Raw genomic sequence first — 128548 nt, 5'->3', positions numbered from 1 at the left:
CCCAACTACACACGCACACACACTAAGACACACACACACACGTTGGGGCCCTCAGGTGAATCTGCTGTGGAGAACCACTCACAAATTTGCGGGCGAAGAGGCAAGATAAAAACTGACAATTGGTCTTTTTCCCTTCTCTTGTTGAATACACTGTGCAAAATAGTCCCTCCACCCGACAACACACACACACACACACACACACACACTCGCATACTGTACTCTCTTTCCTACGAACACTCTACAGACTGTAAACAGTCCTCCGTCCCTCCCTCTTGCCTTACTCTTATCTCCCCCGTAGGAATTGTCTTAAATTTGTGATAATGAAACGCTGTAGTCACCACCAACCAACCCTCTTTTTAATTGAGCCAATCCCAAGTCCCTCTCCTTTTATGCCAATCAACAGCTTCATTTATCCCACAAAGAACCCCCCCCCCTTTTTTTTTAAAACTTCAATGGCGTCACGTGTTGATGTTGTTACCGTGCAATTGTAAAAAATAAAAAAGACATAACTATACTGTAGTATGGAGAGCTGGAGATAAAGAACGTTAAAGAAGGCGGTTTTGGAAGGTGGATTGTAACATGGAGGATCAAGATGTTGGAAAGCAAAATAGCTGTGTGATAAGCAGAGAGTACAAAGTCTGGAGGTCAACGAACGAGACAAAATTGGGACCAATCAGAATGAAGGATGTGACCTTGACAACGACAAAGAAGATGATGGCGACCGCAGTGTTGATGACAAATGAAAACTATGACCTTGTCCAGTGTTTCTAATTGTTCATGATAATATGAGAAACTTTTATTGATGTGTGTGAGAAAACACTGATATTTAAGTATTAATTTAATAATTATGTGAAGTCCCCCTCTTTGTAAGGAAAACCCCAGAGGATGAAAAGGAAAATCCATGTTCCCTTTTCCCTCAGGAAAACAGTTCAAGAAGACGTTTAAAGAAAATCCATCACAAGGGAAAAAGGCTGTAAGATGGTGAACATGAAACCAGAGATTCACAGACGGAGAGAAGAATCGAACGCTCTGAGGGAAATGTACGGCAACTCTGAAATATCGCATGACTGTTCTGCAGCAGCTGTAATGTTGGGACGTTTCTTTGTACGCAAAACAAAAAAATCAGAAGTCCTCTGTTATCCAAAGATCTATCAGCAGAACACTGTCACAGATCACCCATTCATTTTCAGTGTGCCGTTTTACCTCGCAGGCATTGTACGAGTCCCACAAGCTGCTAGTTGTACGTAAAAAAATATTCATCAAGGTGTTCACACTACGGATGAATGTGCTTAAGCATTGGTATATTTGAGCCTGTGTCCAAAAGCTGTGCTCACTTTTTTGTTTTTGTGAAAAAGTGTGTTGATTCAGGCATTGGATGTGTGAATGTGAAAGTAAGATATCAGAGTATTATGCCACATATCTTGTGAAATCAACCATTTTGTTATTGTTTGTGTTGAATCCACATTATGTCTATGTGGACACCCCTACCTTGCCCAGGGGCTGGACTGAAGCTGGACAGAAGGGCTGGCATATGGTTTGTCAGTGCAGATGATTATTAAATGTAATCCCTTTGCGTAGAACAGCACAGAAGAAAACAATTCTCTGCAACCGTTTCCTCCTCAACTGCCCACAAAGCTCGTTGTAAACTTCAAGGAAAATCCTGAGAGAAAACAATAATTTAGCAATTTGTTATACCCTATTCACTAAGAGAAAAATGGGACTGAAAACAACAATTTACCTGCCCACCATCCGCCTTGTTAAATATGGACAAATTACCCACTACTTTCAGCTCAATGTAAATGCAGGCTTTACAAAACCAGCTCAGTCGTGACCGGGCTAAACACAACACGAGCTTGTCCACAGCCCTGTTAAAGTCTGCGCTTGCACAAATGGAAGATAAATGGGGAATTGGAGCAGAGGGGCAATGATGTGCTGGGGTGAAAATGCCTGTAAGCATCAACCCTCCGGTCAAATTGGACATTTTAAATGCAACGCCAGTTCCTTGCACTCTCGGTCAGCTATAAAGTAAAGCAGAAAGTGAAATATTCTAATCTTTCACTGTAGAATCTGCCAAAGCAGTCGTGAAAATGACTATGGTTCTCCGGCTTGGAGCTACTGCATCAGCTGGCCACCTGCTGTGATGCTCTTTCTCTACTTCAAAGGAATATTACTTCGCTTTTTAACATCGTTGTCTAGAAATTAGACACAAGTTTCCAGATCACTGGATCTTGTAGAGACACTTCAGCATGCTAAGTGTTTGCAGGGCCGTAGCCAGGATTTTAGAAGTGCCGAGGTCATGAGCCACCCAATGCAACTCCACCCATTGTCTGCCACACCCCAAAAGGAAAATTACAAATGTGTTATTTGAATTGTTCATGTTTAATTTATTCAGTTAGCTGTTCATTTCTATGTCCAGGCAATTGTATTTCCCTACACATGCACATCTAAATGTTGCTCCAAAGACACATTGTGACAAATTGCTGAATCATTTGTTTCTTTTTTTATTGGCCTGAAGGTAGAATCTTCAGCCGGTATGAACCATGGTGAATTATCTTAGTTTAGTAGCATGCTAGCATTTGCTAATTAGCACTACACTTACATCTGAGGCTGATGGGAATGTCATTAGTTGTGCAGGTATTTGGTTGTACACCAAAGTATTGGAGAAATTTAAATGTTCACTTAATGATGGCGCTAGATGAAAAGTGAAGGGATAATCAGAGTGATAACTCTTCATCATAAGTGCAGCAGGAATGTCTTTGCCAAATGTAATTAAAATCCATTCAAGATTTGTCTAAACATTTCACTCAAAGCCTCTAACGTGAACCTCATGGTGGCGCTAGATGGACAACTCAGAGAATCAACGAAGTCGTCCTCCTGGCAACGTGAGCGTTATAACATTTCACAACAGTCGATCTAATAGCTGTAGAGTGATTTCAGTCTGGGCCATAGTGGGGGACTGGCTGGACAACATTGACGTCCCTACAGTGAGTGTCAATCGTTGAATGTTATCTTTCCTCACAAATCTAAAGTTCCCTGAAAAAAATACAAAATGTATGACCACAGTGTCCTCAATCGCAGCCCTGGATGCTTGTTGACACGGTGTTTGAATACGTCAACCAGCTCAAACTGTCCCGACAAACCATCCAGATCCTTTCACTGTCTCAGCTACTGTCATCGGTCATCTCCGTAGTGCGCAGTAGCGAGTAAACCCTCCGCGACAAAGGTCATCCACCGGTTGCCAGTTTTGACATGACTGGCTTGTTGGCATGGCTCCTGGCCTCTGGTGAGCCAGGACGTCTGCTGTGCCAAACTGTGTTTCTCAATGACTAAAGCTTCTGTAACCAGTTCAGGAATGAGTGGGCAGGTTAATAGAGCTGCTGACGCCACAGGAACACACGAATACTGGGACTGATTTAGAAATGTAGGCTTTTTAAAGGCTGATAAGCCTTGCTGGAGGACAAATGAGTGTGTGTGTGTGCGCGTGTGTGTGCGTGTGTGCGCACATGCTTTTTAAGTGAGTGAAGAAATGCAACCATATTTTTAGTCTCTTGCCTGTTGCTTAGCGACCATCTATCTGCAAGCCGTTGTCTTCTTGACTGTGTGTGTGTGTGTGTGTGTGTGTGTGTGTGTGTGTGTGTGTGTGTGTGTGTGTGTGTGTGTGTGTGTGTGTGTGTGTGTGTGTGTGTGTGTTGTGTGTGTGTGTGTGTGTGTGTGTGTGTGTGTCATTCTCTTTTGATGTTTCTCATTTTATCTGCTTGCCCTTCTTCTAGTGAATGTGACAATTCTCATTCATTTTTTTCTCTCCCTGCGGGCAAATTTCAACATATATTATGCATAATGTTCATCCTTTTCTCCAATGTGTTCCTTGTGCCTCCCCTTGTTTGCATGTTCATCCATTGTGCTTAAATCTACATGCGTTATTTGTGCCTTTTGTGTGAGTGTGTTTGTTTGTTTCGTTGGTGTTGTAATCTCCTTATAAGGGCTCGCCCTGTGTGTCCCTGGCTGAGTCCCATATGCTAGATTAATCAGTTAGAATGCCAGCCTGGCCCACAGTAACAAATGCCTGGAAATTGGATTCCCTCCGATGTATGTATGTATGAATGTGTGTGTGTGTGTGTGTGTGTGTGTGTGTGTGTGTGTGTGTGCATGTGTGCATGTGTGTGTTTGACGGTAAGAGAGAGGCAGGGAGATTGTACCTGGTACTGTCCCTTGCCAGGTGTGTGTGTGTCTGTGTGGTGTGTGTGTGCGTGTGTCTACCTGTCAAATCAGATTAGATGTATAATCGATCTGGCTGGCAATCAAGACTGGGAATAGATGGTGGCACATTGCTTGAAAAAGTGTGAAAAGTGTGGTGTATGTGTGTGTGTGTATGTTTGTGCAATACACAGACACACTACTTGCTTTGTCATTTTTTAACTTCTACAGACTATTAAAATACTATATTTCTCAGTAATGTCACACGACACGAACTTGGTTTGAAAATGATTGAAGTGGTGGCCTGAGAGGAAAACTGAAGTGTGTTTATTTCACTCTAAGTGCAAGTGCAGGGTTGATTTGTGGTGCATTATGTGTATTAACAGACATCACTATATGTATCTGAGTTTGAAATATGAAGATTATCTGTAAAAAAAATATCTGTATTCTGATAAAACTGGAGGCCGGCGACATTATTAATGTCATGTCAGGCTCACTTTATAATTACCCCAAAGGTATTTAACTGACCACAAGTCATTTATTTATGTAGATTTAGTAGCCACATAAGTCATCACATTTAAATATATCGAGTCAAATAGTAGGTACCATGTGTATGCTTTTAATTGTTGAATGTCCACCTTTCCCAATTCGCTTAAACCCCAAATTTAGACAAAAGATTTCAAGGGCGCGACCTCAGCGTCCTCAGCGTAGTTCCAACGCTGAGGACGCTGAACGTTCAGCTGCAGTGCCGCATCGTGATGAGGTTACTTCTTCAATGCTGTTGTATGCTTTGTTAAACGTTACGTTGAGATTAAGATATAATGTAAAGGATTTCGTTATTGAATGCAAAAAGAAATACTGAACAAGCTTGTAAAGAACCAGTATTTCCATAAACGTATTATTTGTGCTTTGCTGCATTTCACATTTTGAAATAACTCCTAGTGAGTGAGTGTGTGAGAGAGAGTTTATTAATCAGGCACTATTTATATCTGTGTTTTTTTATTTTATACCTGTCTTTTATCCCTCTCTCTTTATTATTAGCCACTCTATTAATTGTAATAATATGACCATGCAGCCCTATTCATGAGGTCACAAAGTGCTTTTGATATAGTTAAGTGGTATTTAAATGTCTCCTTTTACTTTACAAATGCTTTATTATTGTTCAATTTGTCTCCATTGTTTTGTGTTGTTTTAGTGATTTGCTTTGTAAAAAAAAAAAAAAAAAGCCCTCTGAGAGTAGAATAGCAAATTAGCATAGTAACAATTTACAATGGGTGTGCTCTTATCCCCTTTTTTTAAATGTGAGTGCGAGTGTGTGTGTGGATGTGTGCATTTCTTCAGATCATCCTGCCCATGAGTGTGTCGATGCATGAATAAAACTCATTCTGAATACAGTGTTGATGTTGGAAATGTCGTAGTAAAGAGTAAAGTATTTTTAAACGCTGACAATGACATGACATGAAAAACGATATAGATGTTTACAAAGACCAAACTTTTCTTTTCTCTCTCTTTTTTTTTTTCAAAGATGAAATAAAACTTTGACTGACAAAATGCTCAGGAGAGCGTCTGTATCTTTTCTACGGATCGAGAAGAAGTCTTAACTTAATTACAGCTGAGCATATTCTTAAAATGAAGACGCTAATTTCACCTAATGCTTAGCAATCAACACATAGACTGCATTATGTCATCTTATTTAGATCTAACTGATTAACTGGTTGGTAAATTAGCCATGGCCCTGCTTTATATTTGCATTTGCAGGCTTCCCTTAAAATGTTAGATACTCACATTTGACACACATTCAACATATGACCTGTGTCTGGGTGGTCAGAGGACAGATTTCTGTAACCTGAAAGGAGAGGCTCACCTATCGTTGTATAAGCCTGCGGCCTCTTGACCTCTCCTGACATTTCTTATTGTTTTCCATACCTTGATTTAATGCAGTCATATGTGAGTGTAATTAAAGAATGGATTTGGAAAAGTACTGAAAAGAGGCACTGAATCGGCCCTCGTCGTTTACAAATTTCAGCTGAATATTCAGTTGGCTAAATTAGCCAAATAAAGTGGTATGTCTTTGTATGTCGTTTTACTGTCTCTTTAGCATGAAATTCCCTATTTGTCGTACCCTCCAGCTCAGCAAGGAAACACTGTCTGGACTAAAAAGGATTTACATTCAGAACATGTATTTTCCCACCTCCGGTAGCTGAAGCCTCATATTGACTTTGGCTGAACTTTAGAATGCACTCTTGCCGAGAACGAGGATAGTAGATTTGGTCCATCAACTCCGAAACTTCATCAAAATTGAATCTATCTTTGACCGAGCTAAAATCTATGCAGAAGACCTGGTGACCTTACAGCCATACTAGCGGCGCTGTAAGGCTGTACTTAAACACAGTGGCGCTTTCATGCACGCAAACCCTTTCAGCTTAATCCACTAGCAGATAATTGATATTGCATGACATGTGCTAAATATGGTGGCCTTCTGCCATCTTTGGTATTACATTGGGCTATCATGAAAATGACCAATCACTTGACATAATAAAAGAGGTCACAGCACATAAAGGACAGTGTCAACACAGAAATGATGACTTACTGTTTGATGCCAAGTGCAATTTGATCTGCGATAATGTGCTGAAGCATTTCCATTTGACATATTCTATAAGAACGCATGCATTTTCTGTGTCTTGAGTTTACGTTCTTTTATCTGCCACAGTTCAATCATTAATAATAATTAGAAATCCTAAATTATTTGAGGAAATTCTCAGATGAATTTTTCAGCTGAGAACTGTTGAGCTTAATCTCTACCAAATGTGTCCAGACACATCATTCCTCATTTTTAGAGTCTGGAGTCAGGCCTCTCATAAAAACAGAACATATTGATTTCCCAGTCAAAATGCGAATGAAAAGGCCTTTTGGGAGGAACAAGTTACTGAAACGTATGCTTATAGGAGCACCGTTATAAGTGTGCATTTACAAAAGAAGAGATAGTCCTCCTCCAAACATTTGATCCATTTCAGCTGAGGCCTGTCTGACATGAATGGCCTCACCAAAGCGATATATCATGCTGTATCAACAAATTTGACTAAACAGGGGATAAATCCAGATTTCTCATCATCTTTCTGGTGAAATAGCAACGGAAAGGTACATCAGCATCTCAAAGGGTTTACAAACGTTGGGCCTGCCTGAATCAAGCAAACAAGAGGAGAATAAGCTGGTTGCTGGTTGTGGCGGGAGTGGTTCTGATGACAGGTTTATGCCTACTTGGTGGCTGACAGTCTTTGAGCAAGACACCACAGTGAACTGTTTACAGTAACTCTTCATTTCCATGGCTTGCAAATGCTCCCACATCTCATAGAAGTATGTGAAGCGGCAAAGTATTTTATAGTCTTATACAGCAATTCATCAATCTGCTTAACAATGGGTGTAATGAAAATGTGTGATGTGAAATGGGCAGCTAGTGACAAACCCACAGCGGATTGTCTCCCAACTCTACAGTTACTCTCCAGAGAGCCTTTTTAGCTCATTGCCTACTATTGCATACTAAAGTTTCGGGCTTTTCGAAAGCAAGATACTTCTTTGCTCATTTCAAGGAACTATGTTGAAACGATAACTCAATTAAGTAGATGTATTTATGCTCATTTCTGCCTGTACCTGCTGTGAGTCAGAACTGCTATTTGCAAAGTTCTTGACGACAAACTGGTTTACATAAAATGTCATGTCACATCGCATCACTCTTAAATACAGAATAATGTTCACTTAGGTTGACATTCAACCGGTAAATCTGAGGGGTTAGCCTCTATGACCTGCTTGTTGGAGGTCAACCTGCAAACTCTCCTGGTTTGTGTTTTGCTTTCTATCATTTATTTCGCTAAACAGCCTCATCAGCATTCACCTATGCTTTTTAGCTGTTATCTAACCTGGCAACATGAAAAAGTACACAATCATATTTATAGCACTGGCCAGAGGGGAGTGGTTGTTGGAGATTAAACACTCACGCATACACACACCTGGGACCTGACCAGCACAACTGCTGTGTTGACCCCTTGGCCAATAAACAGCTCCACTGTTCCCTGATTTGTTCTGAGGCACTTTGGGAATGGAGCACGAAGAAGGGAGGGTGAATGTTTTTTTCTCCGCATTATGTTCCAGGTGTGTGTCTGTCCATTTACCAACTTTCTGAGACTGAGCTAATTAATTAAAAAGAAATCCAAACTTTGACTTAGAGGTTTGAAACTGTTTATGTTCTGCATGTTTTCCCTCTGTTGCCATTTTTTCCTCCCCCTCCTCTCGTTCTTCTCCGTCAGTTTCCGAACAACAAAGTGGCAGCTGTTATTCCCAAAGCGACCCCGCGGTAACCACGGCAGCAAGACAAGTCTCCATCCTCCGCTGGAGGAGAACAAGACGAAGAGACAAAGAGTAAACACAACAGTCCTGAGGGAGAGATAGAGAAGCGCAGGAGGAACGTCAAGACGGGAGACGCAGACAGAGACCGACAGGGAAAAAAAGATGGAGCGCTACAAAGTGTGTGAGGAGGAAGAGAGAAAGAAAAGCAGACAGACCGGTAGGATTGTAAATGTGACCAGAATATGAGGCAAACAGACACAGGGAGAGAAAGCAATAAGCAAATGGAAGCATGAGAGAGGAGTGACACAGATTTATCCTGTGGGATGAGGAAGCAGACAGGAAGCCACATGCTACGTTGATCGTCTCCCCTCTCCTGCGTCCAAATGTTTGCCTTCACACATGAACTGATTTTGACACAGTTGGTTAATTGGTATATATATATATATATATATATAATCCAATAAATCCAATGAGAGGAGGGACTAATGTCTAGAGAGTGAAAGGGGATTTACAGAACAGTTCAGAGAATCGTGAAAGGAAAAAACAAAGCGCAATGTCAGCGAGGATAGAGCAAGAGGAAATAGAAACAGACAGGCTGGAGTAAGAGGATGAGCGGGATAAAAAGGAAACAGTACTTTGCAATCAAGAGAGAGAGAGCAGAGAGCGGTGGCTGCGAGGGTGAGCACCGAACTTTTTCAGAGTCCAGGGAGAAAATGAGAGTGAGAGGGAGAAAGAGAGGTTAAAAAAAAGGGGACTGGTGAATAAGTGGGAGAAGGATCAGAGTGAAATGAAGCTTTTCTTGGTGGGATTAAAGTAAAGTTGTTATTTGGAGAGATGAGGATGATTAAAGCTAGAAAAAATATTTTGTGAAATAGAAAGTTGGAACAGAGTTCAGAGGTGACGTGCCAATTTGTTTATGATGTTTTCGACATTTTGAAATGACGCAGGTGGATATCTGAATGCAATACTGAGCCCGAATTAAATGTCCATAATATCCCAAACCAATTGCCTCCCGTGACATTCTGTTATGTTGCTGATTACTGCAGCAGGTAATGAGTGATCTGTGATGGATTGTATTCTGCAACTAAACTTGGCGACCCAGCCAAGCAGCGGCAGAGGACGAGAGAGGGATGAGAGGAAGTAAGGGAGGAAAAAAGAGGAAGAAGAATACGAGGGGAGAGTGTGAGGATAAAGCTGCCAGTTGGATACTTTGGCAGCTCATGTGTCACTTCCTTTCTTTGCTGAATAAGGGTGTATGTTTACGTGAGGCATGTACACCATCACAAAAAGAGTAACTACTCCAGCATGTGCGTGTGTGTGTGTGTGTGCCATGAAATGCATGCTTTTTTTAATCCACAGTCCATTTCAATGCTTTCACTTTAAATAGCTTAGATGTAACACACTACTTGACTACTGCATCAAACTGCGCCCCTTAACAAGTGTCTCTCAGGTTAGGAATGACAACTTGTGGAAAGCTGCTGGTTGCATGGCAACAACTGGCACCTTATGCTAGTGCTGTTAGCTAAAGTTAGCCATTTTGGTGGACAACTCAGCAGTTTAATGTGTAAGCGAGATGACAAAGATATATTGTTTTATATGTACATGTTCCTGTCATAAAAAAGTCATAGTATACTATGACTTTTTTCGACATACTACTATAGCATGTCGAAAAAGTCATAAAAAAGTAATAGCATAGTATCACGGGGTTAAGGGTCTTGCTCAAGGACACATTGACGAGCAGAGCCGGGAATCGAACTGCCGATCCTCAGATTGAAGAACGACCCTGCTCTCCACTTAGCCACAGTCGCCCCATATGTTGAAAGAAGTCATAGTAGGCCTATAGCATGTCGAAAACAGTTATACAACAAAAGGCCCACAAACAACTTTAATAAGAAGGATTTGTCTTTTCATGATCTGTTGTTTCCCTCATTTTTTATTATGGATACAATTAAAGTCAGAAAGAGCCGGAGAGACCAAACACTTTGTACACGTGTCATTTACATTCAGTCACGTGAAGCTGATACATTAATTCCAGTGTTCAATAGAAACCATAATCATATTCTGGGTTATTAAATAATGACTTCACTATCAGAATTTCAAAATACATACAGATCCTGCGCTTATAACCAGTACACAGGACACAGTATAAACATTTAAATACAGAGAGAAGACATCTCTACTCTGACTGTGTCTTTATTTGTATAAGTTTAGTGATGATAACCGTTTTTATTCAAATTAGTACAGCGATGATAACTTTCTAGTATTTGTACAGTGATCATGCGTACGGACACAAACTCCCGTCAAAAAACGTTCCAGCTGATAGAGCCAACTGACAGCTGATCCAGCTGTGATCAGCTGATCCCTCTTCATCTGAAACAGACGTAACTTCACGCGACGCTCCTCGCTTGGTTTCCTTGCGTCTCTCCATGAGACTAAGTGAGGGAAAACGGGGTTGCCATTTCAGAGACTTGGGATGTACCTTTAGTATAGCATGTCGAAAAAAGTCGAAGTAAAGTCAATGTATAGCATGTCGAAAAAGATAATAGTAGAGTGTGTCGAAAAAGATAATAGTAAAGTGTGTCGAAAAAAGCATAGCATAGCATGATGAAAAAAGTCATAAAAAGTCATAGTATAGCATGTCAAAGAAGTCATAGTATATCATACCATATTAATATATTAAAGTCCTAGTAAAGTATGCCATATAACATCATAAAAAAAGTCAGTACAGTATCAAATTGGTTATGTTTTGTATTTGTATACTATGATATTTTCAGTCAACTGAGCTTCTTCTTTCCACAATAACCGATCTGATAACCGCTGCACTTATTTTAGAAAGTAACAGAATGAGGCTTTTCCTCTTCACATTACTTGAGCTCTGCCCTGTGGCTGCAGACACACCAGAAGCTTCTTATCTGCTGAAGCTGTTTATTCCTCTCCTTTCTTTCTAATCCATTCTCACACAGTTTATCAGGACTTTTTCACGTGACTTTCGTTTTACTCTAAACCGGTGCAACTTGGACTCGTCGTTACAAAGGATCGTACTTCGCCACATTTTCATCACGATTCCTGACGCGGACCACATCCATCAAGATCTTCAACTGGTAGAACTTCAGTCTTTGGAGACTTGACTTCCACTAATGACCTCACTTTCTGTAAGAACAACCGTTCTGAAAATCTGTATTTGATGCACCATTGTGTAGTTTGAACAATGCAGACACAGCTAGTTTCTTACTCCATTGTGCTCGAGCACGGTATGGTCTCTCTACTTTCTGCAAACACTGCCTCTAAATGAGTTTGAAGGCAAAGCTGTGGCTCAAAACTGAGTGTGTCATATTAAATAAACTCAAAGCACATTACATGGCAAAAAGGGTTAAATAATTGACACTTTTCATTACAAATGGATAGGAACTAAGTGCCAGAAAGCCTGAAATACTCAGAGAAAAGAAATTCACTCTGAACTCAAACAACCACATTCATGACAAGATGTTGTACCAATATTATCAGTCCCGTCTCTGATTGTGCACAAACACACAAAAACAGCAAAGGTTCAGCTCTATAACAGGAAGCTTGAAGTTTATTACTCATATACTTTACATGATTTAATGAAATATTACATGTGGATCATGGTATAGTATTCCCTTATATCCTACATATACAGTGTAAACTAAACTTACTACACATCTTGCCTTATGTAAATCACATGCTCTCTTCACTATCTGAAGAACATGGCTTCTTTTAAATCAATTTCACTCATCTAAAAGTAAAAGATGGTCTCATTATTGAGTGAAACTGGAGAGAAGGAAATGGACCAGTGGTGTAGAGAGAGGAACGAAAACGACATGACAGCCAGAGGCCTCAGGTTGGGCCTGAGGGAGACTAGTCACACCATATGTCCAATCAGACTAAGGTCAAGGAGTGTTTGCGTTTGTAATGCTGAAGCGAGCATACGGTCTATATCTAGGTTTTCAACACACGGCACAATAGCGTGCTGATGTCTCTCTCTGTGTGTGCCAAAGCAGCACAGATCAAATCTAAGCATGCACTTAACAAAACAGAACTTAAGTTAGCCTTTTTAGTGCCAGGGTTTACACTGGAAGTCAATGAAGATCCTGATTGATAAGCTGATATCCAAATGTCTTGCATCCTGTAACTTGTGTTGTAAGAGACAATACTGGCTTCTTCTCGGGAGTTTGACCCATTTTGCACAAAGCCGAACAAGAGTACCGACTCCAAGGTGAGAGCACTATGTGTACTGTGCACATGCTAATGATTTAGCATGTAGTATATTAAGTAATGCTAGGTCATCTCTGTGGGTTGCTTATTATATACGACCCCTTTCACATAATCACTTGGTCCAATGTCAAAAAATAAAAATATGAATTAGTGCAGCGTTTAGTCTGATATCAATCAACAGCTGTAAAATAAAATGTGGCATTTAAAGTCATTTTAAGGTGTTTTGGGTATTTTACCACTCAGTCAAGTCATTACAGTAGTCTAACTATACACAATACAGTATTAAATCGTATCACTACTTTCCAGTCTCAGAGCGAACAGGTACTTAATATCTGTTCTGGTATACTCTGTGAAGCTGCATTGGACTGATTAAAAGAAGAAAAATGTCGTCATTACCTCCCAGCCCAAAGTAAATAGTTTCCATACAGTTCATGTAAATGAATTCAGCAGTTTCTGCTGTTAGCTGTATTAGCTTTTGTTTCCCGATCTACAAGGACACTGTACGTCTAAATGAATACCTGCTGGCTGCTATCTAGAACCAACATGTATTTTTATAGTACAGTAAACAAGTTACAGGTTAAACAAATGAAAGATAACTGTGGTACTTCTGTGGTATTTTTCTAATATTCGTGTCTTTTTTCACTCTTTTCCTCACATTTGCATCTGATTAGTACCAAACAGCTCAAAAACAGACAAAGAAACCTGTGTCGCTTTCAAAATGTTCCTGACGGCTCTTTTGCCAACGGCCACTAAACCTCGTAAAAAAAATTGACGACTATAGCACAAAAAGTAAAAAATCATTTGGAAAATGGTTGTATTGATGTCCAAGTCACAAGCAGCAAAAACACAGAATAGTAAAAGTGCATTTAAACATGAAAAGCATCTCAGCTGAAATGGGGTTGTAGCAAAATGGGATCAAACATAAGAATGAGAAATAATCTGTGTATTTAGTAATAATGTACAAATATAGCTGAATAATTGCCACTGGACGTGGAATGGCTTGGACCACCTCGACCCTAAAAGCAGACAAGCTGCGAGGAATGTATCGTTTTTTTTTAGCAAATAAACCATTTGATTTGAGAAGATGGGTAAACTGTTTTACCACCGTCTCCGTCTACCATAAAGCAAAAGAAAAAAAAAAGAAAAAAAATCACAATTTCTTGTGTCAAAACGAGATAGCTGAGCAAAATCATTTACATACTGCATGCAGTGCAGGAACAGGCTGGCAATCTTTGACTCTTAATTTGTCAGCGATCTAAAGGTCAGCGTACTTATTTCAAGTCAGTGCTGACCCCACAAGGTGTATGCTGTTGTTGCAGTCCTATAACCTACAAGATAAACCAACTATTCCATCACCGCTTTCTTTGTGGTGTCCAACCTGAAAAAGCAGAGCCCCATGATGATCTTAAAATGCTGTGAAAAGATGCACATACTGTGTCTGTAGTTGGGGCTCGATACATTCAAGAAACTGACAGAATGGGTTATTTCTTCCATCTATAAAAACTTAAAATAACCACAAAAGAAAAAGTTGTTAAAATTCCATTTAAATAGATGATAGTTTACAAAGTCGTTTGTGTGAAGGGGGGATAATCAGACAGACAGGCAGCCAGCGCTCACTGAAGGACGGAGGTGGAAGAGGACAAGAAAGAAATGTCAATTTAAAAAAAAGCTTTTCTTTAAAAAAAGAAGAACGTACACTAACTCTTTTCTTTCCTCAGCCTTCATTGTCCTCTGCGGACCTCCGTCCCTCTTCAGCACTTGTAGTCAGTAGTAAAATTCACATAAAACGAACCATGTACACAGAATTCATATACACAGAGTGCCATCATTTTACCACTCAAAGTGGAAAACACAAGAAAGAAAAAAAAAAAACATTGTGTTGCTTAAAAAAAAGAAAGAAACAATCTCCAGTAATGGAAGAAATCAAAAAGTAAGGAAGCTTTGATGGGGACAAAAAGCCAGAATTTGAACATAAAGTACCGTTTGTGCACTACAATCCTATATTCAATATTTGGCTTAAATGGAGTATCTAACAAACTGAGGGAACGGTGTGGAATATTCACCCTAAAATAAAGCTGTGTCCACTGACAACTGTAGAGACAAGAGAACTGAACTAGCAACACACGCTCGCCCCCAACGGCAATAAGAAGGGACACTTTAAAATGTGAGGCTTCAGCGAAATTAAGCATCGAGCTGTCAACTGAGTTGTGACAGGAATTCTTTCCACATAATCAACACACTAAAACAATAAGAATTCATTCAATTGAGCAGATCTACAGTGTAGCAACTAGAACGCAAAGGAATACCCTCATGTGTTTGCCTCATATGGGGATTCAGACTCCAAATACGATTGCATATTCATATTAAAATGTCATAGTGCAGCCTTAAAGCCTCATCTGAAGACTGTCTCCTACAGTGGCGTCACGATTTAAGCAGTGTCCTTCTCTAGGCTGCAAAAGTGGCAAAGTAATTGCACCAACAAACATGGAGAGACAAACACACACACTCACTCATTCACTCACACACACACACACACACACACACACACACAAACAGCAGACTCTTTCCATTTAGTAGGAATAAGCAGATGTCTCATGAAGAGATTAACTTCTCCACACACGCACACACACACAAATACAAGTCGAGTTTAGTAATCAGATATTTGTAAAATTGTATGTGTGTGTGTGTGCGTTTGTGTCTTTTTTTTTTTTCAAACGGGGCAGATTACATGGGATGAGGATCTTAAAGTCTTTTAGCCACTGAACCATTAAACTGTGTGTACGTGTGTGTGTGTGTGTGCGGGTGTGTGTACACATATCACTACGTGTGGATAAAACTTTCATAGATGCCTCAGTAAGTACAGTGCCAGGCAGGTGTGTGTGTGAAAGAGGGTGTTACATCACTAAAACCCTCCCTTCTCTACCCTCACACACACACACACACACACACGCACGCACGCACACACACATACACACACACACTTGTTTCTAGCCAGATGGACGTCTCTGCAACCTTGACTGGACTTTGATTTTGGGTTAAAGGCCAGAGGATGTATCCAGTCCAATGATGCTGCGAATCCAGCTGAGACAGGTGAGTGTGTGTCGGGGTACAGTGGAACAGGATAATCAGGCTCGATGAATAGAGGAATAGATGAATAGATGCTCAAACAACCGGTTTAAAATAAACAGCTACGGCTTTAGCACCGCTTGCTGGTCGTTTCTGAAATTACAGCTAAAACTTTATGAAAAAATGTTTTATCACGTTCTCTCTTGATACTCAATTCTGGAAAATATTGCTCTAACCATGAACATTTCTACTTGAAAAAGTGGAAAAGATTGGTTTTTTTTAACATGTAATCGTAGCACTGAGACATCTCCATAGGCTGCATTTCAGATAGTTCTTCATGTATTTGTTGGACATGAGGCATTATGAAGCAATCTCATTGATCTAATGTTGCTACAAACTAACTCTCAAAAATGAATAATAATCGCTTGGGCCAACTACTGAACAGTGTCAGCCGTTTTTCTAACCCGGCTCCCCTCTCGACAGTTTAAAGCTTTCAAAAAGTGTCAACGAAGAGCTCAAAGCTGTTCCAAACTGAAAGCTGTTGCTGAAACCGTGTGAACATAAAGCTCGTTTGTGTGGCGAAACCAAAGCAAAGCTTACTGACCGGACAAAAATGGAAATGATGCTCAGAAAAAAAAAAAGTATCAACGGATAGGACATTAAAAGCAAGACAGACAGACAAGAAAATGTAAAAAAATCCAAAGTTTGGTTATGATTCTTATGAAATGTTCCCAAAAAAAGTCATGATGTGCATCTGACAAAAACAGCTAAATAAAAAATAATATAGCTCTGTAGTCAAGAACAAAACAGTCTGTAATAAAAAAAAAGGAATAAAATTAGTAAATAATTAATATCATTACTATCCCACATTATAATCATTATGGACCCCACTTGAATCTATCGCATTTTCCTTTTTACAAGTAATCATTTTAACTGAACGACATCTCGGCCTCTGACAGGACGGGAGTAGTGGACGAGGAAGTGGAGTCGGCCAACGACGCGGTGCTATTGTCCATGCTCCTGTTCCAGGTGCTCCGGTTGGGCGTCGACGGGTAAGAGGGCGTGGAGCAGTTGGAGGGCGGGCCCGAGCCGGTGCTGGGGCTCGGGCTGCTGTGGTTGGACAGAGGCGAGAACAGGGCGTCTTTCCTGAGACCTTTGCTCTTGAGCTCCAGCTGAAGGTGCTGGCAGATTTCCTCCGGCAGTCGCTGATACTCCTCCTCTAGTTCCCTTTCCAACTTAGACTGGAGCTGCGTAAGAAACACCCCGGGCGAATATGAAACAAACTGTATTCAAGCACCTCGATGTTTGTGTGAGTCAATGTGGGTTTTTTTTTTTGGGCTCACCGATGGAAGATCATCATCTATTTGTTGCAGCACCTCCCGCTGCCTCAGCATCAGCTTGTCTTGTCTCCTGGTCTGAGCCTCCTCCAGCTGAAGAGGAAGGGAGGAAGATTTGAGTGGGTGACAGGCGGAGGAAAAAGGAGAAATGCATCGGAAGTAGGAAAATATATAGAAAGGAGACATGGGATGGAAAAGTAGAGTGTTAGAGGGGATTTAAACATAAATAAATAATATATATATATATTTAAGGTTGAGAGAAGGAAGGACGGCAAAAAGATATGCGAATTAGGGAGGAACGGAAAGGAAGATAATGTGTGAAAAGAGTCTGAGTAAAGTTGATGACAAAGTCTTTTTTCTGCCACTGTCATCAACTTTACTCCACTCTCGTACTCTATGTACTATAAAGTAGCGAAACGACCATCCTAAGGACCGTTGGTGATAAGAATGTGTGTGCTTGTGCGGGTACTTACCCCGCGGATTAAGGAGACAGAATCTTGAATATGTTTTCTGTTGATCTCATTCAGTTCCCTACAGAGAGAGAGAGAGAGAGAGAGAGAGAGAGAGAGAGAGAGAGATAGGAAGAAGAGCGGGGGAAACACAAGTTAAGAAAAGGATTAAAAGACATGAGAAGTGTGAATCCGAATAAGGTCCAACTGCCAAAATATCCAAGAAACATCTTTGAATTTCAGACAAGTCCATTACGTTTCAGCCTTGTCTTTGTCGCGAATCTTGGCTTCGCAGATGCTGTTTTGTCGCTTCCTGTCCAGGATCTTCTGGAGCTCCTTCTTCTCCCTGCAAAACACAATTACATCACAATATTACACATTATTGTACTGAACTTTTACATTATTGTGAATGTTATTAAGTCCAACATCCTGGAATCAAAATCAAATGGTGAAAAAAAAAAAGAAGAAAGTCCCTCTAGCAGAGATTTCTGGGTTCTGTCCCATCTTCTCTTACGTGCGAGGTGAAACGGCTGCACTTACTTTTCGCACGTCTCCTTGAGCTTCTTCAGCTGAGCTGCTTGGCATTCAACGGTCGTCTCCTTTAACTTCTGCAAGGCCTAAAAAAGACACAGCAGCAGACGACGACCTGTCAGCGAATAGCTGCGCAGATGTACAGAAGTGCCACGTTTCTACGAGGTCAGCTGATGATGAACTCTAGTTCTAGTGCAAGTGTATTTAGGAATTCATGGGAGGGATACAGTGTTATTCCAAGTGTGTCACCTTGAGTAGTTTGGAGAAGTGAATTTACACTTTTCATACATACACGTGTGCACGAGTTGCTTAGTTTGTTTAAGTTAAGTTTTAGTTTATCAAATGTATTTACATAAGGGACCATATACAAAAAATACATTCATCTTAAGAAAGAGAAGAGATGCTTTGTACAAGATTTAGCTACAAGCTAATGTCCATCTGCCAGTCCCTGGCCAGGTGAAATGAAACATTACCACACAGCGCACATTTCTCAGCATCTCCACGACAAATGGACAAAAGCAGATGGTGCACAATCGTACCTCCTGCAGGTGCGTTTGTTGCGTCTCTCTCTCCAGTGAGTGAAGCTGTTGTCGGAGCTTCAGCAGTTGTTGCATCTGCCATTCCCTCAGCTGGACCGTCTGCTTCTCAAACTCCTGATCCAACGCCGTCAGCTCGCGCTGCACCGGGTCATGGGGCTCGCTGAGCATACACAATGAGGCCAGTTTAGTTCCATCCGTCTTTACATCATCAGTCAATCATAAACTTTATCGTATGCTTTCCTCCTTCCCTCCCTCATGTACTGGTACTCCTTGAGATTTTCTCCACTGTTCTCTCTTAATACACCCCATAATTCAATCCATCCATCCCTACTTTTTCTTGATGCTACGTTTGAGGTGCTTCTCCATCTGACTGCGTCTCCTCTGGGTGTCAGATTTAAGCTGGCCACTCCCACTCTTCTGCTCCTTACTCAGATTCCACACCTACAAAACACACACACACACACACACACACACACACACACACACAAGCAAAATGCAGATTAGCGGTTTTGCACCGCATCAGCAAAAACAAGTGCTTTTTGCCAACATAGTGGACTTTTCCACTCAATTTTGTTCGGCATCCGTCTGTGAGTGTACCTTCTTCAGGTGTTTCTTACGCATCTCTTTGACTTCTTTGCTCTGTTTCTTTAGCAGCTTCAGATAGCTCTTCTGCTCCTTCAACTCCTCTATGGACTGGGCCTGGATGTCTGAGAAACAAACTGAATTATAAAATGATGGCCAATCGTCTGATCATTCAGTGTAAATCTTGCCAGCCACTAGCCAGCTTCCTATAGCTTGTCCAACTTAAGCTCTATGTGACAGACACATTATTTCACTAGTTTCTGTGTGAGAATGAATGTGCTGGAGTGACCTTACCTGCCAGAACAGTGGCAATGAGGTCTTCCTTTGGACTTTGAGCTACACACACACACACACAAACACACACATGCGCGATCACAAACACGAAAGAAACACAGAAGGAGAAGCACACAGACAGCATGTGTGAAATGGATGATGGGAAAATCATTTAGACAAACAAAACAAGTGCGCATGGCTTTAGTTTAAGTTTATAATTAAATGAATCTTACGTTGAAACGAACAACAGTTCTCATAAATGGAAGAAATTGCGAGTAAAATTTCACTTGGGATTTTCAAAAAATGCTACATTTTCAAAAGAAATGCTAAGTTAACATTGTGAGAGACGCATGGTTTTCACAACACAGTGGAAAACAAGGTTTCATTTGTTGAAGTTTCCCCAGAGTCGAGTAAAAACATCTTGCAAATAGACTACAATGCATATTTGTGCAGTGAAGACACAAGGACATATTGGCTAACATTAGAATACACACTAATACACCTACTTGCAGCAGGCTAATGCAAATACACATAGGAGGTAGGCAGTGTATCAACCTTTAGACTGCTAAACGTTCTCCACAACAAAAACGGTCAACCTCTCGTCCTAATGCAGGTGCAGGGGACCTTCTTTCTGTGCTGTCAGAGTAAACGGACTGGTACAATGGATTACATCTAGAATCTTGTGCAACAATAACAAATCATGGTGGTACATTAAAGTCATCAATCATTGAAAGTGATATCAATGCACGTGGCATTAGCGTAACTCCCTTTCATACGTGCAGATAAATGACAGGTGTGTGTGTGTGTTTGCATGTGTTACACGTAGACATTGAGACGACACGTTTGTATGATTTAGAGAGGTCTCTACCCGGTGCAGGTAATTTGATGATGTCAGGGGCTTCTTCCAATGAGCAAGGGGGTAGAGCGTGGAAGGGGGAGGGGAGTCGGCCTGGAATGATTTCACAGTCCCTCTTGGTCTCTCCCTCTTTGGGCTGGTTGGGGACATGCTGGAGAAAAGCAACAGGAAGACGAGTTGAGAGGCCTATCACACAGTTAGTGACTCACTACTGACTGATATTTAAAAATTGGGGGTGTGCAGGGTCCTCATGTTCTGACCTCCCTGCAAAGCAACAAGTTTCCTTTTTTTGTGACTGTTCAACACACAGATGTGTCTTACCTCACTGTTGTCCTCTATGAGAGCAGCCAGCTGTGTCTCTCTCTTATGCAACTCACTGATGTGCTTAATGGGGTTTGTCAGAGCCTCTGCGTACTCTGAGAATACACACAAAAACAAGACAAAGAGTGCCTTAAGGTCATAGATAACCATAAGATCACACATTCTGGACCAGTGGTCTTTTATGTAAGTCCAAGTCAAGTCACAAGTCTTGGAGCAAATTCCAAGTCAAGGTGCTTGACTAACCTTAAGATCGCTAATTTAAATTTGACTTCTAGTGTGTTCTCACCCTGGTGTTCATTAGGGATGTAGTCCTGAGCTTCAGTGTAAACCAGCAGAGACGGCAGCAGGAGGGGCTGGTTCAGCTCATTCTTTAGGTTGATGTAGTTGTAGCCTAGAAGGAAGGAAAGAAGGGACGAGAGCAACAAAAACACAAATGACTACAGTCCATTGGTGTCAGTGAAGGGTACAGCAGCCTTAATGAATGACGCATACACTGAATGGAGATACACAGAACATCTGTTTGATTACAACCACACTTAACTCTAAATGCAGTGCCAGAGTGTGTTCGTGCATGTGTACTGACCAGGTCTGATGGCCGACACCGGGAGGATCCGGTGTCCGATAAACTTGCCGTTTTCTTCAAACACCGCTATCCTCAGAGAGGCCAGCGTGGGGAGGACCACCTGGAGAGGGACAGGGGCGTTGATCCCACGGGAGAAGGTTAGAGAGCATTTAAGAGCTAACAAAACGACAGACGACGAAGGGTGAGAGAACAACTTTGAAAGACGTGTAAAATCCTGGAATGTGCACCTTATTAAACACAAACGTGTCGTCGTCCCAGACGGGGTCCAGCGAGTTCCCATTGGATGTCTTGGTTCTGTACTTCCTCTTTGTATCAGCAGGAAGTCCAAATATGTCCACTTCCACGTACACGCCCACCTTTTTATCGATCAGAAACTGGCCTGAGATCACCTGGTGGGTGTTAAATAATACAGGTTTATAATAACAACTCTTACAAATAACTTTAATATCAAAAGGATGACACTTTTTCCCCCCTTTACCTTAATTCTGACAGTATTGGCGACTATACCATCCACAATGTTTTCTGTGAAAGGGTCAAAGTGCTTGTCCGTCCTCCTCATGAACTCCGGTTTCAGCAGGTAGCCGCTGTGGCCGTTGTACTCAAACACACCCATGTTCAGCTGCATAGGGAGGTCTGGTAGAGAGGAATGGAGAGATGACGAAGGGAGGGGGGGGAAAGAGGGATGAGAGAGAGCAAGAAAAGTTGGGAAGATAGGTATTTACAGGGATAAAAGGTTGAGATGCTTTCACTTGACGTCCCGGACATTTGAATTATTTATAAAAGGCTGAAGAGACGCACTATCTTCCAGTTACAGAAAGCAAAACTTTAAATTCTTAAAGACTTTATTTATGTTTCTTGGTCCTGTGGATGCGTTGTACTTTATAGGCCTAGCTTACATGCCCCATTTAGGCCATCTGAAATAACCGCACTCACCCAGGGTCTGGAAGTTTAGCGCCACCATCTGGCAGCCGACATTCCAGAAGAGCTGAGGCATGTAATTGGAGCTGTCCACCCTCGTTCCTTTGGGGTAGATCCGGCTCAGCTGATTCTTATTGTACCTGGAGGAGTGCTGTTAAGAGCCTAACACTGTATATTTGTTAAACGTTGCAAACCGTAGCGGATAAAAGACTAGCATTACTTTTTACATGTTTTAAAGTCAAGACTAGGCTTTGAAGACTTTTCCTCGCTCACTACTTTACACAAAAGAGGCCTTTGAACACACACAAGATGATGCACATACACGTTCACGAATTCCTCAAAAGACGTTTTCAAGGAATGACAAGCTTTCTGGGATACTCGACAAACTCCATGGGGGAGCCCTTCATGGTGTCCATGCCTTTTGTTTCCACCAACGACGACATTTCAAAGAACTTCCTCCTCTCTGGTCGGACAGACAAAGAGGGAAATGAGAGAAAGAACTCACCGGTACAAAAATTGATTTAGATAATCTGTGTGTGACATGTCCATATGATAAGACTGATCATTAACCACAAATGAGTACACACAGCTGGCCCGGTCTGCCTAATGAGCTACATTGGAGAGGTGCTTAGAACTAACGAGGCTTGTCAACCCCCCCTCTCACACACACACACACACTCTTTTTCTTTCACTTCACATCTTCCCCCTACACAAAGTCAGGACGTCTTCCTGTCTCCTTATCAGTCACACGCACACTTACTGTTTGCCACCTCGAAGCTCTTGAATTTGACAGGCTCGATGTAGTTGACGAGAGTCGACATCTCCTCCGTGGCGTTCACCTCACTGCTGGCGGTACCCTGCGGGAGGCAGATAGCACTAATCCATCAATCAGCCCCATCAGCCAGTCAAACACGCCGTCAGCCCCGTTTCCCGACGGCTCTTACCTCGTCAGAGTTCGGCTTTTTCAGCTCAGTTGCCGGTTCGTCCTCCTCATCCTCCTCGCTCTCCCCCTCTCCTCCTGAGCAATGTGTTTCAAATGTACATTATGTAAAACCCGGCGTGCACCACAATGGCCGACTTCATCATCCACGTGTCCCGTGTTTGCTTTCTTCGACAACTCACCAATGGATTTGCGAGGCTCAGAGTCTTTGACCATCCTCTCGGCCAGCTTCTCATCCCCGTTAGACAGGAGATGGCTTCCCTCGCTGTCCATCAGAGGGCAGTCTACACAAAATCATCTTTGTTAATTCCATATATTAATCTTGTTTTAAGCATGTATGTGGTACACCCATTGTTTTCAGCCAAGTGCCATCATGGCTCAAGACAGTCCAGGTTTCATTCCTCCAAACACTCGTCAGAGTGCGTAAATGCAATCTGAGCCTACAGATTCGCAGCCCTACACTGAAAGAGATGCAGGTAGTCGCCTGAACTCACCGTTGTTGGGCGACGAATGCTCCTCCGGCTCTCTGCGTCTTATGCTGCCACTACTCGAGGGTCGGTGGTATTGGTGCTTTTTCTTGTTTTTGATGAGAATCTTACCCAGCAGCTCCTGCGGAGAAGGCAGGGCCTGACCGGGGACCAGCTAAAGACATACGACAGACAGACAAAACTACAATCATTTTATGTTTTAACCTGCATTGCGCATAAACACATGAAGACATGGTTTCAAGTTTTTGCCATTGCTTACGTACATTTCTTAAAGAATATACAGCTCTGAACCAGTAAAACATGCATTTCATTCACGTGCACTTTAGCTGCAAATGCGCTTTAACTTTGCAAGGTCAGCGTTCTTAAGAGAAAACGAGTACGAGCACACAAAAATGCACAACTCATGTTATTGCGAATACCATTGTGTGCCTTGTTCATAAGCAGAACAATTGTAAAAAATCACAATATATCTGAATGATCAAATCTGGTACTGTATTTTAAGAATTGTGTGAATGCACTGCAAGTTGTGAACACAGAGAGGTTCATGAAATCAAAAGCAATGGATCATGAGTTGTCAAGATCACGGGCTGATCTGTGTATCACAAGCCGTTTGATCCCATTTGATGGTTTACAAGTTGATTAAGACCGTGACTGGAGTCATTCTCCCTGCGAGACATCACACTAAATAGTTTTAGACTAAAAACAGACTTTAAACCTTAAAATAACAACATAAATGAAGATCAGTCTCACCGGATATTTCTCCAGTGGTTCAATGAGCAGGGCATCTCCAAAGATGGTCCTGCAGTACTCTGCCATTTTGGCCTGCTGCTTGGCCCTGACAGATCAAGAGACACAGGTTAGCTTCTGGTTTACTTCAACCCGCCCTTACGGTCCATTGCGTAGGATCTAAGGGGATTTATAAAATGAACCCTTGATATCTACATGTTGTCTCGGGCCGCGTCGCACCGCCATGTTTCTACAGCATATAAATACATCAGAGCCGAGACCAACTGGATGATCTAAATCCATGTGCTGACAAACACACTCGTACACGCTGATAACACTTACGAGTCTACGTGGTTTTCAAAGGACAGGATGAGGGGGTACGACGAGGTCTTGAAAGCACTTTCTGCTATCGCCTCTAACACCTCCTACAGTCGGGGAAAGAATGAGAACTTTTAAAAAAAAAAAGGACCTCTATTGAATAAAATCTCTAAGTACATGGTCCAATAAACATTTCCTCTGATTGTAAGGTGTTTCACGACGGTACAATATACGGAGTTGTTCCTTTTAAAAGCACGGGCGGAACTTTGCCTTCATCATACGGTTATAAAGACGAGCTTGTTATGATATTTTTTCGGCAGTTCATTTTGGCAACAGTTTATGGCACTGCTTCCACTTTCTGCAATAACAATAATAAAAGACACTGAACGTCAGCGTGCAATGGACTGTGGAGACTTTCTTCCGTTTGTTCAAACGGCCCGTGGTTGCTGCCTCCATATTCAGCGTTTCTGAATCCACTGCACAAAGAATGCGGTTAACATGCGGTTAAGGTTATGAGGTTAAGAGGTCCATACACCAACATCCCTGAATAATTTCTATATTTTTAACAGCCGGGAGGAGGAGAAACAGCGTCTCAGCTCGTCAGGGCTTTATAAAATGTACATAAAAGTCAATAAACCATCAAGTAAATTGTAATAGTGGACCTCTTAAGCTAACATAAACATGAAAAATACTGCATTTCTTGTGTGTAGATGTAAAAACTTTGGCAGTTTATTGGATTACTTTTACATGGTGGCAGTCATGTACAGAGTGGAAAAACAGACATTTATGTAAGAGAGAAAAACTGATGTGAAAACGCTCCACAGTAAATATTCTATGTGAGCAATAAAAACGTCAGGAGAATAACGCAGGGTAACTGAGCAGTGAACACCACCTTAAAGGGGATCTCAGTGGTCATGGTGAACCCGTGGGTGATGTAGGGCTCCTCGTCTTGAGGCCGGCCCTTCCAGCAGTCCAGCTCTATACAGCGACAGCCAGTCAGCAGCACCTGCCTGTACATCTCCACTGACGACAGACCGGTCAGCTGACCCACTGAGGGCAGACAGACAAAACGGGAGGGAAGGAGGGTTTTTAGATCCAACAGATTATTCTATGAAGCTAGATGTCAAAATGAGCGCGTTTCTCGTTAAACCTGAGGAGTGCACTGTCACCTGTGAGGTATGTGTTGTGCGAGGAATTGATGAAGTAGTGAGACAGTGGTTGGTTCATGTCGTCGATGATGTCAAGCCTCTCTGGAGGCACGATGCTGTTTTCCTCTCCTTCCAGATATCGACTGAAAGCCTGCAAACTGATCTGGTCTGCATGACAGAGAGAGAGAGACACAGAGAGAGAGAGAGAGAGAGAGAGAGAGAGAGAGAGAGAGAGAGAGAGAGAGAGACACAGAGAGAGAGACAGACAGACAGAGACAGAAAGAGAAAGAGAAAGGCAGAAGGATGGGACGTGTTTACAGACTATAAAAAAGGTCAAACTTGTTTTTGACAGTGAGACCAGCATCCATCTGCTCATGGCAAGGACTGGAAGATACTAGGCTAAATTTATCGTCATGTGCTCTCGCAGTAAACTGGCCAAAAGAGCAAAAGGCTGTTTTTGGACGTCAGCCATCTGAACACTGTGGGCTGGACAGTGGATCGTCTTACCTATTTTGGCTTACCGGTGTCCTAGCAGACCTGCTTACGGTAGCCAGGCTCTGTTTGTTCCCTGGTTTTGTACGGTTTTTTTCCACAACAAAACATGCGGAGGACATTTGATCAAATTCACAAATGATTCCTACATTCTGGGTGTTTTACTGAAGGGAGAGATAATTGGGTTTGGTATGACCAAGGATTTTTAGAAATGGACAACCTGCGGCAATAAAAACACCAGGAAATCAATCATAGCTATGAATCTATAATTATCAGAGTACTGCTGCAGCTGATAAACCTTGCTTTGGGACAAACGGATACAATCTACAAGAGGATACAGCTGCACGTACACTGACCTCTTGTTATCTAGCGAAATAACATTGTTTTATCTGACTCACTTTTTGTGTAGTTTTTAAGATTCATTTTTTCTATCTCAGAAATGAAGATAGTAAGTTTTAAGCTGCTCTGGAGTGTGAAAAAAACCACTCAAAGTTACTAACCTCTCTCCAGCTGGCTGGCGTTGGTCTCATATTTCTCCATGATCTGTCGGACCTGTTCTCTTTTCAGCGGGGGGTACAGCACCTCGTTCAGCCTGGAGTCTCGCTGCCTGCGGTTAATGAAGTCCATCAACTGGTCCAAAGAGATGAACGGCTTCCTCTTGGAGCCACTGGAGCAAAGAGACACATTTAGTGAAAAGAGAACAGGTTGTTCCCTAAACATATAACTAGAGCGTAACTAATAAAAGGGTTTAGGGTGGGGGGGGGTTGTAACTTTGTTCTCGTGTGTTACAAACCTTTCTTCAAAGATGCTTTGTATCTCGGGCCGGAGACAGAGGCTGTCGAGAAATTTCTGGAAGGCGTCCCACGTGAAATCATCTGGCTTTATTCCCTCACCCTGAAGGAGAGCAGAGAGGATCGAAAGATATGAAGAGAAATAACGGAATGTTTTGCAAAATCTGCAGTAAAATGCAAAGTTTGACGATGCCGGATCACACATGCTACGGTTTCAGTCAAATGCGTTCTGGTCTCCACTACTGATCCCCAAAAATATTGAAATATTGCTTTATTGTTGAATACACACTTATTCCAAACTATGAAGTATTGGGAATTCTGTAGGCTGAAGATAAATACACTTTTTTTTTAAAGCACGCTGTCAAGCTGTGGATCAGATTCAGTCTTCACCCACTTTGTGTGATCTCTTATTCAACCAGCAGGAGGCGCCAGAGTACAACAATACCGAGAGACACGCTGACCGTGCAGTTTGCACAATCTGGTCTCTTATTCCAAAACAGAAACGTCTTGTGACTCCAAACTGATTTTTGGGAAAGATTGCACGGACTAATGACATACAAGCAACCTAGTTTCAACCTACCAAACCACAAGCCTGTGGTACCTTACACTGCATTTACAAGCAAAGAATTTGACAATATTGGGAGTCTCAGGCTTGAAAGAATGAATGAAGCCAGGATTTGTAATATTTAAACAGTTGCTCTCTCTCTAGGAAGCCACATTTATGACTTCTATAAAACTATATCATATCTAGTTTTTATAAAACCTCAATGGCAAGCGGCAGATTTAAAATTGTAACGTCGGGGATTGTTTTATTTGCTTTCTTGTTGAAAGTTAGATGTACGGTAAATATGAGGGTACCTGCCAGCAGCTGGTTAGCTTAGCTTTGCATACAGACTGGAAACAAAGGGCAAAGCTAGCTTACCTCTGTGACAAATTAACACGCTATATCTTGTTTAATCCGTACAAAAACCAAAAACGTAAAAACTTGTGACTCTGTTGACAGTTCGTTCAGCTGTCACAGTTCATAGTTACTCTCCTATAGGCCCCCGCAGCCCTATTTTTGCCTTTCTTACGTTGCAAAGGCATGCAAAGAATGCTACGCAACACCACAGGGTGAGAGACTGAGCTGCACCGATTCCAATCTCACGTATGAACCAAAACACAAAAAAACCTACATATTGTGAACAGCCCTGTGGCTTTTGATGATTACCCGGTAATTGTCGAGGCCACACTGCTCCAGAGCCGTCTCCACTCTCTTTTTATCTGAAAACATCTTGTGAATACTGAAAGAAAACACAGAGAGTTTGGAGAGATAACAGTCAGTTAAAAGTTGTTGTTTTTTTGATCATGAGTCAAACCATTCACATGAAACAGAAAAATCAGGTCAGTCAGCAGAGTCTGAAAGGGTTACATTTATACGAGTGACAGGGCTGACCAAAAACCAGAGAGAACAGATAACCAAGAGCTGAACTGAAGAGGAGAGAAAGTGGAAGAGAGACAGTGAAGAGGAAAGGAAAGAAGAAGCGGAGTGCACTGGTGTTTAGAATTCTGTATCGAGTTTAAAAAGTGGTTTCTCACTTCTTCACAGGGATTTTTCCATCCTGATTCACCTGCAGCTTTAACTTAGTGTACCTGAAACAGACAGAGAGAGAGGCTTTACAAAATGACCCGACATCTACAGTTCGCTAATGTCAAGATAAGACACACACGCGGCTTCTTACGCTTTGAAGAGGAAGGTGTGCCGCGATGCATTCTGGGAAAGTATGTTTGTGGCCAAAGTGAACAGCTCATCCGTCCAAATCTGGGGAACACACAGGCACGAGGTGATAAAACCGGGTTGTTTGACTGTTCGTCTGATGTCAAAACTAAGGGAAATCGTTTCTATATACAACACACACACACACACACAAACACAGAGAGGGAAAAAAGAAATCCCTCTTTACAACTCCTAAACACGCACATGCCTGTATGTCAACATCGTAAAGTGAGTAACCAGCATATGGCCTGAGGAAAGAAAGAAAGACACAAGTAGAGGGGGATAAGGAGGAAGGACGGAGACGAGACCGGAAGGAAGACATTTTGAAGGCAAGTCAAAGTTAAGTGAGTAGGTTATGGGATGCCAATGGGGCCGGCTTCCGCGGTTACCTTGGCTGCATCTTTCTGCATAGCCTGAAAGTTGAGGAAGGAGATGTTGACCAGGTCGGTGCCGTGGACAACGGTTACCAGCTTCCCTTCAACGTTGGGAGCCTTACCGAAGCCCAGCATGTCCCGCAGCTTCGGGTCCTGACACACACACACACACACACACACACACACACACACAAGTTTATAGCTTCATTCTCTTCATTGAACGTGACACACACACACAATATATTGACCACAACACTGCTTTGTGCATAAGATCTGTACATCCTGCCCGCTCCTTGCCCAGCTCGCTGCCTCCCGAGAACAGTAACTGTGATGCATGTGGTGTAGCACTCTGATCAAATTACGCTAACGACTCTTTCCTCCTTTTTAGACCACTCTGTCTCTACTAGCACCAACTCTCTCTAACGCTCAGTGTCTCTCTCCATCAATTATGCATTCTCTCCGTCACTCACTCCCTCTCGTGTCTCTCTTTCATTTCAATTAAGCTAATTAACTTGGAAGACTGTTTATCAAGAAAAACACGGCCAAGGCAGGGCACAAAGTGTGCATTGCCATTAAGCAGCGAGCGAGACTTTAAAAAAAGGATCAGTACACTCAAATTAGGGAAACTTCACAACAGCCTCCATGTGACTAAAGATAATACCCAGACCTCGCCGTTAATGGTTTTCTTTGGAACCTCTATCTACCAAAGAAATGGTCCTCGTAAAACTGTTGACAGTGTGTGTGTGGATCTTCCAGAGCAACAGTAGGAACATTGCTTCAGGATATAAATATTGTTAAAATGTTTAAACCTGCATTAACAGATGTTTTTTGGCCAACAATAGAACATCTAAATAGAATCATCTTATGAAGTTGATATGGAAAACTTATCAACAAACAGTTGCTTATTTACATATTCAGCACATACAGAAGCATCAATTGAATTCATTCATTCATTCTTGCCACCTAATGAACGTCATTCGCTGACTCCAGAGGGAAGTATATCTCAGTCTCTAGCTGCTAAATGCTCCAGCTAGTCGCTAACATTGTGTGTCTGTGTTTGGCGCTGGGCAGGAAGTGTAGCGTTAGTTTACCAGAACCTTTATCGGTGCACAACCTGGGAAAACCAAACATATCTGCTTTGCTAGATGCTGTTCATGAAAAGTGAGAAGACGGGTGTCTGTGATTTTGGGTGAACTGGCCCTTTAAGGATTTAAACCACTGGTATGATTTGTTTATTTCCTCATTCCTTTTCTGAACACATTTTGACATTGATCAGCACATAGGCATAAAATACAGAAAATTCACATTTTTTACACAACACAAAACCTAAATGCCACCCTTTAAATATTGCTGATCATGCAGGTTTTCTTACATAATGGCTAAGGCTTTATTTCAGGTATCTAATCTTACACACAGATTAAAAAAAGGACCAGATTTCCCGTATCATTGCTTTGATTACAGATTGTCGGTATGGTAATAATGTTCTTTTTTTTTAATCAATTTGACCCACATGCCTGAAGCATGTCAACAAGTCCATATGTTTCAGCCACTAATACGCAGCTCTATCCCTCGGCCCGATCTACGATCTTACACAACGACCGCTTCACCAACAGTCACTGGTTATATCACTTCCTGTCTGACGGCCCATCCGTCAGCAGGCTCATTAGCGCTCTCTCACGTTTGCGCCATCAGCTGAGCGAGGAAGCACACACACACACACACACACACGCATCTTTTGGTGACAGTCACACTTGAGCATCACATTTCTGGTCCCAGAACAAAGTTATCAACAGCAGGAGGTGACAGCTTCTTTCTGTCACACACACACGCACGCACATTACTAACCTTTGGTTGTTTGGCGTATTTCCCATTTCTGGTGTCCCTGATGCTGTTGATGTCCAGAACCTCCACCTCCTACATGACAGACAGGTGTCAGACAGTCACTTGATGAGTAGAAGAGTGTGTGCAGCACAGAGAGTCAACATTAGCAAATCAGGGAAAGTGGACACAGTGAAGAAAAGAGGGGTTCATCTCCTTTTATACATTTACATCATCATCTTTTTGCCACACTAGTGGTGTTGTTCTAGGAATGGCCGTGTTGACTGGTTGGTCTGTCGACCACTTTGGTCCGGTCAAAATCTTGTCCAGACCGTAATAGTTCCTTGACAATGTACTCTCCTGACACTGGTGATCCTTTCAGGAGGTTTTAAGTGAAATCTCTCAATAACAATAGACTGGATGGCGATGACATTTGGTACAGACTTTCATTCCCTCTTCAGGAAGATCTTGCAATCACTTTGGTCAAATCTTCAACAAGTAACGGCGGTGTGTAGACATTCCCGCTTTACTTTCCTAACCTACTAAGTAGAGAATATTAGCATGCTGTCACATTAAACTAAGATGGGCAACATGGAAAACACGATGTTAGCATTTAGCTCAAAGCACCGCTATGTCTTCATGCAGAGCCACTAGCTTTGCTGTAGACTCTCAGTCTGCATTTCAGATCTCCGTTATATTCGTGTGAGCTATGGATTGAGCTGGGAGCAGCTTCCTACAGTTCAAAGTTCAAACAATGAATTTAACTTTCACAAAACAAAGTCAACGATAAATATACTTGAACTGATAAACGGGGCAAGTATGTTTACACGCCATGAGGGCGTGACAGTCCACTCTTATATCAATATTTTGAAATTAATGATGGAACAAAATGATGTTTTTAGTGTGTTTATGCTCAGTCCAGCATTTCTCCTCCTTCCATTAAAACCCACTTTTATCAGATTCCCCTGCTTCTCTAGACATAAAACCCGACCGGTGACATAAACTCTGTATGTGTGCGTTTGTGTGAGACCATGGAAAACAGAGTGACATAACTTTTGGAGAACTCTGCACACACACACACACACACACACACACACACACACACACACACACACACACACACACACACACTCACTCACAGATATCTGAGACATATCTTTGAAAGAGACCTGCTGCATCCCAAATACCGACTGTACGGATGCACACGCAGAGAAGACAGGACAGTAGTCGTACTGCATTAAAAGCAAGCAAAGGACCTAACGGCGCCCTTGGCCTGAAGGATAGCGTGGTCTGGAAGTGAAGACGAGGCAAGAGACGAAAACAGGAGGGATGGACAAGAGGAGGAGTGTGGTCATAAACCCAGCCATAAACACAGAGGACGCACTGTAAATATTTGTTTAGCCCGGCACTCATTCCCCAAGCGTTCTTACTACATCTATGACACTCATCGGATGTTGTTTTCTCCTCATCTCTCTCCCCATTGAGGCTTTCAGTGCATTTGTACGACACTATTTACATTTTTCTTAAATTTGTCTTAAGAGGTTTCATTAATGAAAAAAACAAAACAAATGTTTAGGTCTCTCTTCTCCTTGGCCTTGTTTTGTCCGTGTTCTCCCCATATTTCCTTTCCAAAAACACCAGCGAAGACAAACTCATGAAGTCCCTATCCTTAAAGCTAGTATTGAACCTCATGTCTTCTTCATTCCTTCTTTTGTTACTCCAGCCGGGCTGTGAGGTCATCCCCCTGTTGGCTGTCCACACCCCTGGGATTGGCCGCGAGTAAGAAAAGGTCAGAAGTGTCGGACCAATCGGATTAAACTCTGCCTCAAACTTTGTCCTCTGATTGGCCTGTGGAGAATAACTCGCTTCCTGGGGGAATAAACCACTTCTGGATCTGTGCGACACACGTGCACAGACATTCGCGCACACACACACACACACACACCCCTCCTCTCCCACAGGCCGTGGTTTCATTCTGCCATTGCGACTCCTTGGAGACTGCGGTAATGAGACTACAACTTTGTCTGCCGCCTGTGTGTGTGTGTGTGAGTCTTTAACAGTTCACATTTCCTCACAGGCTAGTAATGTAAAACACACACACACACACAAACGCAGCAATATACAGGCAGGCATATCTTCGACATGCAGGTCCCGACTTGTGAAACATCCTGACCCGTTGAGCAAGACAGGGTGTGTGTGAGTGTGTGTGTGTGTGTGTGTGTAGGTGTGTGAATGCGAGTGTGGAGGAGGCGCACAAGTAAGCGCACATTAAACGCATGTGACAAGGAAGCATGAGCAATTCCTCACATGGAAATCTTCACTTCGGTCGAGTGCAAATGTGTCAGCATGTGATCAGAGAAGCGTTTTGAATGCGAAGTGAAATGTGTGCGCTTTTGGCACATTAGCTGAGCACTCGACGTGGTGCGTGTGTCCGCGTGAAGGTCGGTCATCTCCCGAGAGCACATTCCTAACTTATTCCCGCCTTCTGCTCAGTTAGCGTGTGTGTATCTGTCTCTCAAGTGTGTAATATTTCGCTAGTCAGGGCGGGCGGAGCGCTCCATTCATCTCTCCCGTGCTGCTAAGGCCAAACACAGCTCACTCCATTTATCACTTCAGACTCGGCTGCAGGCTCATTATTGCTCCAAATGAGTCTGGGTGAGAGTTTTCCAGGAGTCCTGTTGTGATGAAGTGCTGTAATTTACTTTAATTCGCCGTTTTTTCAGTGGACCGAAGAACTTTGCCTCCGCCTGCCTCGCGCACTTCTGCCTCAGTTAGACGTCTTCCAGAAGGCCCTTCCTTACCAATTTGAGAGAAAGTTGTGAACGTGTTTCACTAAGCTGTTGATTACATGGGCAGGAGGTTTGGACTGCACCCTTTATTGAAAAGAATGGCCGCGCTGCAGCGATGCCGTCTGTCCGGTTGAGTTCAGAAGAGGTTTTGCCTCCCTCTCTGTTGCTAAGGAAGCCATACCAACATTACTGTTGATGTTTCCGAGTCGGTTCATATTTCCTGCCATCAACAACAGAACTAAGCTACTGCTGCCAAATGACGGCGCATCATATAGCAGCGTTTCCAATTAATTGCCGAGAATATGGTGGCCCGCCAAAGTCTGACTAGCAGCGCCACAGTTTCATAATGAACAGAAAAACACGATTCACTTCTCAACGGCTGGCTGGCTGACTGTCCGGAGCATTTCCTCACAGCAACTGGCTCTAGCTCGGCTCGGGGAAGTGAAAGTGGCTCATTGGATTATAATTATTGGTCCGTTAATGTGTGATCACTTTAATGTTGCAGCCGGTAAAGGTGGGGCTTATTTCAACTGCTTTATATACTTAGTGATTAGGCTATAGACGACTTAATCATACATCGTAATAGTGATGAGCGGTATACCGGTTCAACCGGTTTAAATTTCCCGTATGATGTGAATTTTTCACACACAGTCATACCCGAACAAATGCTGTCACTCTTCAACAGGCAGCAAAATATATTGTTCGCCGCTAGTAGCGCTACAGTCGGAGCTAGTTGTCTTAAGTGTATTAAGAGGGTTCATGGTTATAACACAACAATTAACAACCCACAACTAACGCTCTTTAACAGGGCAAAACAGTCTGTGACACATAAACAATTTGTAACACTGATAATTGTACATTTATAAAATTTCACCGCCGAACTGCATGCTGGGTACAGCTCGCTAACAGTCTGCTAACAGCTGTCGCTTCAGTAACGTTACATTAAAAGAACAGAACAAAGACTGAACAAAAGGTATTTCGGTTAGACACATGTGCAACGCTGATTACCGTGTAATATGTGTGGTATTTGTTATAAATGTACATTGGTACATAGAGGATGATAAGAAGCTGTACATGGAGGGACTTAGGACCCAGGGGAAAGTAGGTGAAGGAAACAGGAAGAGACGCCACACAAACAGCTGTTCACCGCTCGCTGGTTCTTGTGTTAAAAATGTCCTCCTAATAATGAATGCGTTGACGCAGAAAAATAAAATACCGTGATATACCATGAAACCGCCAGAATCTTACAAAATACCGTGATACACATTTTTGGTCATACCGCCCAGCACTACATCATCATGTATTAGTTGATTTATATTTTGTGCTGGGAGTCTGAATCTGCAACTAGTAGCTAATATTGTCAAATAAATGTAGTGAAATTAAAAAGTACAATATGTCCGTCTGAGATGTAGTGGACGAGAAGTTTTTAAGTAAAGTCCAAGTACCTTAAAATTATACTTAAGTACAGTACTTTAGTAGCCTAAATGTCCACTGCTAGAACAGGAGCACAACAACGTTCTTCATCGCTCTAGCCTCTTCATTGTGCTCCCAAAAGGCACCAGATTGATGCATTTATCTATCAAGTTAACCAATCTTTGCCCCAGAGAGATATGAGAGAAATATTGATTTGGTCATCTAACTCAGAGTTTGCTGCTCTAAATAAAATCGTTTTTTGTCTTCCACATCCTGTTCTGCAGTTGCGTGCATCTGTGTTTTTGTAATCCAACAATTGCATTCAGGTCAGTCTATATTTAGACACTAAAGACAAGTACAGTAAATGTTAATGTGCTTTCATTAGGCCCTTGTTCACTTACTCCTTTCCTTCCTTCATTTCTTTGATTCACTCTTCACTTCCCCTCCTCCCTACTGCCCTGCCAGTCTCCTCCATTCATTTTCTTAAGATTAGAAAAATATGAAAGGGCAACTAAACAATCAAGAGAGCGCCACTCCTTTCCTGCGTGCGTTTGAAAGATCACCCGAGCACGCCTCGGACGGCCAATCCAAGAGCACGCGATGGCGGCATACAGGAAACCGATCCTCCTGAACCCACACAAGCGTGCACACATGGACTCGCACGGTGCCAGGACGGCGTACTGTACATCTCCACCCTCTGCCGCTTGGCTGTGACCCAACCGGCCAATCGGCGCGGAGGACAGGAGAGGCGAGGAGAAGTAGCCTCGACAGAAGAAGACTTTAAAGGACACAGAAACATCGGAGAAGTAGAACAAAGAGACCTTCAAACTGTTTTACGGCCGCGATGGGAGAGTTGGCAAGGTGTTTAGAGAAAGAGAAGGAGGGGGACACTTAATACCCCTGTGAAACATGGGACAGCTCTATAACTCTGTCTACGCCGCCTCGTAATATTTCCTCTGCATACATCAATGAGATAACACTCTCCCTTTTCTAATTCTCCACTATCGCTCCATCCTGTTTCCGTTTATCTCTCTCTCGCTCTCATTCTTTGTCTTTCCGCCTCATTTAGTTGTTTCGTATTTCTGTGCCCTGGGGAGGGCAAAAATGACGAGAGAGATACATTTTAGCCACTTAGCCGACAGACTGATATCCTGAGGGATTTGTAATCAGTGAAATATTAGAATCTACAGAAAGAAGTAGAAGACGCACCGAGAAGATGGAAAGAGAAAAAGAAACTAAACATGAAAGAGAAATGAAGTCCAAATGTACGAGGGAGGAAAAAAAACATCATCATTTATGAACCGAAAAGCAAAAACAAATCGAACATCAATAAAACGAAAACACGCACAAGTCATACCAAATGTCTCAAAGCGCAAATAAATAAAGGCAGAGCTGGGCCAAGAACATACAAAACAAAAAATAGTTGCAGTAATCATAAATCTCTCCCAAAACACAAACACACGTAGATCAGCGAGGGCGGATTTACAACATAAACCAGCATGTGCAGCCGCCAGCAGGCCACACACACACACACACACACACACACACACACACACACACACAAAGACAAGCACACAGAGACGGTAGCGGCAGGATGAATGTAGAGTTGTATGCGAGTGTGTGATAGTTTAAAGGAATAGTTCAACAATTTGGGAAAAATGCATATCCACTTTCTTGAGTTAGATGCGAAGTTCCTATCGTTCCACTCAATATGAAGCTAGAACAGGAAAGCGTTGAGAGTGCACATGAATGTTGGTAATGTCCCTCATTGCACAGGACAACTATGCCATCTGTGATGTATGTTTTAAAGCGACAATTTATTTACGGTTGAAATGATGTCACACTATAAAAACTCATTGTGATGAACCAGAATTATCTTTACAGTTCCATTTCTAAGCTGCGAAAGAGCAGCGTACGTGAGCAGAGTACAGCGTAGTGTACAAACACTCACACAGAAACACACTCATTTGGGAGGAAGCGTCTGCTTAGACAATAGATTCGATACCGTGCGGTGTCTCAGTTCTTCATACAGCGAAGAACTGACTGTCTACTAAGCTGTTTGAGTGTGTGTGTGTGTGTGTGTGTGTGTGTGTGTGTGTGTGTGTGTGTGTGTGTGTGTGTGTGTGTCACAGAGAGTGAAAGTGACAACGGCTGTGCCATGTGCACGAACAGATAATGTCAACAGAAAATGAAACGTGTGATCTAGCGAAGTAACCAGAACAAAGGAGAAAGAGAGAGGAAGCTGTCACATTATCTACAGACACACTCAACTTCCCCTACGAACCGCTCACTGTGTGTGTGTGTGTGTGTGTGTGTGTGTGTGTGTGTGTGTGTGTGTGTGTGTGTGTGTTATGTAAACCCCTTGTTCCAAGTTAATTCTTTGTGGATGTTTGACTTGAGCCAGGGATATAATCTCTATTAGATCTCTACTTATACCTGCCAACTATCGTTCTACTTACAATTCAGCTGGCATATTTACACACACACACACACACACACACACACACACACACACACACACACACACACACACACACACACACACACACACACACACACACACACAGGTTGGGAGTACCACAATTAAGGTTTCAAGAGGCTGCAACTATACATTAAACGCCTGGTATGTACTGTACACACACGTGTTCACACATACCTGTGTTACCAGTTGGGTATGGTTGTACTGCGTCAGCATAGGGCAGTGAAGCCATTCATAATGAAAAACAATGAGTCATTCAATAGAGAATGAGTCAACCGAGCTAGTTTTAGCTCAAAGATTTGCTGCTTCTCCGTTTCATATCATTACAAATCGAATACGTTTGAGTTGGTTGGACAAAATAAGTAATTTTAAGATGTCAGCTGACAGTTCATCCATTGAAGGAATAGCTGGCATTTGGAAAATCAATCCTTCTCTTTCTTGGATGAGAAGATTGATGCAACTCACGTGTCCGTACACTAAATATGAAGCTACAGCCAGCAGACGATTAGCTTAGCTACACTCATTGGGGAAAATCAATTTTATTAACTCCTCGTTGGGGAAATTCAATTTCCCCAACGAGGAGTTAATAAAGTAGTTCTTAAAGACCGTAAACGGGGAAACAACGGTAATAAAATCAGCCTTTGTGCCGAGTAATTGTCCTGCATATAACCTCCCATAAAGCCACAACTTGAAGCTTTTGTACGGATTAAAAACAACAGATATACACACGATTTCAAAGCCAAACCACTCACACCACTTCTTCTCACAATGCACTGACACGGTTCAAATAACTTTCATGTGGAGCAGTCCTAATGGTATGGTATGAAGGTGTTTGTTTAAGTCACATCCCAGGTGTTTGTGTGTGTGTGTGTGTGTGTGTGTGTGTGTGTCCCAATCTGGTCAAGGTATGTGAACTCAATTCCACACCATTAGGAGGCTAAATTGGACTTCTGCAGCAACTCAATTACATCCCTGGGGGCAAACGTTTGAAAGCCCAGGTGCTATTGACATGACCTGTACACCTTAAAGAAGGAGGGAGGAATGAATGATTGAAAGATGGGAGGAAGAATAGAAGGAGAGAGGGAATTCAGAGAAAAGTGGAAATGTTAAGGAGCGGGAGGAGGGGGGGATGAGGGGGCAACGAAATTCGAAATTCCCCAGAACCCCCATCTCCCTGTCTGAGCAACTTCCTGCCCACTTTCCCACGCTAAGAGAGAGAATGAGGGAGAAGTGTTGTTGCAAGAAATTAAAGAGCAATAACTCTAGTAAGGAGTGAACAAAAATGTATTGATGACATGAAGAGGAGGAAGACGAAGGGAGCAGAGGGAGGGATGGGAAGCAGTGAGATGGAGAATGAGGAGGAGAGAAAAATGAAGGTAGCGAAACAAAGAGCAAGAAAAGATGGAGAGCAGAGAGGGAGGAAATGTCATCCTTCAGTTTATATTAGAGGAACAACTTTTGCCGTCTCTCTGTGACGGCTACCAGCTGCCACAGACAGAGGGAAGTAAAAAAAAAAGGAGGGAGAGGGGGGGGGGGGGGGGGGAAGACAAATCGAAGATGGATTAGCCGTGTAGAGACGGGGCAAGGGCCAACAGCAAAAGTGATAAAGGATTGCCAAAGTAAAACAGAGCGACGGGGAGGATTAGCCGTAGCGCCAGTTGCAATTTCAACTCATCCCGCTGTGGCAGGTGCAGCCAGGACAACACTGAATCAAAACGTTCCTGTTTGTTTATTGGAAACGTCATTTTAGGTGACGGATCATCCGCGCTGGCAACGGCGGTGTGGAAAATGATCGCGGAAATGCTGCAATGAATAATACCTCACCTGGTTAGCCCCGTTTGGCCGTGCAGTGGGGGGGGGGGGGGGGGGGGGGGGGGGGGGGGAGGCTTTACATGGTGTTGTTCTTTAAAAGCCACACGAATGATCAAATACCACCCCGTTCCAACATCCTGTGTCTATTCTCTGTAAACAACAGATCTGCTTTCCAATGAAGGGAGGGCAAGATTGATATCTAATTAAGAAGAACATATTCAGTGCAAGGAGCAGTCACGGATCGGATCAGAGTAGTAGTCAGTGTACAAGTCAGGGTAAACCATCAACAAATCTAAATATGATCCTTTTACTTCGTTATAGTAATTTATAATGGGTTTTTTGTTCATAAAACACACAATTCAAATTATAAGGAAATACGATTTTTTTTATGGATTGAAACTAATCTTGTCATTAGTAGTTTTAATGATGTATTATAAGCCTTTTAGAGGTAGTGTAAATAGTCTCTAATATCTATTTATGTTGTTCTCAATAAGTCTCCTTCAAACAACTGGATTTATTCAAGTTTTTCACCAACACCACATTTGACGAGATCACATGTGAACGCAGCATGATAACATACTAATTGACCTTCGCCCAATACTCATTTTCACTGAACAGAGCCTGAACGCATCAGAATATAACTGAACGTAACCTTCATTCTCTTCCTGTCAAATTTAACACGGATTAGTTGTTTGCAATGTATCATTATCGGAGATCGGCGACTAGAAAAAGCATGAATGCTGATGTCCTGGTAACATATCTTACTGGATATTGCCAGATAACGATTGTCAGTAAAACTTTATTTCACACTGCGACGGTTGACGTTAAACTGTGTAATTAATAAGCGGCTCACCTGTGATCCGTACCGATCACGGATTGAAAAAATGAGCATTATAATGTGCAATACGGGGCTAAAAAACGAGCCCTCAGAGAGCTAGCGAAGATTTTTCTCCAAAAAAAAAGGGATGGACCAAATTCTTTTAGATTTAATGTGTTTAACCTTTACAACATGTTTTCCTTTTTTTAAGTCTCATCAACTCGTCGATGTGACATGATTGAGGACCCAGCCTCTTCAGAGAACCTCTATCCCGTCTCCTCCCATCTGTCTTGCAGTTATTTCACCTCCAACAGTCTGTTTGTCCGCTAAATACTTAAAACATCAAATTTAGGTTGCGAATGTAAAAGGAGGAGGTGGAGGAGTTTAGTCAAGAGGACAGAAAAAGGACACACGCAGCGGGGTTAGCAGGAGGGTGCAAGCATATGTGGTAACAGATGTGTGGATCTTGTGTAACCCTCAGCCACTGGCAGGCACTTTGCGTTCAGTATTGGGGGAATCGGTTTCCAGACTGGATACCAAGGGACCCTTAGCAGTCAAACAAAAGGGAAGAATAGATATTTTACTGCTTTGCACTTAAAAATGAACACAATAAGAGAATGTTGATGAGTTTTCGCTGGACAGGCACGCATTAAGAAACAGTTTATGCAAGGAATTCTGCTGCAACTCTTATCAAATTAGGTTTCCGTCGTCTGAAGCGTGTTTCCTCTGAATTGCTGCTGCACATGAACCGTTTCAAAGTTCGGAAACTGGTGAAATATGCACTGTTGAAACAAACCTGCCTTGGGACGGCATTAAATTAACAGTGTGGGATTATATTTCTCCAAGGTGCTACATCAAACTGCATCAAAGTCCTGCTGTCAATCATTTTAAACATTTTTATAAAATGTAACCCCTGCACACACTACTCAATTTATGCCTGCAGAACACCCAATAAGAAGTCATATAAATCATCAAGAGTGAAGTAACTGAACTCTGTCAACTACAAATGTCTTTTTTTTCTTAACTGATCATGTTAATAACAACTTTATCTCAAAGTGAAAAGAGTGGACAGACAGAGAAGACAAAGGCCAATGAGTGAGTGAACGCAGACCGCTGCTCCATTGTTTCACTGCCCAGCCACTGAGCGGTTGTGTCTGTCAGCAACAGTTGGTTGTTATCGCCACTGACTCAAACATTATGGGAAGTTCTGGGCTCCGAGTACATGCACACGTCAAGAGGTCGTGTAAGCCGAACATTACGCAAAGATGGAGAGAGGGAGATAACTGGGAGAAAAGGATGAAGGAAGGGGGGGGGGAGGAGGAGGGAGAGATGTCAAAGATTATCAGAAAAGGGATGGAAAAAGAAAATATCAGGCGCAACTGACCAACCGGCAGAGCAGGAAGAATATTGTCCTCGACAAAAGAAGTGCGAACGTGGTTTCAGAAGAAAAAGGTGTCCGGAAAGAGACGGAAACAAATGAAACATTGGAATAAGAGAGAAATATAGATAGTTATTTAAAGGAAAATGTTAAACAAAGTGAGGCCTGAGAAGAAGGTGACACGAAACAGACGGACATACGTAAACAGAAAGGAAATAGATGGAGGACGGGGAGAGGAGGAACACCTGGAGAAAAGGTGAAAGGACACATATTCAGATGGATGAACTAAAAGGAGGAAGAAATGGAAATTTTACCAAACATGTCTGAAAGAAAAAGTGAGAAAAAAAAAATGTCTGGAGGTACAAATCTTCTCTCTGAGACAGTAATGACGGATGGAGCAAGAGAAAAAGGCCGGAACGCGCATCTCCGGGCTGCAAGTGGGGAGATTTCTTAAATTATAATGGACCCTAGACTGGTTTCCTCTGTAGTTAGATATTTGGAGAGCGTGTGTTTTTTTTAGAAATCAACAGAGGCTGAGCTTGTACGCAGTATTGTGCCCGTCCTAAATAAAGTGGCAGTGCTGCGTCCAGCAGACATTTTTGGGGTTATGGACTTTAGGATGTCCTCGCTCGCCTTTGCGGAGGATCTAAAAATGACTTTAGTGGGTGATCCGGTTCCCCTCACTGACCGTGACTACCCTGAATTCCACATAGAAGACACAATACATCTTCAATCCTGAAATAACAGCGGGGCATCTTTTGTTGAACACCGTATCGTTTGACATCAAAAGTAAAAAGAAGAGCAGAGCAGCCAAAATAAAAGACTGCACTGGAGATCAAATATTTTGGGTACCTGCTCTATTCAGAGAAATGGGTTCCTTCCAGAACGCCCTTGTCATCTGTGTAAATGCGTATTAACTGATCTCATTAATAATAGCTGGTTATCTGTGTTGCCGTGTCCTCTTTCTTTTCAGCTCCGGTTCGAAATCTCCAGGGGAGCAACGGCGCAGATTTAAAACTTCAGTCTGGGATCACTGAAATAGGACTTCTGTGAAGTTAAAGTCCATATCTAATATGTTCAAGTGGGTTTATTTTCACCTTGCAGAGAAGCTGCGTTTGACCAGATGTAGGTTCGTGGAGGAGAAGACGGACAATTTCTCATTTCTACGGTGCAGATTTAATGAGCCAGATTTAAACCTGCGTCATTGTCGAAACTTAATACATTAAAAAGTTATAGAAATGGACGTCTCGGCACTGGCCACACAGTTTAACTGGCAAGTGATCTCTGGGAAGTGCCGTTCAAAAACCACACAGCAACGACTGGAAAAAAATGTATTAAAAATAACCTTTAAAAGAAGCAAAATACAGCTTTTTAGACGTTGAATTGTTGTCAAAATGCAAACAAAAAACAACTCCTATTACTAGTCACTGCCTGACTCTGCTCCTACATGTCTAAACTCCCACGTTTTCCCTAACATTGGCCTGATTAATGCTGGTCTGAATATTTTGGGGCTTATTTCATATTCTGTGGCCAACAGCGAGCTGCACTCCAGCTTCTGAAGCAAGAATAGCGGCTGCACGATCCAGCTTAGCCACGCCAACATTAACAAAGCTGAAACGCACAAAGTCAGAAAAGCCAAATACAGGAGCACGTAAAACAATTGCGGTCCTACTGGCATCACGTTAGCATTTCCTGGGAGGCAGCCGGACGTCGACTTAGGAATTGTTGTAGTTTGAAGATAAAATCGGACACAGCAGCGTGTCAGAGATATTTCTTTTTCCAAGCCGTACAGCTTGTGACGCGACGTCCAAACAACCTCTTATTGAGTTGTGTGTCGTTATCGAACTGCAGTTGTTGTGTGCAGGAGTCAATGACTGGCGGACTTGGCTCTCCGCTAAACGGTGTCACAGCTGCACCTCAGGCGACAAATGGCCTATTATCGCAATACCACACGCGCGCACATACAGACGTGCGCGTGCTAGCATCAGGATGAAGTGAGTATTTAAAGCCTCGGTCTGTTATGTGAATGCACGAACACATGCCGACACACGTGCACACGGACAACATGACGTGCGCTCTGGCCCAGATATGTTGACACACACACACACACACTCTGAAACATGCAGACACAACGCAGTGATAATATTGGCTATCAACAGGTCATTCCATACATGCCTTCTGGATAAGTAGACAGCCAAAAATAAAAAGAGGGACAGTGTATGTGAAAGAGAGAGCTGGAGAAAAACATAGAGAGCGATTAGAATGGGGGAGGAGTTAATTGGGCTGCCTTGATATTTCATCTGATCCAGGAGGTCTCACCAGACCATCATCACACATACACACAGAGTAGATGGACAGATGAATGGAAGGTAAGAACTGTAGATTAAAAGGTAGAGGAAGACAGCAGACAGGCTGCTGCGAATACGGGATTAAAACAAAACAGCTTTTTTTTATTACATCTGCACTTATCAAAATCTCAAAACCCTGCATCCTGCTGACTCACTGTCTATTGCGTCTGGCTAATCATGTCAGCTAAATGCCTAAAATCCAATATTACTAAACTAATGGCTGAAACATGAAGGGGGGAGGGCGGTTGTTAGGAAAGTACAGATTGATGGAAAGAGAATGGAGGACTAAAAGGATGGAGACCACAAAGACTTCAGCGAGACGGAGGAACAAGGGAAAGAGGGAGCAAACAAGGCCAGAACAAATTGATGGAACTCATTTTGGGTGAACTAATGGACTGGATCAAACCACGATAAGAGACAACAAGAGAGGAGGAAGAAGCGACGATTTGGAAAGGCAGCACGGGAAGGAAGAATGCGGTTTAGTTCAAGTAAACAAATAACAATTGGAATAGCCGTGTTGGCCCTCCTGATGGTGCATTAAAAACCCATCGTGGTCTGCTATAGAGCGGCCCATTTCCATTTGATCACGTTTCTGTGAATGCTTTGTGAGTCCTTATTGGCATACTTTGAGACCAACCTGTGTGTGTGTGTGTGTGTGTGTGTGTGTGTGTGTGTGTGTGTGTGTGTGTGTGTGTGTGTCTCACCAGGTTGGACCCTCCAGTCCAGTAGAGGAAGAATCCATCTGGGTCAACTTTCAGGGTGACCAGGGTGGGGGGCCCGCTGTTAGTCTCCTAGACGACAACAGAAATAGAGACGTTAGAGGGACGAACATTCATTTCCATCAGCCAGCGTAGAGGTATATTAAAACGTGGGTCTTATTTCCAGACTTGTAGCCATCAATTCTATTGGCTATGGTAACGTCGTCCTTTCCACAGTCATTGCTGATGTCTGGAAACATGGCAGTATTGCTACAATGATGTCTGACTGGAGTTTAGATTTTCAGTTTGGCCGCATTACCCAAACCAGCTTATTTAGAGGAATATGTGAGCACACCTGAAATGTCACGATAATCCTCATTGCACGACGGCAAAATCAAACCAGGAAGTCACTCACAGCCAACTCACAGTTGTGAGGGGTGTTTACGAGTTTGAGTAAAAAAATAAATAAATACTATTTCATTTTCCTTTCATTTCTCTTCCAAATAAGTTTGGCTAAAATCTGTTAAATTAAAGTAAAATAGGTTATTTTTGTTAAATGGAGAAAAAAAAGCTAACAAATTAAATGTTACAGTACAGTTTAGAATAGGGCTACGTGCATTTGAACTAGATCATAAAAAGTATCCGTCAGTTTGAGTTGGGTGAAATAAAATAAATAAAAATGAATGATACTACTGATGTGGCCAACGTTTTGAAAATGACACCCAGGTTGTATGAAACCATCATTTTGTTTCAGAGCTGAACCCCTCAGCCAGTGATTCTGAAAACTACAGATCGGACTCCTGAATAAGTCCAGGTCTTGTTGCTGCTTGGTCACCTTGAATACAATACCCACAAACCATAAAATTTAATGTAATCTTCTTGTTGTGTGCAGCAGGGTGACATGAAATAAGCCGTTTACGGCAGCAGCGGCTCTACCTGCCGTCATATGGTTCCTTGCCATTATGGGATTGTAGACAGAAGCCACACAGTTTGGCCAGCATGAAATGTCATTCATGCGCAGCATAACGATGGCTCATGCAGGAGCCTGCATCAACATGTCATTAGCATCGTCATTATAGGGTCATATGCAAGATCCCATGACACACACACACACACACACACACACACACACACGGCTACTGGCCGTGTAATTACAGTGGTAAGATGTCATACTCCTGTCCAGCAGACAAACATACCGTCCAGACATCCTGGGGAACAAGGATGATGATCCAGATTGGTTATTACAGTGACAGATGACGCATGTCATCATGAGCATCAATATAAGCATCATCATCATCTTCATCAGATGTGAAGACAGAGAAACGTTTGCCAGGCAAAACTTTGATATGCAACACACAAACAACTAACCACTGACCACATCCAAGCGGTGCTTCTTAAAGTGGGGCAGAACAAATGCAATGACAGACAAAGCGGACGCATAAATAGTCGTAGTGTCATGTTTAACACGTAAATGTGCAAATGTTGACCGTTTGAATAATCATTTCAGACTGAATGATTTCAAAATCTGCGTAACAAACACAATCTAGCAGAGTCGATATGAATCAATTGAAAACAGGTACAAAAACAAACTCTTAACTGCATCCCTCAATTCAAAAATACATTTTGGAGAGACGATGCAAATTATGTATATATAATGTTACAAGCAGATTGCGTTACCTTCAGGCAGAGAGCCATCTTTAGGCTCACATTAAGCTTATCGGGCTCCTCATCCATCTCTACACATGGAAGCGAATAAACGTTGAACTAGTCCTTAAAGGAGTCTCCTCCGTTTGAACTTTTGTCCCATTCCCAGGAAATGCACGTTATGAGTGCATTTCAAGCTGAACATACCTTGAGTTTGGGCTCCAAAGTCGGCTGGCGAGGAGAAGGAGATAGCAGGAGTGGTAAATGTTTAGATTGGGATAAGGGCAGAAGGAATACACGGGGGGAACGATGGGATGAAGGTGGATAGGAGACGGATTGGAAGGAAAGTTCGATGGTTGAAAAGGAGAAAGAAGCAAAAAAAGGTCAGGAGGAGTAGAAAGGAGAGAGCACGAGATCAAAGCCAAACCGCATCATGAGACCTTAATAAGCAAACAGGGAATTCAGTGGTTTTAAAGTGGGCGTCCGACTTAGAGTTACGTGATCAACTTGCAACGAAGCCTGAGCTTGAATATCTGCAGCCATTACGGCTTGTGTTTGCTCATCTCTGCGCGGTTTGATTTTCTGAGTCAACAGAAAATGATCACAATAAAAAACTGGAAAGTTTGGAGAGCCCAGATGTCCCAACAGCCAAAGTGCTGAGAACAAAGCAACTCTCATTCGTATTAGCAGAGACTACTGTGCTTTCTACAAAATGCATGACATGCAAATCAGTTGCAAATCAGAATGACCGTCTTGGGCGATAAAAGGCAAATTATACTGTTGTTACATATTCCCCGGAAATATTTGCTGCAGCTGATCAACATACTAACAAAAACAAAAAAACACCTGCAAATCTACTTATGCGATCTCTTCCGACAAATTTGACTTCAAAAGACAGATTTACGTTCCTTTTCAGCCAGTTTCCAACAATAAGAGCACCCTCACAATACACGTTTACAGCCGTTTCAAGCTCCACTGTGGGAGCGTGAGCCGTGTGAACGCTGCGGCCGCGCCTTCTTTAGGAGCAATAAAATTCAGACGGTGGGTGGCGATACCAGTTCTACACTCACTCAAAGTGAACGGCTCTCTCCAGAGCTTGGTTTCCTGTTCTGAACTACTGTAGAAACGTGGCGGACTCCGCGAAGAGGACCCGCTCCCAATGTAGGTGCGAAGGGTTCATTCTGAGCTACCGAAAATACCACGATTCTTGGTTTCAGGTGAAAACATAGTTAAGAACATTATATTCCATTAGTACCCATGAGATCCCCTAAACCCTACACACTGGACCTTTAAATGTATGGTTTCCATACACACACACACAAACTATGGCATAGCTGCTTTGTACTACGGTAGACTCATAAGCTGTAGGAATAGAGCATCCATCAGGTCATGTTCAGCAGCAATAAACAGGAGACAGAAATATCACTTCCACACATTAAAGCTGTATTGACTGTGTGATAATAACTATGTTTTCAATCTCAGTCTGACCCATTCGCACCACCCGTTTGGGCATGGGTTAATACCCGATCTCTCCCCAAGAGCACCCGGCATTTAAGGTCTGGATGAAGCAAAAATAAATATGTTCTGTTCAGAGTTTGTCAAACCACAACCAAGAGGGCAGCCAGTACATAAAATATGGTTTTAAGATTGTGAAAAAATAAGCAATATTCTCTGCTCTGAAACCCCGGGGGGCGTGTCTACTGGAGGCTCTGAAGCCACGCCCCATTAACACAGGCCCACCGATGCGGCGGCCCGCGAGGATTTATCGCGGTTTGCCAGACGGCCGGCACACCGCTGCTAGCTGGCAAACTGTCGGCTGTGGAAAATAAGTGATGCAACTTGTGATTGAGCAGCAGAAACACTGGTGCCGTGTGCTCTAGTTATTGTATATTGTTCGGGGAGGGGTGCTCCTTATTTGATTGATAAGAGACAAATTCATAGTTAAGTGATAGAATTCATCACATACACCGTGTGTTGGTATTACTTTGACAGTTCAACAGCTGTAGTGATGCTGCTGCAGGTGCAACAGAAACCTGTCTTCAGCCCTTAATATCAACAGCGGGGGACATTCCAATGGGCAGACAGCTTTTAGACAAATCAGAGCAGTGCTGGTTAGTACAAGTACGTAGCACAATGTATTGAGGTACGTTTCACCCACCCGCCTGTAGGGGTGAGGCCGATAAGGTGTCTCCCTCTCTTAACTGTATCTAAACCATTTCACAAGAGGCTCAGTTGATGCAACTAGTTCTCTTCTTTGCAGAATAGGTGGGGAACTCCCCTGGGACCGGATACACGTGCACATTTTCCCAGAAGAATGTGATCTAAAGGCCCATGTGACCAGTGATATAACAGCATCTCCCATATAGTCTTCAAGCCACACAGACAGGAAGCTGTACGTACACACACGTACACACACATACACACACGTACACACACACCATTTGGGTCAGATGTATTTGCATGTTGTGCCGGCTGAGTTTTACATACCTGGCGGTTGCTTTCTAGTGCTGCCCATCACCATGACGCACACAGTCGATACACTTGTTCTCTCTTGTATCTTTCCGTAATTCATCTTTCAATCTTTCCATTTGTATTCACGAATCTCCTCACTTGAAGTATTTTATTTGGTTAGGTTCAAATCAGGCAAAGGGTCAAACATTCTCCAATTACAGCATCAAAAACTGAATTTAAATTCAATTTGTCTTTATAAATTGAATAAGTTTGGGGTTTGGACTGTTGGTTGGACAATCTGAAGAAGTCACCAACATTGTAATGGCCATTTACAAATCAAATGATTCATCAACGGGCTAATGACAGTAAATATAGTCATTCATTTGTCTTTACCCACTTTTTCGTGCCAAGTGTCACTGTAACTATAGAAAGTTTTACAACACAAAATGTCACTATAGCTTCCAGCTGAAATGAAGGGTAATGGTTAGAAATGACTGCATGCCCTCCCTACAGGCAACTTGTTTACCAGCATACACCCTATGGTGCGTTTTCAGTGTGAGAGTGGGTGGTATGTCAATAATTGGACCTCACCCCGCTCCCTAATTAACTGCCATATGCAGAGACCCTCTGAAGTCTCGCCTCATTTCTTTTCACGTCTTTCTCTCCATGTCAATCATCCCTTCAAATCACTCTCCCGCCAACACTTTGATTGCCGGTTTCCCTCCTTAATAATTGATTAAAGACCAGGTCTCTTTCTCCAGAGCCCCTGACCCTCTGACAAACCCCTTCATTACCTGGCCGTAATGTCAAACACACACAAAGTGGGCTGGACCACCCTCTGAGGCCGAGGTCTTGCATATAGACTGACACCAGCTAATGAGTCCCTCTTGAAAACCCCACAATCTATGAGGGCGAGCACATGCAGAAAGACACACGTGGCTTCTGCCTCTCTTCCTAGATACGGCCTTCACCACAAATTAACGAGCGCGCGTTGTGCAATGCGAGTCAAGAGAAGCCGATAAAGAACGCAAACTGCTCCAATCGCACCTTTGGTCCGCCACAACGTGTGCATGTTCCGCGACTGGTGTGAGAAAGAGGGCCAGTGTGCACTTAGCGCGAGTGTGTTTGAGCCGCTGCTTTGGCAACATGGTAAAAGTTGATGACAGCAGGTGAACTTTGGACTCAAGAGAGAAAGAGAAAGAGAGACCGAGAAGAGGAAAGCATGGGGCCAGAGAGGGAACGTAAGCTATAGAATATAAAACAAAAAGGTCAGTGCGGTTAATATTTAGTGAAGTGGTAAATGGCGTGTGGGAGATGTGTTTATCAGAACAGCATTACATGCAATAGGTGTAAACATATCCAGTATTTGAGGAACCTCTGGGACTAATTTCTCCACAGAAGTCCTTTAACCTTCACCCGATCAAACATCCACTCAGGAAATGAACCACTAACCCCGCCAGTGGCAGTGCCATGTTCCAACTGCTGAACTTTACCCCGGTGTGCACAGTTTGCATTGACTTAAATAAAGTGGCAAGATTTCCGTTTCAGATCATCCGCCGTTACGAGTATCAAATTCTCCTGCACCAACGTCGGTGTCACAGCCACTGTTGGGTGTGGGACGGCTACAGGGATACGAGGATCATTTTCAGACGGCCTCTCCTGGAAGCTTTCAGTGTCGCATTCAGCTACAAGTACAACAAGTGAGAGAAATAGATGTGTCAAGAATGAAAAAGCTGACGTGTTGAAGACATGGTATTCACAGGACAACCACTAAAAGCAGGCAATTGCGTGGTGACAAACAAGACCTCTACCAACTCTGAGACACTTTTTAAAAGCTTCGAAATGTGGATTATATGGGCTGTAAGGAGTGGAGGACCTTTAAACCTAGTAGTACAAAAGAAAGAAGACAACAGAGGGGAAACAAAACTAAAAAGACCGGAAGCAGACAGACTGGAAGAAGGAGGAAGAGAGAGTTGATAGAAAGATGGCCACAGAAAGAATGGGGAAGAGATCTCATCCAAGATACAGAGACACAACAAGGTTACATGTGTAGCGAGTGGAAGCGAGTAGGAGTAGAGACGGAGCAGTCCAGATGTCAGTCCCACACTTCACATGTGGCTGTGGTTGACCTTCCACCTCTCCCCCCCCCCCACCCCTCCCTCTATCCATCCATCCATCCCTCGTTTCTCACCACTCTGTCAGGATGTCAGCAGTGTTTCTCGGCATGGCGTCAGACCTTCGCACAAGCCTGCGTTTCCTCCTCCTCCTCCTCCTCCTCTCACTCCCGCTCTCATCTCCTAAACATTTACCCTTTCACTGACCGATAATGGCAACTTGTGGCTTGTTGCTTCCTTCCGTCTATCTAGTGCTAAACCAGGGCATCCACTTTTTGATGGAAACACGGGAACAGTTGGCAAAAAAAGCGGGGCCCATTATCCCCACACCCCCACCCCCGCAGACGGTCACGATGACACAGCACCTCTGATTACAGAAGAGATCTGCAGCCAAAGATAGAAGCGGTTTCATTTTGGTATATTGGCTGCCACATCTCGGGTATAAAATGCGTTCCAAGTTGTAACGAAACCATCTCGCCTTGCGCAAGGACTTTCAACACCCCGTACAGCCAATGTAATGCACGCTGTGTCTGCAACATGAACAGTGGAGGCAGTTAGTAAAACATCTTTAATTTACGAGAGCAGCAGTGGATATTGTCACCAGTGCTGTGGCAACGAACATTAGATGGTGTGATATAAAGTGACGGTTTAACCAAGAACTGGCCAAAGCCAAGCAGGAACAACTAACAAGACAATAGAAGGAGCTGCTGGGCAACTCCCCACATGCAGAGGAAGAAAGTGTACAGGGAGAAATTTCAAACTATCAAAAAGAAAATATTATCCAAGTCAACGTTTTTACCGTACAGACGTGAGATTGGTATTTATCTTCCCATCTCAACTCGCACCAAGAAAGAGGATAAGCAAATTCAAAATTCAAAAATGCAGCATGTCGGTACTTAGAGTATCTTCAAACTAAAGGGGTGGTGAAAACGGTAGATTCCAAAATATCTCGTCAGGATATTTAAATGAACAAGTGTCTGCAGTCAGTTTGGTTTGGCAACAGTGTGCTGATGAACACTGAGAACAATAGCGGCATTGAAGTGTCTTTAGCGTTCTCAACTGTTGCGTCATAGTTTGGAGCTCCTCAAAGTGAACTGCGGTGCGTCCTGTAAAACTCCGACTGTATAATCTCAACCAAACTGCAGGAAACAACCTCAAAATGCAACATTTTATGGTACATCATGCTCTACTCAAGTTACAGACATTTGGAAGCCGGAGCCAAAACCGTCACATTCCCAAAACCGTCCAATTAAGCAGATAGTGATACCATGTGACTTTGTTTACAAGCCCTGGTCTGCTTGTAATTGGGCAATGTGAACATAAACAAATCAAATCAAAGAAATTGCACTTTCCCCCATATGGTTCTGAGCAAGGAAAACATGTAAGAGTGTTTGTGCCCCGAGAGGAATTCTCCTTTTGTTTAAAGACAAAAAGTGTATATACAGTGCGAATGTTCAAAGTATAACCACGCAAAGGCACATGATGTACAGGAAAGTGGCAGAGTGGAAGAGTATTTTAATACCAGGTGCAAATGTAATCCAGATGAATGCAACAGTCTTCAAAAGGAGGTAAATGTTAATAATATCAGGTGAGCAGATGATTGAGTATTTCCACTTTTGTGCGCTCCACGGCACACCGACAGAGAGCCGAGCTGCTCTGTGTGTTTAATTGGTTGTTTGGGAGGAATTTTAACTGAATTCCAGTTGGGATTCGTCTCAATTGAATTGTGGCCGGGCTTCAGAGGGCGGAGCAGCAGCAGCAGCAGCAGCAGACGGAGGGGAGGGGGAGGGTGGGAAGGAGAGGGAGAGAGGGGAAAATGGTTTGGCTCTGGAGCCTTACAACAAGCTCCAACAGGAAGTCATTCAATGGGAAAACACACACCCAGAACAAAACAACCACACACAGACACACACACACGTATATGAACACACACACGTGTGTGTATACAAGCCAAAACACAAAAGAGAGACGGTCAATTTGGAATGCATTCCTCATCCTCCTCCTCCTCCTCCATGAGTCAGTATGTGTGTGTGTGTGTGTGTGTGTGTGTGTGTGTGCGTGCGTGCGTGTCATTTGATGGGGCTTCAGTAGACTGCAACAGCATCTCAGCGACAGATGAGTATCAGGTAGAAAAGTGAAGGAGCAAAAAAAGAGAAGCTGAAGGAGAAGAGGCCGAAGATGAAGAAAAGCCATGTGGAGGAGGACGTGGTGATGAGGAAGGCGGCGGAGAGAGAGAAAGAGAGAGAGAGGAGAGAGAGAGAGAGAGACGGGGTGAAAAGTGGGGTTTTCATGTAAACAAACTGCACTGCCCTCGGGCATTTTCTGCGCGTGTGTTTGTGTGTGTGTGTCCTAATTCTTTTCTCACTTTAGCCAAATCCTTAAAGCGGTACGCCACGTTTTTTTGGGGACAGTAGCCCAATGGTCAACTCCCCTGTTAAAACACAGACGGACACTTAAATGATCCACGTGTCCTCGGTGGACTATTACTTCTGAGCTCCAGAACACTTTTATACCGCGGCTTTGAGGCGAGCAGCTCTTTTTGATAAATTACAGATGGATTCATCATTTGTCCAGGTAATCAATACATCTTAACAATAAACTTAAACAAATTCCAAGCAGCTCCCGGTGGTTCAGCAGCACGGTACATCTTCTTTCATTCCCATCCAACTGAGCCAAATTGAGTCACGCTGCATTTGATGTGGATTACCTTCAGAGTCCCAAGAGTCTGTTCTCAACTTGTAAAAAGGAAAGTGCGTGCACGCCGGCTTTGGAATCATTTACAAGATTTGAAAACACTGCCTTCGTACCAGGCAATCAAATGCCATATTTTTTTTAAAAAAGTGGCATGAGCAATTATTGAGCACTATTCAAATATGCCCTACAAGCTATGTGAGAAAGTTGTAAACATATTTTTATGCAAATCTGTGCAAACTTCTGTTTTGGCCATGCAGGTTGATCTCTCATAAAAGAGGCCGTGTATCACAACTTTTAGCTGCAACAAGTTCTTATTTTCTCATGTTTGGGACATTGGAATGCTTCGGTGTTATGATGGAGCCCAGGAGCAAATGATTGTCTGCCTTAAAAGCGCTAAATGATTCAGCTATACAAGTCATTAATTGTCATTATGACTAGTCAGTAAACAAGGTCATCAGGAAGACGTTCAGACAGTCTCGCCTTGCTTTTGTGGAAGGAAACAGGAAAATATGCGGTTTGTTCAATGACTTTCTGACAGGTTGGGGATAAGTCGAGGGGTCCCTTTGTGACAATATTACTAGAAGATGTGAAGCCTGTCTCACTGAGCAGTGTTGGCTGGATAACTGCACCGTGGGGGCTGCAATTAACAACGGCCTATTACCACTGATTAATCCATCACCGTTAAGTTGCTCGTTTTGTCCGACTCATAGTTCAACACGAAAGATGTTCGATTCACAATGACCGCAAACAGAGAAACGCATATCTGAACGATATGCCTTACGGGACAGGAAAAACTAACTGATTGAAGACGGAATTTGTACCGTCTCAACCGTGGACTCATTTTGTTATATTGATGTTTAACAATGGAGCATCTCAAATACAAAAGCATTCCTGCAATTATTCAGAATCCACATCCCTCCTCTCCCAGATGTGCTCTCTCTCTCTCTCTCCATCTATCCTCCATCATTCACATGTTGATTTTAGTGGGCAATAGCAAATAGACGGGATGAAATATACACAAGCATGCACATGTTTTTGAGTGTTCACACACTTTATCGCCAGCGTAACCATTTCCTGGGAATTCCCTTTAAGAGGGAGAGACAGAGAGAGACAGTGTGTCTGAGACTGAGGCAGAGAAAGGAAGGGAAATCAAAAGGACATGGTATGCACTGTTTGCGTGACAAGACCCTTCTCGCTAAGCCAAACACACACACACACACACACATCCCGATACCACTGCAGTGTGAAGCTCTGTTGCTAATAAGTGGTTTTACATTCAAAACTGGTGTTTGTCCATTTCTTTGTTTGCGTTTGTGCAAGTACCACCAAACCTGACCTCATATCTGCAAAGTACACCTATGATGAAAGCCATATTGGAACTGTGGACTTCTATCTGCAATAATTCGATGATCACCACACGCACACACAAACACACACACACACACACTTGAAACTGTTGGAAGACACAGGCCTTCAGTCAGTGCCAGATCAGTCAGCAACTCGGTTAATCATTGATGGCCGCTCAGACACATGGACACACACACACACACACACACACACACACACCTTCTTTCTCTGTAGAGATTGCAGAATGGCCCTGCACTCTGCCTCAGAAAACCCCAACACACACACACACACACACACATAATAATTATGGTCGCTGACATGGGCAGGCGTATGTCAGGGTTGCCAGACACACCGCTACAGAAATAAATACACAGAGGGGAAAATGGAGCAGTAGAAAGAAAGAATGTGTTGACATGATTTATGTTGTCATCGAAACAAAAACAACAACAACGTTTAGCAACTTTTAACAAAAGTATAAATTATTTCAGCTCAAGGTGCGCTCAAATCTCTCAAATGGAGACAGCTTCTATGGGATTCCCACTCAAACAGGTGCTTTCTCCACTAACCAGCTGGTGGGGGGGGGGGGGGGGGGGGGGGAGTACAGGAAGAGAGAGACACAGCAGGGTGAAAGAATGAGTCTGAACTGAACCTGAGCCCGAAGAAAACCGGCTTGACAAGAATTCAACACACACACACACACACACACACACACACACACTCAAGCACTGATGCCTGCTGGTACCTACAGGGGAGTTTTCTACTACAGTCTCTGATTAACGCACACTTGCACACATAGTGGGCTTCTGTGTTCGGAGCATTTTTCTTTTTTTTTTGGAAAGGCTGTGCACACACCTGCACACATTGTCCGTGTGTGTCTTACACGCACACAAACACACACACACACACACACATACACACCAGTCTCGTGTGTCCCTTCACAACAGTGGGCCTACTGTCAAAAGCAGGCTGTCATGTCTCGTGTCGTCTTGTCTCTTAGTCAAAGCCGATTACATCAGGAGGAACTTGAAGGAACTTTTTTTTTCTTTTTTTTGTTTAAGTCAAGAAACAAAGATTTGTTGTCACTTCGAAGGCTTTAAGAGCTGCCTGAGCATTTGGGACACGTTTCATTCTCACCTCGTCCCATTTGATGAATTTGCCCCCCTTCTTCAGCAATTCGTGGACGCACACGGGTTTGAGCTGCAGCGCGTGGACTCCCGGCTTGGCCCCGGCCATGGCGAGGGACTCCCTGCCCGGGTGCCAACGCCTAAACCCCGGCTACGGCGACTCCTTTGGAAGGCACAAAAAAAAACAACACTCTTCCTTCCTCCTCTTCCACCCCGGAGCTTGTTCTTCTTTTCCGGGGAGAGAGTGAACTGCAAGTGCGCGGAGAGGGAGAACTTTTTTTTTTTCAGACCCTGACCTCAACAGTTGGTAAACGTCACCGAGAGTTTGAAGAACATGAGGAGTAAAATCCAGAGAGAGAAGGAGAAAGACAGGACTGAGGCTGTTTCGGCGCGCACCGCCGCTGTCTTGTCCGCGTCCACGCAACGCGGTGGCGCGCCTTCAACCCCCGCTTTCTACTATGAGCTTTGATTATTATATTTGTTTATTTATCCCGAATCCTTTAATCGCGCACTTGAGCCCGCAGAGAGATCCCTTCCTTCCTTCCTCCCATCTGGTCGACCTCTCTCCTCTCCTCTCGCTCTTCCAAACTTTCTCTGCTTCCTCTCTCTCTCTCTCTCTCCTGTCGCCTCCGACGTGTTTCTTCTTCTCTACTCTCTTCCCTGCATGTTTCCAGTGGGGGGGAACAACAAAAAAAAGAGAGGATTCCGAGAGGAGAGAGAGTGAGGGACAAGGGCAGCGTCAGACAGCGCTGAGTGAACGAGGAGTGAGAGAGCAGGAGGGAAGTCAGAGATTGTGTAAAAGGGGTGTGTTTTAATTCAATTCCTCTGACTGCCTGTCCGTCCGCATGTTTCCTTAAATATACAGTGTGCATATACTGTCATGAACACGATCGCGTCCGTGTTTTCTTTAATCTGAAATCGTATTTATTTTCCCCAATAGTCTATTTGCTCAAACATTTAGCCAGCCTTTATGTTCTCTTCATCACAACTCCAAATCTCCCCGCACTTAAAGGTGCGCAGTGATTTAGTAGTGTGCGTTCATAACGTGTGGGGACTTGAAAGAGGCAGCTTTTAAAAAAATGAATTGTCGAATCGAAAAGCAGCAGAGATATCCTGACTTTTTGAACCCAAGAAGTCAAGCTCCGAAAGTCCTAAACTTCCCATGATGCAACTAAAACGTGTCTTTCATCCACTCCTGGGTAAGCATGTTTGCCACTTTGCAATACAGGCTTTCAGTTGGACATTTGTAGTCTCCCAACCCAAGTGGAAATAACCCTGGTGACGTTACATGGGGTCCTTTTTTTTCTTCAACTTTGTTCAAGCTTTTCTGGAGCCAAAGAGGACATATTCAACTGTTTTAACAGACAATGCATTTCTTCCACCTTGACATTACATTGACCGTGATGTGTAAAATGTCCCTGTAGTTCAGTGCTAAATAATATGAAGTTTATTGTAACAGTATACATCCACATACTGGCAACACCACACGACAGCCAGGACTAATCTAAGGAGGCACAAGAAGATTAAAAGGCATAAAAACTGTTTTATTTGATGAAATACTAGACACCTTCACCTCTTCAGGCATCAAAACACCCACCATTTAAAAGAAACTGTGAGCAACTCTTTGGTTTCTCTGAGCTATAAAGTCTGTGTAAGGCCTCGTTGGCGGGACTGTGTTTTAAAGGGAGGGTGGAACATTTTGGGAAATATGCACATTCGCTTTGATGGCGATAGACGATGGGATGAACAGCACTCTCATGTCTGTGCGCTGAATGTGAAACTAAAGACAGCTGCTGCTTAGCTTAGCATTGCAGGCTGGGAGCAGGGGACAGTAAGACAGCTGGCCCGGATTAAACTACAGCCGTGTTTAAAAGGAAAGTGCCGCATAGCTCCTTATATGTTTGGCATGTAAAATCTTAATCTGTAATCACTCATTTAAGATGTCAAAGAAAATGTAGGGGAGTAAAAAGTAGGTATAACATTTGTCTCTGAAACGTAGTGGAGTAGTATAAGGAAAATGAAAATGGTCAAGTAAAGTGCAAGTTCCTCAAAACTGTACAAAGTGTACTTTTAGTTTGACTTTTGGATATAGCCATCTATATGCCATCTCTTGGCAAGAAAGCAAATCATTGGATTTCTCAAAATGTCAAACTGTTGCTTTCAGGGGCCGCAAACCAAAAACTGTTGGTAACCACTGACATAGCATGAATGATAAAATGGTCCATTTAATATCACAGGCACACATGCCAATTAACTGCAGTCTGCCGGAAGCAAAATATAATTATAGGTTGTTTTTGCCTTTAATTGCTTTAAATTCTTTTCCTTATTGTTGACAGTGACAGATTACGTGTGCCAGTAACATTGTTAAAAACATGGTGGCAGTTATTAGAAATACACAGTCATCAGTTCCGAGGTCATTCTGAAGCAACAGGGGTGCTACTCAGGCAGTCAGGTTGTGAGAATAACGGTACATTTTGTAAACGATGATGTTAAATCTGCAACCTATAACCGCTGCAAATAATTTAGAGGGGTTCGGAGGAAAGGTAATCGAAGCCACTGGAAGTCATCAGATAACTTTCCCCCGCCTCGTCTTGATCCGTGGTATCGTGTTTTAAGGAGCGTGAGAGGCATAGAGGCTGCACAGTTCTGTCCCGTCCAAATCCCGCTGCCAAGCAACATTGGACTGCTCATAAAAAATAAAAAAAAAACACCCTACAGAGCAACTGATTTTTTGGCAATTGTTGCCATTCTCCAACTCCCTAACTACACCCAGCAGGAATGTCTGCTATGCTGCAGCCCGCTGACTGACTGATTCAGTGAAAGCCTGGTGGTGTGTTTTCCCTTGACCAAAACCGAAGAGGAAATCCAAAGGAATCAATCAGGAATAATCTGTCATGAACAGAACATTTTAAAAACATGCTGGTGTCAGTGTTACGTGACCCTGAGGAGGTGCACACATCCAGCGGGACGGACATTGTTTAACAATTCAGCAGCTAGACGGACTGGCATTGAGGTGGTTGTGTGTGTGTGTGTGTGTGTGTGTCTGTGTGTGTGTTTGTTTGTATATCTGAGCTGTGTGTGTTTTGTGTCCGGGCCGTAACCGTGTCCAGGTAGACTTGTTGATTAATCTGATCTTGAACCACCACACACACACACACACAAACACACACACACACACACGCACAAACAGGACTTCTCAAATGACAACAAATAAATGATGGACACATGCATATGCATTCTTTCAACAGTGCAGCACACATGCATAAGCAGGGATATTGTGTTTCTCTGCTGCATAATAAAAATGCACACACGCCTTTCCCCCTCTATACACACAAATGAATTTATTTTTAGCCGGACGGCATTATGGTGAACGCTGCATTTGAAGTGCAGGCACCTGTGGTGTCAATAGACGGCCTCCTCCCTCCATTCAGCCCTCTCTCTTTTCACAAATACATTCTCACTTTAGGTCTCTCTGTCCGAGCCTCTCTCTTCCTCCTCTGTGTGGACATCAATAGGACATAGTGCACATGGGGCTCATCTGAATTAATATGAAGTTAGGCAAAAAGATGATGAACCCTGTGACTTAGATCTTCAGAGCATTCTTATAGAGGAGGACTATCTACCTTGGGCAGTGAATGAAGTCATTCTCCCTCTGTGTGTGTTCTTAATTGAGCTTGTCCTTGCTTTAGCATTATTAGTGCATGTGAGCGTGCCCCGCATGGTTAGCTCGCGGCCGCTGCTCTGCACAGCTCTCGTACGGCGGTCTCTCTTGTTTACCCTCAGGTAAACACTGTACCACTTTTGTCATAGTTTGCACTGTTAGCACCGTTTGCCGAGAGCCACCGACTCTGCCATTGCCATGTTGAGAACCGTTGAGAGGCAATAAAAAAATGACCCCAATCTTGTGTAACGCGCCTTTAAATGACCCCCTGGCTTATAGCACCACCAGCAGGTTAATATTGAGTGACGTGTCCTGATAACTACTCGATGGCATGCCATGAAACAGCTGCAGTGTCCTCACAAGCCCCCTTCATAGGACCACAAAAGACATGGGATAGAAAGCTGAAAGAGGAAAAGGGAGCAAAAGAGGACACGCAGACCATAAGGAATTGTAAATGAGATCCAGAAAAGAGGAAGATTTAAAGGGAATGTAAGGGGTATAGATAATTCAAGGGAAATATAACTGGAGCGAATGTAAGATCTAATCATATTTAGGTATTTACTCTTTTGTGTCAGTTTAACAGGGTTTTTCCTATTTTCTGGGTCACATTCAGGAAAATTCAAGCATTAGAAAGAAAGAAGGTCAGTAAGAAAGACGGAAAGCATGAAAGAGGGGCTAAAGGGAAGGAGGAACGGGGTAGAGACCTAGGAATGAGCTATAGGCTGTCAGAAACATCCTAATGGCCTGTTAATAAAGAGGGTTATGAAAAGAGAATAAAGGGTGACAACAGAGGTTACAAATGGAACAAAGTGAGGGACAGAGACACGTGGAGAAGAGTTTGCAGAGAAAAGGAAGACCCACGACCACTTCTCGCTCTCTCTTTCCCTCTCTCTCTCGAGTAACAGCCAGAGCTCTCTCTCTCCAACGCAAAGCCGTGGACTCACAAAGACACATTGTATAAAGACACACAGGCATATTCACTGTCTTGCCACATTCACACTTGCCCCTCTGCCCCCCTCCCCCCCACCACCACCACCACCACACACACAGAAACACACACACACACACAAGCATGTACAGTACACACACTAGCTTTAATAAGAAAGGCCTTGACTCAGTCAACAGTAGCAATACAAAGTTGATCAGATTACTCTCCGCAGCGCTGCTGAGATTTTTACCCTGAAGTCGCTGACAGTTCACTTGAGACTGGACCCCATCTGTCTCCATAACACCGCGCCGGTTATCGTCTAGAAAAGCTATCATGTGGGCTTGTGAGCAAAGTGCTGATTACGGTTTTCCCCAGAAGAGGCATTCATATACAATGCAGATGGATACGACGGATGCTTCCATTCATCACTGTCCACTCTTTCCCAAATGAGTGTAGCTCCTTCCCCCTGCAGCCTCAGCATGCTCCAAATGTGGGACTGCACCCTGGACTTCTGCTCCTTCATCACTGTCACGTCTGCAATGTGATCCTATACTGCCATCCGTTGGCGGCACGGTGACACTGCCGTCCCTGCTAAACTGGATTGCGCAACAGTTAAGAATGTGGATGCACTAGTTCCAGCTCTGCATCTCCTGTGCTGTGAGAACCATGGGGGTGTAGCCCTACCTGTGTGTGTGTGTGTGTGTGTGTGTGTGTGTGTGTGTGTGCGCACCAATCACAGCGATCTGCGTTAAGTGTATTTGCTCAAGTGAATTCGGAGACAAAACCATTGTGTATACAATAGCGCGTCATAATTAAGGTTTGCTGAAGCAGGACACTATGAGCACATTTGAGAGAGACCGATTGGGATTCCAAACTGAAAATCTGTAAATAAAATGCAAACCACAGAATACGATATGATTGGATTCAAATGATTTCACAGTACGCCTCCATGGTGACTTCATATGCTTGTGTGTTTTGGCTTTATTTAGTTTCATGCATCATTGTGATATGTGTCAGTCAATAATTCCACTTGATGTCAGAGATTCTTGGTCAGGCTCTGGTATTTATGAAGCTTGTATCTGTGTAGAAAAAAGAAAAGTGCAATGAATGGCCAGAAACAAATGAACTGATGTATGGATAACTGAATGGGCCTATACCAGGCACAGGCCCAGGGGCCCAAAGTGTAAGCCCTCCTCCTCCCCAGCCTTCAGCTACAAAATGTTACTCAATGAGCCACGTAACAATCAGGAAGAGACTCAAAAGGACCACAGAGAATCCTGTAACGCCAGGAGACAAATGTCTGTGCCCAGGGGCCCCATTGTCACAAGATCCGCTCATGAATGTGCTCAGTGGAAACGGCTCAACGGTTCCCCCCTGTGGGTGGGCGACTTCCTAAACTTCTGGCTGCCTGTACGAGGCCGAGGAGAGAGGTCTGCATTTCTGAGAGCAGTCCCCCAAATGGAGCTCCAGGAGTCCATGTAAATATAATAAATAAATTGCAGGTGAACGTCTGGTTTGCAGTGAACCCCCTGGACCCGAGCGAGCCCCATTTGGGGTTTACAAGATTTTTAATCTATCTATGCCAAAATGATGCCAAACAGCTCTGTTAGGATAGATTGTACAATATGAGTGACAAATAAAGTGAAATATATAATTATAAAGTATATAAAATGAGAATTTTGCATGTTTTTGTTTAGATAAACACCTATAATTGGGGTTTGCTTCACTTTATTTACACCAAATCTTTTTGTGAGGTACCTGCACCCTTTGTGCTATGAATTGGGAATGTTTTTAGGCTAGCCAGGGCCTCATTTAATAAATTACAGTGCTTTTTCTTCAGACGAACTTGGGAATTTTCCCTGTTTGCTGTGTTTGCTGTGTTCAGCTACTATTAACCAGTAACATATACACAATATTTACTCATCTCATCAAATCTCACAATCGTGTTAGTGTTATTCAAGCATCAACATTTTTAAAATAGACCTTGTAGTTACAGAATTGTAGTCTCTTTTGTATGGGTTACAATTTTCGAGAAAAGGCCTAAAAAAGGCTTAGGGTCCAAAAGGCTACGCCAAGGTGAGGGCTGTATGCGGTGACACTATAGAGGAGGAAGTATAGGGACTGAGAGCAGACCACCGACTTTGTCTCTTCCTCTTATGTTCTTACTATGCAGTACTTTACTTGCATGACCTTTCTAAATGCAGGATTTTGAATGTACTATAGTTCTCTTCAGATTGCAGTTTAATAATAGTAATGACGATAACAACAACACTAACAATATTTGCAAACTCGAGGTTTTATAGTGAGATTATTTGAGCTCACTAAATGACATTTTCTCACACCCATGCACTATACCGTGTACCTTGGACCTTTTCACTCTCCCCCAAGGCCGCAACCGTTTCAGTGTTGCATGCAAACATTATACTGACTTCCTCTCTAGAGGTCTGTGTCCGTCTGACATGAAGTGGAAACACCCAAATATCACAAACAGCTCAAGTCCACTTGTGCAGATGTGCACTAGTTTGCGTTTTATACTGACTGCAAGTCTATGTGTGTCTTGTGTGAAGTGTATGTTCAAGTTACCGTGTGTGTACGTACGAGTGTGTGTTGTCCTGTCTGTGCTTACTCAACTGTAAGTTTCAGACATGCTCACTGAATAATTCAGGTTTCTTTTTTTAAAGTATTGTTGCCATGATTGTCTGAAACAACACACACACACACACCAATATGAGCATGTTGACAGATGTGAACACCCCCATACACGCTAAAAAGGAGAGAGAGGGGAGACATTATGAATTAGCTCCCTCTCTTTACCTCCCCCTACACCTCACACTCCTATTATTATTGAAACTCTTCCTATTAACCAGCCTAGCCGGGTGTGGGGTTCCCTGCTGTGACAACACAATGGACAGACTGTGAAAGACTGGGACTGGTTTCCTGTTAATGGAACACTTCCAGTAGTTTGTTTTTTTGCTAATCTCTGTTGAAGCTTTAGGATGAAATGTAAAAGTTCCAAAACTGAACCCAAACTAGAAAATCCAGCTGCTCCAGCTGCTTTCCACCTACAGCAGCGCGTGTAACCGTAGAAGAGAAAAACATTGAGCAAACATGGAATATATACAATCATATTTTTTGTACACTGTAATCTTATCTTTTCATAAACTGTGAAATGTAGGTGTGAAATTGTGTCTGTATACATTTCACACATTCCAGAGGAGACAAGTGTTGTGAACTATAAAGAAGCATCAAATACCACGTGTTTGTCGACGTCAGGCCCCTAAATTCAAACTAGCAATTTGCGCAAATACTGTTTAAAGGACAATGCACTGCAAGCCTATTATGTCTTCTTTAGTGGATAAAGGTTTCCCTCCAACGGTGAACATTAAAAGATGTCCGTCTCTGATGTTTATATGATCATAGCAGTAGCCTAGAGCATATTCCTCTCGTGCCGAGTCAAACTATGTTAAAATTAGGACAGTGGGCTCCGGGGAGGGGTCACACGCGACAGTTAAGGGAAAGAGGGGGTGTATGTGAGAAGGAAACGAGAAAGAGGGGGAGTGAAGTGGTTTTCAAAGTTTGAAAAAAAAATCAACATTTGCCTTTTCCTCTTTTTCTTTTTTTTTTCCAGTAGCGCTACGTCGGGTGCGCTTGGGTCCAGTCAGAGAGCGCGCACGCACCTCTCGTGAGAGAGAGAGAGAGAGAGAGAGAGAGACGTGTGATTTCTCTTTGTACTGAATGAAGAGTTGAGGCCGGCGCTGCTTCTGCTCACCTCTCTTTTTTTTATATAAGCAGAGTTTGCATGCTGTAAATAGCCCAATAAGCCGTCGGCCCCGTTTGTTTTTGTGGAAGCGACCGACCACAGCCAATGTCCCTTTAAGCGATTTTTGGACAACAAAAGCATCAGGTCCAACGTTGTTTCTTCGGGGGATTCCAAGTCACACATTCATCAGTCGGGATTTTTTCCAGTGCGGAAAAGCGAGCGGCCGCGCGTCCACAGACCGCTTCGACTCCTTGCTCCTTCCACACTTCCACATATCCGTGGGGTGATTTTTTTTAAATTTTTTTATAATTTTTATAACCAAACCGAGCGATCATGGCTGCTGTAACAAGCCCGGAGACGAGCCCTCAACCCCGGGTATATTTCCAGACGCCGGGCGGCACCACGGAGGAACCGGAGATCCCCGTTCGGAAGCAGGGACGCGTAACCGTCAAATACGATCGTAAGGAGCTGAGGAAGAGACTGAACCTGGAGGAGTGGATTATCAACCAGCTAACGGACCTATACGACTGTGAGGTAAAGACCCTAACAATAAAGCCGGCCCTCACAAAACCCGATCGAACGTATCGATGAGGCGGCTCTGCTAAGTAATAAGCTCTGTAAATCAGTTAATCAGCTCCGGGGATTGTCCGTCCGTCCAGTCCGAGAGCAAACTGTTGATAAAGAAACAATTATAGGCCCTTTGTCGCTGCTTTTGGCCTAGCCTCGCGTGTTCTTTAACCTATAGGATCTGGGCCATATGCAAGTAGGATGAGGTAATGAAGATGGCAAACTAGGAGTGTGAGGAAGCTGAACATTAGCTGCAAGAAACAAAGAATTCATGTCAGACATTTCTACCAGTCAGATAAAGCCGCTGTGGTTTTACTTCAACCCCCCTCCACCCACAGGTATAGGCTAAATGTAGCTGATACCGCTTTATTACCTTATCATGAAATAGACAGCCTCTGCTGTTCTCTCTTCTGATTGGCTGGAGCTGTTAAAGCACACCTGTGAATTATTTTAATAGTCTTAATAGCTTACTGGAAATCATACTTTTGTCTTTAAAGACATTGTTTGGTCACTGTTTGAAGTGGATAAATTAGCATGTTTTTCTTTTTTTATTCAATATGGAAATAAAAGAAATGTGTGGCTGTGTCTTTGGTTACACTGTGGCCCCTGGTGCATGCCCCTTCCCTCATGCCTCGTCTATTCTAATTGCAAACTTTTAAGGTGAGGGAGACACCTTGTTATGGAAGGCAAATGGGGGGGCGGGGGGCTTATAATGACCTCCCCTGGTTGTCGTGATGACTGAGCACAATCACACCAGAGTCCCTCTGCACCATCACACATCAAACCGTTGGCCGGGGTGACGCACGGAGAGCCGCGCAGCTCTAATGTAACCTGGCGGAGGCTGTGGTGGAAGCTGCTGGCGTCGGTAGTTGGTAAGCTCATGTCAACTCTACTGAGCTGGCATTGACCCACATTCTATTCCCAGTAGCGCGAGGAATACAACGACATAACAGGTTTGGAGAATTCCCAGTTGGCTATAGCTGAGACCAAAAAAAAAAGGCAGGAGACCGGAAGACAATTCACACATATTAGCACAAGGTCAGGCTGGTCTTTGGGGATAAAATGTTGTCATTTAACAACAGCCTCTTCAGGAGGTCTCCACATTTACACCTGGAAGTCCAAAATCCAATCCACTGACAAACTATAACTTAGTGTAGCTCTATTCTTCCAAGCCAATGTTAAACAAGAGCGTAAATCAGTTTCCAACCCTAGTTTAGTGCCAAGGAGGGTCAGACACTGATACCTCTCTCATGTGAAAACCAGATAGCATCGCACTTTCATTGAGATTTTAACGGCGGTTACTGGGATATCCCGTGACATGGGGATAGTAATAATAAAGTAGCAGGGATACTACAGAGGCTCACATGCCAGCAGAGGCGATTAAATGGCCTGGAGAGGATTTGAAAATCAATGTGCTGTGATTGTGTGCCAATGATGGATTCAGAAGCTATGGATTAAAACCTTGCAGAGTTAAAAAAAAAAAAAAAAAAAAGGTACATTTTCAGGAGAAAATAGTACTGTGTTCTGGCCAGAGAGTGTACAGGGATGAGTATTTCTCTCCCTTAATGAAGATTTATTTATTCCTTCACCCATCTCTCATTCACTACTCTCCTGGGTCACAAAGAGTCCAAAAAGCCCCGCAAATGGTTGTCGCCATGACAGTGAGACTGAGATCGCAATGATTCATTATTGTCAGATCACAGATATAGCGTGCACTCACAAGATGGGACATGTTGATCTAATTCCCCATTTTTCGGACACACATCACTCTCATTCACCGCTAATGGCGATGTCTATTTAGTGCTTTCCATCCACAGTGTTTCCCCCCGGCTCTTCATTGTCCCGATCTCCGTCTCTGCCTCGGCAGTTAGACAACAAAGAGATTAATTTACAGTCGGTTCACTGATGGAGACACATTGGGCTCATTTAGACGGGGAGATGGGGAGCACGTGCTGCTAAACAGTGTAACTGGAGAGGCAGCTTTAGCCGGTCAGGGAGCAGAGTGGGAGAACCCTGTTCGATGTCAAAAGACACGGAGAGATATGTTACTCCTTTTCTCCCACCTCTCTGTGTCCCTCCTTTATTTAACCTTTCACTCCTTTTCCTACCGTGTCTGTCTTTTTGTTTCCGATTCATGCCGTATTCCACATTTCCATTCCCGCCCCCTTCATTATTTCCCATCTCCCTTTATTTCTCTCCTCTCTTGGATGCTTATTTCTTCTAATAATATAACCGGCATGGAGTTTGTTCAACAGGGAATTCATAATGAGCTATTTCCCCCACTCGTATAATCCCTTTAAACATGCTACAAGCAGTCGTTCCTGCCAGACAGCTTGTCAGATATTCATCCAGCCACTTAGTCCGTCTATCAGCCAGAGTCGCTGTGGGTAACAGTGAGGAGCCGAGCCTTGATATGGCTCCATGGCAACGAGGCTTAAATGTTTACGTTGGTTAAACCGCGCAGTGGGAAAAGAAAGGTTGTTTTCAGAATTTTCTTTCAATGCAGGATTATAATTCGAGCCATTCAGTTATTATATTAGCAGGGCCTTTGTGAATTCCTGCAGTCGGGTGTTAATGTGGCATTTGCATTGCTGAAGAAACACACCTGGTGTTCGACAGGGTGCTCCAATGGCGCGGTGATTCCCAGTGATAGTGAAGGGGTGGCTTGGGTTCATCTGATAGGGCTCTGGGGATAACTTAGACAACAAAGGGTGAGAACCGCACTGCAAAAGAGCCTCTAAATCCTCCAATTCCCCCTCATCTCACAGTTTATGTTAGAAACCCAACTGTAAACTGTATTAGGTTGAAAACACAAACACTGAACCGGCAGGAAGTGTTTGGATTTAAGGGGGTTTACTGGGTGTTTCTTTAAGGTTAGCTGCCTTTTACAGCGTCGTTGTTGTTGTTGCGCCTCCACTCTATTACTGGCTCTGTACGTAAGGTGCTAAGTGAGTTCGGGGACACTCTAGGGAAAGAGAAAGTGGTGTGTGTGTGTGTGTGTGTGTTGAGGGGGGGGGGGGGGGGGTTACACTCGTGTCCACGGCTCCACTTCTATTAGAAAAAAAGATAGAATTTCACACCAGCCCTCGCATCATTTCCATGGCAACTGTGCGGTTAAAATGTGAATTTGTCAGTAAAGACTCGGACTGCCTCAGTTTGCTTTGTTTTCTGCAGCCAGCACGCTGGAGCTGACCAGTAGCTACATAGTTAACAGTGGGGCGAGTGGGCGGTCCAATCCCCCAAACTCTAGGGCCCTACGTGGCCACACACACACACACACACACACACACACGCACGCACATAAACACAGATGGGGATACGAGTGAGAACAGAGGCAGGATTGGTGAAGAGGAATGCAATAAACGGGGGAAGAGAAGGAAAAACAACTGGAGGGGATGGCAAGAGGAGAAGGAAAAAGTATCGGAGGAGGCAGGGATGTCAGAGAGTGTTCTTCTAACACGTGTCCTCTGGTACTGCTGTGATATAATAGGAGGGCTCATAAAGTCCCCTTTTCTTTTTGACTGTGGCTGAAAACAATCCAGTGACTTCTGACAGCTTCTGACAATGAATCTCACTCAAACACAATGAACAGTACAGCAAAGGGAATGTGTAAACGGGTCATTTTTCAGTCTGCAACAACACACAATTAAATAGAGCATTCGGAGCAATACAAAAACACCACATGCATCCCGGCATGTTTGTTTAAGTATGTCATTCCGGTCGACGGACACACATGCACAAAAACACACACACGACATTTGCTTTAAACCACCTCACACTTAAAGGTCTGAATACCAATCAGCATTACCCTGTTTCACTCGGTGTGCGTAAGAGAGTGACTACAAAGAGTGGTTGTTACACAGCGGGAGTGAAAGACTCCAGTGTGTCTTTGTAAACACCCCACACACGAACACACACACACACACCAGCACACACTCGCACACAGACACGGGCATGCACACATCGTGTTAATAGCTTACATGTGGTTCTACGTACTGAACAGTCCTTTTCCTGTTTGATGTTGGGGGGGAAGGGGTGAGTCAGCATGTACTGTAGCCTGACCCACTCACTGACCATGTGAGCTTTTTGCTTTTTTTTCTAAGATGCGGAGTGAAGAAATCAACCGTGAGGGAGACCAAGTGTGCGTTTTGGTGAGAGTGCGAGCGAGATCGGAAGGAAGCAAAGAGCGCCAGGCGAGCGGAGGCCTGGATGGGGGGAGGGGGGGGGGGGGGGGGGGGGGGGGGGGGGGGGTGAGAGAGAGAGAGAGAGAGAGAGAACGAGGGATGTGAGTCATCCAGGGGAATGGTTATGCATGTTATCAAAGGAAGTGTGTGAGAGTCATACACACATGGTTCATAGGAAAATCATAGACAACATTAGCACACCACTTTCCCCAAAAAGTACAATCAATGCACACACCTGTTGATTCACACACACACACACACACACACACACACACACACACACACACACACACCACACACTCGCGTTTCTGGCTTTGGTTTCACCAAATTTGCACAGTCACTTTTAAGAGATGAAGGAATGTAATCAACACATTTGTGGGGGACAGGTTGTCAAAACCCTTCGTTGTGGGTCATTTGTTTCAGCGCAGTGTTTAAACATCCTTTTTAACAAAATAGTCAGCTTCAATTTCAAGAATGCAACAGATCGTCGCCTATCCCCCATAATTTATTCTAATACGTAAGCATGCAGGACGGTAAACAACACGCTAGCACCCACTAACATATTGTGAATATCTTTGGGTAGACGTAACTTTTTCCGATTCTTTTGCTGTTCCCCGTCCGCCTCTCTTGTTGCTTGTCGCAACCCTTTCGGCCTGCGCTCCGTCATGTGTCAGCCAGCGTAGCCTGCTCATACAGTACTGATCGTCTGGCACCCCCCCCCCCCCCCCCCCCCCCCCCACCACCACCATGTAAAACCCTTCAGCATTATGTTTCAGCCCCAGCTAAGCCCGATGAGCTTGTCGGGCCAAGTGTAAAAGGTTTACACAAAACCATTTTACCTTAATGATCACAAGTCAAGAGGGGCGCATTGGGGAGATCTATTACTAAAACTCCCAGCGCCAAATCTAATTGCAGGCAGTAACTTGTTTAATGTTGTGGGACAGTTTACAGACTCGAGAGCCAGTTATTCATACACTTCGTCCTGCTAAACAGCTGTGTGTATTGTGCGTGCACATTTAACAGCCATCCAGTAAACACTCAAGCTGTTAAGTTCTTTGCTTCCATAAATACGACGACTGTGATGTATTAAAGCGCCCCTTTGCTCCCCTGCTTCTTATTTTCAAGTAGCTACAATGCCGTTTCAGACGAGCACTCTTCTCGGTCCGAACCAAAGTGCTATTCACTGTCCTTTGATGCATTATAAGACTGCACACATGCTTTTGATAGCGGTCCCGTGAAAGCTCCAGCACCCCGAGGACACTTTTTTAAAGTGAGAATGGGTATAATAGTGACATCGTTTGGTACACAGGCCAGTGTTATTACCATACGTGGCTCCAGGGTGTTGTAGCTGTAATAATGCTTTTAAATGAGGTTTGGGTGGTTTTATTTTATTTTTATTAGCCTCAACGTTGAGGCCATTTTGACGTAATAAAACAAAAGCCATTGTCTCAATATGTAGCAGTTGCAACAAGAGTTGGCAGCAGCTTTGGTATGGAGTCGTTATAATCGTGAAGTGTCTTTGTAAGTAACGCCAACTGCCTGCAGGCTGGGTGAGGTAACACAGATCCACTCAGGAGTGTATTTTAGTCCCAGGAGGTGCATTAGAGCAGACGCCAGTTGAGCTGTTGGTTAACTGCAGGGATGTATGTGTCAGTATATGGCTTTAGTTACTGTCTCTAATTACATGTTTATTGTACCTTATGGTAAGCCAATAACAGACTGTACAGTAGCTGCGCACAATGTCTTTTCTGGTAATACTGTATATTTTAGAGAAGTTGATGGGACTTTTAATATTATTGTAGCTTTCATAGACGGGTTTTTACGAAAACAGACCGCTCTGGCACTCGTTTAGCAGATTATTAGGACAGAGCACCGGGTGCCATGTTGGCCTCGCATGTCCGCCGTGATGTCACCGGCTGTGTGAAAACCGAACTTGGTTATCGCAACGTGGAAGTCATGTGACAGGATTCCTGTGCGATTAATAAAAGTGCTCTGGTTGAAATGGCTTTGGGGAGAAACGGATGGACGAGAGATGTGTGGACAGATGGACAGACGGCTGGTAGGCAGATAGACAAATAATTCAATTTCAATTATATTTGTAATAGATTTGCAATAGAGAAGATAGTCAAAATGATGAATGAGGCGGAGGAATACAGTCCCTTCTGTTATTTACCATAATATATTAAAAGAATGATGTATGTGGTTTGATATTGTTTAGTATCAATACTAGTATTTTAGCTTTTCATACTAATTGTTTGCTCCATGTGTGGTCTTAACTATTTACTATAACTATACTATAACTACTATAAGTTGCATTTTCATCACAACTGACCATATTTGGGCAAATAGTCTGATGAAGAAATGACTGACTCGTCAGGGAGGGAGTCAGGCTTTTACTCACTCACACTCACATATACTCTCACTGTGTTGGAATGAAGAGCATTAACTGAACAAATCAACACATCAACTGCTCAGTCATTCACCTACTTATTCAACACCAGCTCCATATTATAAAATCTAGCAAAAAAATACCAACACTTTACTATCAGGGTTGCTGTTGCTTCAGACCTTGTCTTGTCTCGTCTCTTTGTCTTGTTTTTTGTTTCGATGTGATAATCTGCTGGAATAATCTGTAACTGACCCAATATGGAATTCAACCGAAGCCTTTACTTATTAGCGCGTCGCCAGCGTTCAAGGAGTCAGAGGTTGTGTTGATGATTGATCTGTATGAAAGTATGGTAACGTTCCCGAATCCCTTTAATCTCAAGAGCGGCAAGAAACATCTCAGCAAAGTGGGTGAAAATAAATGGACGAAGTATTTCAATAGAACTTGAACTAGCGCGTAGGATTGCCCAAACACTCCTGCCTGAAACGGCAATGACAGCATAAGTCATTCCATGAATTGCATGGGAAAAGAACAAACGAGTGTTGGGCCCCTTTGATTGTCTTACTTGCCAAGAGTGACATAATGATAATCTGCTGTAATCCTTTGTATGCGCTCTTAATTTAATCTGCACGTAATCTCATGTTTCAGTCCAATTGTAGTGGTAATGTCTGGTAGAGGAGGTGTGTGTCTGAGTTTTTTTTGTATTTTTACTTGTTTGCTCTCATGGTAATTAACAATTGATGGTAAAAAAACGGGAAAAATCAATTCAGAGCACCTCAGGCTACTTTCTTCCAGTGGTTCCCAAGATGCGTGCACACAGAACACACACGTCGATAGCAGTCTGTGTGTGAATTCGTGGAGCGACGTGGTCTCAGAAACGACAGATCTCAAGAGGAGATGCAGAGTGGAGGTGGAGGGTGAAAGTGGGCACTTGAGATGCTGCCTGGATCACGTATTTCAGATGAATGCACGAGGCATTTTGTAATTGGAGTGGGCTGAAGAGAGAGAGAGAGAGAGAGAGAGAGAGATTTTCTTGAGTGAGGAAAGCTGCATTGGTTTATGCAAATCATTGAAAGCTGCATGGAAATTAAAAGCAAAGATTAAAAGTTAGCAGCCAAAGGTTGTCCGCATATCTGTCACTCCCCTTAGAAAAAAATAGCCTCACTGCTAATACTACGGTTATGCCGTGTTAAACAGCAGCAAATGGACAGCAATGTTTTTGCTTTAAATCTTGACTTCTCATTTGGGGGGAAATTGGGCAACAGCGGCAGCCGGCACCGCTCGGTTGCCAGTACAAGTCTTCCCGAGGCTGGTTGTGACCCTGAGGGACCAGCGTTAGTGTTTTGCCCGGGCAGGCTGCAGCACAGACACGTCCAGTCAACACACACTAAACCACTGAACCGTTCAGTCGGGCCAAACAAGCCCGTGTGTGATTCACTCAACCGTACTGCGAGCAGATAGGACTTTGGGCAGCTTTTGGAGGGAATAAGGTTGGGTGAGATCGATTTTCAGCACTATGTATGTGTGTGTGTGGATGTGTGTTTGTGTGCTCTGGCGTGTAAGCATGATCCACGTCTATTAGCAGCTCTAGGTTCAGCTAACCATTTTCTTCTTTACAAGATATATTTATATATTTCAACTCTACTAATGCTAAATACAGTATTTATGATATTGTTGCCTAATTACAGTGTAAGAACTACTAAAACTCCTGTGCTTGCGTCTCAATTATAGTTAGGAATAGTTCCCTGGCATCATATAAAAGTTGCGTTCTGTGTACTTGGAGCCTGTTTGGTTTGGCTCTCTCCTGTCTGAAGCAACCCACACACACACACACACACACACACACACACACACACACACTGGGACACGATGGCATGCCCACATCGCCACCACCAGACTCTGGTTCCTTTTACTTTACATGGCAGAGCCGTTGTATCAGGAGTGAGATAGCAGGAAGGCTGCAGAGTCCAAACACATGGAGGCTCTGGTAGGATGTGCTCAATGAGGGACATGTTGTTTTTAAGATGGGTTTGTAATAGAACAAAAAACATTTAGGAGCTGCATGCGGCTCTACTTCCACAGAGGTGCATGTAGAGTTAAAAGATATATATATATATGACGGATAAAACAATGAAGTTGGATTCACTAGTCTTCATCCTGGTTTGCAAGCAGGCTGAAGAGGTTCGTTCAGTTCAACTGTTTTCGCCTGCGGCTCTTTCTCTTTTGTTTTTCAGATGATTCAAAACAGGACATCGTATTCTTCCTAGGAGGAAGTGCATTCAGCTGATTAGACGCGCAATCGAGATGACGATCAGCCACACAGACACACAAACAAACGAACGGTGCACAATAACACACCCATGTGACGTTACGTGCCCACTGCAGACTGGATCGAGCACACAGCAGTGTATTGATTCTGGACTGTTGTGGTTTATGGTTCATGGCTGTGTGTAAGGCCACATATTCATTTCAGCACCACTTACATTAATTGCGCACACACACACACACACACACACGCTCACATTCCGTCAACTCCGTCCTCCTCAACAGTTTCTGTTAAATCTCACCATACACACACACACACACTGTCAGCCGGCCACTTCCCACAGATATCGCTCTACCTACCCTCCCCCCCTCCCCCTCGCTATCTCCCAAGGTCACGTGGCCTGACAGGAAGTCGCTGTGTGCTCTGGTGTTTTTAACCCCTTCTTCGCATTGAGAGGAAAAACAGATCTTATGTTCTGGGGGGGGGTCACACGTTTTGTGAGCCAATCTGCTCCTGGGAGGAAGGAAAAAGACGTGTCGGAGAGGGAGGCCAACAATGTCTGTTATTCAAAGAGCTGCAGATTCCCGATAAGCAATCGGGCGAGGGAGATAGAAAGAAGATGGAAAGCAGCAGGCGATGACTGACACAATGCATCCCGAATCCCGACACCCTTGTCGACCCCTCTGTGACTCCATCGCTCTCATTTTCTCTCTCGTGTTCTCCCGTAAGTGGCCCGCAGCAAGGTCCAAACGCTGCGGATCGCTCTGGTACAGAGTGATTTGTAGGAGAGCAGTGAGCGGTAACGCCAACCAGACAGGAAGGGCATCAAAGGAGACCTAAAGATAAAGGGACAGAGTGGGAGAGCATGACAGGAAGTGGGTTCAAGCCCAGTATTTTTCCACTATTGCCATGCTGGGTGTGTGTGTGTGTCTGTGTTCATCAGATGACAGAAGACCAAATTAGATCAGTCCCAAGGGTGTCGTGAATTACCACCTTGAGATGTCTTGCAGGCTAATGTATGGCTCAGTTTCAACTTCAAATATTTGTTGTCATTTTGACAATGAAGGGGTTTGGTACCTTCTGTAGTGTCCTTTATTTCTGAGTCATATTATTAAGTAAGATGTTTTTCTAACCCTAACCCATGACCATGCACAGGCATTGCCTGCAGACATTTGCACATTATCGATCAGCACATCCTTAACTTCTCCATCGATTTAAGTCCGGGAAAGGAAGATAAACAATTACAAATAAATCACAAAATGCCTCCGTCCTTTAGTGTAAATGTTTTGGTTCCCTTTTTGCTGTGACTTTTTATTGCTTGTAATAATGTGTGGCTCAATCCGTCGGTGTTTATTTAAGAAACGGGCCTGAGCATGCATACGACGTGTGAATTCGAAGGTGTGCTTATCGGCTCATCTGAGAGTCCTCGTGCGCTGTAGTTGCCTTTTAAAACCTTCCCTGCACCCTTAGTCAAATATAATTATGTGAATCTTTGCAGAAGCACGTTTTATCCATGAGCCAATCTTTTTGAACCTGAGCAATGCACGGATATGGCTTGTTTTTGTGGGTTAAACAGCACCGTACTTATCCTCAGCCAGAGTGATTGCACGCTGTTATGCTCCCGTCTCTTCTCGTTTGGTTATCTCTTTTTTTCACCGGCCTTCAGCCACACTTCTGTTTTATCCTCCTCCGTGCTTGCCTCTTCTCTCAGTTCTCTCACCCTCGCCTTTGTCTGTCCTTGAGCGTACCTCAGTGGGCGACCCGTGAGGACTCTCACGCACCAATAATCCCCTTTTTCACAATCGCAACTAATTACAACAGCTGATATTTAAGTATCGGGGAAAGAGCCAAATGATTTATAGCTCAGGCCTTTTGTTTTGGACCATTAGACAACATTTTGTCCATCAACATGCTATTTGAGTGCAAATACGTGCAAATACTAACCAGATGCTTTGGTTTCTGACATTTTGCTTCAGATTGTTGCGTGGACACTTGGTTCTCTCAACCTGAGAGAGCCTAACAACACACACCGACAGCCAAACCATCTCAGCTCACACCGCCTGCAGAGTGGTTGCGTGTCTGCAACTCGTCATTGTCGGTGTTCGCACATATTTTGTACCTGTGTCACGGTGCCAAGTCGACCAGCGTGGGGGTAATAGTTTTAATGGACTCGCTCACCCACTCCGTTATGCAAACACGTCTAAACACTCAGCAAAAGCACTCTCTCCTGCTTGGGCTGACCTCGATGCGATTAAGACAGCGTGGATAGAATTGGAAAGGAGAGGCACGCGGTGTTAGCGTAGCATGTCATTTATTAGCGTAAATTAGCTCCATGTAGATCGCACGTCCACCTCCCCTCTGCATCTGTACTTTTTCCTCCACAACTAGTCAATAAAACGGACGAGCAAGTACAGTATCATAAAAGGAGGAGTAAATGTTGCATAACGGAGTCTGGTTCATTCAGCCAAAGCAAACACACGCACAAGGAACTTGGAGGAAGTGGCGACATTGTTCGGCGCCACGCGGCCTACTTTTCCTACTCCTTCCTCCATCCTGCCTGCTCCAGCCATCGTTCCCCTCTGTCTCTAACTTCCCCCCCCCCCCATCCTTCATCCCTGCATTGTACCAAGCCCAAACGTTGTTTTGTCTTCGTAGCAAAACAGGCGATTGGCCATCCTGAAGTCGGGACTATTTTTATCCTGGTTAGTTGCTGCGGTGGTGGGAAATCACTCGTTATCCAGCTTTTTGGTAAAGCTAAGCTTTTCTGTCACTCTTCACACTTGAATCACTTTCTTCTACATGTGTCTTACAGAGTTTACACAGATCCCATCACAGGAATCAGCTAGGTTGTGTGTCATCACTGGAAGACATGCTGTGTAATCCTCGTAGGTGGCCTCTGTGACCTACTTAACACATGAAGCTTCCTACACTTTAAAGGCACTGGCTTATATCCGTCTTAATACACTTCATATCCCCCTGTATCTTCTTTTTACTAGCCGTGCGTCTATGTTGCTCATTCACAGTCCTATCTGCATTTGTCTAGCGGCCGTTTCTCAGATTTTTACGCTCACATCCTCTTTACATCAGCATAGTTCATCTTTCACTGTGTCTAGCCTGTGTGTCTCGCACGTAAATCAGTTTTTTTTCTTTTCAGATTTGAAGCCAGAGTACTGTGGAATCCAATCAGTCTAAAATAAAAGCAGTTGGCACATGGCGTAGTTTATTAACTGAGTCCAGTCGCCTTCCCCGGAGAAACCCCGACTTTGCTTCGTTGCTCTCGATCATCCCTTCCCTTTCCGGAGATATTTCCAGAAGCCACGACGGGCCTTTTTGCTGTAAATACGAGGGCACTGACCTACTTGTGTGTGTGTGTGTAGCTTATGTTTTGTCCTGCGAGGAAGCTGTATCTGGTATTTGGTCTGTCCGAGCCTGCAGCAGCTATACACGGACCCCCCTGTGAGAGGAGCAGTTCTATGACCTACGCATGCACACAAATACGCTCTCATACTGTCACATCGCATTCGGCTCCGTCCTGCAGGCAGCCTCCAGACAGACAGTGTGTCTGCCTCATTGTGTCGGTGTGGGAATCCTATTCGCAAGCTTGTCAGGAAGAGTATAATTAAATTCAAAGACCACAATCAAAATAGGGTCTGTATGCCAGTTTATAGTTTCCCAGTTTGTTTCTCAGAGGACGCTAGTGGCTCAGACTGAGAAGGGCAGACATCTTGCTTTGCACGCAACATCAACAGAACCACGACGAGACGAAACTGGGAACACGTTATTTACACTCAGAAGTCAGAAATCACAGTCACGGCTTTGAATAAGCGAGGGAATTATTACATGGGCCTTTTAAAAAATAGTGTTTGCCTTTTGTTCAGTAGTCTAGAGTAAGTATGGCAATAAGATAATGATAATAAGAGAAATGGATTATTCATGGTTGATCCTTCATAGGGACAAACGATCATGAATAGACCCTTTCACAGCCGACCTCACTATAAATATGCGGCCGCATGTTGGCAACGGACGTGGCGTTTTTTGCCCCCAGCCATCCAGACGAGACGGCAAGCTTTAAACGTTGAATTGGAAACCGTTACCAGCATCAAAATGTCTGGTTGTTGCATGGTTGGGGGGGGGGGGGGTTTAGAATTGATATTCCAACAGCGGACTCACGTTCTATAGAAGTCCGACAGGCTCCCGGCCACTTCAGAGCAACAGGTGTTACAGTTTATTGAGTGACCATGTTTAGGTTTTTAAAAAGGATACCGACGTGTTCTTTTGGTGTTTTCAACAGCTGCCCGTCACTTGGAGCGACCACGGACACATTCGGCGAGAGAGTCACCAGTTGACACGGTCACTCCTTAAAACGCCATTTTCCTCTAGAGCTAGTCAACATGTTGACTTCCACTGGACTGTTGAAATGCTCATGTTTGTGGGGCCCATTTTAAAACTCAATCAAGTCACAACTCTGAGTCTATGTGAGGGTATTTGACCTTCAGTACACGCCCACGGATAATGTCATTGGAAGCATCTCGTGACTCGTTTGCTCGTGACTTCTCGCTGGTGTAACGTTGTACGCTATTTATTTATTTTTTACACCAAATCCACGTTTATATTTGCCCACTATATACTTGCTAATGTATCCTACCCACTCGCTAATGGCACACAGATCTAGAAAGTCAATTTGTTTCGGTTGCATTCTAGATCTTGCACTCTTCCGTACTTCCATTTCCCCAACTGCGGACGTCATCGATGTTTACAAACAAAGCCATTTTCCTATGGAAGATTAGGGAATAAATGATCATTCCCTCCAGTAAACTTGAACAATATGTGCAATCTTGTGGATGTGCTGAAAAAAGATTCCTGGTTGATTTGCCTCTTTTGAGTAGTTCCACACTGCACTGCTTTGTTCGCCGTCCTGCGGCGTGTGCCAATATCTCGTAGGCACCTTTCAGTCCAGATCACATCTGCGGCCAACAGTAAAACCCCCTCCAGACTCCAGACTAGTTCAGTAAGTCAGTCTGCAGGATTGTTTTGGAAATCCTCCCTCGTGATTCCCTGCTTTCTTTGTGTCTCCTATCTGAAGCCTGTCTTCCGGCCTTTTTCAAAATCCCATCCCTCCCTCCCTACTCTCCCCCCTCAGCTGCTCCCTCTTCTCGATATGCTCCTTAACCTCTTACCTTCCTTCCTCTTTCCGTTCCCTTCCCCCCTTTCAGTTTCATCAGTGTGTCTCTCAAATTATTTTCGAGTAGCTGTATCAAATGGAAGCGTGTCGCTTACGCTTTTCAGGAACAATCCGTGCGTTACATTTACCTTGAGACGACGTCGAAGGGATACAGAGTAGAAATAAAATCAAAAATGAATTGTCCGGGCGTTAAAAAGAATGTCGATTTATTCTTTTATCTTGAATGAGCGGTTTGTTATCTATTCGTTTCCTTTGTGTTCTCGCCTTTCTCACGTTGTCTGTCGTAGCTTTCTTTACTGCCTGTAGTAGCAGCACATGGAGCACACATGTGCAGATCAGTCTTTGTGTCAGACTTCACTCCCTGTGTGTGTGTGTGTGTGTGTGTGACAGCGTCAGTATGTCTGCAGTGTAAGAATTTGTGCACCTTTGTGTCCGTCTTTCAGAGCTTAAATTTGGAAATTCTGTAAGAGACTTATGTGTCTGTGTGTGAAAGAGTGTGTGAATAGTGTACCGTGTGTGTGTGTGTGTGTGTGTGTCAGTATTTTTGCACTTTTTTGCCAGCGTTGCTGCTTTCAGCTTGTGTGTAATGTCAACCTGGGTGTCCGTGTGTGTGTGTGTGTGTGTGTGTGTTTTTTACTCTGCTGACAGTAAGTCTGGTTGTCACCTCCAGTCTCTATCTCACATACACAGGCTGTCCTGCTCAGAACTAAATCCTCATACCCCGTCTTTTACACACACACACACACACACACACACACACACACACACACACACACACACACACACACACACACACACACACACACACACACACACACACACACACACACACACTTCATCCAGCTCAGACTTATTAATGCTCATTTTATAATTCTTTAATCCATGAGTGTGTGTGAGGTGTGTGTAACAGAAAGGATGTGTGTGATGTTGAGGAGAAAGAAAGAAAAAAAGTGCCATTTGGTAAATGTGACACACAAATGTGCACACACAGCATGCTGTGCCTGTCTGTGAGTGTGTGTGTGTGTGTTGAGTAGGGGGCAGTTGGGCAGGTGCAGAGACAGCTGGTGTGGGCAACTCTAACCAAGGGGGAGGACGAGAGCGAGGGAGAGATTCCTAGAGAATGACATGAATATAGGGTAGCAACTGAGCTGCAAAAGAGGGGGAAACGAGTGTTTGTACGAAAGAGTGTGTGCGTGTGTGTGTGTTGCTGCCAGTGGTGAACCGCTTTGATAGCACACACTGAGCTAGTGTGCTTGAGTGAGACAGATGGAGAAAGAGAGAAAGAGAGGGAGACGAGTGAAGCACTTTCCATAGAGCGACTGATTAATGAGAAGAAAAAGTATTGATTGGCCTCAGGGAGGAGGCGTGGCGAGAAAGGGAAAGAAAGGAACCAAGATGAACTCACAGCGAACTCAGTTTCACTCATTTGCTGAGCCAAACATCTCTAAGCTAGAAGGCAAGGGTGCTCTTAACCTCCATATTAGAGGTCAGCTTATCAGTATCAGGCCTTAATTGCTTTTGCTTGAATTAAAAGTGTGCATTTTCATTTGTTTCAAATTGAATTACAAGCCAACTTTTGAAAGGACAAAGTTATTCTCTGACTTTCTCAACATCAACGCTGATTCAAAGGAGCCCATTTTAAGATTTGCTACGGCGTGTTTTCCCTTCTAGACGTGACAGTCAGCAGTTCGCGGGCCAGCTTTCAGCAATGCACTTGCTGCAGATATGGGCTGGCGTCAAAGCAATGGTTTCCAAACACAGGCTGACATTTGACATTGATTTGTCTACTTTGCGATAAGCGAAAGTGTCTCAGTTCCTTATACTTTGTGTGTAAATGAATGCACAGGCACTGAATGTGTCAGTATTGGACATATATACGGTTGAGCTCTCCTGCTGTCTTCACTGTTACCTGTTCCCGTCTCCTTGCCTGTTTCTTTGTCTCTCTCCTCTCTTCTCTCCGCCGTGTGCAACACGGCGAGGTGACGGGCGGACGTCGCCCTCTAGTGTTCACAAGTGGACATGCATCGGTGGCTTTGCACCACGTCATGCAGCCAGACAGAAATGCCAGTGCCGGTCTATTTGCAGACAGCCACATAACATAAACACAGGGAAAGAAACCCTCATCAACCGTTCTATTCTTAGTCCACGTGTCCAATGAAAAAGAGGTTGACTAATGTGTGTGTGTGTGTGTGTGTGTGCGTACGCTGTCACTTTCAGATTTCCTTCAGCTGTGCTAACCGAATTTTATTTTTACTTTTCCTCAACTTCATGCCACGTGCTACAGGAGGAGGCCATCCCAGAGCTGGAGATAGATGTGGATGAGCTGCTGGATATGCCCAGTGACGTTGAGCGGGGAGCCAGGGTCAAGGTAAGGAAACTAACACGCTTGTGTCAAAGCATGCAAGGACACACACGCACGCATGCAAAAGACAAGATACATATTCAGACTGTCTTTTATTGTTTTACAGGACTTACTGGTTGACTGTTTTAAACCTACTGAGGTAAGATGTTTTTTTTATCTCTCTTCTATCCTCCTACCCGCTGACACTTTACCCCCTGATTAATGCACTGTGCATTTTTTGTATTTCAGAATTCCCCTCATGTGTTTTGTCCCTCCTGTCTCCCCGTAGAACTTCGTCTCAGAGCTGCTCGACAAGATCCGAGGGATGCAGAAGCTGTCCACGCCTCAGAAGAAATGATGGCGTCCTTCCTCTTCCTCCCACATCCTCCCCTCCACCTCAGCCCTCACCTCTCGTCTTCCTACTGTGCTTTCCATCTTTCCATTTTGATGTCAGTTTTCTTCCATTGGGTATTTTCATGAAATACTTCAACTAAACCTTGTTTCCTCTTTTCCGATACACCCTCCGCTCTAAACCCCCGTTCCTGTTATTCCCCTCCTTGCCTGGTTCCGGCCTCCATAATTCGCTTTTAACCTTCAGCGAAGAAGAAGAAGTAAAGAATGCATAATAGTAAGCAGGGGGAAACAACAAGTGATTCATTGGTCTTTATCCAGGCACTCTCCTTCTGTCTCTTTTCCCACTCCTGCTCCTCCTTCGCCCTTTGTTTGGCTTCACTCCTCTTCCTCATCCCTCCCTCGCACCACCCTCCATCTGTCTGAGGAGGAAGAGAAGAGGAGCGGAGACGAGATGAGTCCCATAATTACCGAGAGTTGGGCGGCCGCGAGGTGGGAAGAGGAACGAGAGTCTGCAACAGCCAAGAGAAGGGTTGGAAGGGTGAACGGCGGAGTTGGAAACAGCCAATCAGCTTGAAGCAGGGCCTAATCATTGCGTTTGTCTCGACCAATGAGATTCCTTATTTCGTTATTTGTGAGGGGTTTAAACTTGTAAACGATCCAGCTACCAACCACGGTTCTTTTGATACTTTCTAGTTCAGTTTGAGGGCACGGGGATATTCACTTGACTTTAGTTTGTCTGTAAGTTTTCTTTTGTTGGGGGCGGGTCAGTACAGTCAGAGACATTTGCTACAGTGGTGCATTTAAAGACTGTCCTTTTTTTGTATATGTGTGTGTGTGTGTGTGTGTGTGTGTGTGTGTGTGTAATTTTGGGAAGAAAATCTGAACCTCTGACCACGAAGAATAATGTGTGCTAGATCTTTAGTCCAACAAAGAGGGAAAATTTGATCCCTGGAATTAGCGTTTGAACCTTAAAAAAAAAGTCACTGGCTGGCTGCTGTGGTCATACAGTCCAACCAATTGTGGACTGAAATTCTTCCTGTGAGGCTAGAGTAGAGGTAGGTTATTTTAGGTCGGGTGTGCTTGTACGGAATTCAAATTCTGGGGGAAAAATTGTATGTTTTTCTTTCCTCAAATGCGTAGTGCAAAGTCGTAAGAGTGGCTCTTTAGAAGCCCACGCTGTCCAGCCTGCACATGCAGACGTCTGTGTGTCGCTAAATGCTACGTGCGCCTGTTGCTACATAATGTACAGCAACGTTCATAATAGGAGTGTTTATCCTGGCCTGTATATTCTGCTGTTCTGTTTGACAATTTAGATTTTTAGTATAGGACTGGTTCCTGTTTTGTTTTTCTGGATGCATTTTGTCACACATATACACACACACACACACACACACACTGACAGTCCGACAAGGGGACCCAGAACAAAGCTGCCTTTTTTTTGTTTCATAGCCCCTTTCTATGTCCTTTTCACTTTCATTCAGTCCACCGCATAGTTTTGTGTTTGGCAGACGTCATTTCAGAGCAGTCACACGTGGGAACTGAAAACGTCTTTGGAGTTCCGTGTTGGTGGCAAGACTTTGTAATGTCCTCTGCCTGTCAGTAGACCCACCAATGAGACGTCTGAATGGGAAGGATGGAGGCCACTGTTTTACATTGAAGCTGTCTAAAAGCATTCACCCTTCCTTTTTCTTCTTTCTTTCTCTCACACACACACACACACACACACATAGGCCACCCTTGGGGGCGGAGAAAACGGAAACGTATTAGAAAACACAGCTGCCTCTCACGCAGATGTGCACACACACACACACACACACACCAAGTGCTGAGAGAGTGGAGAGAGAGAGAGAGAGAGACAGGTCCGTTTCTGTCACAAGATCTGTGTTTCCCCGCCGCAGCTGCCAATCATCTCTGAGAATAAGCCATCTGTGTCTCATCCCGAGCCAATCAGATGAGAGACTGAAGCCAGCCGGCCTATTGGAGAAGCAAAAGCATTTGCTGCGCGTCCTGTGACCAATTGTGAACACCTGCGGTGACAGCAGACCTCCGCTGTCTGTCTCCTTCTCTGTGACTGCCAACACACACACTGGCCCATTTCTATCTTGCTGCTCTGTCATTACGCCCCGGCATCCCCTCTTTCCTTCTCCTCCCACCCATTTCCATCCCTTTTGTCCACCCTCTCTCCATCCTTTCTTCAGTTTACTTCCCTTTTTTTTTTTTTTAAACAGATGTTGCCTTAGGTATTATTTATGTTACACAAACCAAATAAACGGGAGACATTCATTTTTAAAAAGGTCACGCAAACTGCTAAACGCGCGTGTGGAGAACCTTGGATTTTCTGTCGCTCCTTTTCTTTCGTTTTTGAAAAACAAAATGAGATTCTGTTGTTTTTTTGTGTTTTTTTTTTTTTTTTTAGAAGTGAGTGTTTAATACTTAGGCCTTGATACAGTGATTTTGATTAGATAAAACAATGTTCTTTACATTTACCATTTGAATACTGGTCTGTTTTTATTGTGATCATGACACTTCTTGATGCCCGGCCTTGGATTACCACGTAGTAGAACAAAAAATCCATTCAGATGCATTTTGGTGCGATTGCTTTTGCCTTCCTGGTGGGGTTTCCAAACCCAGCACCGTTGGCTTTTTTGGAGGCATCGGATTGTACCAGGCAAGCTCAATCAGTAGGTGAATTTGAGTGGATTTTAATTCCTAAATCCGGGTTTGGATTATATCTTCTTAGACTGTTATTGAGAAGTCTGTTTTTTTTACTGTTGGGGAAAATTGCAAAAAATATATATACTGATTATCATAATTGAGGCTAAATACAAGAGCTAAACCATGCAGATTGAAGGAGCGGAGATGTTTTTTGGACAATGATTAGATTAAACCAACAAACAAATGTAGCAATATCAACAACAGGTCTTGTTTTTGCCCAATTTTGTTACACTTTTATGCAACTTTAATAAAAACATGTAAAATGGACTTGTTTGTCTTTGTTTATTGTGTTTGTCAATTCTCTGCTTCAGAAGACCCAGAGAGCATTATACAGATGATTGACAGTATATTAGCTTATATTTAGTTCAATCAAGCCTCTAAATTTGATGTTTGTTAGTATGTGATTTTTTCATTTGTAAAGATACATTTTTAGCTGAACCCTTTAAAGACCTTTTTCATGGGAGACATTTTTTAAATAGTATTTTTATTGGAAAAACTGCCACGGTTCACAAGATGATCCATGTTCCATTTTGTCGGAAGACATTTTAGCTTAGCACGTAAATCATTTAAACTTTTAACAATGCCTCTGTTCCATTAAGTGTCCCTGAAACTCAGTGACCACCATACACAATATGAGGAAATGGAGTGCAGGCATAATTAATGGTATTAGTTCCACCTGTAGTTTTCCTATAATGACATGCCAGAATGTCTGTCATGAAAAAGGCCTTTTGTCCAAATGATATGAATTCCACTATTATCATTTCAATGGCTCTCTGGACATTTTGTGTTCGTTGGTGTCATCTTGTGGTTGATTGCAGTATGAATTAATACCACGACGCAAGAGTGGGTCTGTATGTTCTAATTACAGGGTGGTTAGATTGATAGATAGATACTTTATTAATCTTGCAAGGGGAATTGTTTTTGCTACAGCAGCATTTATAGGTACAGGGACATTTTAAAGCAAAGCAATAAAAATAACATTAAATATAAAAAAGTAAGAATGATGCTTAACACCAGTAGAGTGATGGCTGAGTCTCATAAGCTAATGATGCTTCCAAGAGTCAAGACTTAATGTATATATATACATATTAATGTGTTTTGAATACACATTCAAAATGTGTATCGTTTTAGCTGCGTTTTTTTTAGTTGCCTGTAATCATTGTATTTGTTGTAGTGCATGTGTAATATGACCTGAGAAGTCTGGGCAGCATCATTATATTCTAAAATACTATATTAGATTAGATTTTACTATATTATTAGTAATACTGAGATTGAAAAAAAGGGAGCTACGCGGTATTTTTTATAAAGTCCAGCCTATTGGTTAATTCTGATAGTTAGCAGCACTAAACTAGATTATGATTGGTCCACTAAACCTGCTTTAGCGTTTTGATTGGACACGCGACATCTGGGGGGCGGGACTCCTGTCGGTCATCCCGGCTCCTGCATTACGGCTCGACGCTGATTGGTTGGATTCACGGGTTTTAGAGTCCGGCAAAGTGTCGAACTGAAGACTTGAAGTGAAGAGGAAGTACTTTTTTTTAAAAATTGGAAATATAGAAAATGACGCTTTAACTTTCTAGTGCCGAGCAGCGGGAGAAGGTGAGCAGACTCGCGTGGTCACTGTCTTGTCCGGTGAAAAAGAGGGTTTTCTGTTTACAAACAGCGTAGCATACACGAACGGATAACGTTACTTGTAATCCATGTACAGTTGGAAGATGCGGTCAGAATGGAAGCTACCCGGGCGGTGCTTCAACGTACTTTCTGACATTTAAACGCTGATTATATCGTTAACTACCAAACGCACAGAGAACATTTCCGTGAATGAATCAACTTGAACGGTGTTGACAGTGTGCGGAGTCGTTTCGTCGCTGTGTGGTTTCAATGGTTAGCTAGTGATGCACTTGACTTCACGGTGCTTTTTATGCCGGTAATTTGACGTGAAAAAGGGGCAACAACGAATCTCGTTAAATTAATTTGGGGTTGTAAGTAAAAGACACCGGAGGTATAACAGCTTCGGACTCAGTTCGGCTCGTTATTTATAGTGTAAACACCGCCGTCGAGTTCATAACGTTTACTGTATGACATCACGGAAGCTACCAGTGGTCAAGGGAGGCTCAACTGAAACAGCACTTCCGGTGGGTAACAAAATAAAAGTCCTGTTAATGAAAGTAGAAAAAGTTTGAAGGATAGAAAAAAGTTTAGGCGCCATTATTTTCATAACGCGCTACTAACCGCAGTGTGGGGTGAATCATTTTAATTGTTTGTATCTTCTTTTTTTTTTGCCTTTCGCCAAAACAAAATCGTTAAATGTCCCGTCTTGTGCTGTTTTTCTAGTTTGCTTGACAGATCCCCGGAAGCCATACGGCAGCTCGATGTGCCGCGGGCTTCACAATGTTATTCTATTCAAATTATTTCCCAACTGCACAGTAAGCTACAATCCACAACCAAAACCACGGACACGTCTCTGTTTTACCAACAGAGTTGTACAATGTATCCCTTTGTCTCCTCTCTGTTCTCTTCTTTGTGGCTTACTATAATCAACCCATCTGCACTGTCGTCATTCGTCAACATCGCCCATATTGAGCAAAATAACACAAGTGAATGATAACAGTGTGCAGCAGAAGTGAAAGCTAAAATAGCTAATTTAAACCCATTGCCCACAATATTTCCAAATGTAGTTATTCATCATTTCAGTAGTGGAGTTTTGTTTATACCAAATATTGCAATTGTGATATTTATGACGATACGCCTATTTACATGTTTCTTTTGCAAATTAGGACATAAAAAAGATAAACAAAGTGATGTTGAAAATATGTGAATCAGTCAAGATTCAGAAGCCTGTCTTCATTATTAAGGAGTTTATGGAATTTAAGCTGTTGTCTGTGACACCTTTTGCAGTTTTTCGTGTAATTTTTAGTTAACTCTTAAGAATAAATAAATAAATGTAATAGGAAGCCATTTCACTTTGAACATTTAGACCTTTGTTGGTGGGAAACATGTTTATACACAAGAGACCTCACTGTCATTCAACAAATAAACAATAATGTATAACTAGATGAACAAACGTCAGAACACATGAGTAACCCAGTTTACCAAATCATTATCACTGATCAATGAAGCAGCTCAACAAGAGCAGGAGAGGTCAACCTTTTACCCAGACACACTGTGGTATAGTCTGTGTGTGTGTGTGTGTGTGTGTGTGTGTGTGTGTGTGTGTCTGTGTCTGCATGTGTCTCAGCCAGCCAATGCCCGCCCAACCCCATGTGAGGGAGCCGGAGGAGGAGATGGAGGCAGAAGGAGAGTCGCAACTCCCCGAGGCCAACGGAGAGGTGGCGCAACCGCGAGAGGATGACAGAGGAGGTGGAAGAGGAGAGGACACCATGGAGGACAGCGCAGAGGAGCGGGACAGCGACTTGGACGATAGTGAAGATGAGGAAGAGGAGGAGGAAGAGGAGAGTTCAGGTAAAGCCAAGTGAAATGTTGTCCGATTTGAAGGAAATGTCACTTTTGTTTTTTCACCATTTCTGTCTCTCTCCCTGTCCTCTGAAGAGATGGATGATGAAGACTGTGAGCGGAGGAGAGGAGAATGTCTGGATGAGATGCTGGATCTGGAAAAACAATTTCAAGAGCTGAAAGACAAGTGAGTGGAAACAGGAAGGGTGAAGAAACTTGACACGGTGTCCCCACTGGTGTGATTTGAAATAATCTCAATCATTAGAAGAATGGAAGAAGAAAAGAAAGAAAGAAGGGAAGACTGACTTCACCGTGTGATTGCAGGTTGTTTCGGGAGCGGCAGAACCAGGTGAAAGTGAAGCTGGACGAGGTGCTGACAGGGAAGGCTGGAGAATACAGAGAGCCACTGGTCGCACTCCAGGAAAGCATGCAGATACGAACACAAGTGGCTGGTAAGTTAAAACACACAAGGATGCGCCAAAATTAGGACACGCGGCACAATTAGCATGTGTTTTCCAGCAGAGATAATCGTGTGTAGGGTGTAGATATGAGTTTTCTTCATTTAATTCAATGTGGCTTTCTTGGCATGAAAGTTTTAAAACAACTTTTTCCTCAATGTCTCAAATAGCATGATACAACACCTGGCCACTGGGTGGGGCTGTTCAACAAACATTCATCTCTGTAGCAGAGTGAAGGGAGTTAGGAGGACCCACCGGGCTAAAATATAATCTACAGATTGAAGGGTGAATGTGGCATAAACTATCTTTAACGTCTTTCGTAGGGAATGTCTTACTTCTACACATAAAACAATGTCTTGTTGTTAAGTTTCCTATTCTGCCAATGTACAGTTCCTTTAGCTGTGTTCAATAGGAAGCGGTCTGTGTTGGGCAGCTTGAAATCTTTGCTTTATAAGTGAGTGGGTGTTAAATTACAGCTAGTAACATAAAGGTAGTTTAAAAGATTGACTTGCAGTCAAACATGATAATAATAATAACAAAATAATCTAAAAGTCGCCCCACTCTTTAACTGCAGGAGTGTACAGAGAGCTGTGTCTCCAGGTGATCCAACACAAGTACGAGTGTGAACAACAAGGAGCAAAGCAGCACCTGGAGGTAAAACACACACACACACAACTACACAACATACTGCACACGGACACTCGCACAATGCTATTGGAGAAAACCACTGCAAACCTAAAAACTGTGTATGGATTTCTGCCTGCGGGTTACAGAGTGAGCGGACGCTGCTGTTTGATGCCATGAAGACCGAACTGCTGGAGAAGATAAGAAGACTGGACGAGGACAGACAGAATATAGACCTCACCTCAGGTACGGGCGAAAAATGTCCTCCTCAGTATCAGTCTTGTTGATTTAGAGAAGAAAAATCGACCGTATACTTTAACTGCCATTACTAATGTTTGGACAAAACACTGTTGATCTCTTGCAAAACATTAGAACTGTGGTTACAGACATTCTGCAAAGTTACGAGATAATAATCACAAATGAATAAAAACAGTGGGATGCAATGAAAGATGTATTTTCTCATTCCAGAGTGGAGTGATGAGGTGAGGGGCAAGAAGTGTAAAAGGAAGAACCTGCTGAGTGGGTCGGAGAGGACAAAGAAAGTAGCTCTGGTTTCAGGTAAAACTTCACCTTTTCCGATTTATTCGTCACCTGCCGACCTCATCGTTCTCCCGTTAGCTTTTATTCTGACACAAGCAGTATGTTTTAGTCTATTCGCCTCCTGCGGACAGACGGTTCAACTCGACTCCCTCTCTGTCTCACAGGGCCGTTCATCGTCTACATGTTGAGAGACATCGACATCCTTGAAGACTGGACCGCCATCAAGAAGGTAAAACGTGAGAAGCTATTTCAGCTCCCGCTTTTCTTCACCTTAATTGAGTGTCAATACTGAAATTACACTCAATTAAGGTGAATAAATTCCCCCAAGTCAACGCTACATACACTCGTACACCACAAGTAACCAGCTAAATGTGTCATAGTTACATATATATTATGGTAAATTTGTCTCTGTGTGTTTTTCAGGCCAAAGCAGCACTGTCACCATTAAAGAAGAAAGTTGAAAGTGAGTGTGCCCGTCACCTATTTGCATAAATATACAAACTCCATTTTTTTCTTCTTCCTGTAAGCCCTTCTCATTTTGTCTTTCAGAACGGTGATAACAGGAGGATCTAACTGAAGACCAGCGGCAAAAAAACCAAACTTCACACTCACAACATTCCCAGCTTCGTCCACTAACGGTGTTGTCTCCTCAAGACCCAGAAGATGGTTGTGTTGTTATCTTCCACGCTTTTGACCCTCAGCGACCAACCACCCACCCGACTGCTTGTTTGTTATCTATTGCTATTTAAAATAAGTTCTTAATGATGTGACAACCATGTATTTATAGAATGATTTATAACGGTAATTAAACTTGTAATCTTTTGTGACACAAGGTTTCGCTCGTTCTTGCAATCGATTCCTGCTCCAGGTTTGGAGACTGTAAAAACGGGACCACTGCCAGGATTTTACAATTACTGACGTCATCACCGACCTAAAAATATGTTTTGAACTTCTTTAATTTATTTTAAAATCACACTATATATATATTATATAGGAGTCCGCTCAGCAGAATGGTCCTGAGTCTGGTGGACCTCTCGCCTGCCTCAGGGCAGTTATACTATCAGATTAGATTAGACCTAACCTAATTATAACTTCACACAAGTACATCACTTACTGGAATGGTGTCACCCACTCACCACACAAACCAGAAACATAGCTGGCACTAAAAAAAGAAACGTATACAGATGCAAAGTACCCAACCACAGTGAGTGATTGGACTCTGAAAGATGTGTGAACATAACCCCAGTCTTCTAACACAATGTCAAAACTACAGAAATGTTATGGAGGAATAATTTCCAAAATTTGAAGAAAAGACCTGAAGTCTGACAGAAAGGGAGAAATCCTCCTTTGTTCTGGTGAAAAAGAGAGTGCAGTGTGTGCTGGTTATCTGGAGGGATTCAGGGTGTTGTTGTAGGCTACTCACCGGTCTGGATGTTGTTCTGTGAGTCCCGTGCTCCTCAATCTGGTCCAGGTTCTCTGCTCGTTCATTATAAGTACACATAACCAGTCCACTCAGCCTCTGTGGTCCTGTTATAACCAGTCCCAGTTTCTCTGTCCCAGTTCAAACCGTTTCCAACTAAATGAGAATCTATAGTGACATCAGGGACCATCCTTAAAAAAACAGCAAGGCCCCCCCCCCCCCCCTCACACACACACACACACACACACACGTCACTGGAGGGATACATAGTTGTGTGGCGCTGTGGCGTACGACACATGCGCAGTGCAGTAACTGGAGCTGCGATGTTGGAGGGTTACAACAGATGGCGCTGGACATGAATGGTGTCTGCTCAGGTGCTGTCTAGGTACTCTAATTTAATTATTTCTCACCCACAAAGCAGGCTACTGTGACAATCTCCCTGCAGATGCCTTCAGTGACATGAATCAGTCCTTTGGACCCATAGACTGTAGGTTCTACCCTATCATATGAGCAATATGTCAGGTGTGTAGATGTATATAAGAAGGTCAGGTGACATCTCCTCTTTAAACTCTCCTTCACCCCTACCACCCCCCGAACTTACACAGGGAACGTACACAGAACATTACAATGTCAGCCGAGTGCATAGTTTCACCTTAATGGAAGCTCTGCCCTCTTGAGGCTGCAGACACACCAGCAGCTTCTTCTCGACTGCAGCCGCTGATTCATCCGTATGCGGCTGTAGCACCTCAGTACCGCGTTTCAGCATGGCTTTTTCATGTGACTTTTGTTTTTACTCTGATGCTACTTGAAATGCACTTAGGTACCAAACTTAAATAGAATTACCGATTTTTAAAAAATCTTAAATGAAACCTACGAGTAGACAAAATAACGACTTTGTTAGAATATCGAGAGTACATTTTATTTCGTAAACTTCCACCCCTGTCAAATACTCCACATGAACACTCACTGCTTTGCTTAACTCTCACCGCTCTTACCGACTTTTTATTCGGCCAAAATACTGGACTTACAGTCATCAGGTAGCGAGAAACACGCCTCCAAATGAATACCACTATTGCTCCATGTCTGCCAGATGTGTAACAAGACAATTGTTTGCTAAAAAAGTGTGTTTACAACTTATTTCTGCTGCCCCTAATGTGGCCCAAATTGTTTTATTGTAGGTTTTAACAGGCACACTATGACTAGCTATGTCATAATGTCACATGTCATAGCTAGCCACAGCACTGGGGGAGAATCTCAACTCCTGACATGCACTTCTTCATAAGCTGACAGGAAAATGTGGATAGACAAGGACTACGAATTGGTTTCAAGCATTAATTAATGTGAAACAAAATAAATGAACCGGAATTCTGTTAATTTATCATTAACTTTCATTTACATCATACAGTAGAATAGTATATCTGCAGGAAAAAAAAGACTCCTCCTCACCACTTGAAGGTCTTCAGGCACATCAAGTGGCAGCAGGGTTTTCTGTACAGTGAGTGTGCGGAGATGGTTCTTGGTATGGTTTCTCTCGTGTGTGAATTATTTGATGCGTCCTGAGACATCCGTGATGAAGCTCTTCCAGCAGAGCCCACAGTGTTACAGTGTTTGTAACCCACATGGGGCGTTTGCCACCCTTATTGCATCTGTACGGTTTCTCTGCCGCACACCAACACATCAGTGGCATTTCAACTCTGCCTGCAAAGTGAAGCTTTGGCTGCGGTCCTCCGCTGGTTTGACTCCAGTGATATGACTCCTGTTGGTCTGGTCGCTTGCGAGACCGTTGTCTCTGCAGAAGCACTTCCCACACTGGCTGCATGTACAGGTGAGGCCTGTCTTAATTTCCCCCAAGGTGATTAATCAAGTAATTATTCTCCTTCTTCTTAATAGTGAGTTTGCTGCTGTTCTACCAGGTGACACGACTGGAGAGCCTTTCTCACACCGGTTGCATTGGTATGGTTTCTCTCTTTTCTGAGAGAACTGGTGTGGCTTCAGTTCAGACAGCTGGCTGGAGCTCTTCTTGCGGAAGCTGCAGTTGTAGGGTTTCTCCCCCTTGTGGACGCTGTTGTGTTCTCTGCTGCAGCACGAGGCTAAGACTGTTCCCCCAACGGTCACATTGGTACGGCTTCTTTACTGTTTGAGCATTATGTTATTTCATTGCTGAGATGGTAGTAGGACGGCTACTTAAGAGGAAAACAGAGACAAACAGGACGAGAGGAGAAACCCAAACAGAGGCAACAGGGGAAAAAAAGCTCAAAAATATTTGACACAATTAGACAAACCTTTAGTCATACCATGTCATCACAAAATACTGGCGAACTACAGTAAGGTCCAGGCTGCACTGGCTCATAAACAGTTAAAAGACATGCAATGTGACTGTGCTGTAAATTAGAATTTCTATACCGGGTCCTTATACTTTTTTAAATGCATGATCACGTTTTTCATGAGATGTTATTATTCCTTCCCTTCACCCTAGGATGGTGTTAGGATACATCCCCTACTCTGTTACTTCGCGGTCTCACCAGACACAATGTATCGTGTTTGTTTTATTAGTAGGTAACGTTATGTATGAATTCTTTTAACGTGTAAAAGAAAGCCTTGGAATTGGCTATTTGCGCGTCTGTGCTCTTCCGCGCGCTCTTTTAGTTTTAGTTGGTGAACCAGCTTACAGGTACATTACCGATATTTACTAAACTGGAGTGTGGCTCAGTAGACACGCTAAAATGATCTCTGCTCGACCTTTTTATTCTAAGTAAAAACAATGTACTTTCATCTATAGCGTTGCTATTAGCTCCCTTCGTGTCTCATTATAACTGCTAAAGCTAGCTAGCACTCCGTTTCTGGCGCCCCGCTTCCATGAGAACAGCCCTGTTCATTCAGGTATAACTGATTAAATGTGGGACAGACATTGGTTGCTCTTTATGAACTTTGAGCCACTTACCTCACACACACTGTGAGATGGTTGAGTTAACATTAAGTGGGGAAAAAAAGTGAGGAATCGAGCCTAATGAGGAAAACGTATGCTGCAGAATAGCAAGAGACAAGATGTATTTGGACGTGGTTTATTTGACATTAAAGGGGAGAAAGAGGAGAGGGATTACATTATTGTGCATATTCACACGTGTATCTGTTTCACAAGCAGCAAAGAATAATATCGATAAAGTGCTTTTTTTTCCTTCCATTGCTCCGACAAAAGCAAAAAGTAACTACATTCTGGGAACTACAACTCTAACTATAAACTCTCTCTTCTCGTTTCCTCCCGAAGCCTTTTTCTCTTCCTCTCCCCTCATCCAGCGGTTTCAATGGGAGCCTGCATACCAGTTCATGACGTCACCACCCGTCCCCCCTCTTCCTCGTGTCCTCACAGGTGCCTGCTGAGTTTGCGCGCCTGCCTCTCCCTGGCTTCGAAGGCCGATTTGGTGTCCATCAGGTCGTCCAGCTGCCGGCGGATGTGGGCCATGTCGAGCTGTGCGGACTCGCACTGCTCCCTCAGGGCGGCCGACTCCACCCTCAGCTGCGTGGCGGCCATCGAGAGCTGCTCGCTGCGTTCGCGGCACTGCAGCTGCATCCTCTTGGCGTCGTTCAGGAGTGACTCCACGCTCACCGCCACGGATTCACACTGATTGAGAGACATGTTCTGGACAGAGGTAGAGGGATGGAGGTCAGAGGTCAAAACAGGAACTGGACGTCATACAAGGATTAGCTCAAGGACTTTTAAGCAGTCAGATGCTTGAAAACAGACTTAAATACATGTTTGTATTACTTGGCTGTAAACTACAGCTATCCTGCCAATAGCTCGCAGTCAGAAGTCCAGCACTGATCACCAGGTTTTAAACAGAACATTTGATCTGTAGAGAGTGAAGTAGCTTAAAGAGGCTTATCACGGCTTAGCTCAGTCTACAGTGGCCACTGCTCTTGTCCCTATCCTACCATCAGTCTCTATCAGTTTTTCACTGTTTTTTCTTCTTCTTTTGTATCTACACAGATTATTTTTCCGATCAATAGCCCAATATAACAGGATGGGAAAAGGTCTTACCAGACACTTCAAAGTCAAATTAATCACAAGCTTTGTGGTTTTCTTCTGAGACTCGAGTGTGAGAAAGTCCTCAACGTTCTCCAGACTTCCCTCGCCTCTCAGTTGTCCTTTTCAGACGCAGACAGTATAGGGGCTTTAGGTGACGATGGTGGAAGTGTCTGTTGGAAATTGATTCACAGAACCGGTGAAGCTCCTTGATCAGAGTGCTGCTGTGTCTTCCCGATATTCTTCTATTGTCACTTTCCGTTCTCCGTTGGCATCCGTCTCTTCTTTGTCCCCTCTCTCTCTATCTCTCTCTCTCTCTCTCTCTCTCTCTCTCTCTCTCTCTCTCTCTCTCTCTCTCTCTCTCTCTCTCTCTCTCTCCAATGAATTTAGTCTTCTACCTCGGGGCTCAAGATAGGTCAGTTAATCCACAGAGATTAGACAGTTAAGGAAAGAGAGGAGTCATGTTGTAATAGCAGGAGTACGCTGTTTATTTTGACCTGTCGGGTCACACTAGTTTGTACCTTGTTCTGTTATAAAATAAGAAATGAAATTGTTTTTTGTTGTTTATTTAGAAATATCTTGAGTCTGGTGGCCAAACAATTGTTCTATATTTCACGGTATGCAGTTACAGTATGCCATTATTCAATACCAGTGCAAAAATTGTCTTCTTAATGTAAATTCATAATCTTTATTTTGAACAATAATACCGATATAGTTTTAAGGGCTCACTTTATTTTTGGGCTTGCTGATATTGTCCGATCTTGTAACTACAATTTGTTTCGTCATTAATTCCTGCTGTTCATAACTTGGATGGGATGGCAGAATAAATACAGTATTTTTGTTGTGATTAGAATATATTAAATGTTGTAATCTTTCTTTCTTTTGTGTAGAACCATGGGAATCAGACGCAATCACATTACAATAATGTCCTGGCCAAAGTAAACGGCAAAGTGATTGAAACCTTGCTTCCTGGTGGTTTGTGGCTCCAGTTTGAACGATAAATCCGTAACAACTATTCTCCATTCACACATGAAACAAGACATCCCAAAGCTACAAGTGAGTACTTGTTACGGACCAGCAGAGGGAGACACAGTTCAACACTGATGCATCAAGAGAAAGCACATTTGACTCATTGTGTTTTAACTCTTTGGTTTATTGGTTTAAAAAGTGGCGCACCATGTGTCAAGTAGAAATCTCTCTGAATTATAGTCACATAATGTTTCGAGACATAGCAAGTGTTTCTTTACACACTGTTTCTTTTTTTCACATTGTTAAACTGAACTATATGAGATCACACGACAAACACTTTGAGACAAAATGAAGAGAGTAAAACTGCTGGGCACATCGTAGAAACACAAAGCACACACTTCTGAAATGGTAAAAGAATAAAAAGCTTTTGAGGAACATGTTGATTCTTTGCCTGTTTACAAAGGACACGTGCACATCAAAAATACAAAATCCTTCATGAACTAAAACACGTGCCTACAAAAAACACTCTTCCATTTCTGGTGATGGAAACAGAATCACCATCTGAATGAAGAAATGCACGTCTGTGTGATCCAGTAATCAGACATCTGACGTGGCGTTTGTGAGTAGATGTGGGAAACGGATACACGTACATATCAGCAGGTCAAGCGTCTGGATCATGACGTCAAACAGAGGCTTGAGATGGATTACTATTCCATTGTGCTGTGCACGCGTGGGTTCGAATCCCATCCTCGGCGAGGTGCAATGCTTCTATTGAATCTTAGTGTCGCAACACCCTAAAGCAAACTAAGATCATCACAAACTACTGTAACTACTACCGCCCGCGGCGCCGGCGCCCTCCCACCTTTGACCCTGAACCCTGGGGCCTCTGGACGATCACGAGCACCACGATGATGAGCCAGAAGAAGAAGTTGACCCACACTGCCGCCTGGGGGGGGAGTCAGGGAGGAGACAACACATGACACACGGGAGGGACATGAAGCTCTTTCATCTGACTCAGAGCAGTCAGTAATAGACACACCCTCTACATGTAGTTCGTAATCACACTAGATTGGGTATGTTGACTGGTACTTTGTCAACATAATACAAAAAGCTACAAGTATCCATTCAAGACATTAAATCAAACACTGACCTCGGCTTCGCATAGACTGTTGTAGAATCGTCCCCCCCTAATCGGGCTGACCCAGTTTCTGGTCTGGGCCTCCTCACAGCTTGAGAGACAGAAATAGATTACATGTTAGAAAGTTAAGATATTTAAGTTTTAACGCATCTTGTGTGTCCTGTTAACAGTAGCTAAGAGGAGATAGTTCAGCAGCCACAACTCCTTCAAAACCATCATGAATTATTAAGCATCCATTTAGATTCAAAAGTTATACAGTTAGCCGTCGGTATATGCCAAGTAAAAGAGTGTGTGCGTGTGTGTGTGTGTCACCTGGCGATGTTGGGAACGCTCTGTATGACCGAGTTGCAGAGCGAGTCCCGTCCGATCTTCACCACGCACCCCGTGATGAGCAGGAAGAAGAGGAAGAAGCTGCTCACAGCTATAGTCAGGTTCATCCACATGCGATCCCTGTGGAGAAGAGAAGTGTAACATAAGCTCCCGCAGGGCTAAGCAGTGAAGTTGGAGAACAAGATGATCACAGAGCTATAAAGTAAGTTTATAGCTCGTGAAACACATGTTGCTACCTTTTGATTTCTCCGCTGGTGCACAACCTGCACAGCCAGTACAGACACACCAAGAAACACACCACTGCTACCGTGACCGATATGGCCGACACGAAGTAGCACAGAGACGGGGAGCTGGGCGACTGGATCCCGATAAGGCCGGCTGTAGCATTGTAGTTGACAAGTCCATACAGCATGCACCGGCCTCCAAAGGTACCCTGAGAGACAAGAGATTTTATTTAGAAATTTCAATTTGGCTCCATTTACATATAGGCTAATAGTCTCATTTTTTCATTACATTGTTTCAATAACTTCATCACTGGTAGAATTGCAACAACAAAACAAAACAGAACACACACACAATGCAGCATCTGACTTCTATAAAAAAGTAGAGAGAATAATTGGGCATGAAGATCATCTGGTCACATGATGAGAGAGAGCCAGCAGCGTAACAGGAGCTCAGCTAATTAAATGAAGTTAAATAATAACTAAATGAGTGACTTTATATATACTGGGCGTCTGTAGCCTCATTCTCTCTGAGGGACTATAGTGTGTTTGATGAGGGAAAACGTACTAAACGTTGTGATGTTTAGCTGATGTTGAACAGGTAAACACGAAGAGGTGTGTCCAACAACACTCACCATTTACAGGAAATCGCGAGAAACGAAAGTGATGTTTTGTTTGAGTTATTTACCTGATTGCGCTCTGATTTTGACAGTGACCGATACGCAATAGGCCATACTAATACTGATCAATAAAAAAAAATCAAAATTCTTATGTGAGAGAGCATAAAAAGTGGCCTGCTAGGCTTTTTTTTTTAGAACAGACAACGCAAATAATTAAAAAAAATGTCATTAAGTATAGAATTAAACAGACAAATAGGTGCCACAAAAGAGATTTTTCTTTTTGGCTGTCTTTTTGGTGAACTTGAAACGTTCGAGCACCAACACGCACTGAAAAAGTGAGTTTATCCGGAAGAGGATTGCGATAAAAGAAGTACATGGAGTTGCTTAATTTCTGGGAAAAGTCACCTGCACTATGGTGATGGATGCGGCGGTAATAATCCCACAGACGAAACAGCTGGCGTACAGACCCAGCTCCAGCAGCAGCAGGCCCCCCGGTAACTTCATCGTCCTGCGGGTCAGATTCCTGTCTGAGAAGAGACCCGCATAAAGTCAGCCACAGTAAGAGAAAATAAACTTCCGGAGAGGTGGGTTTCAAAATAAGATTCTAGGTTAAGCGCACAGTCGCAACGTCACTGACTCGACGTAAAGGGAAGAATAATCAGCATGTATTGAAGAATGAGTTGCAGAAACAGCCAGGGCGGACCAGCGTCAAGTACGACGGGATAAATCAACTGAAATCTCCATTCATCGTTTAATATTAAGATGAAAAGCAAACAGAATGATGTGATTTCCAAAAAAGGAAAATCAAAAGCTCCAGAAAATTCCTACCGACTTAAACCTCGTCATATGTTGCAAAAATGAAAATAAAAGTTGAGATAATTTTGATCCCCCTGAGGCTAAAAAGAAGATGAAAGAACTATCACTATCGATAAAGTGTTGTTTTTTTCTTCCATTGCTCTGACAAAAGCAAAAAGTAACTACATTCTGGGAACTATAACTATAAACTCTCTCTTCTCGTTTCCTCCCGAAACTTTTTCTCTTCCTCTCCCCTCATCCAGCGGTTTCAATGGGAGCCTGCATACCAGTTCATGACGTCACCACCCGTCCCCCCTCTTCCTCGTGTCGTCACAGGTGCCTGCTGAGTTTGCGCGCCTGCCTCTCCCTGGCTTCGAAGGCCGATGTGGTGTCCATCAGGTCGTCCAGCTGCCGGCGGATGTGGGCCATGTCGAGCTGTGCGGACTCGCACTGGGAATCAGACGCAATCACATTACAATAACGCCCTGGGTAAAATAAACGGCAAAGTGATTGAAACCTTGCTTCCTGGTGGTTTGATGCTCCAGTTTCAACGATAAATCTGTAACAACTATTCTCCATTCACACATGAAACAAGACATCACAAAGCTACAAGTGAGTACTTGTTACGGACCAGCAGAGGGAGACACAGTTCAACACTGATGCATCAACAGAAAGCTCATTGTGTTTTCACTCTTTGGTTTATTGGTTTAAAAGGTGGCGCACCATGTGTCAAGTAGCATCACTGCAAATCAAGTGTTTAATATTTTTCTTAAAAGTTAGGTCAAATCTAAGTTACCTAACGTGTTTTCAACATGCACATGTTTGTGGTCAGTATTGATGATAAGGTATTTTTTATATTGTGTAGAATCAGCCAAAGGACCATCTGGGGAAGACATGTCGGGAGGACCAACTGTCCCAGTTTGTTCCAGACACTGCCCTGAGCCACGATGAATGCAAATCGCCGCAACATGATCCTTGACCCCCAGCAGTCAAGTGACATACTGTCCGGCTTTCCACGTTTCAAAGATGTCAAAGGCTCGATAAATATCGGACATTTTAGACGGACAGTAATTGGGCATTGTAGTGAGACTCAAACAACAAGTAACAATTAAGTTTGGTTGGCTATGAAATCCTGAAACTGTCCCCCAACATCCCCACGTTCTGATGTTTGGAGAGGATGCATCAGGCAAGCTTCTGGAGAGGTGTGCCAACCACATTCAAGAAAAAGATCATCCAACAACGCAGAAAGCTTCCATCCATCAGTGAGCTTGAGGAACACCTGCTAGCAGCTGATCGGCCTGAGGCTTCATGTAAGCCAATATTTTCACAGACCGGCATTCAACGTGTGGCGGATAAACACGACAAAATTAAATGATACATCGGCATTAAAACAAATAAAAAAATGCATAAATAAATACAACTCACAATAACGCTGAATCAGTGGAGACCCGAGCTTGTTTCTGTGCAACGAGACGGTCCCATCTGGGGGTGATGGGAGACAATGACACCCGCAGTGTGTTCCTCATGTCCAGTCTACTTGGTTTCGTTTTGATTGCTGTCACTGCAGAACATCCCGCTTCACAGAGGATGTCTGAAATGGAAGCAGGGTTTTCAGTGCTTTTGTGGCGAGCTCAGGATATTCAGCCTTGATTTTAATCCAAAACACCAGCAGAGTTGTTGTCTCAAACATACTTTTAAGGCCCCCGCCATTTACAATCTCCAGCAGCTGATCTTCCTCTGTCGCCACATATTCTGCAGAGCGGGCTTGGCGCGTCAGAAATACTCCTGATATTTAATTAGACTCCTGATATTGTCTGTTAAATGAAGCTTTCATTTTCTTGGAAGTTGTCGGCTCTTCTTCTGGCTCCTTAGTGGCCTTTTCCTCTTAGCAAAGAAGCTCTCCAAAAGTGTTTTACTCATTTTCGCTAGTTTGCGGGCTTCATTTTTGAGGTAACGTATCATGTGACCGAGACAAGCGTCTTGACATGTGTCAAGAGGCCCCCAGAGAGACCCCAGAGACCCCAGAGACCCCAGAGAAGGTCAATTGTGTCTGGAGTGCGCCATCTAGTGGGATCAACTGAAACGCCTGGTATTGCAGGAAAAAGGCAAAATGAATGCGGTCTTTACTATAAGTTGGACAATTTTGTACCAATATTTGACGGGCCGGATAAAAAAGCCCAACGGGCCGTATATGGCCCGCGGGCCGTAGTTTGCCCATGACTGGTTTATGGTCTCAATCTCTAGTTTCAAGTCTTCTTCAATCCAGCATGATGTTCATTTAGTAAATTATGGTCCATTTAGAGTCAAACAGACCATAAAGCAGAGTATGCTTTAGGGCGGGACTACACAGTGATTGACAGGTCTCTACCAGAGAGGTATACGGTGTCTCTGTACGTCACTCCTTCTCATTCCAAATATGGTCACTTCCTGTTCACTGGTTGCAAAAGAAAAATGGCTTCAAAACCAGATATGTCCCATTTTTATCAACTGGTATCTGGCACCTAGCCACCGGCTACATGTTGTAAAGACAATATGTTCCGTATTGAGCACCTTTGAGGAAGTGCATTGGATTTCCTCAAAGAAAAATCGACAGATGTTTTCTACTAGATGGTAATTAGTCTGAAGAGAGAGCATTTTTTCCGTGGGCACCTTGAGCCAAAAGTTCAAACTTAGATGGAAAACACATGTGCTTAGATTTATGGTACACAGAAGATACATTAACACATTCATTTTGAGGTGACATGATTCTGCAGCCAGAACAGTCACAATAATTCCATCCACACACACTTGTTTATTTTTGAACTTTGTTTACATTTGCAGACAGCTTGTGGGCGGAGCCTAAACTAGAAAGCCTTCCAGAACTTTAAAGCCACGGAATGCGATGATGTCATCGAAGGATCAGAACTTCAAAAGGCACAGATCGTAGGGATGTCTGTCTGTGTCATTACATTTTCACACATATCGACACAATGGCAGAATCCGCTCCAAAAGACCTTTCCACACATCGAATCGACACAATGGCAAAATTTGATCCAAAAGACATTTCCACATATGGAATCGACGCAATGATAGACTTTGATCACAAAAACGTTTATACACATCGAATGCACAAAATTCCAGCGGATTTGACCAAAATTGAAAAGGAAATAGATGAACGGGTCAGAAATGGCAACGACATCAAGTTACAGCAAAAAGTAAGAACTCAGAAGGCTGAAATCCGGGACCTCAAGGAACAGTTGAGAGTGGCCAATGAGGAGAACGTGGAATTAATCAAAAAATCAAAAATCCTCCAAGACGACAACAATGGCAAGGAGGCTCAGATTAACAGTTTCTGGAAAGTAAAACTAGATATGGATAAAAGGCTACTCATGATGTGTCCGGCAACAGAGATGGCAAATCAGGTTCAGAAATGTGAGAAAATGCAGAAAAAAACCGTTGCTCGACTAACACGAAATGAAACTAAAGTGTTAGACATCACAGCTGACTTCGATCAGAGAATTGAAGTGATGAAGCGGAGCCACCGAAAGCAGATAAAAGAGATAGTTTCCACTCACAAAGATGAAATACAACAACATGTGACTAAACTGCACGCTGTAGAGGTGGACAACAAAAAGAACACTTTAGAACTACAGCAGACGATGAGGTTAGAAGAAGTCGAATTCAAAACTGTCATCAGGGATCTCGTGGATCGTTACAAAATGTTGCTAAACGACTACCATGAACTGGAAGTTAAGTGTGATCTCATGGGTGAGAAAATTAGCGACCTGGTTGAGATGGAAGCTCTCAAAGAGGCGAATAAGAATCTACACCTTTCTAACGCAAGAAAAGAGGTATCTATTCGTGCTAAAAAGAAAGAGTTGTCGGATTTAAAAAAGGCTCACCAAAAAGTCCAATTCTGTCTTCAGGAGGAGAAAAATGCGTACACCATTTTAAAAACAAAACTCGAAATAGACCACGATCAGGACAAACTTCAAGTGCGAAAATTGAAACTGGCAAAAGACGACTTAGGAAAAACGGAACGCATCCTGAATGACACACTAAAAGAAAAAAGTGATCTGATGATAACCATCAACAATCTGAGGGAGAGACTGAAGAATACTGAGCCAGCGAAGAGAGACTTAATGGAGCAGTGCAAAAGATACCAGACCCATCAGCTGCGCTTCAAAGAGGGTCTGCAAAATTGCTTTGATAAAATTGGCGACAACAAGGAATTCAAAAAACGATTCGTAGCGCTTAAAAGACGCTTCGTGGACAAGGAATCTGCGGAGGCGCTAGAGTTATACATTAAAACAAATCAAGAGGAAGAGGCCGACTCATCAAAATACATGGGAAAGGCGAAAAAAGTTGTGAAAGGTCTGTACAGTTGGAAAAATGGCCTCAAAGACAGCTTGATATCCAAGGAAATAAACTATACAAAGCAGGTGATTGCAGCCCAAGCAACACAGTCTGGGTACATCAACATATCGAACAATCAGACAATGCAAATAAAGAAACTGAGAGATGAACTGAACGATGAACGGACAGCTAGGCTGGAAATCGCGCAAAACAATGGAGAAATCCAAAATGCAGAATCCAACATAATGAACGATCAGACAATGGAAATGAAAATGGCGCCAAATGCAAAATCCGGGATGAAGGAAGGTATCTTGAAGATTCCCAAAGTGGATGCAGCCCTTAAACCAGCTGACGTGCATTCTCCTTGTTCAGAACAATACCCGTCGACATCAAGGCAGCCACCCAAGCCATGTAAGAGCACCATCGCCATACATGTGAAGCCGTGCATCCCACCACCCTAACCCTCAACACCACCCCCCCAAACCTCTCCCTTAACGCTGTAAAATCATCATCGACAGACACTCAGTGCGGTGATCGCCTGAGCGTCGATGACAGCTGAGCGCGGTAATCGCACTCAGCTGTCATCGACGGAGGGTCAGTGCGGTGATCGCACTGTGAAGCCTACATGAAGATACATGTGAAGCCGTGCATCCCACCACCCTAACCCTCAACACCACCCCCCCCCCAAACCTCTCCCTTAACGCTGTAAAATCTTCCTTGACAGCTGTCGATGACAGCCGAGTGCGGTGATCGCACTCGGCTGTCATCGACGGACACTCAGTGCGGTGATCACCGCGCTCAGCTGTCATCGACGGAGGGTCAGTGCGGTGATGGCACGATACCCGTCGACATCAAGGCAGCCACCCAAGCCATGCAAGGATGCCATCACCATATGTGAGGCCGTTTGTAATGGATAATCTCCCGACTGACATGCAACCCACCACTCTACCTTAGACATTGGGTCACTCCCAGGTGCCGTGAACCCACTAACCCAGTGGTTCTCAAACTTTTTCTGTCATGCCCCACTTTGGAGGAAGAGAAATGTTCATGCCCCACCGCCCCAACAAAATTGTAACAAAATGGTCCATGTTGAAATATTATTGAAATAACATTTTGTGACGCCATATGCTCACGCATACCTGGAGAATTTTATTTTAAATATGAGCTTTAAAATGTAGCATTCTGGTGTAGTCTGAGAAGAACATTAAGTGATAAGACATTTACTTTAAGCAAAACTAATTTATTATTCAGTTATTAATCAGTATTTCAGCTCTATTATTATTAACCTTTAAAAGTTTTAGTCATATAAAAACAAAGATAGCAAGAGTAGCGAGAACCATCGCCTATACAAATAGTGATTAATTTTCATTACTGTATGGCTTAATATTAACTTCTACTGTTACTGTACAGCTGTTTTGTGGCCACTCTTCTATTTGCAATTAATATGCATTAATCAATCGAGTTCAATTATTTAAATTAAAATGATAATCTACTCTGGCTAAGGTAGCTTATCAAGAGTAAAATAATAGCTGTGATTTAACTGCACGTGGGACTGTTGGGACCGGAAGTACTCTTGTCTGTGGGCATCACAGTGAACAGTGTCACTGTGGCAGTGTGATGAGAGGGCAGTGAGCCCTTGTTGCTGTACTTTATCTCCTTGGAGCAGAGGCTGCATTTAGCATACCCTGTCTTATCAATGTATTTAAAACACTGTGACAGCAGGAAGCTGTACTCGGAGATGGGCAGTATTTCCATTACTTGTATTTGAAAAACATATTTCAATTACTTTTGAGTATTTTGTAATTTGTATTTGATAGGGCCGATTAAAAATCTAACGTAATTTGTAACAAAATACTTTAGAGTGGAGTAATTTTGTATTTAAAATAATCAAAATACTTTCTCCATGAATCAAAAAACAGTTCACGAGTTCAGTCTTCAGATCTTCAAGTTCAACGGATTGTCTGTCAAGTTAAATATTGTATCTGAGTGTGACAGATGTCAACTAGCTTGATGTATAACTTATGCTGGGTCTGGCTACATAGCCTATTGTATATACATGGTGATGGTTATAATATCAAGCGATCGATGCTAACATGCTAATGACGCTAGCATGCTGTCTAGGCTAGTGCATAGCCAGTGTTTAGCAAGTTAACTTATCAGTCGAGTAGCTAGCTATAGGAAGAGGGAGATTGGGAGCTTGTATGTCATATGTGATGAATATGTTCTTGTTGATACAAAGCCAAAGTTTATGGGCTGTTAAGTCCCATTAATAAAAATATATATACACATAATCAATCAAGTTGTTGTCTTTCAATAGCTTTGCTTAGTTACACTGACATTCTGTGACTGTTCTTCCTTTTTGTGGGGTTCACCAAAGCTTTGTGTACATTATAGAAACCTGAATGCTCTGCTAGACCAAATTGTGAGAAAACGGAAAATCCAGAAAAAAGTATTTCCTATATTTTAAATACAAAATACATGTATTTTGTATTTTGTTGTAATACATTTATTTGGGGGTATTTTGTATCAAAATACATTTTGATGTACTCACGTCTGTTTAGACCTCCACCTTTATCCAGGACCAGCTCCTTCACATCTCAGCCCTGCGTCAAGCTGCGCTACACAAACAGGGTCCTCTTCCTGAAGCTCTTTGTCCTCATCGTCTCATCAGTATCTGGGCCTTTCATTATACTTTCAGTTAAAACAAACAACCTGCAACCAGATCCGCCGGTGTTCGGGTTTAACGTTAACGAGGGGCCGTGTGAACACGGTTCAGTTCACGTTGACGATTTCGCCAACTTCTTTGACAAGAAGATAAACGATATCAGATCTTCCTTCTCTCAGCCCCCCTGTCTATGAAGGCAAATCACTGTCAAAATCCGAGAGCGCAAATGAGATCCATGCCAGCGTATTTTACTTTGACGAGCGCTTTTATATCACTCCGCGAGCAAAAGTCCGTCTCGCGCGAGCAAAAGTCGCTCGAGAAGCTTAAACCCGTTCGCTCGCGAAACTTTATTCTGCTCGCACTTTTGCTCGCGCGAGACGGACTTTTGCTCGCGCGAGACGGACTTTTGCTCGCGCGAGACGGACATGTCAAAAACTTCAGACCGGTTTCTCTTCTACCCTTTCTATCCAAAACACTTGAACGTGCTGTCTTTAACCAACTGTCTTCCTATCTCCATCAGAACAGCCTCTTGGACCCCCACCGGTCCGGGTTCAAAGTGGGTCACTCGACTGAGACAGCCCTCCTTGCGGTGACTGAGCAGGAGTACGCTGTTTATTTTGACCTGTCGGGTCACACACGTTTGTACCTTGTTCTGTTATAAAATAAGAAATGAAATTGTTTTTTGTTGTTTATTTAGAAATATCTTGAGTCTGGTGGCCAAACAATTGTTCTATATTTCACGGTATGTTGCAGTATGCCATTATTCAATACCAGTGCAAAAATGTTCTTCTTAATGTAAATTCATAATCTTTATTTTGAACAATAATACCGATATAGTTTTAAGGGCTCACTTTATTTTTGGGCTTGCTGATATTGTCCGATCTTGTAACTACAATTTGTTTCGTCATTAATTCCTGCTGTTCATAACTTGGAATGGGATGGCAGAATAAATACAGTATTTTTGTTGTGATTAGAATATATTAAATGTTGTAATCTCTTTCTTTCTTTTGTGTAGAACCATGGGAATCAGACGCAATCACATTACAATAATGTCCTGGCCAAAGTAAACGGCAAAGTGATTGAAACCTTGCTTCCTGGTGGTTTGTGGCTCCAGTTTGAACGATAAATCCGTAACAACTATTCTCCATTCACACATGAAACAAGACATCCCAAAGCTACAAGTGAGTACTTGTTACGGACCAGCAGAGGGAGACACAGTTCAACACTGATGCATCAAGAGAAAGCACATTTGACTCATTGTGTTTTAACTCTTTGGTTTATTGGTTTAAAAAGTGGCGCACCATGTGTCAAGTAGAAATCTCTCTGAACTATTGGTCACATAATGTAATGAAATGTTATTCCCACCGTTTCGAGCCGTAGCAAGTGTGTTTATGCACTGTTTCTTTTTTTCCACATAGTTAGACTGAACTATCTGAGATCACATGATAAACACTTTGAGACAAAATGAAGAGAAATGACAATTGGCCTCATTCTCTCAATAAAGATACAGTAAGTAAGTAAAACGGCTGGGCACATCGTAGAAACACAAAGCACAAACTTCTCAAAGGGTAAAAATCAAGAGCACAAAATCTGAGCACATTCATTAAATATATAAAAAATGCCTACAAAACACTTCCATTTCATTCCATGTAAACAAAAAATCTTGTGACATGGTTGAAAAATGGCTCGCCTAAAAGCTGCCGTACCCTGAATCCTGGGGCCTCTGGACGATCACCAGCACCCCGATGATGAGCCAGAGGAAGAAGTTGACCCACACTGCCGTCTGAGGAGAGGGGAGTCAGGGAGGAGACAACACATGACACACGGAAGGGACATGAAGCTCTTTCATCTGACTCAGAGCAGTCAGTAATAGACACACCCTCTACACATAGATATTGACTAAGGCCACATCCACACTACTACGTTTGCATTTGAAAACGCATATCTTTTGCTACGTTTACACTGAGCGTCCACACTACGCCGGAGTTTTCAAGCACCGAAAACGGAGGAGTTTGAAAACGCTCCCGAGGACGGATACGTTTGAAAACACCGGGGTTGTCTCTTCGTGTGGACGGTCAAAAATGGATACGTTTGGAAACGATCACAAAGTCACAAAACGGAGGACTTTCCTGTCCTTATTAATGCTTATTTTGTTCTGCACAACCATTGTGAAGTCCGCAGATAAAATGTAAAGGAACAAAAGCAGTAATTGCTCTCCAGTGCGACAGAGACGTCAGCCACCAGCAGAGCTACGAGTGAGAACAGACAACAACGAAACCGAGAGGAAACGAGTGAGTGACGTGTGTTGACCACATTTATTGACCCATCATTTTGTAAACTTTCATGTGTAAGTGTTCATTTTAAAGGACATTTGATGTGTGAGAGAGAGAGAGAGCAAGACTAAGTCTAACTTCAAAAACATTCCACGAAATGTGTCTGTTTGGGTTCATAGAGGAAGATTTTAGAGGAAGATCTTAAGTATCAAACACAACCTTTCATTATTAAAGACTACTCTATTACTCTGTCGTATTTTTTTAACTAAGAAACCAATCTACTTCCTGTTTACACCGGCGCCCACCTGCATGCCCAGTGTACGTGAATAGTCACGTGATATTCGTTTTCAGGCGTTTTCGTGTGGACGGAGAGCTTCTCGAAAACGATGCTGAAACGCTGTGTGGATGGAGATCGTTTTCGTTTTAAAGCTCCCTTTTAAAACGAAAACGTATTGGTGTGGATGTGGCCTAAGTGATACTTTACAGCAGCTGCCACTATATCAGCAAGATAATGTTTTGCTATATATGAATAAAAGGGAACGTTTTGGGCTGAACATGAAAATGTTGTATTTTCTCTAGTTTGTAATCACAGTAGATCGGGTATGTTGACTGGTACTTTGTCAACATAATGCAAAGAGTTACAAGAACTGCGTGATATATCCATTCAAGACATTAAATCAAACACGGAATGAGGCCCACTGACCCCGGCATCGTATAGATTGATGTAGAATCGTCCCCCCCTAATCGGGCTGACCCAGTTTCTGGTCTGGGCCTCCTCACAGCTTGAGAGACAGAAATAGATTACATGTTAGAAAGTTACAGATATTTAAGTTTTAATTCATCTTTTGTGTCCAGATAAATAGGTGTTAACAGTAGCTAAATATACTAAGCATCCACTTAGATTCCAAAGTTATACAGTTAGCCATCAGTATATGCTTTTATACGCCAAGGGAAAAGAGAGTGTGGAGTGTGAGTGTGTGTGTGTGTGTGTGTGTGTGTGTCACCTGGTGATGTTGGGAACGCTCTGTATGACCGAGTTGCAGAGCGAGTCCCGTCCGATCTTCACCACGCACCCCGTGATGAGCAGGAAGAAGAGGAAGAAGCCGCTCACAGCAATAATCAGGTTCATCCACACGCGCTCCCTGTGGAGAAGAGACGGGACAGAAAGGAAAATTAAACCTCTGAACAAATGAGGAAATTACATCAAACTCACATATGACTGCGCAACATGACAATGACAACAGCACGCCTATGACTCATGTCCTCTTTTTGATCCGTTTTTGAAATGTACTTAAATGTTTTTTTCCGCCTCCTCACCTGCTCTGCAGCGTGTACTATTAGACCAGCTTCAGAGACACTATTCTGTCTGTAAAACCTGCTGTGAAAGTCTGGGTTGAGTTTCCCTTCATGCTGAATCAATGTCTCACGCCAACAACAATATAACCCTGGCCAATAATAGATTTAACAAGCACTATTACTATAAGTCAAGCTCTTATTGTTATAGTTTGGCCAGTTGTGGTGTTGCTAGAATTGGGTCTTTTTTTTTTTGTAGCAATCTGCAAAGTGTTTTTGTGCGGCTGCATGTCTTCTGTACATGCATATGTAACACATGAATGCCTGCAGTGGATTAAATGGGTGGATAAATACCGTATGGGATACTGGTATCAGCTTTAACATCGTATTGCGTTGCTATTTTGTGTGGCAACATTGACTAGTGCCAACTTTAAAAATGTTGCATCAGCTTAGATATTCTTGCATGAAGAGCCGTGTAACATAAGCTTCCACAGGGCTAAGCAGTAAAGTTGGAGAACAAGATGATCACAGAGTTAGAAAGTTTCATGACAGGTGCCCCTACCTTCTGATTTCCCCGTCGATGCACAACGTGTACAGCCAGTACAGAGTCACAGGCCAACACACCACTACTACCATGACCGATATGGTCGTCACGAAGTAGCACAGAGACGGGGAGCTGGGCGACTGGATCCCGATAAGGCCGGCTGTAGCATTGTAGTTGACAAGTCCATACAGCATGCACCGGCCTCCAAAGTTACCCTGAGAGACAAATGATTTTATTTAGAAATTTCAATTTGGCTCCATTTACATGTAGGCTAATAGTCTCATTTTCATGACATTGTTTCAATAACTTCATATTCGTTACCGGTGGAATTGCAACAACAAAATAGAACACACACACACACACACACACGAGCTGCAGCATCTGACTTCTATAAAGAAGTAGAGAGGAAAATTGGGCACAAGGATCATCTGGTCACATGGGGCCTTTCTCAATATGTGTTCTTGTCTGTACTTGTGTTCTCCTGGACTTGTGAAACGTCATCAGTCTCAGCCCAAAGTACTGTTCCAATTCAAAAGTCTGCATTGAGCCAAGCACGGTCCAAATGCCCGGATGTGGCTCGCTCCGCCTATTTTACCGGGGATGCTTTGGAGGTGACTTGTGTGTACTTGGGACAGTCAAATATCCCAGAATGCATTTTGCACCAGCAACAGGGAACAATAGCGGAGGAGAAATCACACAACTGGAAGTTTACATTTTCGTATATACAGGACTGTCTCAGAAAATTAGAATATTGTGATAAAGTTCTTTATTTTGTGTAATGCAATTAAAAAAACAAAAATGTCATGCATTCTGGATTCATTACAAATCAACTGAAATATTGCAAGCCTTTTATTCTTTTAATATTGCTGATTATGGCTTACAGCTTAAGAAAACTCAAATATCCTATCTCTAAATATTAGAATATCATGAAAAAGTATACTAGTAGGGTATTCAACTAATCACTTGAATCGTCTAATTAACTCGAAACACCTGCAAGGGTTTCCTGAGCCTTGAAAAACACTCAGCTTGGTTCAGTAAACTAAATCACACGTATGGGGATTATCACAATATTCTAATTTTCTGAGACAGTCCTGTATATACACACAATTATATGTATATATATATATATACACACACAATTAAATATATATATATATATATATACACAATTATATATATACAATAATATGTATAATATAAATAATAATTGTATATATACACATATTATATATATAATTATATGTATATATATATATCATTTTTTATTTTAAATGAAAACGAAAAAAGCAGTTTAGTTAGTTTGATTGTAAAAATACTCGGATTAAACTCATAAGCAACAACAAATGAGGTGGTGATGTCATCAAGTATGCTGCTGTTCCAATTGCAGAATGACTGTACTTGTGTCTTCCGTCCTTGGGAGTCTGGACTTTAAGCCTTATAAAGTTAACTTCTGGGCGTCTGTAGCTTCATTCTCTCTGAGGGACGGACTATAGTGTGTTTGTTGAGGGAAAACGTACTAAACGTTGTGATGTTTAGCTCGATCCTTGGCTGGGAAAGTGTTCTGTGTCGAAGTGTCCCTGAGCAAGACCCTGAACCCCTAACGGCTCCCCGGGCGCCTGTCATGGCCAGCCCACTGCTCCCTATGTACAAAAAAAGAAGAAGAAAAAAACACGAAGAGGTGTTTCCGAGACTTGCAACAACACTTACAGAGAAACGAAAGTGATGTTTTTTGTTGTTGTTATTTACCTGATTGCGCTCTGGTTTTGACAGTGACCGATACGTCATAAGTAGGAAATACTTATACTGTTTAAACTAAAATATTCCTAAGTGCAAGAGCATAAAAAAACAGTAAACAAAATCATTTTGATTTTAAAAAAAATAAAAAGTGGCCTGCTAGGATTTTTTTTTAGAACAGATAACGCAAATTAAAAAAAAATGTAATTTAGTATAGAATTAAACAGACAAATAGGTGCCACGAAAAAGATTTCTCCTTTTGACTTTCTCTTTGCTGAAAAAGTGAGTTTATCCGGAAGAGGATTGCGATAAAAAAAAAAGCACATGGATGAGGTTAGTTGATTCATTTCTAGTCACCTGCACTATGGTGATGGATGCGGCGGTAATACTCCCACAGAAGAAACAGCTGGCGTACAGACCCACCTCCAGCAGCAGGAGCGGTAACGCCATCGCCCTGCGGGTCAGATTCCTGTCTGAGAAGAGACCCGCATAAAGTCAGCCACAGTAAGAGAAAATAAACTTCCGGAGAGGTGGGTTTCAAAATAAGATTCTAGGTTAAGCGCACAGTCGCAACGTCACTGACTCGACGTAAAGGGAAGTATAATCAGCATGTATTGAAGAATGAGTTGTAGAAACAGCCAGGGCGGACCAGCGTCAAGTACTACGACTGGATAAATCAACTGAAATCTCCATTAATTTTTGAATATTAAGATAAAAAGCCAACAGAATGATGTGATTTCCCAAAAAAGGAAAATCAAAAACTCCAGAAAATTCCTACCGACTTAAACCTTGTCATATGTTGCAAAAATGAAAAGAAAAATGTTGAGATAATTTTGAAAGAACTGCCAATATCGATAAAGTGCTTTTTTTTCCTTCCATTGCTCCGACAAAAGCAAAAAGTGACTACATTCTGAGAACTATTTAAATCGACTCCAAATCTCTCCATTGACTCTGTCTTCTCGTTTCTTCCTCTCCCCTCATCCAGCGGTTTCAATGGGAGCCTGCATACCAGTTCATGACGTCACCACCCGTCCCCCCTCTTCCTCGTGTCCTCACAGGTGCCTGCTGAGTTTGCGCGCCTGCCTCTCCCTGGCTTCGAAGGCCGATTTGGTGTCCATCAGGTCGTCCAGCTGCCGGCGGATGTGGGCCATATCGAGCTGTGCGGACTCGACCCTCAGGGCGGCCGACTCCACCCTCAGCTGCGTGGCGGCCATCGAGAGCTGCTCGCTGTGTTCGCGGCACTGCAGCTGCATCCTCTTGGCGTCACTCAGGTGTGACTCCACGCTCACCGCCACGGATTCACACTGATTGAGAGACATGTTCTGGACAGAGGTAGAGGGATGGAGGTCAGAGGTCAAAACAGCAGCAGGACGTCATACAAGGATTAGCTCAAGGACTTTTAAGCAGTCAGATGCTTGAAAACAGACTTAAATACATGTTTGTATTACTTGGCTGTAAACTACAGCTATCCTGCCAATAGCTCGCAGTCAGAAGTCCAGCACTGATCACCAGGTTTTAAACAGAACATTTGATCTGTAGAGAGTGAAGTAGCTTAAAGAGGCTTATCACAGCTTAGCTCAGTCTACAGTGGCCACTGCTCTTGTCCCTATCCTACCATCAGTCTCTATCAGTTTTTCTTCTTCTTTGTATCTACACAGATTATTTTTCCGATCAGTAGCCCAATATAACAGGATGGGAAAAGGTCTTACCAGACACTTCAAAGTCAAATTAATCACAAGCTTTGTGGGTTTCTTCTGAGACTCGAGTGTGAGAAAGTCCTCAATGTTCACCAGACTTCCCTCGCCTCTCAGTTGTCCTTTTCAGACGCAGACAGTATAGGGGCTTTAGGTGACGATGGTGGAAGTGTCTGTTGGAAATTGATTTACAGAACCAGTGAAGTTCCTTGATCAGAGTGCTGCTGTGTCTTCCCGATTCGCTCTCTCTCTCTCTTAATCCAGAGAGATTAGACAGCTATGGTGAGAGGAGTCATGTTGTATTGGCAGGAGTAAGCTGTTTATTTTGACCTGTCGGGTCACACTATGGCTTGTTCTGTGTGAGGGACCAGGGTAGGCATAAAGCTGGGAGAGCAGGTAAAGGGCAAAAATAGGGATTTTATTCACCCAAAGTATGTACAATAATTAGGATGGGTAAAAGAATCAAGGCAAGTGACAAATCAGAATAACTATATAAATGTAACATAATTGCACTGAAGTCTAAGTCCAACATAATTAAACCAGTGGTGGGTCGTCAGGGCCTGCAAAGCCTTCTCTGCTGGCCTAAACAGAATCACAAAGTTATAGCTATTTTATAATTTTATAATTTTTCTTAAATACATTACATGTATTATAATTTATAAAACTATTGTTCCCACTATCTTATTTTCTCATTGCACATACTGTCTTCCTCAGCTGCTCTGCTTCCAGTGCAGCTTGTTTTAAGTAGAGCTTTTATCCAATCAGATGTCACCTCTGTGTCTAGGTAAGAAAAGAGGCCCCAGGCCTGCAGACTCACAAGTGAATCCCTTTGCAGTTTAAGTGAATGGGGAAGATATTGTTGATTGTCATAGTCTTCAACCAATCAGATCTTTAGTTTGACATGTTGGGTGTATTCTTTGACGTGCCAGAGTCCGCTAGCTGGCCTACAGCTATGTCAGCATTAACATGCAGCTTAGGTTCCAGGTGCAGTGTTTGCTGTGATTGGTCGGTGGGTGAGCACGTGACTATTGGAAAACGAAACCTAAGCAGAGGCTTAGTCGGAGTAGTAAGAGTTCAAATTGAAAGATGAAGAAATTGTGCCATTTTTTGCATTTTGCTTGGTGTAGATTTTTTTTTCGCACTCAATGGCTGAATAAGGAGGAGAAACGGATTTGTGAGTTGGGATTTAACCGTGTGATTAAACTTTGTCAACAAAGAAAAGAGGATGTGATCAGCATTTGGTAAGTCAACTGGTTCGTTTTTTTACATCTAATATCTGAATGGCCCTCAAGTGTGTAGCAGAATGCGTGTTGCTGCTGTTGTCTTCTCGTTAAGCTAGTTTAGCGTAGCCACCCAGAACACTTGCAGCTGTTTGTTTCTTTTTTTTTTTTTTTTCAGTTCAGAGGTCACACAGACTTTGTCTCCTACGTGAGCGCAGAAAACATTATTTTTCCTACAATTTAAGCTTCTGCATTTTCCAAATGTACTAGTATTATTCAAACGTATTGTTCGGTTTGTAAGCCTCGTACGAACGGTTTAATACGAATATGTATATTGTTACAGCCCTAGAAACTAATAATAACCCTAGCTGTGGCACCATCATGAGGTTATAAGGTGGTATTTCAGCTGCAGGACAGCAGTGAAGGCCCAGGTATAAAATGCATAGTGAGTGCTCGTCTGAACAAGGTATGATGCAGCTGCTTAGTCTTTTGCCAGAAGGTTGGTCGGCTGCCAAACACTGACAGGAAAGTTAACACTTTTATCAACGGTAACTTAATATTACTTGACAGCGTGCATCAATCTAGAAATATACTTTGTGAACAAGCAAGGGAGAATTCTTCTTTTGCACAACGGAGACACGGTGAAGTTCAACAAAGTTCAGAGCAAAATTACTTATGCATGAATACAATATACTGAGTAGAAATATATACTACGTACAAAATTACCATAACATTACTCAGTGCATTCTTGAGGTCAATGAAAGCACACTTTAACTCCTCACTCCACTGCAGCTGAGTAGGGGTCATGCGACGGGTCATATCTGTGAGTGCAGCAGCACGAGAGGAATAGTTAGGCACAAATCGTCGGTTACCAACCTGACATTCCAAGGAATGACTTCAGCTGGGTCTTTGTCTACGGACAAGTAGAGGACTGAATGGCTTGGAGCTTGTGGGTCTGGGGTTTGATAACCCCGTTGCCAATAATATAGCCAAGATATTCAGTGTCGGTGCTGGCAAACTGGCACTTTGAGGGGTTGACAGTCAGTCCGGCCTCCTGGAGATGCCCGAAAACTGCCTTCAGGTGGTCCATATGTTCCAATAATATCATCCAAATAGGCTGCAGCAAAATCTGAAAATCTCAACAATACCTGGTCCATCAATCTTTGGAATGTAGCTGGGGCGCCATGCACTCCAGAACTGGTACAGAGCCCATGTGGGCGTACGGAAAGCTATTAACTCACGGGATTGCAGATTCAGGAAACTTAACACTTTTATCAACGCTATCAATTACTTGATAGCGTGCACTCAATCTAGAAATATAAAGTCAGTCAAAACAAGTGTCTTTATGTCTCGCATCATAATTTAAAGAACAGTGAAACAGCCTGGTTGATGGTTTGAGTACTGCAGCCGCCACGTTCTGTTTCAAAATAAGAAATTCAGTAGTTTTTTGTTTTTTATTTAGAAATATCTATATTTCAGGGTATAAATTATTCAATACCAGTACAAAAATTGACTTCTGAATGTATATTACATTACAAAGGTACAGGTGAGTACTTGTTACGGACCAGCAGAGGGAGACACAGATCAACACTAATATGTTAACAGAAAGCACATTTGAGTCATTGTGTTTTCACTCTTTGGTTTATTGGTTTAAAAAGTAGCGCACCATGTGCCAAGTAGCATCACCGCAAACCAAGTGGTTAATATCTTGACATTTTAGTCCTAAACACAGTATCAGACTGAAGTATTTGATGAGCACCTGTGAGTGAACCTGGACTGGATATCAGATGTAACAATTGACATATAATGTCATACCTAAAAGTAAGACCCCCCCCCCCCCCCCCCCCCCGAATTATTGGTCACATAATGTAATACAATGTTATTCCCGCGTTTCGAGTGTTTCTTTATGCAGTGTTTCTTTTTCTCACATAGTTAAACTGAACTATCTGAGATCACACGATAAACAATTTGAGACAAAATGAAGAGAAATGACAATCGGCCTCGATGTCAAGTGAAACAATTCATTATAAATAAAAAGATACAGAAGTAAAACTGCTGGGCACATCGTAGAAACACAAAGCACAAACTTCTCAAAGGGTAAAAAAAAGAAAGAAAAAAAAAAACACTTTTGAGGACCATGTTAATTCTTTGTCTGTTTACAAAGGACACATGTGCCAGTCACATCAAAAATACAAAATCTGAGCACATTAATTAAATAAAAAAAGAAATGCCTGCAAAAAACACTCTTCCATTTCTGGTGATGGAAACAGAATCACCATCTGAATAAAGAAATGCACGTCTGTGTGATCCAGTAATCAGACATCTGACGTGGCTTTCGTGAGTAGATGTGGGAAACGGATACATGTACATATCAGCAGGTCAAGCGTCTGGATCATGTGGTCAAAAGGAGGCTTGAGAGTATTGGTGGTTATGAAAGCTCTTTACCTGACGAGGTGCCCGAGTGGTTCAGGCGATGGATTACTAGTCCATTGTGCTCTACACGCGTGGGTTCGAATCCCATCCTCGTTGGGGCGCGATGCTTCTATTGAATCTAAGTGCCGCAACACCCTAAAGCAAACTGAGATCATCACAAACTACTGTAACTACTTTCATACAATATCTCACAGAGTGTGTTCACTGGACAAACCTGCAGCGCAGTGCTCACTAAACGTATTTACCCTTTTCCCACATCTACTCCCACATTGTCATGTTGTGCTCGCGTGTGTCTGTAAGTCCTCGGCGTCCCCCGTCCTTCACTGTGGCCTCGGGGGCTGGTTGAAAAATGGCTCCGTCTCTTCGGCCGTCACCCCCGCGTCGCCGAAAAGCCCTCCGGCCGGCCCGCCGTAGCCCCCTACGATCACCTTTGACCCTGAGCCCTGGCGTCTCTGGACGATCACCAGCCCCGCGATGATGAGCCAGAGGAAGAAGTTGACCCACACTGCCGTCTGAGGAGAGGGGGAGTCAGGGAGGAGACAACACATGACACACGGGAGGGACATGAAGCTCTTTCATCTGAGTCAGAGCAGTCAGTAATACACACACCCTCTATAGATATTGATAAGTGATACTTTACAGCAGCTTCCACTATATTAGCGAGTACATTTTTTGCTATATATGAATAAAAGGGAATCGTTTGGGCTGAACATGAAAATATTGTAAAATGTATTTTCCCTAGTTCGTAATCACAGTAGATCAGGTATGTTGACTGGTACTTTGTCAACATAATGCAAAGAGTTACAAGAAGTTGGTAATGTATACATTCAAGACATTAAATCAAACACTGACCTCGGCTTTGTATAGACTGTTGTAGAATCGTCCCCCCCTAATCGGGCTGACCCATTTTCTGGTCTGGGCCTCCTCACAGCTTGAGAGACAGAAATAGATTACATGTTAGAAAGTTACAGATATTTAAGTTTTAATGCATCTTTTGTGTCCAGTTAAATAGGTGTTAACAGTAGCTAAATATACTAAGCATCCACTTAGATTCCAAAGTTATACAGTTAGCCATCAGTATATGCTTTTATACGCCAAGGGAAAAGAGAGTGTGGAGTGTGAGTGTGTGTGTGTGTGTGTGTGTGTGTGTCACCTGGTGATGTTGGGAACGCTCTGTATGACCGAGTTGCAGAGCGAGTCCCGTCCGATCTTCACCACGCACCCCGTGATGAGCAGGAAGAAGAGGAAGATGCCGCTCACAACTATAATCATGTTCATCCACACGCGCTCCCTGTGGAGAAGAAACGGGACAGAAAGGAAAATTAAACCTCTGAACAAATGAGGAAATGACGTCAAACTCACATATTATGACTGCGTTACAACGTTACTCTATTTGATCGTTTTTTTAAATCTACTTCAATGTTTTTTTTCGCCTCCTCACCTGCTCTGCAGCGTGTACTGTTAGACCAGCTTCAGAGACGCTATTCTGTCCGTATTTTAGGTCTGGGTTGAGTTTCCCTTCATGCTGATTCACTGCATTTTATTGTTGATAGTTTGGCCAGTTGTGGTGTTGCTAAAATTGTGTAATTTGTTTGGTAGCAATCTGCAAAGTGTTTTTGTGCGGCTGCATGTCTTCTGTACATGCATATGTAACACATGAATGCCTGCAGTGGATTAAATGGGTGGATAAATACCGTATGGGATACTGGTATCAGCTTTAACATCATATTGCGTTGCTATTTTGAGTGGCAACATTGAGTAGTGCCAACTTTAAAAATGTGCATCAGCTTAGATATTCCTCTGTGTGATCAATAAAGTTCATCATACCTCTAAAAGTCAGCCTTCAAACGTTGATATAAGCCGAGCTGAACAACAATTCAAGTTGTCTGAAAAGCCGTTTAACATAAGCTTCCACAGGGCTAAGCAGTGAAGTTGGAGAACAAGATGATCACAGAGCTATTAAGTAAGTTTCACGACACATGCTGCTACCTTCTCATTTCCCCGTCGATGCAGAACGTGTACAGCCAGTACAGAGTCACGGAGAAACACACCACTGCTACCGTGACCGATATGGCCGACACGAAGTAGCACAGAGACGAGGAGCTGGGCGTCTGGATCCCGATAAGGCCGGCTGTAGCATTGTAGTTGACAAGTCCATACAGCATGCACCGGCCTCCAAAGGTACCCTGAGAGACAAGAGATTTTATTTAGAAATGTCAATTTGGCTCCATTTACATGTAGGCTAATAGTCTCATTTTCATGACATTGTTTCAATAACTTCATCACTGGTAGAATTGCAACAACAGAACAGAACACACACACACACGAGCTGCAGCATCTGACTCATATAAAGAAGTAGAGAAAATAATTGGGCACGAGGATCATCTGGTCACATGATGAGAGCAGCGCACGTCCACGGTTACGCGCACATTTTCACATGCCCCCATTTCCTGGTTTAATCGAAAAGAGAAAGTGGACTTTAACCCTTAAAAAATGAAGGTTATCTTTTTTTACAAAGCATCTAGAGAGCAGCATAAAATGAGCGCAGCTAATTAAATGAATGGAATGTGTGACTTTATATAGAGTATACATGTATATTATAATATATAGCCTCATTCTCTCTGAGGCACTATAATGTGTTTGATGAGGGAAAACGTACTAAACGTTGTGATATTTTCAGACCGATAGCCCGAGACTTGCAACAACACTCACCATAGACAGGCAATCAGGAGAAAAGTGCGTGTTTGTTTACCTGCTCGCGCTTTGGTTTTGACAATTAACGATACGTAAAAAGTAGGACATAATAATGCTGTTTAAAATAAAATAATCTTAAAAAGTCATTTTTATTTCAAGCTGGCCTGCCACGAAAGAGATTTTTCTTTTTGGCTGTCTCTTTGGTGAACTTGAAACTTTCTAGCACCAACACGCACTGAAAAAGCGAGTTTATCCGGAAGAGGGTTGCTTTAAAAGAAGCACATGGATGAGGTTAGTTGATTCATTTCTGGGTAAAGTCACCTGCACTATGGTGATGGATGCGGCGGTAATAATCCCACAGACGAAACAGCTGGCGTACAGACCCAGCTCCAGCAGCAGCAGCGGCAGCACCGGTAACTCCATCGTCCTGCGGGTCAGGTTCCTGACTGAGAAGAGACCCGCGTGAAGGCAGCCACGGTAAGAGAAAATAAACTTCCGGAGAGGTGCGTTTCAAAATAATATCCTAGGTTAAGTGCACAGACTGGAGGTAAAGGGAAGAGTAATCAGTACTTATTGAAGAATGAGTTGTAGAAACAGCCAGGGCGGACCAGCGTCATGTACGACTGGATAAATCAACTACACTGTCCATTCATTGTTTAATATTAAGATGAAAAGCGAACAGAATGATGTGATTTCCAAAAAATAAAAATCAAAAACTCCAGAAAAATCTTACCGATTTAAACCTTGTCATATGTTGCAAAAATGAAAGAAAAAAATTCGAGATCATTGTGATCCCCCCACGACTCACCTGTCTCCTATTTGCGCAATGTAACAACTGCCACGCTGAGATTTGTACGCCAAGACTTCCGGCGTTATTTCGGCACTTTTCCGGCGGCTTGACTCAGTTCTCTCTCACAGCTCAGTGAGCAGAAGTTGTTTGATTCCCTTCTGTTTTACTTTCAATAAGCTACTGCTTCTCTTGAGCTCCACCAGATAGGCACCCCCGCTTATACATGCGTACAAATCGTTCATTTGTCACATTGATGGGCTGTGGAACTTCAACACTGGCTGTCATACAGAGCAATTCTCTCCGGGTCAGGAAGCAGAACGATACACATAACGCTGTGGGAAGCAGAAAGGAGGGCTGATGAATGGATGATCAATCTGCTTTTTAATTATGTAAATGTTAAAGATATTCACTATAAAATCCTTTAATCCACGATGATGAACTAGTGGCAGTTTTACGCTCATGTAGTTTGTGTGATACCTCCCATTCAGTGTTTTATCAGGTGGCAAGACTTAGTCAAAGTTTGAGCTACAGCAGGATTTAAAGGCATGTTAGCCAGTGTGTGTGTGTGTGTGTGCGTGTGTGTGTGTGTGTTTGGCTGCCAGTGGCACTCAATTCAATGCTTAAGCAAACTTGTGACTTGTGTCATATGACCATGCAATTCTGATACATGTAACACAATTCCTGTTATGTGTTTTCCTTTTCTTAAAGTCAAGAGAGACTTGACATATGATGGAAAAAAAAGGTTCTGCAAGTCGAATAAAGCTAGATGGAGTTTCCCTTCAGAGCGAATCACTTTTAGCTTCATGTGATTTACACGGATCTGCTGTATACCGTCTGTAGTTAAGCCTTACGTTGCATGTCCTGTATGGAGGACGAAAAATGTCTTAAGTATGAATAAATAAATACAGGAATAAATAGATAAATGCATAAATAAATGTATAAATACAGAAATGAATAAATAAAAGAATAAATAAATGCTGAAATAAATACATAAATATTTAAATGCTGAAATAAATAAATAAAAGTTGATACCTAAACAGGACATCAATAAAGAAATCTATTTCTACATTTCTGTATTCTGTATTTCTGTATTTCTGTGTCCGTATGTTAATGAGGTAGGCGGTCCGAACCTCATTCTTAAGCAGGATTGGTCAAGCAAGACCAAAGCAAAGGATCTCCCACCTCATTAGCATACAGACACATACATAAATAAATGAATAAATGTAGGTGAACAGAAGTATAGAAATAAATATATATGTATTTCTTTATGTCCTGTTTGATTATCAACTTTTAATTATTTATCTATGCATTAATTAATTTATTTCCATATTTATTTCAGCATTTATTTATTTCAGTATTTATTTCAGCTTTTATTTATTATTTCATGTATTTATTTCTGTATTCAAACATTTATTTAAGCATTTATTTATTTATTCCTGTATGTATTCATACATGTATTAATGCATTTATTTATTTATACTTCAGTCATATTCTGTCCTCCATAGTTCTGTGTCAGGCCACTGCAGACTGATGTTTTATGCTGTGAGGACTTCTGTTAAAAGTGTGACAAGCATTTTTGTTGTGGTGCATTCCCAATTCCACATTCGTGATCGATTTGTCTGAAGGGGGAAAGCACACCAAGTGATGCCGCAATAATATTCACAGAGGCCATTTTATTTGACAGCATCAGCAAAGAAGCCTGGTGACCGGTGTCCCAAAGCCTTTACAGATCTTAATATAATTCATAAATAGATAGCAGCGAACAATAGCAAGAGCATGTTGGTAGTTAACGGCTGACAAATAAAATCCCAAAATAACTTAATTAGGTAACATTGGCATTTATATGAGTGCTCTGTGCAACCTCTTGCTTCAAAATGCCAAACTAAAACTAGTATGTGGAGCCTTTGTCCAGCTTGTTAGTCAAAGAACAGGAGCTCTTTCTGCAAGACGTCTGTGGTTTGGATACATTGCTAGCATACCAGAGAAACTGTGTGTGTGTGTGTGTGTGTGTGTGTGTGTGCTGTCTCAGGTGGCTAGACTTAGTCCAGGGCTGAGCCTCTTACAAAGCCATCATCCAAATATTAGTGTCAGTGAGAATGTGTGTATGTGTGTGTTTTAGTGTTGTTAGATTAAAGGCTTAAAGTATGATGGTATTAGTGTTGGCTAACAGGCCCTGAACACCAACGAGAGAGAGAGAGAGAGAGAGAGCTTGTGTGTGTGTGTGTGTGTGCGTGTGTGAATGCAGACATCACAACACAAGCCTGGTATCACTTTAATTCACTGATAAATTCAAACACCCAAAAATCACCAAAGTCTGCATGAGGCACAGATCTAAATATGTACAGTATAAAAGAGAAACCAATGAAAGCAACGAGAAAAAAAAAGGGATTACAATACGAAATGTAATGCAAATATAGGAAACATGCAGTTGAAAACACGTCACGAGTAGTTTACGTACACGGGCTCGGTCTCACAGAGGCGTGATTAAGCCAGAGGAGGACTTTATCTGCAGCTGTCAATCAACACTTTTTTTATGAACAGAAAGACATGTTTCCTCTAGATATAAGAGTCATGATGTACAGTAGATAGAGTGAAAGTTACTGCGATACCTTTGGGAGACGAATGTCGATATATGCTGACTGTACAACCGGCTTATTTAGTTTAGCATCACGTTAAAGGAATACAAAAACAGAAGTGAATATTTCAACAATAACAGTACGTCAAGGAAACAACAAAACATTCATTTTTACTATTTGAAATTCAATATATTGTCCCTCTTTGCAGAATTTTAATTACATTTTCATTACATTGTGCCATCATGTACAAAAGTTATATAATAATTCAATATTGAACAAAGAGATGGATATACAGGCAATAATAAATCCACTGACTGATACCATTGCCCTGGTAGTTTTCTAAAACGAGGGCAACTTCATGTTTTCAAAATCTTACAATCAACCAAAAAAGTTACAATATATAATTAACATTAATTACGATTGGTCCTCACGTTCTCTTTAAAGATTTCCCCAGCCTGATTTCTTAAGTGGGTATAAAAAAACAACAACTTTGGATTAATGCAAACATGACAGCTTTCTGTTGGTGGAGAAAAAAAGAAAGAGAAAAGCATCCCCACAGCCAGGGAACGTGTGTTTAAAATGTAAGAGCTGTGGGGCGCACTGAACAAAAAAAAGGTACTCCTGACGCTCCAGAGAAGCCCCGCACACAAGACAACAATAACCGCTTCTAGCAAACAATCATATTCAACGTTTCGACTGGTCTGGAGGAAAATGGGGGCGACTAATCTAAGAAACTTGTATAAATGCTCAGGTTGTTGGCTCTTTGTCTGAAAATATCTGAAACGTGTTACAGATCATGTGATAGTAAATGATGTATTTGTGCTGTGCCCATGCTTGGTAAACAGTATATTCGATCACTGAGATAGAATGGGCTTTCTAGGGAATGCATTTTTATATTTTCAGGTGAGTGAACGACGTGTAGCCAAGGGCACGGCGCTTGAAACGGTAGCCAATCTCACGGCAACACACCACGCACAGCAAGTATATGCATATCTCCATGACATTGTATCTAAAATCAGTCGGTCTATTGCATCTCTGTGGCTGCAGCGACTCTGTTTTCACAAGTCGGCTGAATGGTGAAGAATGTTTGGAGAGGGAATTCCTGTCCTGCCCTGTGTTAATTCAATGGTACGGTCACGTTCTTCGATAAGTGCAGTCACAAGACTCCCATCACTGCACTGCTATGCCTGTGTGTATGTGTGTGTGTGTGTGTGTGTGTGTGTGTGTGTCCATTTGAGCATGTATGCCCTGGAAACTATGTGAAACAAAATACATCTAAAATTATCTTTTTTTTAAAATGAATGAATTATGAGTGAACCGAATAGTAGAATTGAGTGGATTTCCTCATGCCAGTTCTCACGGTGTGGAATCGTATACGGTTTGTGAACGCTTTAATAACATCCCCCTCTTTCAGTGAGTTTGTGTTTTGTGCATGCATGTGTGTACATGTTACCAGATGAAAGTGCTTCGATTATCAGCCAACGGGACAACCGGGCAGCCTGAAGGCATCTGGGACAGGACTGTCGAGTTTACAGATAATCTTATATATCCCTTTCTTCCAGCAGGGGTCGCTGTCTCTCCCAGTCCAAATGGCGGAGTGAAACTCCCTCAGAGCCACGTCTGATACCTCGATGAACCTCTCTGGCACCTGCAGACAGAAATATGAACGTCAAGGGATGAAATACTTCAGAATATGCCTTGATATTTCTAGGATTATCCTGTTGAATACACACCTATCAGTGCATGGAGTTTGGTGACTGTACCTAATAGTATTTTTTTGACATCTCATTCTGTTGCACGAAAAGCACAGATGTAAAGAATAACATTTATGATGACTCGACTCCGTGAAGTCACAGTTAGATATGTCTGTGCACAGTAAGTGGGCCCTGGTACTGTTGATGGAGCGAGGGCATAATTAAGGTCATTGATTACACCTGTGCTCGTCAAAATGTCTGCAACGTAGCTCCCAGTTTCAACCCGAGCAGGAGACTAATCAGCCAGCCAACTCAAAACACCTGTGTAGTGAAGTGAGTGGGAAGGTCTCTAACAGCTGCACCTTTTCAGATTCATAATGAGCTGAGTGAATTCTGTTTCAAGCACTACAGAGGGCGGTTAGGGTTTCAGTTTTGGCCTAGCTTTGAATTTATGAAAGATATCAAGATCTGGTACTTTTACTTGAGGCTTTTTTCTTTCTTAACAGTGTTTAATTTGTTATTAAAAAACAAAATGTAAGGCTCCCTAACACACAGAAATAGAGAGCTGAATAATTGTCTGCATCTTTCTTTCCAAGCATAGTATCGCCTCCTATATATCTGTCATCAAAACGTGATGCTAAACAACGGAAAATATGGCCGGTTAGCTCAGTTGGTTAGAGCGTCGTGCTAATAACGCGAAGGTCGCGGGTTCGATACCCGTACTGGCCAAAAGTTTTAAACAAGATATGTGATATATGTGGGAAAGACATTCAAACTTTGTCATAAATGTGACGTCTTATCGTTGGCCATTTAACTCTGTATAACGTAACTATCCTTATATGTTATTGTAAAATCCTTAATATTACATTTAAAGTATTATGAGTGATCCTATTCGTGAAGTAATTTCATCAAAATGGACCTTGCTCTACCTCCAGTTTAGAGCTCAGTTTGTGAGTTCAAGTTAAAATACTGCCTTCACTTTGATCTATTGCTTATTGAGAGTATAAGTACTGGTTATGGAGGGATTGTCCTGACAAGCAAATATAAATATACAGACTTCTGTAGGTTGCATACACTTGAAAAACAGTTTCCAAATTGTAAAAAGTTACTTTATACTTTCACTTCACTACATTTCAGAGGGAAACACTTTTTTTGAGAGTATTTTTACTTCACTGCTTTCGCTGAAGCCAACCATTTTTGACATTAACTGAGGTTAAGAGAAAATCCACAAAGGATACATTTTTCTAACCATTGTGGAAATGTTATTGACGATATTATAATAATTTTACTATTATTACTATTATTGCATTCCTATTCATTCTATTTATTCCTGTGCCATAACGATTCCTCACTGTAATCGCCATTTTACATCCAAGCATGGCATCTATTCTTCTATAACAATATCGGTCATCCATCATCCAATCACAGGCGAACATAAACTCTGAAAAATATGGCCGGTTAGCTCAGTTGGTTAGAGCGTCGTGCTAATAACGCGAAGGTCGCGGGTTCGATACCCGTACTGGCCAAAGATTTTAAACAAGATATGAGCAAAGACAATGAAACTTTGGTGTAAATATGACGTCTTAATTGTGAGCGAATCAGTGTAATTATCTCGGCATTAGTCGCGTGGTAGTGTCACCAAGTCAAAAAAATCCCCCACAAAATGTGTGCATACTATATGAAGCATCTGAGAAGATTCACAAATACCATCAGTGAGAACAAAAATAACAAGGAAATGCCATTCCTGCCCTTCCATTTGTACATAGTGTACATCCTAACATTAACAGGTGCTGCAACAGCAACTCCATTTATCACACAGACTAGAGTTACCGGTCGTTGAAAGACAAACAGATTTAAAAACAGTTAAGAACAAACAAAGTTAAGCTCTTATACTGTGATTATTTAAGACTAATGACAACCAGGAGAATGATTAAAACACAACAACTTCAGTTTCCTTTTCATTCAATGAAAATAAAAGAATTAGGGGGGAAAAAAAGAGTGTGTGAAAATGAATCCTCATAGTAGTTTAACATTTTTATAATAATAATAAAAGTGCAATATTTTCCATCTTGTTGGTAGTACAATTTTTCTTTAGCAAGGCATTCCCTGACATCAACTATTTCACACAGCTCTTATCCGACAGACAGAGCACAAGTCCTCCTGCATCGGACAAACCAAGGCCATGTCATTATAGACAGCAGTTACGGTTTGAGATGTGCATCCTATTTGTATATTACTTCATACATCATGCAACAGGGATGATATAACATAAGTGTAACCTTGGGGCGCTCCAATGTTTACAAAAACTACTCTAACGTATTGCAGTTGAAGAAAACGTGGAGGCAATCAGACTCAAGGTCCTTAATCTATAAAAGAAACACTCCACTGACAGCACTATACGGTATCAAAGCATCCACCCGAGGACTGTAGACAAGCTGCATACTGACACACTCTCCTCACCTGGTAGACGTTACTTTTATTGTAGTGCATGTTCAGTATGCGGTAAAGCTCCGTGTCGCGGCCCACTCGCAGCTGACTCTCTCGGCCCAGACGAGGTGCACCGTCCCTGGATCACACAGACGGGACGAACAGACTCATTTACATACACACTCATGATGTAAACTCGTGTTTATGATGCATAAATCAGTGTCAGCTCATGTCAAAAAAAATCCAGAACGAAAGTTTTGCGGCACAATGAGTTTAAGGTGAAGCGGTGCCAACTCAAACCAACCGGGTGAGAGCCTCGCGGACAGCCTGACGTGCAAAGCGCTCCATCTGGATGTAGAAGAACTCTCTGAAGTTACTGAACCATTTAATCATCTGGGAGGTCACACAGCGGTTGAACTAGACGGTGGACAGGAAACACAGCAGGACAGAATGTGAGCAAAGTGTGCACAGCAGGCGAGGGGTGCTTATTAAACAAAATCATTTGACACTAATAATCATATTATGAATGAGAGTTCATAATATTTGAGTTCAAAGACAGCTTTAGTCAGTCGCTCAAAGAAAGAGAGGGATTGTTATGGTGCTTCATAAAGGAACGTGTTAATACTCACACAATATCATACTAATATATGAGAGCAACATTTAGCATTGTCTTTTCACCACAATACCACATTGTTTACCAATTATTGGCTTATTACAGAAATATAATATCAACAGACATTCAAACAGAAACTACAGTAAATATTTTAAAAGGCAAAGGGCATTTTTTTCAAAATTGTATGTGCTGTTGTTGTCATTTTGTCTTTTATTACTCACACTGAGGACATTTACAGTAAAGTTCTGTTCAAAATTGTGGAAATTGCTGTTATTTTTAATAGTAAAGGTTACTGTTACACTGTAAAATATCCTCCCTCTGTGTATTTTTGTCTTCAATGACCAAACTGAAGTGATCCTTGCCATGAAATAATCTTACTTCTATGTTAATGTCACTAATGTTAAAACATGAACATTGCCTGATGTGTCATCATCAAAAGTTCGGCCGT

At 42.8% G+C, this 128548-nt stretch overlaps 7 protein-coding genes across 10 annotated transcripts in view; 2 read left to right on the top strand and 5 right to left on the bottom strand.

The window, feature by feature from the left end:
* Window positions 1-13565: 13565 nt before the first annotated feature.
* plcb3 (phospholipase C, beta 3 (phosphatidylinositol-specific)) lies at window positions 13566-56913 on the bottom strand. Its single transcript, XM_079185294.1, has 34 exons — window positions 56193-56913; window positions 44815-44901; window positions 31102-31170; window positions 29272-29409; window positions 28848-28927; window positions 28705-28758; window positions 28337-28409; window positions 27129-27229; window positions 26836-27002; window positions 25865-26011; window positions 25588-25745; window positions 24720-24802; window positions 24402-24486; window positions 23658-23805; window positions 23346-23447; window positions 23168-23241; window positions 22984-23080; window positions 22602-22686; window positions 22239-22363; window positions 21784-21938; window positions 21533-21694; window positions 21306-21405; window positions 21009-21113; window positions 20723-20817; window positions 20414-20552; window positions 19567-19608; window positions 19288-19397; window positions 19022-19131; window positions 18691-18850; window positions 18161-18237; window positions 17877-17966; window positions 17645-17702; window positions 17178-17264; window positions 13566-17081 (listed from the first exon to the last, which is right to left on the bottom strand). Exons 1-34 carry the CDS (start codon window positions 56289-56291, stop codon window positions 16764-16766), a joined length of 3780 nt encoding a protein of 1259 aa, XP_079041420.1. The 5' UTR covers window positions 56292-56913; the 3' UTR covers window positions 13566-16763.
* Window positions 56914-64519: 7606 nt separating this feature from the next.
* ppp1r14bb (protein phosphatase 1, regulatory (inhibitor) subunit 14Bb) lies at window positions 64520-84787 on the top strand. Its single transcript, XM_079185222.1, has 4 exons — window positions 64520-65065; window positions 81401-81484; window positions 81585-81617; window positions 81747-84787. The coding sequence occupies exons 1-4, from the start codon at window positions 64865-64867 to the stop codon at window positions 81813-81815; spliced, it is 387 nt and encodes a 128-aa protein (XP_079041348.1). The 5' UTR covers window positions 64520-64864; the 3' UTR covers window positions 81816-84787.
* Window positions 84788-86012: 1225 nt separating this feature from the next.
* brms1 (BRMS1 transcriptional repressor and anoikis regulator) lies at window positions 86013-90422 on the top strand. Of its 3 annotated transcripts, none has more exons than XM_079185297.1 (10): window positions 86013-86125; window positions 87765-87988; window positions 88076-88166; window positions 88304-88431; window positions 89012-89091; window positions 89211-89307; window positions 89530-89619; window positions 89766-89830; window positions 90025-90064; window positions 90151-90422. In XM_079185297.1, exons 2-10 carry the CDS (start codon window positions 87772-87774, stop codon window positions 90156-90158), a joined length of 816 nt encoding a protein of 271 aa, XP_079041423.1. In that variant the 5' UTR covers window positions 86013-86125; window positions 87765-87771; the 3' UTR covers window positions 90159-90422. The 3 variants fall into 3 exon arrangements, with proteins under 3 accessions (XP_079041423.1, XP_079041421.1, XP_079041422.1); XM_079185295.1 differs by having other exon boundaries at window positions 86025-86125; window positions 86861-87988; XM_079185296.1 differs by lacking the exon at window positions 86013-86125 and having other exon boundaries at window positions 86186-87988.
* A 5774-nt stretch (window positions 90423-96196) lies between these two features.
* Window positions 96197-98849, bottom strand: LOC306715015 (transmembrane protein 179B-like). The gene is made up of 5 exons (XM_079185232.1): window positions 98726-98849; window positions 97716-97912; window positions 97462-97599; window positions 97162-97240; window positions 96197-96957 (listed from the first exon to the last, which is right to left on the bottom strand). Exons 1-5 carry the CDS (start codon window positions 98822-98824, stop codon window positions 96844-96846), a joined length of 627 nt encoding a protein of 208 aa, XP_079041358.1. The 5' UTR covers window positions 98825-98849; the 3' UTR covers window positions 96197-96843.
* An 8523-nt stretch (window positions 98850-107372) lies between these two features.
* LOC306714384 (transmembrane protein 179B-like) lies at window positions 107373-112418 on the bottom strand. 2 transcript variants are annotated; one of them, XM_079184404.1, is made up of 5 exons: window positions 112383-112418; window positions 110244-110440; window positions 109393-109530; window positions 109092-109170; window positions 107373-107898 (listed from the first exon to the last, which is right to left on the bottom strand). In XM_079184404.1, the coding sequence occupies exons 1-5, from the start codon at window positions 112407-112409 to the stop codon at window positions 107806-107808; spliced, it is 534 nt and encodes a 177-aa protein (XP_079040530.1). In that variant the 5' UTR covers window positions 112410-112418; the 3' UTR covers window positions 107373-107805. The 2 variants fall into 2 exon arrangements, with proteins under 2 accessions (XP_079040530.1, XP_079040529.1); XM_079184403.1 differs by having other exon boundaries at window positions 112317-112417.
* A 4140-nt stretch (window positions 112419-116558) lies between these two features.
* tmem179ba (transmembrane protein 179Ba) lies at window positions 116559-120446 on the bottom strand. Its single transcript, XM_079185018.1, has 5 exons — window positions 120322-120446; window positions 119296-119492; window positions 118460-118597; window positions 118159-118237; window positions 116559-117818 (listed from the first exon to the last, which is right to left on the bottom strand). Exons 1-5 carry the CDS (start codon window positions 120421-120423, stop codon window positions 117627-117629), a joined length of 708 nt encoding a protein of 235 aa, XP_079041144.1. The 5' UTR covers window positions 120424-120446; the 3' UTR covers window positions 116559-117626.
* Window positions 120447-124840: 4394 nt separating this feature from the next.
* prox3 (prospero homeobox 3) overlaps window positions 124841-128548 on the bottom strand; it is a gene marked incomplete at both ends in the record, with an annotated part of 5839 nt that continues 2131 nt past the window's right edge. Inside the window, 3 exon segments of the mRNA XM_079185180.1 lie at window positions 124841-125014; window positions 127521-127626; window positions 127792-127904. Of these exon segments, the coding sequence (XP_079041306.1) occupies window positions 124841-125014; window positions 127521-127626; window positions 127792-127904 (393 nt within the window).

The sequence above is a fragment of the Pholis gunnellus genome (genome assembly GCF_910591455.1).
Source record: "Pholis gunnellus genome assembly, chromosome: 23".
Classification (NCBI taxonomy): domain Eukaryota; kingdom Metazoa; phylum Chordata; class Actinopteri; order Perciformes; family Pholidae; genus Pholis; species Pholis gunnellus.
Note: the sequence above shows the minus strand (reverse complement) of the source record. Positions and strands in the feature narration are given on the sequence as shown.

Coding starts and splice junctions, on each gene's coding strand:
- LOC306715015 (XM_079185232.1), bottom strand. CDS start 98,824: ATGAAGTTACCGGGGGGCCTGCTGCTGCTGGAGCTGGGTCTGTACGCC. Junction 97,913..98,725: donor CATCCATCACCATAGTGCAG/GTGACTTTTCCC, acceptor CTTGTCTCTCAG/GGTACCTTTGGAGGCCGGTG. Junction 97,600..97,715: donor ACCAGCGGAGAAATCAAAAG/GTAGCAACATGT, acceptor TCTTCTCCACAG/GGATCGCATGTGGATGAACC.
- LOC306714384 (XM_079184403.1), bottom strand. CDS start 112,409: ATGGCGTTACCGCTCCTGCTGCTGGAGGTGGGTCTGTACGCCAGCTGT. Junction 109,531..110,243: donor ATCGACGGGGAAATCAGAAG/GTAGGGGCACCT, acceptor TCTTCTCCACAG/GGAGCGCGTGTGGATGAACC. Junction 109,171..109,392: donor AGCGTTCCCAACATCACCAG/GTGACACACACA, acceptor CTGTCTCTCAAG/CTGTGAGGAGGCCCAGACCA.
- ppp1r14bb (XM_079185222.1), top strand. CDS start 64,865: ATGGCTGCTGTAACAAGCCCGGAGACGAGCCCTCAACCCCGGGTATAT. Junction 65,066..81,400: donor CGGACCTATACGACTGTGAG/GTAAAGACCCTA, acceptor CACGTGCTACAG/GAGGAGGCCATCCCAGAGCT. Junction 81,485..81,584: donor AGCGGGGAGCCAGGGTCAAG/GTAAGGAAACTA, acceptor ATTGTTTTACAG/GACTTACTGGTTGACTGTTT.
- brms1 (XM_079185295.1), top strand. CDS start 87,640: ATGAAGCAGCTCAACAAGAGCAGGAGAGGTCAACCTTTTACCCAGACA. Junction 88,167..88,303: donor TTTCAAGAGCTGAAAGACAA/GTGAGTGGAAAC, acceptor GTGTGATTGCAG/GTTGTTTCGGGAGCGGCAGA. Junction 88,432..89,011: donor GATACGAACACAAGTGGCTG/GTAAGTTAAAAC, acceptor CTTTAACTGCAG/GAGTGTACAGAGAGCTGTGT.
- tmem179ba (XM_079185018.1), bottom strand. CDS start 120,423: ATGGAGTTACCGGTGCTGCCGCTGCTGCTGCTGGAGCTGGGTCTGTAC. Junction 119,493..120,321: donor CATCCATCACCATAGTGCAG/GTGACTTTACCC, acceptor CTTGTCTCTCAG/GGTACCTTTGGAGGCCGGTG. Junction 118,598..119,295: donor ATCGACGGGGAAATGAGAAG/GTAGCAGCATGT, acceptor TCTTCTCCACAG/GGAGCGCGTGTGGATGAACA.
- plcb3 (XM_079185294.1), bottom strand. CDS start 56,291: ATGGCCGGGGCCAAGCCGGGAGTCCACGCGCTGCAGCTCAAACCCGTG. Junction 28,410..28,704: donor GGAAAAATCCCTGTGAAGAA/GTGAGAAACCAC, acceptor GTTTTCTTTCAG/TATTCACAAGATGTTTTCAG. Junction 17,082..17,177: donor TAGATGATGATCTTCCATCG/GTGAGCCCAAAA, acceptor TTTCTTACGCAG/CTCCAGTCTAAGTTGGAAAG.